Genomic DNA, 144,179 nt, shown 5'->3' on the forward strand with positions numbered 1-144,179 from the left:
TTATAAAGGGAGGAAGGGTCAGCCGTTAAATAAATTCCGAGGTATTTTAATTTTTCTGCAGGCCAGTTAAAGGGGGTGTCCTTTTTTAATATTGAGATATCTGACGTATTAGCCGAGATATTTAATGCTTCTGACTTATTCATATTTATTTTGAAATTAGAAAGCTCTCCAAATTCTGCAAATAGTGACATAAGTCTGGGAAAAGATGATCTTGGATTAGTGGTTAAGAGTAGGAGATCATCAGCGAAGGCAGCCACCTTGACCTCTGTCCCGCCCACTTTAAGGCCTTTAATGTTTGTGTCTTGTCTTATCCTCTCCATCAAAGTCTCCATTACCATGACAAAGAGAGCGGGGGAAAGAGGACAGCCCTGTCTGGTGCCATTTCATATTTTAAAGGGCTCCGAGAAGATCCCGTTCACCCCGACCCTAGCAGATGGGTCCACATAAAGGGACATAATGGCTTCAATGAAAGGGGGTGGGAAGGCAAATTTTTGTAATGTACTGACCATGTATTGCCAACTAATCCTGTCAAACGCTTTTTCAGCGTCTGTTGACAGGATGGCTAGTGGCGTTCTGGTAGTCCTCGCGTAGGAAATAGCGTGTAAGACTTTTATAGAATTATCTTTGCCTTCACGTCCTCTCACAAACCCCACCTGATCGGGGCGAATAATCTGATCTAATACATTATTGATTCTTGAGGCCAAAATCTTAGCCCACAGTTTAAGATCGGTGTTAAGTAACGAAATGGGACGGTAATTACTACAAAGGCTCTCATCTTTCCCCTCTTTGGGTATAATGGCAATGTAAGCTTCCAGCGCCTGACGGGGAGGGGTATTCCCTTCAAAGAAGGAGTTGAAGAGATTTACTAGATGGGGGAGAAGAACGTCAGAATTTTTTATAGTATCCCACTGGGAACCCATCAGGGCCAGGAGATTTACCATTGGGGGTGTTTTTTAAAATGTCTTCCACCTCTTTTAGAGTGACTTCGGCAAGAAGTGTATTACAATCCTTAGGGGAAATTGTCGGGAGGGAGAGAGGGGCCAAGAAGTTTTGAATTTTGGTTATGGCCGTTGAGCAGTCTTTCATGTCGTCAGAGGGAGGCAGATTATAAAGAGATTCATAATATTGGCGAAAGGTCTCTGCAATTTCTCTAGAGTCCACAACTCTCTTGTTTGTCTTAGTGAAAACATGTTTAATGAATTTCTTTTCTTTTTGCTGTTTAAGCAATTGGGTAGTAAGTTTGCTACTTCTGTTACCATGCATGTAGAAGCGATGTCTGCAATACATGAACAGTTTTGCTGATTTCACGTTTAACAAATCTTTGAGTTTGTTGCGGAGGGAAGTAAGTTTTGGAGAGACTCACTCGATCTAGTGGTTTTGTGTGTACGCTCTGAAATGTTAATTTGATGGAGAAGAGACTGAATTTCTTTATCTCTCTGCTTTTTAATATACAAACTTAGAGAAATAAGTTCCCCTCTGAGGACGGCCTTATGTGTTTCCCAGATGATGGGAGAAATTTGCCCAGTATTAATATTTTCGTCAAAGAATCTAGAGATCGTGGTTTTTAGACTGTTCACATGTTTAGGGTTGTCAAGCAATGATTCGTTTAATCGCCAAGTCATGGTAGCTCTGGGTAAGGTGGAGATTATTATCTCCAGGAAGATAGGTGCGTGGTCCGAAATTGTAATTTCCCCAATTCGGGATGATTTGATTAGATGTAGAGTGCGGGATTGCACAAGTAAATAATCTATACGGTGGTATGAGTTATGTGGAGGCGAAAAGAAGGTATAATCTTTTGTGGTGGGAAAAAAGTTACGCCAAGGGTCCACTAACTGTAGAGATCTTAGTTTGTTTAAAAATTTTTGTCTCGCTTTCTGTGATATGGGGGAGGAGCCGCTGGAAGCGTCTATACTGGGCTGTAGCGTTAAGTTTAGGTCTCCCCCCACGATCAATAACCCTTCCTGGAAAAGATGGAGAGTATCTAACGTTTTAATGAGCCATTGAGTTTGATTGGAATTGGGGGCGTATAAATTAGCTAGGGTAATTTTTGTGTTAGCTATTAGGCCTTTTACAAAGATATATCTGCCCTCCGAATCTGCCAAACTATCCCCGAATGTAAAGGGAAGACCCTTTCTAAGCACTATGCTTACTCCTTTAGAAGCAGAGGAGGAGCAACTATTGTACCAAGTGGGGAAAGAGGAGAATGACACATTCGGAGCTCTACCCATTTTAAAGTGTGTTTCTTGTAGGAACACTATTTGTGCAGATTGTTTTTTTAGCAATGAGAGGATTTGATTGCGTTTCGCGGGGGAATTAAGGCCCTTCACATTAAAGGATGCAACCGTGACCGAGCCCACATCAGTCCTACCTTCAGCCATCAGTCCTGTCCTCAAGATCCTCCGTCACACCATAGAGCCTGAAAAAACAGTATAACAAGGTAAACAACCAACTTTGTACAGTATAAAACTCGCCCACCGCGGGGTTTGGGGGGTGGAAAAACCCAAACATGAGCGAGAATTGCTCAAGTGGTGATCTTTAAAATAAAGATATCCAGAAAGATAGAACAGGAAATGGGGAAACTTTTCCATCAACCTGAAAAGCCAGAAAAAGGAACAAAAAACCATATCAGACGGTTGAAGGAGACCTCTTGACCAGATAAGTCGATCTCCGTTTCAGGCAAAAAAGCGACCTGAGGAAGAATTAACTTCAAAAAATAGACTTCACTTAATCAAGGCAGTTTATTAACCCCTTCCCGACATCGGACGTACTATACCGTCCGATGTCGGGTCCCCTGCTTTGATGTGTGCTCCGGCGGTGAGCCCACATCAAAGTCGCGACATGTCAGCTGTTTTTTTACAGCTGACGTGCGCGCAATAGCGGCGGGTGAAATCACGATCACCCGCCGCTATTAACTAGTTAAATGCCGCTGTCAAACGCAGACAGCGGCATTTAACTACCGCATCCGGCCGGGCGGCCGGAAATGAGCGCATCGCCGACCCCAGTCACATGATCGGGCGTCGGCGATGAGTCAGGAAGGTAACCATAGAGGTCCTTGAGACCTCTATGGTTACTGATCGCCGGTGGCTGTGAGCGCCCCCCTGTGGTCGGCGCTCAAAGCACACCTGCATTTTAGCTACATAACAGCGATCTGATGATCGCTGTTATGTAGCAGAGCCGATCGGGCTGTGCCTGCTTCTAGCCTCCCATGGAGGCTATAGAAGCATGGCAAAAGTAAAAAAAAAAAAGTTTAAAAAAAAATGTGAAAAAAATAAAAAAAATATAAAAGTTTAAATCACCCCCCTTTCGCCCCAATCAAAATAAATCAATAAAAAAAATATCAAATCTACACATATTTGGTATCGCCGCGTTCAGAATCGCCCGATCAATAAAAAAAAAGCATTAACCTGATCGCAAAACTGCGTAACGAGAAAAAAAATCGAAACGCCAGAATTACGTTTTTTTTGGTCGCCGCGACATTGCATTAAAATGTAATAACGGGCGATCAAAAGAACGTATCTGCACCGAAATGCTATTATTAAAAACGTCAGCTCGGCACGCAAAAAATAAGCCCTCACCCGACCCCAGATCACGAAAAATGGTGACGCTACAGGTATCGGAAAATGGCGCAATTTTATTTATTTATTTTTTTTCCAAAGTTTGGAATTTTTTTTCACCACTTAGGTAAAACATAACCTAGACATGTGAGGTGTCTATGAACTCGTACTGACCTGGAGAATCATAATGGCAGGTCAGTTTTATCATTTAGTGAACCTAGCAAAAAAAACAAACAAAAAACAAGTGTGGGATTGCACTTTTTTTGCAATTTCACCGCACTTGGAATTTTTTTCCCGTTTTCTAGTACACGCCATGGTAAAACCAATGGCGTCATTCAAAAGTACAACTCGTCCCACAAAAAATAAGCCCTCACATGGCCAAATTGACGGAAAAATAAAAAAGTTATGGCTCTGGGAAGGAGGGGAGTGAAAAACGAAAATGGAAAAACGAAAAATCCCACGGTCATGAAGGGGTTAAGTATGACCCGCCTCATTGCTTGAAAGAGTTCAAGTGGGATGGTTTTTTGAGACGGTCTTCTTTGATTTTGGGGAAGCATGCTTCTTCTTGACAATCCACTCCTGTGGTTTCGACAACTGAGGGAGGTTCAACCTGTGTCGACTGGCATCCAGGAAGGAATGTCCATTGGAGTAATATCGAGAGCTTTCCAGGTGTCCTCCAGGTCTGCAGGGGAACGTATTGTGATCTGGCGATTCCCTAATGTGATAGCAAGGTCAAACGGGAAGAGCCACTTGTATAGTAAGCCTTTTGCTCTCAGTTCTGTCAGAAGCGGTTTGAGAATTCGTCTCTTTGCGAGGGTGGATGGGGCCAGATCTTGGAAAATTTGAAGCTGGGAGCTGTCATATGAGAGGTTGTCTTTCTCCTTAGCGTTGGTTAAAATGGCCACAGTGTCTACAAAACTCAGAAGGCCACATATGACATCTCTTGGAGGGTCGTTCTGTTTGGGTCTGGGCTTGAGAGCACGATGGACTCTTTCGATGACAATTATGTCGGCCCTCTCTTTGCCAAGAATGTTAGAAAAAATTTCTCTAGAGACCTTGTCCAGGGATTCACGAGCAAAAGATTCGGGAATACCTCTTAATCTGATATTCTTCCTCCTACTGCAGTTTTCCTGGTCCTCCGCTGCCAACAGGGCTGTGTTTAGTTGGTGTTGTTGTTGAAGGATTTGGTCTTGTAAACAAATTATTGCTTCGGTCGCTTCCATATTGGCCGCTTCCAAGGTCTCCACTCTCTGGCCCATTTGTTGTACGTCCGCTCGCAAGCCAGCTATTTCCTCCAAGAGTGGTTGCATGCTTTGAGCCATCAGCTTCTTCATGAAGGCTCTGGATATTGGCACAGAGTCGTCCACATTAGATTCGCAGTCTGAATCGTCCCCGCTAGAGTCTGTGTCACCCAAGTTGTCAGGGGAGAGAGTTCTCTTAGGCTACTTTCACACTAGCGTTAAGTGCAATACGTCGCAAATGCGTCGTTTTGCCGAAAATACGCATCCAGCAAAAGTTCTTGCTGGATACGTTTTTTCGTCATAGACTAACATTAGCGACGCATTTGCGACGCATTGCCAAACGTTGCGTCCGTTTTGCGACGCTTGGGCGTGTGGTAGCGGACCGTCGGGAGAAAAAAACGTTACATGTAACGTTTTTTGCTCCCGACGGTCCGCTTTTTCCGACCGCGCATGCGCGGCCGGAACTCCGCCCCCACCTCCCCGCACCTCACAATGGGGCAGCGGATGCGTGGGAAAAAATGCATCCGCTGCCCCCGTTGTGCGGCGGAGACCACGCTAGCGTCGGGAACGTCGGCCCGACGCACAGCGACGGGTTGTTCCCGACGCTAGTGTGAAAGTAGCCTAAGGTGGTTTTTTTGAAGGAGTCTGGATAGCATCAGTTTTCTTTTTGAGATATTTATCAAGGTCGCCATGTGTGTTGCGGCTCTGGCTTCCCGTTCGTGCTTTAATCGAACTTTTTTCACGCTCTTTATTTGATTTGCCCATGATAAAGCTTCTGAAAGCGTGATGTGCAATGATCACCACTTGAGCATTCAGATAAAAATCAGTTATCCATTTGTTTGTGTAGGGCTAATTCTTTGAGCTTTTTAGGGGGTATTACCCCAGTGTAAGCTGTGGCAAAAATTTTGACTGTTTTTGGTTGTGGCTACAGTCTATAAAAACTAAATATAATTGTGAAAAAGAAAAAAGAAAAACCAATAAAAATTAACTGAAGAGGATTGGGGTCTAGAAGGGAGAATAAGTAGCACTTCTGTTATGCTGCCTTTAGCTGGCAGTGTAGTACCATGAAATGATTTTCCTTACAGCAGGTTGGAGCTATGGAAATATTGTCTTAAAGATGTTAGCTACAGTTCTAGGCAGTCAAAATTCAGCAAAAAATGTAGGTTATACCTGGAGGTATAGCCTAGACACCACAGGCAGACCCATAACACACAAAAGGAAGATGGAGTACCTATTTCTGTTAGGTATGGGGCAGCAGGAGGCACCAGCCAGGTCCAGAAACAAATGCTTAGTTACTGAGGGTAATAAAGATTGAGTAATCCCAGCAAGGAGTCCCACAGCCCCCAAAGAAAAAATAGATAGTGTGCTTATTATTGTTATTGGGTATGGGGCAGCAGGAGGTACACACTCGATCAGGAAACCAAAAGGAGTCAGTGGAGGATAAATGAGTTCTCCTCTTTTGTAGATCACAGTACCTGCGGTCCCAGCTGCGGGAATCCAAAATGGCGGCGGCGGTGAGTGTCGGGGAAGGAGGAGGGACTTCCAAGTCTCCAGAAAGGCACCGACGACCGGGACTCAGCGTGGGTCCCCAGAGGTGACGTGCATGGCCGCAAGCAAGCAGCTGGGTCTGCTCCCCAGCCATCCGAGAGCTACCAGGACCGCCGGACTCACCAGCGCAGGAAGGCAGAGGTGGGCGATGGCGGCAGCCGTATCCGTGCGTGTCCGTGGGGTTCGGGTCTCGGTTTCTGTGCAGTGGGCCCAGGCGCCAACGCAACTGAAGCTGGGATGAAGGGAGCAGGGACAGCGCCCTAAATCAGTACCTCCGTGCGGCAGCTCCTCCTGCAGCCCGACGGGTCCCAAGATGGCGCCTCCTCTCTCCTCCCTCACCGGCCAGGGCCCAGGGAAGAAATAGCTCCTCTGAGCGCTGCAGTTCGCTCCGGATAGACCCCGGGGTCCTGATGACGTATGGAGTATTCGCCTCTGCAGGTTGTTTAGATGCAGTCTCCCAGCTAGGACCGGCACCCGGCCGGCGGGAAAAGCGCTCCTTTAACAGGCACCAGGTCTGCCTGCAGGCCTCAAGGTCTTGCTGTACTTTTAAGCACAAATTGTGTTTTCAGAGATTATAAAATGCCTTCTGGGTGAAGGGCTTGTAGTTTGATAGATTACAAACTTGCGGATGGGTTATCAAAACCGTTGATTTAAATAGATATTTGCAGCCAGCAGAGGAGCTCAAAGGAAGCACGTCTAGCTCCCTCAGCTGCTGGCCACGCCCCCCCAGCTGCACGCATTTTTGCCATGTAAGAATACTTACTGTAGATGGGTTCACTCATTCTGCAGGGGGCACAAGCCAAATGATCCACATTTTTAATAAAAGCATAATACAAAAAAGTTGTTCGAGCACATTCAAACCTTTTATGGCCTATACGAGTAAAATTATCTATATCTATATATATTTTTGTCTAAGGGGTACTTCAGTCTTTCTGTCCTCAACTTCCTTCACGGAAATCCCGCGTCGCTGATTGGTCTCGGCAGCTGCCTGTCATGGCTGCCGCGACCAATCAGCGATGGGCACAGTCCGATTAGTCCCTCCCCTACTCCTCTGCAGTCAGTGCCCGGCACCCGCTCCATAATCCCCTCCAGTCACTGCTCACACAGGGTTAATGGCAGCGGTAACGGGCCGCGGTGTAACGCACTCCGTTACCGCTGCTATTAACCCTGTGTGTCCCCAACTACCGTATATACTCGAGTATAAGCTGAGATTTTCAGCCCAAATTTTTGGGCTGAAAGTGCCCCTCTCGGCTTATACTCGAGTCATGGTAGGCGGGTGAGGGGGAGAGAGGACTGTCGCATACTCACCTGCTCCTGGCGCTCCTAAAGCTGTCCCATGGTCTCCCGCGCTGCAGCTCTTCCTCTATTCAGCGGTCACGTGGTACCGCTCATTAAAGTAATGAATATGGACTCCACTCCCATAGGGGTGGAGCCGCATATTCATTACTGTAATGAGCGGTACCATGTGACCACTCATTACAGGAAGAAGCTGCGGTACCATGGGACAGGCAGGGACAGCGTCAGGAGCAGGTATTTCATATTCACCTGTCCGCGTTCCATCCGCCGGGCGCCGCTCCGTCTTCCCATCCTCTTGCAGTGACTGTGCAGGTCAGAGGGCGCAATGACGTATTAGTGTGCGCGCCGCCCTCTGCCTGAACAGTCAGTGCAGAGAGACGGGACGCTGAGGAGCAGCGATGAGAGGTGAGTAAGTGATATTTTTTCTTATTGCAGCAGCATTACATGTGGCACAATGCTGTATGGAGCATCTATGGGGCCATATCTGCATGGAGCATTATATGGGACATCTATGGGGCCATAACTGCATGGAGCATTATATGGGGCATCTATGGGGCCATAAATGCATGGAGCATTATATGGGGCATCTATGGGGCCATAAATGCATGGAGCATTATACTACGTGGCTGGGCAATATACTACGTGGACATGCATATACTAGAATACCCGATGCGTTAGAATTGGGCCACCATCTAGTAATAAAATAAAACACTATGCGCAGAATTGGGAGAGCTTGCAGGATAATCTGAATTCTTAGTTTCCAAGTGACAAGTCCAGTAGAAAATCTGTAGTGAAGCAGTTGGCATCTCTATAAACACCACAATTCAGATGAAGTGATAAATCCAGGTGACAAAATACATAAACCGATAAAACAGAATATGTGGGGATTACTGCAATAAGTTTCTTTGCCTTTTCTAGCCTATGCAGCAAGCCTCATAATAAAGCAGGGGAAACTCCATAAGTAAAAAAGCTATTGCTCCTTCCCCTTGAGAGAGACACAAGTGGTTTTAACACTTTTAGTGATAACACAGGTCTGCGACTAAAAAGCCGTTTGATCATATTTTCATCTGATTTCCATGTATTTTGGTGTGCTGAAAATGAAAAAAAATTAAAAAAAAAAATGCAAAATTCTCTTCAAATTTAGTATATTTTGCCCAATTTTTGGTAATTTTTTTTTATCTTAGGGTTTTGAAAGTCAAAAATTAATATTAATTAATTCACATCAATGCATTGAAGATATACAAGACCCTGACTACAAAAAAAAAAATTGTCGGACGAATGCTGAAAGCATTTCATTTTTAGGTTGCCTGATGAGTTTGAAAGTGCATTTCCTCCATTCCCACCTTGACAACTTTCCTGAAAATTTGGGAGCGGTGAGTGAAGAGCAAGGTGAACGATTCCACCAGGACATTAAAGAGATGGAAAGAAGATACCAGGGAAGATGGAGCATTACAATGATGGCAGACTACTGTTGGACGCTTCAGAAAGACATTGCAGATGCTCCTCACAAGCGAAAATGTACCAAGAGAAGCCTCACAGGGAAGTGTTCGTGAGCTCACTGCAGTTAAAAATGATTTTCATGAAACATTTGTAATAAAAAATTAATTTTAAGAGTCTATTTTCATTTATTTTGAGGTATTGTCTTATTTAACAGTTACTTAAATTGTCAGAAAACGTGATGTCCTATGACAAAACGGAGGTCATTTTCGGATTCAGCGCACTTAAAAACATAAAGATTACGTGGAATAACCAAAACAGCTCTTGAAAAAAATTTTTTTTGCAGACCTGTGTAATATTCGCAGAGGGAAATTAGTATTATTGGGCAGGTAAGAAAAACAACTGCTCCAACCATAGCTTGCCCCCAATAGGAAACGTCAGGGATAGCTTCCTCCAGAGACGTTGAAATAGTCAGTGGCTTCCATCAAAAATTGTCACTTCCTGTTCATCTAAGCCTTGTGTAATAGCTCAATATTATTTCTGCAGAAACAATATTAAAAAGGAATGTATGACAAACTGTTAAATATTTTTTTTAAACAAATTTAATACAGAAAATGTTATATTTTTCCTTAGGTTTTTTTGTCAGGTACTGGGGGCTTGCCTTTTTTACTTGCTGCTGTGCAAGTGTCAGATCATGACAATTACATACTGCAAGTATGGCAGAGCCAGGTTGTTGGCTATTCAACTGTGAATTGAACACCCCCCCACCATGGGTAATTGATAGCTGTGGTGGGAAGCCTAGCGCTGGATTGATGTAGCCACTGTGCTGGGATGCTATACTCCTATATCACCACTACTTACAGCAGTGACAGGAGGCATGGACACCAGTCTGACATTGTACTACCAATACCAGGCTACCAACCCGTTAGAAAAAAAAAAAAAAAATGTAATAATGAATAACGTTTAGTATCAACACAATCCTACTTACCGGGGGTGGGAGTTGGGATTGCACTGCGGGGGAAGTTGCTCCATTTCAATTTTGTTTTAATCACTTCGCAGAAAACCCAGAATCTGCGCTGCCGTCCGTCCTCAGTGGCGCTGTCTACATCTCAGTATCGCATGCAGCCACCATATCTCCGCATGGTGATCCCAAACTTCATCCCCCCCTCCTTTTATAAACGCCCAGATGGGGAAGGAGTGACTCCATACATGCGAGCAGATCCCACCATTTGCTGCAGTCAGAATGTGAGTTATCAGTAGCTGCTCCCTCCATTTACAAACTTGATTATTTAACTTTTAAAAATAGAATGTTTCATATTTTCTACAGTAAAAAGGTATTATTTTTTTAAACATTAAATAATTTTAAATCATTCAATAGTTGAATTTTTTTATGACATTCCCTTTAAAAAACAAAAACAAACAAAAAAAATAGCAGAGCAAAATGGTTATTATTTCCCTCCTTACTGTAACAGCGCACTGACAAAGGGTTAAGCAGATTGTTGGTTCGGTTCTTACACAGAAAAATCAGCAAAACACAGAAAAGTATAATATAAACTTTATTTTCTTTATAAACTGGTTGTAATTCCAGATTTCCAGATCAATAAAACAAAACCCCTCAAAAAAAGGAAAAAGAAAGGTGTGTTGGCAGTTGAACAATTTCTGCAGCATCTCCTGGTTCAGGAGTGCATGGGGAATACTCCAGAAGGACACTCACTCAAGGCATGAAAGCAAACCATACAGCAAGGCAGAGATGCAAATTGGAAAAATATACTGTTCATTAATGATGCATAAAACTAAGCTATTCAAAATATGTCATGTATAGTTAACTTTAGACACTTACCATAGCGGACTGATGCAAAAAATCAAGCCAATGGAAGAAACAATGTAAATTTAAGATATGCATCGTAGGGGTCTTAATAGTTCATGGTGCAGCTTCGTGTCACAGTAGTATGGCCCCAGAGCAGGCCGCAGTTTTTATAACCCAAAATAAAATGGACTGAATCACTACTGACCAAGTGGATGACAAATGGAGCTCACTATCGGCAAGTGACCCATCATGACCAAGCTTCAATCAGTGCTGAAGCCAAATATGAAACTAAATAAACCAAAATCCAAAGTAAGGATTAGCTTATGTGTAGCTACACTAAAGCCAATTGTGTAAATGGCAGAATAAGGCTGCAATGCATTTTGAATCTGCATACAAATCATTAAAAAAAATGCAATAAAAAAACAAACAAAAAAAGCTACATCCACAACCCTAAAGAAAAGGGAAATGGAAACAAACAATCATTAAAAATTCTGAAGCCTGGAGACCGTACCGTTTTGTTACTTGACAGTTCTAAGATGCATTGGGGAGGAAAGAAATCACAGGCTCCAATACCCTGCAGAAAACACCGGTCAGAAAAGAAGGTTTTACGTCTCCAACGTTATCTGAGCACACACAGTACCATCATAAAATTCAAGTTAAAAAAAACAAACAAAAAATAAAACAAACCATAGAACTTCACAAAGCATGAAATTATTATTGTACCTGAAATCAAAGGTTGCACCAAGCAATCATTCAAACATATTTCCTGTATTTCAGAATCCGGTGATCTAGAAATGTCCTATACACAAATTTAAAGCAGAATGGCACAGCTGGTGTCCAGCATGTGGCCTACCACTGCCAGGTACCGCTAATACGTCATCCTTCATACAAAGAATTCTTTCATGTTCTGGAGGCCACATGACAACAGGTAGCATACAATAATGTTAAATAGGATGGAAAAACTGAATTGACACCAAGTAAGTCTTCATTTCTGGTGCTAACAGTCAGAAGTTGGGGAACATTGTGAGAGCACACCAATTCGACTCAAGTAAGACATAAAAGACAGAAGGGAGAAGAGAATCCTGGCTGTCATCAGCACCAGAGAAGAACTACACTGAAGTCAAGGTTCTTTGATGAGCTGCTATCACGCATCGATTGCCTTTATGACTTACTGGCTGATATGCCATCTTCTCAAAACTGAAAATGCAAACACAAAGTACCATCTCAAATCACAGAATCTTAAACATATTAGCACATTTGGGTGCCATATCTGATTTTCCTATGAACAAAAAGGCAAAAAGAAAAACAAAAGGCACCAAAAAAGCAAGAGGGAAAAATTAAAAACAAACACCCATAACCATGTAAACTAAAGTGTGACACTTTTCCACTTGAAGCCGTTTCAAAGGTGGCCTTACACCTTATAACTATCCAACAACTACTCTTGTCGACTCCCCAACTTAGCCAAGTATGCATTATCAATGGGAAGAGAGCCGTAAGCCGATACCAATCTACTTTGACAGCAACGTCTTTTCAGTGAATAAAGGATTGATTGCATTTTGATATCAAAACGACAGATTATTTTTTACCCCTTGACATGAAGGGAAAGTAAGGACACCCCTGTACACATTAGTCAGCCATTCTTGCAGCAATCAGAGTTCGCCAGATGCTTATTACCATTAGAGCCATCTGGTGAAGAAGAGCTTCTGCAGTATCTGGCTTTATTCATACAGAAGCACCAGTATTTTATGCTAAAAACCACAAATCGAATCTCGGCAGTAAAACCATTACCCTGCTTTCTGCTGACCGGTCTCAATTCTGTTCCAGGCATGAAATATTCAACGGTGTGAATGAAGCTTTATTCCTTTAATTAAAGGGGAGAGCCACTAGTGGCACTGCTGTCAGCTAGCCAGTAGAAAAAGAGGATGACGATGGCCATAATTAACTGCTTTTGGAGAAAATATCTAAATATTTTGCACACCAAGGAGTTACAACCTCCTAAAATTGGCAGGTCTTTGGGGCTAAAGGCAATTATTAGTGAGTCACTTCATGGTATAAACAATCACGAGAAAATAAAACATACACTAAAACAATATGCTTGCAAATCAAATATTCCCCATTGTGTGCACAGCAGACAGACATAACTCATAGTCACCGCCACAGAGTACTCGGATGAAGCCAAAGTGAACGTTAGATCTCCTGCTACCACACACAGCACACGCACATAGATTTGGCAGGAGTTGCAGAATTTTGAGAGCTGGAACCCATTTTCTTGTCTGACATAAAAACATTTAGAGTATGCAGAAATGGTACCCTGGAAAACTCCATGCAAAACTCTAGGCTGTGTCCATGGTTCCATAGCTCATCCAGGTGAGAAATCGTCATTTAGCAGCACTTTCATTCTACTCCAGTTCTCCTTAATGCATGTAATAGAGGTCTAAAACCATTTAGGAGCAAAAGCGTTATAGTTCTGATATTTTATTGGCTGCGGCTCCGTATCCATTTACCATGTAAACATGAAAACGTCAGGCAATGATCTGCTGCTTGTACAGGGCCACTTATCTCCATCATAGGAGACTTTCTGCTTTATTGTCAAAAGATTCTGAAAAATTACCAGAAAAAAAAAAGAAAAGGAAAACCAAAACAAAACAGGAAAAAGTAAAACAAAAAAACGATGGGCATGCGGCCTTCTATAGCCGGCATAAGCAGAAGAGTGTGGGGATAAACACTCCAAAGGCCACCAGTATTGGAAACATGAGGCTGCTGTTGTCTGAGGCATAAGGGTTAGGAGTGCGAGGACCAGACTGCACACTTTTCTTGGTGTTCTTCCTTGTACTAGGACTTTCCTCCTCTTCATCTTCCTCATCCTCTTCTTTTTTCTCTAGACCAGGATGAGGCTCCAGCTTTGGAACGTCTAAGAACATTAATGGAAAAAATAAAAAGATACATTAATTTATATGATCAAAGATAAGGTCAATGTTCACTTTTGTCATTTTTTTCCCCTTTATTCAAAAACAAAGTGAAAAAATCCAATCCTGAGAGAAGATTTTGCCCTCTTGTTTCTGTTGGCCGCCTAAGACCGGTTTTATCCGATATATTAAACTACCCAAAATTTAACCCCAATAAAGAAACAGTTTCAGATGTGTAACCTGGTTACATTGGAATACTCAGGGGAGCAGCAGGAGTAAAATAAGACCAAAGATTGACATGCCATTTTTTTTGACTTGGTGACAGGTGCTCTTTAAATATAGAAGACCTAATAAATCTCGGGAATATACAGTTTCCTAATTAATCAACCAACCACAAGCTCGAGTACCTAAATAGAAACATGTGGCAATGTATACATAAGTGAAAATAGTTACACCAAGGATATATTACATTAGCAAATCTCAAATCCTACAATAGGACTGGATCTGGAGTCTGCATATTAGCCATCACAAATGCAAACTCCTAAACAGAGGATTGTATCATACTGATGAGCGCTGTGCTTTGGCTGATGAATGCAGACCTGTCGCCATACTATGCTGCCATTAAACAGAGCAGCATGTCTGACTATAAGTACTCTCCGTAAAACGCAACTCATTTCTACGATACAGAGTGGGACAGACATGGAGCTTATTAAGCCTCTTTGCCATTTCTTGTCTCCATGAACAGTGACGTCTGTCTTAAAGAGAACCTGTCATCAGGGTTAAGCATATTAAACTAATGGTGTGTGACCGTAATGGCGCTGGTGTACAGATTCAAACAGGTGGTCCACTACGGATAGAGTGTGCGGTGAATTCTCTTCATTTGGACTCAGGGTCTCAAGGGCCCATTCCACCAGCACCTCGCATTTGGACAGAGTTCAGGCCAATTTATTGTATCTAGCCTTGGATGGAAATTGTAAAAGTGCGTGCCAATCCCTTTTCTGAGTAATCTACAGCGTCTGACAAACCCAGGGTATTTTGTTGTAAGTCCATGTATCCAGATAAACAGAAAAGCAATGATTCATCAGGACCAGCGTGAACCAGAGTGTTCTTTTTGAGGGGCTGTGTTGGAATAAGAAGCTCCTGATTCATTAGGAGGTGAACACCTCTTACAAGGACTGTCAGCACAGAATGACTGTTCAAACCAAGTACAGGCTCAATGCTTCATTCTGTGCTGGCAAAGTCCCTTTCATGAATCCAGTGCATCTAAAAAGTGACGTGCGCCTCCGTGCTCTTCACCACTATCTTACGCCAATCAGTGACTGGAGAAAGATTGCTGGTGTTAGGAAAGTAACAGCTCATCATGATTGATACTAGCTGTGGCATCGTACCCACGTCCTGCCCATTTTGACTAAACTGGAGTGAAAAAGCCAAAAGTTGGAACATTTTTGTGCAACACCGCATGGTGCAAAATGTTTGCAGATTTTTGAAAGCGATTCACTACAGAACTCTGGAATGATCGCTTTGATGATCCGGCCTTCGAGCTGAAAGCAGAGTTGGCACAGTGCCAGGCCGTGCCATTTTTCTTATCACTCTGCTATATTTCTTGTAAAAGGATTATGTTGAAACCCCAATTACTGTCCTGCAATGTGAGAACAGCGACAGCCAAGACTACAGCAACCCGACAACTGATAACATAGAACAAAGTCATGTGCAACTCTGTGAAATAACAAAAGATGTTCCATCATGTAAATGATAGAAAGGCATACAAGTCATGACTCACCGTCTACTGTTCCTTTCATAAGGTATAGAGCACACACTTTGGGATTGTCGTAATATCCCTAAGAAAAAAGAAGAAAAAAAAAAGGTTAAGAGTTCTGTAATCATAAAGACGACTATTTTCCTGATAGGTACCCAAATAAAACGAGACTTATTTGAAAAAATATATTTATTCAAGATAACATCTTGAAAACATTAAACCCCTTCCAAATCCTGTCCATTCGATAATATGCACTTGTCCCAATGGTTGTTCCTCTGCGTTCTATATTCTTCTGAGTACTGTTAAGCGCATCCAGCTATTTTTTATTAACCTCTTCTACGTCCTGAAAACACTTTCCCTTTAGGTTTTTCATCATTCTGGGCAATAAGAACAAACTTCAGGGGGATATGTCGGGTGAGTAAGGAGGGAGAACCATGTCTTTTTGTGCCAAAAACTCTGATTAACAATGCTGTGTGGGCAGGTGCGTTGTCATGAAGCAGCCAGTCCCCTGATCATCACAATTCAGGTCATTTTTTGGGTACCCCTCGTATATAGTATTTATAGCCATGAACCACCCTGCATATCATCTAATGGACAGTATTTTGAAGGGGATTAAGGTTTTCAAGATCTTATTTAAAAAAAAAAATTAAGTAATTCCCGTTGTTATTGGGTCCCCCCTTGTATATAGTATTTACAGCCATGAAACCACCATGTAATAAAATACCTGAGCAGAGTGGCCAGTCAAACGACTACAACACCATCTAATCATGCAATAAGCTGCATAACTGAGGCATAGCCATCGCTAGAAGACTGTTCATACATTGTAGCTGGAATGGTTCATGCTGCCAAAATAAAATATAAAAGAGTGCAGCCGGATCCCTAGAATTAGGTACGTTACCTTTACAAACTCCACATTGAGCTTCCCTGTAAATGTGGACACTTCCCCTTGGACAGTAAGTTTTCCCTTCTTGATAACGACGGGAATGATCTCATCGTGTGCGGTGCTGTGTCCTACACGGTCAAATATGTCTAGATCTTTCACTACATTATGTCCATTGACACGTACATCAAACACCTGAGGAAAGCACAGAGCAGAAACATGAGACGTCGGTGTCACTCGCCTGCACAGGTGACATGCCATCTGCTGACTCTCATGGGACATGAGCCGTCCCCGCTCACATGGGAGGAGACTGCGGGGAACACGACACCCTTACCTTCTGCTGTGACTGTGCAAAGTACACCTCCGCAAACTTCAGCACTAGGACGTAGTCTCCCTCTTCTCTGATAGGAATCTCATAGCCAAAGCTATCTTCATTGTATCTCTCTGTCTGGTACAGGATCTGATCCTCGGGGACGGAGCGGAGAATCGGCAGCTTCAATCCATAGTCCGACGCTGATTTTGGAAAGAGGGAATAAAAAAAAAAGGCATGTGGGAATTCAGTGATGGCCAGAAGAGTTGTCATAGGCAGGCAGGATTATTAAAGTCATGTAGCGGTTACTGAACACTGCCATAGAGATCACATAGTCCTGTCCGCTCAGCAGATGACATGCAGATACACAGAGGGGAATCCGGACCGCCACAGGCGCTTACAGTGTATGGCTGCGACTCCGAGCGCCAAGGCATAGGAACCACAAAGCGTTCATACATGGGCAGGTGGCATCACTGGCAGGAGCGCCAGGTTAGAGGCCTACTAGAGGGGCACATGATGTGTGCGGACCAAGTCTCTGCAGCCAGGGTGGGCACAGCATCTGAAGATCACACACGGGCAGGTGGCATCACTGGCAGGAGCGCCAGGTTACAGGGCCCACTAGAGGGGCACATGATGGGTGTGGGCACAGGGCCTGAAGATCACACAGGCAGGTGGCATCGCTGGCAGGAGCGCCAGGTTACAGAGCCCACTAGAGGGGCACAATGTGCGGACCACGTCTCTGCAGCCAGGGTGGGCACAGCGCCTGAAGATCACACACAGCAGGTGGCATTGCTGGCAGGAGTGCCAGGTTACAGGGCCCACTAGAGGGGCACATGATGGGTGTGGGCACAGGGCCTGAAGATCACACACAGCAGGTGGCATTGCTGAGTGCCAGGTTACAGGGCCCACTAGAGGGGCACATGATGGGTGTGCACCACGTCTCTGCAGCCAGGGTGGGCACAGTGCCTGAAGATCACATGGCAGGTGGCATCGCTGGCAGGAGCACCAGGTTACAGAGCCCACTAGAGGGGCACAATGCGCGGACCACGTCTCTGCAGCCAGGGAGGGCACAGCGCCTGAATATCACACACGGCAGGTGGCATCGCTAGCAGGAGCCAGGTTACAGGGCCCACTAGAGGGGCACATGATGTGTGCGGACCACGTCTCTGCAGCCAGGGGGGGCACAGCGCCTGAAGATCACACACGGCAGGTGGCATCGCTGGCAGGAGCACCAGGTTACAGGGCCCACTAGAGGGGCACATGATGTGTGCGGACCACGTCTCTGCAGCCAGGGTGGGCACAGCGCCTGAAGATCACACACGGCAGGTGGCATCGCTGGCAGGAGCACCAGGTTACAGAGCCCACTAGAGGGGCACAATGTGCGGACCACGTCTCTGCAGCCAGGGAGGGCACAGCACCTGAAGATCACACACGGCAGGTGGCATCACTGGCAGGAGCACCAGGTTACAGGGCCCACTAGAGGGGCACATGATGGGTGTGCACCACGTCTCTGCAGCCAGGGTGGGCACAGCTGGTGCCTCCATGTCTCCAGTGCTCTGTCACTGTCACCTGCCGGCTATGAGCCCCTCTCCGGCCGTAGCCCGTGCACTCACCTCTGCCCACTCTGCCCTCCAGCGGGTCCTTCCGGTAGTGGATGCCGTGCACGTCCACATGGGCCTCGCCCCCAGCATTGACAGCCCAAATCACCTTGTCACCCAGGCCGGCCTCCGCTCCCGCCAGCAGGGCGAGTGCAGCGAGCAGCAGAGCGGCCACTGGGCCCCGGACTGTTACACCAGGCATGTCCGTGTCGGCAGAGGCCAGCGGCCGGCAGTGGAGCGCACAGGGACCCGAGATCCGGCCGGGCTCTGTCCTGATGGCAGCGCTTCCCCTTACCGAGCCCCCACGGCCGCCCCGCACTTCGCCGCTGCTGGCAGCCCGCACATTTCATTCACTCTCACCAAAGGGTCACCCCAACATGCTCAGCTCTTTCCTGAGCCAATCCCGGGGGCTTCCTCCTGGCACCGGCCGGGAAAAGCATGTGATTGGCGGAGAAAAGGAGTAGCGGTACGTGCTGGAAGTGATAAATAGAGAGCCGAGCCAATCTCCAGTGAACACTGGGCACTGGGGCGGGGCCTCGGGGACGGGGTTTGTCTGACGCGTAGAAACCGGTTGGTCCGGTTCTATGAGGCGGAAGTGAGTCAGGCTTCCGGGTACAGGCGCCGTGACAAGAGGCGCAGGTGCCGGCTAGGGGACCGATTTAAAGGGGTGTTACATCTTGGGATTTTACTGAGCGGGAGACAGCGAAATGTGACTGTAATACCAAGTCTTAGTATCGCAATCCCGCCAGCCAATCAGTGAGCTCCAGCGCTACCACCCGCCAGGCATGCTGGGACGAGCTCGCCGGACGGGATGCTAGCTGTCAGCGAGCTGGTCTCTATGGTAACGGCTCTCAGCGTGTAAACACACGTGTCACTCCCCTGGCGGCGCCCCGTGTGGTGGTCAGAGTGTAGTGGCCAGTAACACGCCGCCTGCACCACAGCCCGCCGGCCGTCAGCTCAGGGCCGCCCAGCTAGGTGATGTGGGCCTGAGAGGAGCCGAGGCTCTGCGCGGAGGAGGCAGACAAGTTCGCATCGCGTTTGGTTGGTTTCTCTCCTCCAGCTGGTATGTGTTGGAGCCTGGAGAACCTACAGAGCATCATCATTGCCATCAAAGGGAACCCGTCAGCAGGATTGTGCTGGAGAACCTGCAGTGTCAGGTCGGCGCCATTATACTGATTACAGTGATACCTGGTGATGAAATCCGTCTTGTGGTTCTTGTTTAATCTGTATTTTCAGTTTGTAGTTACTGAGATTATCGTGCTCCAGGACAGCCTGTGGGGGTCTTCATGTGGTGCTCTGATTAGGTATTCATCTATATGGCTGACCGGTCACTGGCCTGCCCCCTTGTTTATAGAATGAATATTATATGTACATACTGGAGAAAAAAAAACCTGCTGGCAGCCGTGGCTCCTGTGCTGCAGCGTAATCGTGTGTACTGTGTTAATAAAAAATGTGGTTGAGGTTATCTTGATATAAAAAAATCATCCATTTGAAAAGGCGCCTGCCGCACCTGCACAGTAGCGGGTATCGGTGTATATAGAGGTGATCCGATAGCTGCTATTGCCCAGGTGGTGCCATCCTGCTAGAGAAGGAAAAACATTTCCTCCAGGACTCTTTATGTAAACTAGGGGGCAGGCCAGTGACCTGTCAGCAGTCTGTTTAATGAATATGTAATCAGACCACCACATAAAGACCCCCCCCCCCAACACAGGCTTCCCTGGAACACGAGAATATCATTAATTCAAAACTGAAAATAAAGATTACACAACAACCTCAAAACGGATTTCATCAACCAAGGTATCGTATTAATCAGTATAACGGCGCCGACCCGACACTGTGTGTAGGTCACTGTTGTGAATTCTGCTCTTGGGCTCCCTCCGGTGGTTGTTGGTGATAGTGCAGTTGTCTTGGGGTTGTAATCCAGGGCAGGTGTTTCTGCTGATTGCAGCTCTACTTATTGGAGGGAATGCATCTCTCTCTGGTTCCTCATGCCCTGCTGCCAATTCAGCTAAGATAAGTGTCTGTTTTTTTGTCTCTGTGCACACATGCAGTGTGCTTTGCAATTCAGTGCAATTCATTGTGTTTTTGTCCAGCTTAGATTTTGGATTTTTCCGTCATGCTGGATTCTCAGGAGATGCAGATATACTTTCTATGTCTTTAGTTAGATGTAGAATATTTGTATTATCTGCTGTGGATATTTTTAGGATTTTAATACTGACCGCTTAGAATTCTGTCCTATCCTTTACTATTTAGCTAGAAGTGCCTCTTTTGCTAAATCCTGATTTCTGCCTGCGTGTGTCTTTCCTCTTATACTCAGTCAATATTTGTGGGGGGCTGCCTATCCTTTGGGGTTCTGCTCTGAGGCAAGATAGAATTCCCATTTCCATCTATAGGGGTATTTAGTCCTCCGGCTGTGTCGAGGTGTCTAGGACGTGTTAGGTACATCCCACGGCTACTTCTAGTTGCGGTGTTAGTTTAGGGTTTGCGGTCAGTACAGGTACCACCTACTCCTGAGAAAGTCTCTTATGCGGCTCCAAGGTCACCGGGATCATAACAGTACAACTGGCCAACAATGAGTTAAATGCATCTCAGAAGAAGGGAAGAAAGAGCCATTATTTTTTTTTTCTATAGCCTGTTTTGTTTTTTCTTCCCTCTTTTCCTCTGGGTGACTGAGGAGTCTTGTGCTAGCATGGATGTTCAGGGATTAGTTTCTCATGTAGACCAGCTTGCTGCTAGGGTACAGGGTATTTCTGATTATATTGTTCAGACTCCGCTTTTAGAGCCTAGAATTCCTACTCCTGATTTGTTTTTTGGGGACAGGTCCAAATTTTTGAGTTTTAAAAACAACTGTAAACTGTTTTTTGCTCTGAGGCCTCGTTCCTCTGGTGATCCCATTCAGCAGGTTAAAATTGTCATCTCCCTGCTGCGTGGCGACCCACAGGATTGGGCATTTTCCCTGGAATCTGGGAATCCGGCCTTGCTTAATGTAGATGACTTTTTTCAGGCTCTAGGATTATTATATGATGAACCAAATTCTTTTGATCAAGCGTAGAAGACCTTGTTGGCCCTGTCTCAGGGTCAAGAAGCGGCAGAATTGTATTGTCAGAAATTTAGAAAATGGTCTGTGCTGACTAATTGGAATGAGGATGCTTTGGCGGCAATTTTCAGAAAGGGTCTTTCGGAATCTGTTAAAGATGTTATGGTGGGGTTTCCCACGCCTGTTGGTCTGAGTGATTCTATGTCTCTGGCCATTCAGATTGATCGGCGCTTGCGGGAGCGCAGAACTGTGCGCGCTGTGGCGTTGTCCTCAGAGCAGATGCCTGAGCCTATGCAGTGTGATAGGATTCTGTCTAGAACAGAACAACAAGGATTCAGACGTCAGAATAGGTTGTGTTTTTATTGTGGCGATGCTTCTCATGTCATTTCAGTCTGCCCAAAGCGTACAAAGAGAATCACTAGTTCAGTTACCATCGGAACTGTACAACCTAAATTTCTGTTATCTGTGACCTTGATCTGCTCATTGTCGTCATTTTCTGTCATGGCGTTTGTGGATTCAGGCGCCGCTTTGAACTTAATGGACTTTGAATTTGCCAGGCGTTGTGGTCTCCCCTTGCAGTCATTGCAGAACCCTATTCCTTTAAGGGGCATTGATGCTACACCTTTGGCTAAAAATAAACCCCAGTTTTGGACACAGGTGACCATGTGCATGGCGCCAGCCCATCAGGAAGATTGTCGTTTTCTGGTGTTGCATAATTTGCATGATGCTATTGTGCTGGGTTGCAGATACATAATCCTGTGTTGGATTGGAAGTCTATGTCTGTGACTAGTTGGGGTTGTCAGGGGGTTCATAATGACGTTCCTGTGATGTCAATCTCCTCTTCCTCCTCTTCTGAAGTTCCAGAGTTTTTGTCTGATTTTCAGGATGTATTCGATGAGCCCAAGTCCAGTTCCCTTCCACCGCACAGGGACTGTGATTGTGCTATTGACTTGATTCCAGGCTGTAAGTTTCCTAAGGGCCGACTTTTCAACTTGTCTGTGCCTGAACATACCGCCATGTGGAGTTATGTTAAGGAGTCTTTGGAGAAAGGGCATATAATCTTGTTCGTATTAAGCAGGGTGACGAATGGAAAACTGTGTTTAATACGCCCGACGGCCATTTTGAATACCTTGTGATGCCATTCGGGCTCTCTAATGCTCCATCTGTTTTTCAGTCCTTCATGCATGATATCTTCTGGAATTATCTTGATAAATTCATGATTGTATATTTGGATGACATCTTAATTTTCTCCGATGATTGGGAGTCTCATGTGAAACAGGTCAGGATGGTATTTCAGATCCTTCGTGATAATGCTTTGTTTGTGAAGGGGTCTATGTGTCTCTTTGGAGTGCAGAAGGTTTCTTTTTTGGGCTTCATTTTTTCTCCCTCATCTATAGAGATGGATCCGGTTAAGGTTCAGGCCATTCATGATTGGATTCAGCCCACATCCGTGAAGAGCCTTCAGAAATTTTTGGGCTTTGCTAATTTTTATCGCCGTTTCATTGCTAACTTCTCCAGTGTGGTTAAACCCCTGACCGATTTGACGAAGAAAGGCGCTGATGTAACAAATTGGTCCTCTGTGGCTGTCTCTGCCTTTCAGGAGCTTAAACGCCGATTTACTTCTGCCCCGGTGTTGAGTCAGCCAGATGTTTCTCTTCCATTTCAGGTTGAGGTTGACGCTTCTGAGATTGGAGCAGGGGCCGTTTTGTCTCAGAGGAATTCTGATGGTTCCTTGATGAAACCGTGTGCCTTCTTTTCCTGTAAGTTTTCGCCTGCTGAACGCAATTATGATGTCGGCAATCGGGAGTTGTTGGCTATGAAGTGGGCGTTTGAGGAATGGCGACATTGGCTTGAGGGAGCCAAGCACCGTATTGTGGTCTTGACCGATCATAAAAATCTGATTTACCTCGAATCTGCCAAACGGCTGAATCCTAGACAGGCTCGATGGTCCCTGTTTTTCTCCCGTTTTGATTTCGTGGTCTCGTATCTTCCGGGTTCTAAGAATATTAAGGCTGATGCCCTCTCTAGGAGTTTTTTGCCTGATTCTCCTGAGGTACTTGAGCCGGTCGGCATTCTGAAGGAAGGGGTGGTCCTTTCTGCCATTTCCCCTGATTTACGACGGGTTCTGCAGGAATTTCAGGCTGACAAACCTGACCGCTGTCCAGTGGGGAAACTGTTTGTTCCTGATAGATGGACTAGTAGAGTGATTTCTGAGGTTCATTGTTCTGTGTTGGCTGGCCATCCTGGTATTTTTGGTACCAGAGATTTGGTTGGTAGGTCCTTTTGGTGGCCTTCTTTGTCGCGTGATGTGCGTTCTTTTGTGCAGTCCTGTGGGACTTGTGCGCGGGCCAAGCCTTGTTGTTCCCGTGCTAGTGGGTTGCTTTTGCCTTTGCCGGTCCCTGAGATGCCCTGGACGCATATTTCTATGGATTTTATTTCAGATCTTCCGGTTTCCCAGAGGATGTCGGTTATCTGGGTGGTTTGTGACCGGTTTTCTAAGATGGTTCATTTGGTGCCTTTGCCTAAATTGCCTTCCTCTTCTGATTTGGTTCTGTTGTTTTTTCAGCATGTGGTTCGTTTGCATGGTATTCCGGAGAATATTATGTCCGACAGAGGTTCCCAGTTTGTTTCTAGGTTTTGGCGGGCCTTTTGTGCTAGGCTGGGCATTGATTTGTCTTTTTCTTCCGCATTTCATCCTCAGACAAATGGCCAGACCGAGCGAACTAATCAGACTTTGGAAACTTATTTGAGATGCTTTATGTCTGCTGATCAGGATGATTGGGTGGCTTTCTTGCCATTGGCCGAGTTTGCCCTTAATAATCGGGCTAGTTCGGCTACCTTGGTTTCGCCCTTCTTTTGTAATTTTGGTTTTCATCCTCGTTTTTCTTCGGGGCAAGTTGAACCTTCTGATTGTCCTGGTGTGGATTCTGTGGTTGATAGGTTGCAGCAGATCTGGGCTCATGTGGTGGACAATTTGGTGTTGTCTCAGGAGGAGGCTCAGCGTTTTGGTAACTGTCGTCGGTGTGTTGGTTCCCGGCTTCGGGTTGGGGATTTGGTCTGGTTGTCTTCCCGTCATGTTCCTATGAAGGTTTCATCCCCTAAGTTTAAGCCTCGGTTTATTGGTCCTTATAGGATTTCTGAGATTATCAATCCGGTGTCTTTTCGTTTGGCCCTTCCGGCCTCTTTTGCCATCCATAATGTTTTCCATAGATCTTTATTGCGGAAATATGTGGTGCCCGTTGTTCCCTCTGTTGATCCTCCTGCTCCTGTGTTGGTTGATGGGGAGTTGGAGTATGTGGTTGAGAAGATTTTGGATTCTCGCTTTTCGAGGCGGAGGCTTCAGTACCTTGTCAAATGGAAGGGTTATGGCCAGGAGGATAATTCTTGGGTTTTTGCCTCTGATATCCATGCTGCTGATTTGGTCCGTGCCTTTCATCTGGCTCGTCCTGATCGGCCTGGGGGCTCTGGTGAGGGTTTGGTGACCCCTCTTCAAGGGGGGGGTACTGTTGTGAATTCTGCTCTTGGGCTCCCTCCGGTGGTTGTTGGTGATAGTGCAGTTGTCTTGGGGTTGTAATCCAGGGCAGGTGTTTCTGCTGATTGCAGCTCTACTAGGTATTTAGGTTTGCAGGATCCATGAGTCCTTGCCAGTTGTCCATTGTTATTGGAGGGATTGCATCTCTCTCTGGTTCCTCATGCCCTGCTGCCAATTCAGCTAAGATAAGTGTCTGTTTTTTTGTCTCTGTGCACACATGCAGCGTGCTTTGCAATTCAGTGCAATTCATTGTGTTTTTGTCCAGCTTAGACTTTGTTTGGATTTTTCCGTCATGCTGGATTCTCAGGAGATGCAGATATACTTTCTATGTCTTTAGTTAGATGTAGAATATTTGTATTATCTGCTGTGGATATTTTTAGGATTTTAATACTGACCGCTTAGAATTCTGTCCTATCCTTTTCTATTTAGCTAGAAGTGCCTCTTTTGCTAAATCCTGTTTTTCTGCCTGCGTGTGTCTTTCCTCTTATACTCAGTCAATATTTGTGGGGGGCTGCCTATCCTTTGGGGTTCTGCTCTGAGGCAAGATAGAATTCCCATTTCCATCTATAGGGCTATTTAGTCCTCCGGCTGTGTCGAGGTGTCTAGGACGTGTTAGGTACATCCTACGGCTACTTCTAGTTGCGGTGTTAGTTTACGGTTTGCGGTCAGTACAGGTACCACCTACTCCTGAGAAAGTCTCTTATGCGGCTCCAAGGTCACTGGATCATAACAGGTTACTGAGCACAATCCTGCTGACAGAGGTTCCCTTTAACCCCTTAACGACCGCCGATACGCCTTTTAACGGCGGCCGCTAAGGGTACTTAATCCACAGCGCCGTTAATTAACGGCGCTGTGGAAAAAGTGAATAGCGCCCCCCAGAGTCGGATTTTCTCTGGGGTCTTGGTTGCCGAGGGTAGCCGAGACCCCAGAGAACATGATTCGGGGGGTTTTTACCGACCCCCGAGTTGCGATCGCCGGTAATTAACCGTTTACCGGCGGTCGCAACAAAAAAAAAAAAAAACGCGATTTGCCGTTTAATTTCTCTGTCCTCCGATGTGATCGCACATCGGAGGACAGAGAAATGTGGTCCCCGATGGCCCCCAATAGCCCCCCAATACTTACCTACCTCCCCCGGTGCTCCTCGTGTCTCCCCATGGGCGCCGCCATCTTTTTTCCGGGAAAAAATGGCGGGCGCACGCGCAGTGCGCCCGCCGCCCGGCACCCGGATGTTCTTTGGGGTCTCGGCTGCCGGGGGTAGCCGAGACCCCAAAGAACATGATCGGGGTCGGTTTGCACCGACCCCTGCTTTGCGATCGCCGGTAATTAACAGTTTACCGGCGACCTCAAAAAAAAAAAAAAAAAAAAAAAAAAGCGATCAGTTATTTCTCTGTCCTCTGATGTGATCGCACATCAGAGGACAGAGAAATAGGGGGATTCGGGGACCCTATCATACTCACCCGGGGTCCCTGGGTCCTCTTCTGTCTTCTCCTGCCAGCCGGCTTTTTCATCATGGCGGGCGCATGCGCAGTGCGCCCGCCATCTGCTGCCATCTGCCGGCCGGCAGGAGAAGACAAGTTGGGGCTAAAATTAGGGTTAGGGTTAGGGTTAGAGTTAGGGTTAGGGTTAGAGTTAGGGTTAGGGTTAGAGTTAGGGTTAGGGTTAGAGTTAGGGTTGGGGCTAAATTTAGGGTTAGGGTTAGGGCTAGGGTTAGGGTTAGGCTACTTTCACACTAGCGTTTTTTGGCTTCCGTCGCAATGCGTCGTTGGAGAAAAAACGCATCCTGCAAAAGTGCTTGCAGGATGCGTTTTTTCTCCATTGGCTTGCATTAGCGACGCATTGCGACGGATTGCCACATGTCGCATCCGTCGTGCGACGGATGCGTCGTGCTTCGGCGGACCGTCGACACAAAAAAAACTACATGTAACTTTTTTGTGCGACGTGTCCGCCATTTCCGACCGCGCATGCGTGGCCGGAACTCCACCCCCGCCTCCCCGCACCTCACAATGGGGCAGCGGATGCGTTGAAAAAACAGCATCCGCTGCACCCGTTGTGCGGCGCTTACAACGCTAGCGTCGGTACGTCGGCCCGACACACTGCGATGGGCCGAGTACGACGCTAGTGTGAAAGTAGCCTTAGGCTTCTTTCACACTTGCGTCGGTACGGGGCGGTCGCAATGCGTCGGCCCGATGTACCGACGCACGTTGTGAAAATTGTGCACAACGTGGGCAGCGGATGCAGTTTTTCAACGCATCCGCTGCCCAGTCTATGTCCTGGGGAGGAGGGGGCAGAGTTACAGCCACGCATCCGCGGAAATGGCGGACGCGACGTACAAAAAAAAGGTTACATTGAACTTTTTTTGTGACGACGGGGGCTAAAGTTATGGTTAGGGTTGGGGCTAAAGTTAGGGTTGGGGCTAAAGTTAGGGTTAGAGTTGGGATTAGGGTTAGGGTTTGGATTAGGGTTGGGATTAGTGTTACGTTTGGGATTAGGGTTGGGATTAGGGTTAGGGTTGGGATTAGGGTTAGGGGTGTGTTGGATTTAGGGTTTTGATTAGGGTTATGGTTAGGGTTGAGATTAGGGCTGTTTTGGGGTTAGGGTTGTGATTATCGTTAGGGTTGTGATTAGGATTATGGATCGGGTTGAGATTAGGGTTAGGGCTGTGTTGGGGTTAGGGTTGGAGTTAGAATTGGGGGGTTTCCACTGTTTAGGTACATCAGGGGGTCTCCAAACACGACAGCCAATTTTGCGCTAAAAAAGTCAAATGGTACTCCCTCCCTTCTGAGCTCTGCCGTGCGCCCAAACAGTGGTTTACCCCCACATATGGGGCATCAGCGTACTCGGGATAAATTGGACAACAACTTTTGGGGTCCAATTTCTCCTGTTACCCTTGTGAAAATAAAAACTTGGGGGCTAAAAATCTTTTTTGTTGGAAAAAAATATATTTTTTTATTTTCACTACTCTGCATTATAAATTTCTGTGAAGCACTTGAGCTTTCAAAGTTCTCACCACATATCTAGATAAGTTCCTTGGGGGGTCTATTTTCCAAAATGGGGTCACTTGTTGGGGGTTTCTACTGTTTAGGTACATTAGGGGTCTGCAAAGGCAACATAACGCCCGCAGACAATTCTATCAAAGTCTGCATTCCAAAATGGCACTCCTTCCCTTCCGAGCTCTGCCGTGCGCCCAAACAGTGGTTTACCCCCACATATGGGGTACCAGCATACTCAGGACAAATTGGACAACAACTTTTGGGGTCCAATTTCTCTTGTTACCCTTGTGAAAATAAAAACTTGGGGGCTAAAAAATCTTTATTGTTAAAAAATATATTTTTTTTATTTTCACGACTCTGCATTATAAACTTCTGTGATGCACTTGGGCATTCAAAGTTCTCACTACACATCTAGATAAGTTCCATGGGGGGTCTAGTTTCCAAAATGGGGTCACTTTTGGGGGGTTTCTGCTGTTTAGGCACATCAGGGGCTCTCCAAACGCGACATGGCGTCCGATCTCAATTCCAGTCAATTTTGCATTGAAAAGTCAAATGGCGCTCCTTTGCTTCCGAGCTCAGCCATGCGCCCAAACAGTGGTTTACCCCCACATATGGGGTGTCGGCGTACTCAAGACAAATTGTACAACAGCTTCTGGGGTCCATTTTCTCCTGTTACCCTTGGTAAAATAAAAATTTGGAGGCAAAAAGATCATTTTTGTAGAAAAAATGCGATTTTTTTATTTTCACGGCTCTACGTTATAAACTTCTGTGAAGCACCTGGGGGTTTAAAGTGCTCACCACACATCTAGATAAGTTCCTTAAGGGGTCTAGTTTCCAAAATGGTGTCATATGTGGGGGGTCTCTACTGTTTAGGCACATCAGCGGCTCTCCAAACGTGACATGGCGTCCGATCTCAATTCCAGCCAATTCTACATTGAAAAAGTAAAACGACACTCCTTCTCTTCCAAGCTCTGCGGTGCGCCCAAACAGTGGTTTACCCCCATATATGGGGTATCGACGTACTCAGGAGAAATTGCACAACAACTTTTGTGGTCTAATTTCTCCTGTTACCCTTGTGAAAATAAAAATTTGGGGGCAAAAAGATCATTTTTGTAGAAAAAATGAGATTTTTTTATTTTCACGGCTCTACGTTATAAACTTCTGTGAAGCACTTGGGGGTTCAAAGTGCTCACCACACATCTAGATAAGTTCCTTAAGGGGTCTAGTTTCCAAAATGGTATCACTTGTGGGGGGTTTCCACTGTTTAGGCACATCAGGGACTCTCCAAACGCAACATGGCATCCGATCTCAATTCCAGCCAATTCTGCATTGAAAAAGTCAAACGGTGCTCCTTCACTTCCAAGCTCTGCGGTGCGCCCAAACAGTGGTTTACCTCCACATATGGGGTATCGACGTACTCAGGAGAAATTGCACAACAACTTTTGTGGTCTAATTTCTCCTGTTACCCTTGTGAAAATAAGAATTTGTGGGCGAAAAAATCATTTTTGTGAAAACAAATGCGATTTTTTATTTTCACGGCTCTACGTTATAAACTTCTGTGAAGCACTTGGGGGTTCAAAGTGCTCACCACACATCTAGATAAGTTCCTTGGGGGGTCTAGTTTCCAAAATGGTGTCACTTGTGGGGGGTTTCCACTGTTTAGGCACATTAGGGGCTCTCCAAACGCGACATGGCGTCCGATCTCAATTCCAGCCAATTCTGCATTGAAACAGTCAAACGGTGCTCCTTCACTTCCAAGCTCTGCGGTGCGCCCAAACAGTGGTTTACCTCCACATATGGGGTATCTGCGTACTCAGGAAAAATTGCACAACAAAATTTGTGGTTAAATTTCTGTTTTTACACTTGTGAAAATTAAAAAAAATGGTTCTGAAGTAAAATGTTTGCAAAAAAAAGTAAAATGTTCATTTTTTTCTTCCACATTGTTTTAGTTCCTGTGAAGTACGTAAAGGGTTAATAAACTTCTTGAATGTGGTTTTGAGCAGCTTGAGGGGTGCAGTTTTTAGAATGGTGTCACACTTGGTTATTTTCTATCATATAGACCCCTCAAAATCACTTCAAAGGTGATGTGGTCCCTAAAAAAAACATGGTGTTGTAAAAATGAGAAATTGCTGGTCAACTTTTAACCCTTATAACTCCCTAACAAAAAAAAAAATTGTTTCCAAAATTGTGCTGATGTAAAGTAGACATGTGAGAAATGTTATTTATTAACTATTTTTTGTGACATATCTCTCTGATTTAAGGGCATAAAAATACAAAGTTTGAAAATTGCAAAATTTTAAAAATTTTCGCCATATTTCCATTTTTTTCATAAGTAATCGCAAGTAATATCGAAGAAATGTTACCACTAACTTGAAGTACAACATGTCACGAAAAAACAATCTCAGAATCAGCGGGATCCGATAAAGCGTTCCAGAGTTATAACCTCATAAAGTGACACTGGTCAGAATTGTAAAAATTGGCTCGGTCATTAAGTACCAAATTGGCTCTGTCACTAAGGGGTTAAACACCACACACCAAGTAGAATCTGCCTGAGATAAAGTTTCAGCTGATCCACTGGCCTCCTGTTGGGATGTAATCAGAAGCAAGTGATCAGTCAGATTTCAATGATGTTTTGAGAACGGATACAAACGGTAACGCTGCTATGGTTATATGATAAGGTCAGAGCTTCCCCAAAATAGCGTGTCCCGTAGGGTGTATCAAGTATGTAGAGATGGGCGAACCCGAACAGTACAGTTTGGGTCTGAACACCCACTGCTCAGGCATGGACACCGAACATGGGACTTCACCAGGAAATCCATGTTACTGTTCGGTTCGGCTGCCTGAACACCAGGTATTTGTCACGCTGTCATGTGCACGACAGCGCAGCAAACACCGCTTCTGATCGGCGGTGAAATCATCCCCGCTGGTCAGAAAGCTGCCGTTCCCACGCAATGAAAACACAGCTTGAGCGCTCAGCTGTGATCGGAGGTATAAAGTTTACCTCCAGTCACTGGTGTCAGCTGATGGGACTACTGCTCCTATCATCTGACGCCTGTTGCCGCTAATAGCAGCGAGAGCAGCAGGGCCGGTTTTAGGCAAAGTGGGGCCCTAGGCAAAGTTTAAAATGGGGCCCCAAATGCTAACATTGCACATCACACAGAAGCATTTCGGTTGTATTTACATGCGCTGATCTCAGGCCGCTAAACGAGTGTGATTGACAATACTGAAGTCGTTGGACGCTTGTTTCCCGGCCTCTTTCCACCGTCTGAGAAAGAATGAAGGGGACAGAACAATCACTAATAGATCACTAACAGATCACCATACAGTGTCATGTTATCAGCAGCACATCTACAGTTTACACCGGCGACGTCCTGCTGAGAACAAGGATTTTTATTCCGGCATAAACCAATCACCCAATGAATATGCAGCATTTTGCTTGTTTAGTATAATACACCCCATAGTCCTCCATATATTATAATGTGCACCACAGTCCTCCATATTGTAAAATGTACACCCCACAGTCCTCCATATAATATAATGTGCCCCATAGTCCTCCATATAGTATAATACACTCCTCATAGTCCTACATATATTAAAATATACTCCTCAGTCCTCCAGATAGCATAATACACTCCTCACAGTGCTCCATATAGTATAATGCACCACCATAGTCATCCATGTAGTGCAATTCACTTCCCATAGTATAATGCACCCCATAGTTCTTCATATAGTATAATGTATTCCCTATAGTCCTCTATACAGTATAATTCAGCCCACATATAGTATAATGCAGCCACCACCCCACAGAGTATAATGCAGCCACCCCACAGAGTATAATGCAGCCACCCCAGAGTATAATGTAACCCCCCCACAGAGTATAATGTAACCTCCCCATAGAATATAATGCAGCCCCCCATATAGTATAATGTAGCCCCCTCATAGAGTATGATGCAATCACCCCTCATAGAATATAAATATAATACAGCCCCCCCCATAGAATATAATGTAGCCCCGAACAAGATGTAATACAGCCCACCTCCCCATAGACTATAATGTAGCCCAATCAAAGGGTATGATGCAATCATCCCTCATAAAATCTTATAAAGCCCCCCACAGAATATAATGCAGCCCCCATAGTATATAACACAGCCTCTTCCATAGAATATAATGTACCCCCCAAATATATAACAGAGCCACATAGTATATAACACAGCCTCCCCCACAGAATATAATATACCTCCATAGTATACAGCACTGCCCACACAGTAGTATACAGCACTGCCCACACAGTAGTATACAGCACTGCCCACACAGTAGTATACAGCACAGCCCACACAGTAGTATACAGCACTGCCCACACAGTAGTATAAAGCACAGCCGACAGAGTAGTATATAGCACTGCCCACACAGTAGCATACAGCACTGCCCACACAGTAGTATACAGCACAGCCGACAGAGTAGTATATAGCACTGCCCACAGAGTAGTATATAGCACTGCCCGCATAGTAGTATACAGCACAGCCCGCATAGTAGTATACAGCACAGCCCACACAGTAGTGTATAGCGCAGCCCACACAGTAGTGTATAGCGCAGCCCACACAGTAGTGTATAGCGCAGCCCACACAGTAGTGTATAGCGCAGCCCACACAGTAGTGTATAGCACAGCCCACACAGTAGTGTATAGCACAGCCCACACAGTAGTGTATAGCACAGCCCACACAGTAGTGTATAGCACAGCCCACACAGTAGTGTATAGCACAGCCCACACAGTAGTGTATAGCACAGCCCACACAGTAGTGTATAGCACAGCCCACACAGTAGTGTATAGCACAGCCCACACAGTAGTGTATAGCACAGCCCACACAGTAGTGTATAGCACTGCCCACAGTAGTGTATACAGCACAGCCCACAGTAGTATACAGAACTGCCCACAGTAGTATACAGCACTGCCCACAGTAGTGTATACAGCACAGCCCACAGTAGCATACAGCACAGCCCACAGTAGTATACAGCACTACCCTCAGTAGTATACAGCACTGCCCACAGTAGTATACAGCACTGTTCACAGTAGTATACAGCATTGCTCACAGTAGTATACAGCATTGCTCACAGTAGTATACAGCACTGCCCACAGTAGTATACAGCACTGCCCACAGTAGTATACAGCACTGCCCACAGTAGTATACAGCACTGCCCACAGTAGTGTATACAGCACTGCCCACAGTAGTATACAGCACTGCCCACACAGTAGTATACAGCACTGCCCACACAGTAGTATACAGCACTGCCCACACAGTAGTATACAGCACTGCCCACACAGTAGTATACAGCACTGCCCACACAGTAGTATACAGCACTGCCCACAGTAGTGTATACAGCACAGCCCACAGTAGTGTATACAGCACAGCCCACAGTAGTGTATACAGCACAGCCCACAGTAGTGTATACAGCACAGCCCACAGTAGTGTATACAGCACAGCCCACAGTAGTGTATACAGCACTGCCCACACAGCAGTATACAGCACAGCCCACAGTAGTATACAGCACTGCCCACAGTAGTATACAGCATTGCCCACACAGTAGTATACAGCACAGCCCACATTCCCCCTTCCCTCCCCGCCTCTCTCCTCCCGAGAATGGCCGCACAGTCCAGTAAAAAAAAAACACACGCTCCTTAACTCTCCCAGAGCCCGCGCTGCTCCCTGCTCTTGTGTCGGCGTCTGCCGCCGCACTGCCTGGCACGCAGTGAGTATGCGATGACGCGCACCCGCTGTGTCAGAGGCAGAGCGGGGAATGATGGGAGAGGGAGTGTCAGGTGACGCTCTCTCCTCCATCATTGCTTTGAACTATACCGGCAGACGCTGGTATAGTTAAATGCGGCGGGGGAGTCAGCGCTGGCGGCAGGCGGGCCCCCCTGCCTCACAGGGGCCCCATAGCGGCTGCGTGACTTGACGCTAGCTGGGGGCACCTGGAGGAGCGGGGGCCCCAGGCAGCTGCCTGGTCTGCCTGCCCCTAACGCCAGCCCTGGAGAGCAGGAGAGGCTGATGGGAGTATTTTTTAGCTGGCTCCTGTGCTATCAAAAAATATTTTTTTTAAAAAACAGCATGGGTTCTCCTGTGTTTTTGATAACCAGCCAGACAAAACGTACAGCTCGCGGCTGCAACTCTCAGCTATCAGCTTTATCTAGACTTGTTATCAAGAATAGAGGGGCCCCCATGCTGTTTTTTAATTATTTAAATAATTTAGAAAACTGCATGGGGTACTCCGATATTTTTGACAACCAGCCTTGCTAAAGCAGACAGCTGGGGGCTGGTACTCTCAGGCTGGTAAGGGGCCATGGATATTACCCCCCAGCCTAAAAATAGCAGCCTACAGTCACCCAGAAAAGGCGCATGTATTAGGCTGGGGTCATACTAGCGTATTGCATCTGATGCGAGAGCATCGGATGCAATATGCTAATGACACTCGGCTCCTGCTCTGTTGCGAGCAGGAGCCGAGTGTCGTGCGTCTGTGCTTCGAGCCTCTGGCACAGAGCGGATCAGAGCACAGCTGCGGAGAAATGAATTTCTCCATCTCCTCCATTGCCGGGGTCAGCGTTTAACACACATCACTCGGATAATATCCGAGTGATGTGCGCTGTCTCACTCGGCTTATATGGGTGCTGCATAGGCAGCCTCAATAGTAAAAACTTGGTCACACAGGGTTAATAGCGGCGGTAACGGAGTGAGTTACCCGCGGCATAATGCGGTCCGTTACCGCTGGCATTAACCCTGTGTGAGCCGTGACTGCGAGGAGTATGGAGCGGGTGCAGGGCACTGACTGCAGGGGAGTAGGGACGGACTAATCGGACTGTGCCCGTCGCTGATTGGTCGCGGCAGCCATGACAGGCAGCTGGCGAGACCAATCAGCGAATGAATATCCGTGACGGAAGTTGCCGACAGAAAGACGGAAGTACCCCTTAGACAATGTGTCTCACTGATATATATATATATATACTGTATATATGTTTTTAAGAATATTTGAGCCGATGGATCCATGATATATCCATTTTGCAAGCCTGCGAGAAAAAAATCGCCGTACGGAAGCCATACGGATGACACACGGATAAATTTGTGCGTAAAAATCGCATCCTCGCATTGAATACGGAACAGTGTTTTGGGACAATTACTGCGTATTACGGCCGTAAAAAACGGACCGTATTTTCATACTCCTAGTGTGACGCCGGCCTTATACTCACCGATATTGATGGGTTCGGCCAACGGCCAAATGTGTCAGTCAGCGGATTTCTTACGAAATTGCCAGGAGCGTTTGGCCGAGAAGGCGCTACTATGTATGGGAGAGACCGCTGAAATGGCGGTCAGCAGAACGAGTTGACAAAGCATCATTTGACAGACAGCCATCTAATGTGTATGACCAAGTTATGGATGAGCCACACCACTCACGGGCCAGTTCATTTTGCTTGCTCCCCAACAGGACAACAGGCCTGTGTATTACAGCTGGAAACTAGCTGAAATTAACCCCTTCGCGACCTTGGGTTTTCCGTTTTTGCGTTTCTGTTTTTTGCGCCCCTTCTTCCCAGAGCAATAACTTTTATTTCCAGGTCACCACCTGACAGCACACTGGAGGACGTCCATCTTATCCATCATGGGACAGGAAACACGAGAGGTTAAAAGGTCCCTCCCCCTACCACCCTTCAGTGTTTTTCCTGTCCCATTATGGATAGGAACGGACAAGAGGTCTGACCGTTTTGTGCGGGAGGTGTGGATCAGGGGGGGCTTTGCCTCACCCTTCCCTCCATGAGGCACCCGCTGGCCGACACCTGCCCGAGGGTCCCTCTGCCTACCAGTGTAGCGCTGCTCCTGGTATGAGGATCGCTTCTCCCTGCCAGGGGCTCTTGATCCTTCCGTCTAGGAAAAGGCTGAGGGATGATTACTCATCAGGAGACTCATCATCTTCTGTGTCAGATCTAGAGGAGGAAGAAGAAAGAGAACCGGAGGAGAAAGGGAGAAGATATTTATTCTCTGCTGCAGACACGGGAGAACTGTTACTGGCTGTACGGCATACTATGCAGATTGAGGAGCCTCAGCCATCCTGTTCTGTTCAGGATGAGATGTTTGGTGGCTTACGCTCTCAGACCTATAAGGCTTTTCCGGTAAATTCCCATATCCGATCCATGATTCTGGAGGAATGGGAGGAAGCGGAGAAAAGACTAACTATTCCTAAAGACTTCAGACTCCGCTTGCCGTTTGAGCCAGACGAGGTTAAAGAATGGGTCGACATTCCTAAAATAGACATACCATTGGCTAAAGTGTCCAAAAGGACTGCAATTCCTTTTGAGGACTCTTCCAACTTAAAAGAGCCCATGGATAGAAAGGCAGACGGCCTTTTGAAAAGGGCCTGAGAGAGTTCATCAGCAGTTATTGGAGCAAATATAGCAGCGACATCGGTGGCTCGCTCCATGCACCTGTGGTTAGATGATCTTCAGGATCAATTAACATCCAAGACTCCTAGAAAAACTATTCTGAAATCCCTGCCTCTGTTAAAATTGGCAACCACCTTTTTGGCAGATGTGTCCGCGGAGTCTGTTAGGTTCGCGGCTAGGGGTCAATCCCTATCTAATGCAGCCCGAAGAGCTATCTGGCTCAAAAGCTGGTCGGGAGATATGCATTCTAAGAATAAGTTGTGTTCGATACCCTTTTCCGGGGGCAGGGTCTTCGGACCGGTCCTCGATGATATCTTAGAGAAAGCCTCAGACATAAAGAAAGGGTTCCCTGAAGAAAAGCTTTAACAAATTCCAGCCCTTTCGTAGACCCCGCTATAATCAAAAACCAGATTATAGGGGTAAAGGGAAACAAGGTAGATGGAGTTACCAGAAAGGAGGGGATAGCAGACTTAAAACCAAAGACTCAAGCTACTCGGGTTCGGATTCTAGCTACCGGAGAAAATGACGCCATCAGGGTAGGGGGTCATCTAGCCGGATTCCTAGAGGGATGGTGGGTAATAACGACAAGTCCTTGGGCTTTACAGGTTGTGTCCCAGGGATACAAAATAGAGTTTACATCTCTCCCTCCCGAAAGATTCCTGGTTTCCAGCTCCCATCTAAAATCGTCATCCCCATGTGGTCAGATATACAGGACCTCCTAAAAATGGCGGCAATTGTTCTGGTACCCCCTCAGGAAGAGTACAGAGGTCATTACTCAAATCTCTTCTCAATAATAAAACCATCGGGAGAATCGAGAACAATAATAAATCTAAAACACCTAAACAATTGGGTCTTATACAAGAGATTAAAAATGGAGTCAATTCGTTCAACCATCCCTCTGTTAGGGAATGGTATGGTGATGTGCTCTCTAGATCTAAAGAGTGCATATTACCATGTACCCATTCATCTAAATCACCAGAAGTTTCTGCGGTTTGCCGTAAATATGGAAGGAAAAATCTACCATTTTCAATTTCGCTGTCTCCCCTTCGGCCTGGCATCTGCTCCGAGTTTTTACAAAACTTATGGTAGAAGTGGTCGCCTATCTGAGAAATCAGGATATAATGGTAATTCCTTATTTAGATGACTTTTTTTAATAGCAGCAGACTCGTAGGCCAGCTCAGGATCAACTGTCAATCCCTCATTTCCACACTAGAGACTCTAGGGTGGATCATAAATTGGGAAAAATCAGACCTAATACCAAAATCACGGAGACAAGAATGTCCTATCTACCAGAAGACAGGCTAAAGGGCATAATAGGAAAAGTCCATCACTTTTCCCAAGGCCGGAATTCTATCGGAGACGGGATGAAAATCTTGGGATTAATGACGGCCTGCATCCCTTTCGTGCGCTGGAGCCAATTTCATTCTCGGCAGCTTCAGCAGGGAGTTCTGATGAGCTGGAGCAGAAAACAGAACTCACTAAATCGGAGGCTGAAACTCTCTTTACAGATCCAAAGATCCCTGAAATGGTGGACTCTCTCCAGGAACCTTCGGCTGGGGGTACCATGGCTTCAAACCCCGAGTGTCAGTCACGACAGATGCAAGTCAGCAAGGTTGAGGAGGTCATGTTCAAGGAAGATATTTTCAAGGCCGTTGGAAAAGGAAGGACAGCAAGAAGTCATCGAACTACAGGGAACTACATGCAGTTTGGAAGATCCTAACGGCTGCGCAGCACCTACTGAGAGACAAACATGTAAAGGTCTTTTCAGACAATACGACAACTGTAGCCTTCCTTCGGCATCAAGGGGGTCCAAGACATGGCATTGCAAGGTCTGGCGGAACAGATCTTCAAATGGGCAGAAAAGTCGGTACTGTCAATCTCGGCGGTGCATTTGGAAGGGTCCAGGAACCAGCTGGCAGATTTCCTCAGCAGGAAAAGAGTATCTCCTACAGAGTGGGAACTGAACAACGAGGTCTTCAAAAGTCTTTGTCACCGTTGGGGGAAGCCGGCTGTGGATCTGTTTGCTGCCAAGCAAAATGCAAAGGTCAAAACCTTTTATTCCCTAAATCCCTGGGAAAACCCAGCTGCGATCGATGCCTTCTCACAACCCTGGAACAACGGTCTTCTGTATGCTTTTCCTCCCCTGGCAATGATTCCAAGAACACTCAGGAAAATCTGCGAGGACAAGGCCAGTGTCATTCTCATAGCTCCTCACTGGCCAAGAAGGAGTTGGTTCCCGTTGTTAAGAAGGCTATCAGTAGAGAAACCCCTACTGTTACCAGAAAGAGAGGATCTTCTTCTACAGGGTCCAGTTCTACACCAGAATCCAGGAGCTCTTCAATTGGTGGCATGGATCCTGAACGAAAGGTCTTGAAGGCAAAAGGTCTTTCAGATGACGTCATCTCTACCCTTCAAGCCAGCAGAAAACCTGTGACATTAGCTATCTACACAAAAATATGGAAACGATTTTGCGGGGCAATGACAGTTGATACTGACCATCCAAATATCCCAAAGATCCTTGACTTTCTGCAGTCAGGATTCCAAAAAGGCCTTAGGCCTAGTACATTGAGGGTCCAAATAGCGGCGCTGAGTGTGTTTTTCGATTTTCCTCTATCTAACCACCCCTAGATTAGTCGGTTTTCTAGAGCAGTCCAGAGGCTAAAACCGTTAATTAGGAGATCGGTCCCGCCATGGGATCTTAATTTGGTCCTGAATTTTCTATGTGAACGGCCGTGGGACATAACAGGGGGCATAGATATTAACAAACTCTCCCTTAAAACTGCGTTTTTAGTAGCGATCACGTCGGCAAAAAGGTTGGGGGAACTACAGGCTCTATCAGTGCAGAACCCGTATCTACAAATCTTTGAGGATAAACTAGTGCTAAGACTCGATCCGGCTTTTCTCCCTAAAGTCTCAGATACTAATATGAATCAGGAGATTGTCTTACCGTCATTTTGCCAGTTCCCTAAAAACCAGAAAGAAAGATTTTATCATAATCTGGACGTGAGAGAGACGGTACTCATGTACCTTGATTCATCTAGGCCCTGGAGACAAGATAACAACTTGTTCATTCAGTTCAGGGGTCCAAATAAGGGGGGAAAAAGCGTCTAAAGCGACTTTTGCACAGTGGATAAAATCCACAATCAGTTTAGCTTATAAAGCTAAAGGGCAAAGTTCCCCGGTTAACATTAAAGCCCATTCATCTAGGGCCATGGCCACGTCATGGGCAGAGAAAGGGGGGCTACGGCAGATCAGATTTGCAGGGCTGCATCATGGTCTAATCTTAGTACCTTTTCTAAACATTATAAGTTAGATGTGGTATCGCCTCAGTTGGCTTTTGGTAGAAAGGTACTTCAAGCAGTAGTCCCACCCTAAATACCATTCTCCTTTGGTATTTCTCCAGTGTGCTGTCAAGTGGTGACTTGGAAAACAGTAATTAGACCTACTGGTAATTGTATTTCCAGGAATCCATCCTGACAGCACTATTAGTTCCCTCCCTAATGTATGATCTTTATACTCATGTGATGCAACATTTGTATGATTGATTATTTTGTTGGAATAAACCTTGTTTTTTGCATCCATCCAGATGTGTTACTTTGAAAAGCACTGAAGGGTGGTAGGGGGAGGGTCCTTTTAACCTCTCGCGTTTCCTGTCCCATGATGGATAAGAAGGACGTCCTCCAGTGTGCTGTCAGGATGGATTCCTGGAAATACAATTACCAGTAGGTCTAATTACTGTTTTCTATTTGCCGCGACAGCACCCACTGAGAGAGGGGATCCGCCCCTAGGAACAGGAAACCTACAGAGAGATAAAAGGGGCGGCCCCCCCTCGCTCCTCAGTTGGTTTCCTGTTCCTAGAAGGAAGCCCACAGAGAAGATCTCTGTAGACACTGTACAGCGGTGTCTGAGAAGAGGAAAACTCGCCTGGATGCCGCCTGTACGTCTCTGCTGAGCGGCAGGGGCTCCAGAGCGAGTAAAAGCAGAGTCGGGGATTCCTGATGGTTCCCTCCTCGTCTGCACCGGCCGAATAGTGGGGCCTGAAATGTTCCAACGATCTCCCTGCTGGGACATCGTTGTTGAAGGATGACCATGGCAGTGGGAAGTTACCTGGTCGGTCCCGGTCTGGAACGGTGTGGCGCTGAACAGCTGTGGCTCCCCCCGGTTCCTCAGGTACGATGCGTGGGGTTGCAGTGCCGGGAAAATGCGGCAGACGCCGGCGCATGCGCAGTGCGTCCGGAATCCCGGATGTAGTATGGCTGACCCCTGAGGTCGGCATTGCATTTCCGGGGGAACCGCCATCTTGGATTCCTCCTGGCGGTGTTCGCAAGCCTCCTGATGCAGGTAATTACAAAAAAAAAAAGGGGCGATTGCAGCTGCGGGGGCTAGGATTGATAGTCCGCACTATAAAAATCCGTTAGGAAGGGAAAAAAGTGCGCATTATGTCGTCCCACGAGGAAGTCAGTGAGCACCCTGTAGAAGAGCCACTAATGCAAAGTGGTAATGCTGCAAAAAGGAATAGTGGACACTCCAGAAAGAGTGATTCCACTGATAAGTCGGGAAGGAAATCATCCCGTTCCACACCCCAGGCCGGACGATCCACCCAACAACCGGTATATAGTATACTTTAGAATGATTGGGTATACAGCTCCTTGAGAGCTTATATTGATCTCCTCTGCTTATGTCCCTTTAGGCAAAAAGCAAGGGGAAGACCAAGCACAAGCAATGTGCTATATGTACTGAGCCTCTGCCTGACTCTTATTCTAAAAGGTTGTGTCAGGCATGCATAGATAACACCCTGCGGCAGGAGGAGTCCGTTAAAATGGACGAAATACGGCTTATGATTCAGGAGGAACTCCAGTCGTTGAGTGGTGGTCCCTCAGGCAGTGTTGAAAAGAGGAGTAGGAGAAAATCCTCACCTAATGCTGACACGTCGGCGGAAAGTGGGGAGATTGATTCAGACGTCTCCCACTTGTCTGGTTCCTCAGATGAGGAGGAACATGTCTGTTTCCCGACTGGAGTAAATAGTCTAGTCAAATCAGTGAGGAAAACGATGGGAGTGTCGGAGGTTAAAGAACCCCAAACGGCCCAGGAGGTTATGTTCGCAGGTCTATCTCAGCGAAAGGGCCACGTATTCCCAGTAAACCAGGCTATAAAAGACCTCGTTAAAAAAGAATGGAGCAAGGGACAGAAGGGGTTTATACCAGTATCCTGTAAGAGACGTTACCCCTTTGAGGACGAAGATTTAAATACCTGGGCTAAAGTTCCAAAGGTTGATGCGGCTGTCGCATCCACTTCCCGCCGTTCTTCTCTACCAGTGGAAGATGCAGGCTCCTTATCTGATCCCATGGATAGGAAATCAGATGCACTTTTGAAAAAATCGTGGGAGGCCTGTGTCACTGCGTTTAGGCCGGCAATCTCGACCACATGTACCAGTAGATCTATGCTGGTTTGGTTAGACCAGCTGGACCAGAATATCAAGAGTGGTATATCTAGGGAGAAATTGCGGGCATCCATCCCCTTGATTAGGAGCGCTGCGGCATTTATATCCGATGCCTCCGTGGATTCTCTCCGCCTGGCGGCCAGGACAGCTAGCCTCGCAAATACTGCCCGCCGAGCCTTATGGTTAAAAAACTGGAAGGGGGATGCCCAGTCCAGATCCAAGTTGTGTGCCTTACCCTGTCAGGGTGAGTACCTCTTTGGAACTATTCTGGATGAGATACTCACTAAGGCGGGTGAACGTAAAAAAGGTTTTCCTAATCCCTTTGTTCCTGCTTACAGAAGGGCATTCAGGAGGCCAACATTTGGCAGAAAGGGAAGCTTTAAAGAGCAATGGAGGAAAGACTTCAGGCAGAAAGGCAATTTGTTTAACAAACGTCCTTTCAAACCAGCCGAAAAATCCCGGGAACCCTATTCCACCAGTGGGCGGTAGACTACTGGGATTTATCAATCAGTGGAAGGAAATAACTATCCCTTCTTACCAAACGGGTCTTAATAGAGGTTCCGTCATCTCAAACGGGGCAGGGGTTCTACTCCCCCTTGTTTCTGATTACCAAACCTGACGGATCCTATCTAATATATAATTGCCTAGAATACTACTTCCTGCAATTTGTGCCAACTTCCGTGGCTTTGTCCGGAGCTAATGTCCGGAGCTAATGTCCGGAGCTAATGTCCGGAGCTAATGTCCGGAGCTAATGTCCGGAGCTAAGTGACGTCACCAGTGTCCTACACCCAGGCAGAGCACAGGGGCCCCAGGCAGCATATGGGGCCCCAGGCAGAGCACGGTGGCCCCAGGCAGAGCACAGGGGCCCCAGGCAGCCTATGGGGCCCCAGGCAGAGCACAGTGGCCCCAGGCAGAGCACAGGGGCCCCAGGCAGCCTATGGGGCCCCAGGCAGAGCACAGGGGCCCCAGGCAGCATATGGGGCCCCAGGCAGAGCACAGGGGCCCCAGGCAGCATATGGGGCCCCAGGCAGAGCACAGTGGCCCCAGGCAGAGCACAGTGGCCCCAGGCAGAGCACAGGGGCCCCAGGCAGAGCACAGGGGCCCCAGGCAGAGCACAGGGGCCCCAGGCAGCATATGGGGCCCCAGGCAGAGCACAGGGGCCCCAGGCAGCATATGGGGCCCCAGGCAGAGCACAGGGGCCCCAGGCAGCATATGGGGCCCCAGGCAGAGCACAGGGGCCCCAGGCAGCATATGGGGCCCCAGGCAGAGCACAGTGGCCCCAGGCAGAGCACACAACAAATCGGAGGCCGAGGGGCCCCGCCAACCAAATCGGAGGCCGAGGGGCCCCGCCAACCAAATCGGAGGCCGAGGAGCCCCGCCCGCCAAATCAAAGGCCGAGCGGCCCCGCCCACCAAAGCGGAGGCCGAGGGGCCTGGCCCCGCCCACCAAATTGGAGGCCAAGGGGCCCCGCCCACCAAATTGGAGGCCGAGGGGCCCCGCCCACCAAATTGGAGGCCGAGGGGCCCCGCCCACCAAATTGGAGGCCGAGGGGCCCCGCCCACCAAATTGGAGGCCGAGGGGCCCCACCCACCAAATTGGAGGCCGAGGGGCCCCGCCCACCAAATCGGAGGCCGACGGGCCCCCGCCCACCAAAGCGGAGGCCGAGGGTCCCCGCCCACCAAATCGGAGGATAAGGGGCCCCGCCAACCAAATCGGAGGCCGAGGGGCCCCGACCACCACATCGGAGGCCGAGGGGCCCCGCCCACCAAATCGGAGGCCGAGAGTCCCCGCCCACCAAATCGGAGGATAAGGGGCCCCGCCAACCAAATCGGAGGCCGAGGGGCCCCGACCACCACATCGGAGGCCGAGGGTCCCCGCCCACCAAATCGGAGGCTGAGGGTCCCCGCCCACCAAATCGGAGGCTGAGGGTCCCCGCCCACCAAATCGGAGGCTGAGGGTCCCCGCCCACCAAATCGGAGGCCGAGAGTCCCCGCCCACCAAATCAGAGGCCGAGGGTCCCCGCCCACCAAATCGGAGGCCGAGGGTCCCCGCCCACCAAATCGGAGGCCGAGGGTCCCCGCCCACCAAATCGGAGGCTGAGGGGCCCCGCCCACCAAATCGGAGGCTGAGGGTCCCCGCCCACCAAATCGGAGGCCGAGAGTCCCCGCCCACCAAATCGGAGGATAAGGGGCCCCACCAACCAAATCGGAGGCCGAGGGGCCCCGACCACCACATCGGAGGCCGAGGGGCCCCGCCCACCAAATCGGAGGCCGAGGGTCCCCGCCCACCAAATCGGAGGCCGAGGGTCCCCGCCCACCAAATCGGAGGCCGAGGGTCCCCGCCCACCAAATCGGAGGCCGAGGGTCCCCGCCCACCAAATCGGAGGCCGAGGGTCCCCGCCCACCAAATCGGAGGCCGAGGGTCCCCGCCCACCAAATCGGAGGCCGAGGGTCCCCGCCCACCAAATCGGAGGCCGAGGGTCCCCGCCCACCAAATCGGAAGCCGAGGGTCCCCGCCCACCAAATCGGAGGCCGAGGGTCCCCGCCCACAAAATCGGAGGCCGAGGGTCCCCGCCCACCAAATCGGAGGCCGGGGGTCCCCGCCCACCACATCGGAGGCCGAGGGGCCCCGCCCACCAAATCGAAGGCCGAGCGGCCCCGCCCACCAAAGCGGAGGCAGAGGGACCCCGCCCACCAAATCGGAGGCCGTGGGGCCCCGCCAACCAAATCGGAGGCCGAGGGTCCCCGCCCACCAAATTATTCTTACATTTGAATAAATAAAGTATATATGGATTCTAGACTCCCGATTCTTTAGAATCGGGCTGCCATCTAGTAGAACTATATTTAATTTGAAAAAACTAAACATGTTCATAAAACCCACAACATTTAAAATGGAATCCATTCGATCAGCCATTAAAAATTTGTTCCCTAACTGTTACATGGTAGTACTGGATCTCAAAGATGCTTATTACCATCTTCCTATACACCAGTCACACCAGCAGTTTCTTCGGGTAACAGTTTTTATAGACGGTCAAGTTCGTCATCTTCAATATAGAGCAATGCCCTTTGGTCTATCTATGGCTCCTAGGGTCTTTACTAAGTTACTTTTGGAAGTAATGTCCTTTCTACGATTAAAAGACACGTTGGTCATCCCATATCTTGATGACCTACTAATTGTGGGAAAAAATTCCTTTCAGTGTGAGCAAAGGTTAGAGGAGGTAGTATTCTCTTTACAAAAGCTTGGATGGATTGTTAACTGGGAAAAATCCAGACTCCAACCCGTCACTTGTCAGAGGTTTTTAGGACTCCTTCTGGATTCAGTAGACCAAAAGTGTTGGTTGCCTGATGATAAAAAGTTTTCGATTATTAGCAAAGTGGGTTTAGCTATCAAAAAGCGTAATATGTCACTGAGAAATGCCATGTCATTGTTGGGTTCACTATCATCATGTATCCCTGCGGTTAAATGGGCCCAATTCCATACCAGGCAGCTCCAAAAATTGGTATTACAGGAGGACACTAAAAATAGGGTACATTTAGATCGAACAATTTTCCTAACGGCAGAGGTAGTACACTCCCTTACATGGTGGTTAGATTGGGGAAATCTATCACAGGGGGTACCATGGGTCATCACCCCTTCTACCGTAGTAACCGCGGATGCTAGTCCGGAGGGCTGGGGAGCAAATTTTGGTGATCAGGTGGTTCAGGGCCTTTGGTCCAGGTCAGAATTGGCTAATTCCTCTAATGTAAAAGAATTAAGAGCCATATATTATTCCCTACTCCACTTTCTTCCCCAGCTACAAGGCTCTCACACAAGGGTCCTCTCAGACAACACCTCGGCAGTAGCCTATTTGAATTATCAAGGAGGTACACAGTCAGAAAATCTTATGAAAATCTCATCGGACATCATGACATTAGCCGAAAGTCATCTGTTGTCCTTATCAGCGGTGCACATCAGAGGCATAGACAACATTCGTGCCGATTTCCTCAGTCGCCATACCCTTCATCAAGGGGAGTGGATGCTCAGCAGAAATATTTTCCGGCTGATAACAGACCGATGGGGCGTGCCACAAATAGACCTATTCGCAACAAGGTCCAACCGTCAGGTCAAAACATTTGCTTCCCTTTGCAGACGGGACAACCCCGACATATTCGATGCCCTTCTGGTGCCATGGACATTCGACCTGGCCTATGCGTTCCCTCCATGGAATCTATTACCTATAGTAATAAGAAAAATAAGGGAGGAGGGGGCAAGAGTTCTGTTGGTGGCCCCATTCTGGCCCAAAAGACCATGGTTTTCCTGGCTCAGGGCGATGTCAACTACAGACCCTTGGATCCTGCCTCAGACCAAGGACCTGTTGTCTCAGGGACCGTTTTTCCATCCTCGGGTAAAAGGCATGAATCTGACGGTATGGAATTTGAGAGGCACTTACTAACTCTAAGGGGTTTTTCCAGTGGGCTTATAGATACTCTTATGAAGAGTAGAAAGCCTTCCACTACCCAAATCTATGTCAGGGTTTGGAAAAAATTCCTTCAATTTCATACTGCACAACTTTCTGCTGAAGTACCTATATTTTCAATATTGGAGTTCTTACAAAAAGGACTTGAATTGGGACTGTCTGTAAATACTCTAAGAGTTACCTGTGACGCCACGTATGCGTCATGAAAGTCGGTGCCAATCCGACCTGTGATGCCTATGTGGCGTCATGGCGGGATCGCGTTCCTGCAGGTCGGGTGAACGGGTTAACTGAAATGTCACCTGACCTGCAGGTACAGTGGGCTTTGCCCCCCCTCCCCCCGTGGCTATGATCGCTTCTGGTGACCTCTTTGTCACCCCCCCCCCAGATCTGATTGGGGCTAGCGTCCATGTGATGCTATCTCTCCATTCATCCAGTCCCTGGAAGCTGAAAAGCGACGTGCCTGCATGCTGCCCTGCCACCGACTGACGGCGATCACCGCTGCTGCTGCTGCTGCCGCCGTCAGGTGCTCCCCTCTGTTTGACCTCCACTCCCCCCGCCGTCTGATTCCACCCCCAACCTCCGCTCCCTCTCCCCTGATCACCCCCCCCCCCCCCCGCTACTGCTGCCAGCTCCATCTCCATCTGCTGCATCTCCTCAGCCCCCTCCTGCCCCCGGTGATCACCCCCCGCCCCAGTGATCACCCCCTGCCCCGCTGATGTCCCCCCTACCCGGCGATTGCCCCCTGCCCCAGTGATGGCTCCGCCGATGGCCCCCCTGCACCGGCATTCGCCCCCCTGATCAGCCCCGGCGATGGCCCCCTGTCCCGCTGATGGCCCCCCCGATCACCCCACCCCAAACCGTTACCTTTACTTAAATTAGCATGTTCGGTTTGGAGACAAGCTAAGAATAGAGTTGGTTTTACACACGTCATTACTGAAATACCACTGTACGGGAACCCATATTTCCGGACATTAATGGAACACCCATCTGCTTCTTTTTGGAATGTTGGTAATGTCCGTTTGTTGAAAGACATTTACGAAGAAAATATATTAACCTTTTTACCTATACATCAAAGGTCGCCTTGCCATGTTTGCTGTGGGCTACAGCGATGAGCCCTCAACTTTTCCGGCACATGTCAGCTGATTTCGGTGTCAATCTCTGACAGCAGCATTTAACATGATCATGTCGGAAGCATGTCACATGACTGCGGGTTGCCGATGGGTTGGCATGACAACCCAGGGTCTGCAGGTGACACCTGTGGTTGTCATCGTCGAACTGCTATAAGCACCGCCCAGTGGCCAGCGCTCATAGCAGATGAGCATTTTAGCTACAGCTATGTGTAGCAGAAGCAATCAGAAGATCACAGCTTCAAGTCTCCCATGGAGACTATTGAAGCCTGTAAAAAGTAAAAAAAAATGTTTTAAAAAATATAAAAAACATAATAAAAATATAAAAGTTTAAATCACTCCCCATTCGCCCCATTCATAATAAAGCAAAAAAAGTATAAAAAATACACATCGCCACTTTCAGAAACGCCTGATCTATCAATATGTAAAAAGAATTAATCCAATCGGTAAATGGCGTAACAAGAGAAAAAAATCAAAACACCAGAATTACGGATTTTTTTGGTTGCAGCAACATTGCATTAAAATGCATTAATAGGCGATCAACAGATCATATCTACACCAAAATGGTATCAATAAAAATGTCAGCTTGGCGTGCAAAAAATAAGCCCTCACCCAGCCCCAGATCCCCAAAAATGTAGACGATACAGGTATTGGAAAATGGCAACTTTTTTTACAGACTTTGGATTTTTTTTTCATCGTTTAAATAAAAAAGAACCTAGACATGTTTGGCGTCTATGAATAATGACCTGGAGAATTATAATGGCAGGTCAGTTCTAGCATTTAGTGAACATGGTAAAAGAAAATACAAAAAAACATTTTTGGAATTGGCCTTTCTTTTGCATTTTTACCGCACTTTGAATGTATTTCCTGTTTTCCAGTACTCAATATGGTAAAACCAATCATGTCATTCAAAAGTACAACTTGTACCACAAAAAACAAGCCCCCACATGGCCATATTGATGGAAAAGTAAAAAAGTTATGGCTCTGGGAAGAAGGGGAGCGAAAAACAAAAAACTCAAGAAGGGAAAAACCCAAGGTGGTGAAGGAGTTAATGTCATTTGAGCAGATGCAACTTAAATTTCAGATTTCCAGTTCTCCAGATACCTTCAGTTCAGGGCTGCACTTCAATCCCATCTATCAGATCTGAATGTTAACAGATCCATGTCATCATTTTATCCATGTCATCAGTTTATTAACCCTTCAGATGCACAGGAACTGAAGCAATGTGGAAGGGAAAAAATGAACATTTCAACTTTTTTCACAAAAAATTTACTTTAAACCCCAGATTTTTTATTTTCACAATGGTAAGAGGAGAAAATGGACCCCAAAATTTGTTGTGCAATATGTGGGGGAAATCCACTGTTTTGGCGCATGGCTGTGCTCAGAATGGAAGGTGCACCGTTTGTCTTTTTGAACGCAAAATTGGCTGGAATTGAGACACTGTGTCGCATTTGGAGAGCCCCTGATGTGCCTAAACAGTGGAAAACCCCCCACAATTTATCCCATTTTGGAAACCACACCCCTCAAGGATTTTATCCAGGGATATAGTGAGCATTTCAATCCCACAGGTAGGACACAGAATTTGGTAACATTAGGTTGTCCCTTGTTGAGTGCAAGTGCTCGCTACTCTATAGTAGCGAGCACTTGTGCTCAGCACTAGCCAGCATATCGTTGTTTTTTTTTACTTTTGAAAAAACTCCAATTCTAACCCCAACCCTAAAACAACCCTAACCCCACCTCTGACTGCAGAGAATGGAAAAAATTTTGAAATATGTATTTTATATTTTTTTCCAACTAAAGGGGGTGACAATGGGGATTTTTTATTTTGATCACTGTGATAGGGTCTTTCACAGTGATCAATAGAAACCAATAGGAAAAATTCCCTATTGTTTCCAGGTACAGGGCAGAACTTGGCGGGCACATGTGCCCCCATTTTTTTTTCCAGGAGGATGACACGGCAGGCCGGGAGACAGCAGAAGGGCCCTGGGGAGGGTCGCACCCACAAGAGGGGCATATAAGCACTTGAAGGGTGTAAAGTAAACAGGCGCGCTGCCATCCGTGATGCTCCTCCCTTTGTGGTGAAGCGGACGGCACCACGCAAGATGGGAGGGAGGACTTGTGTCTTCCCGCAATTCCATGGCAACTAGCTGCCACACGCCCACAGAAGGACGAGCAGCGCACGAAGTGAGTGCGTTTGTACTGTCTGTATAATGAAGAAATACCGCAAGCAAGAATGAACAGAGTTATAGCCATCTAAGATATTGATAAATAGAGATAACCAGAAAAATATGAGTGCCTTTTATTACAAAATAAGTGTGAAATAATAATAACCATGATAATCATAATGAAAAATGGGGGAAATGGAGTACCGTATTTTCTGGCGTATAAGACGACTTTTTAACCCCTGAAAATCATCTCAAAAGTCGGGGGTCGTCTTATACGCCGGGTACGGTGTGTGCAGGGAGCGGTCCTGTATGGTTCCCAGGGTCTGGAGGAGCGGAGTCTCCTTCTGGCCCTGGGATCCATACTCATGTAATAAAAATAAAAAATATGGGATATACTTACCCTCCGACGGCCCCTGGCTCTCAGCGGTGCAAAGGACCTTCGATGACGTCCGGGTCACAAGACGTCATCGATGGTCCTTTGCTCAATACATCCTTAGGAACGGAGGCCGCCGCTTGCACCGCTGAGAGCCGGGGGTCATCGGAGGGTAAGTATATCCAATATTTTTTATTTTTATTCTTTTTTTTACATGAATATTGATCCCAGGGCCTGAAGAAGAGTCTCCTCTCCTCCAGACCCTGGGAACCATCCGCACCGCACACGCCGTATAAGATGACTGGTCGTATAAGATGACCCCCGTCTTATACGGCGAGTATATCCCAAACTCCATATTTTATGTGGAAAAGTTGGGGGTCATCTTATACGCCCAGTCGTCTTATACACCAGAAAATACGGTAAATAAAAGAAATATTACAAATTAAAAAATACTAAAAAAATTAAAATAAAAAGTTCCAAATACACAAAAAATTGCTAAATAATAAAAAAAGTGGAAAAAAACAAGTGACATATAGTATACCTTATATAATATGAAAACCAATTGTGAATAATAAAAAAGAATATGATTCAATACAAAAATATTGTGCAGTAGTTAAACAAGTTGGCCATCCACCACCATTTGACTTTTTGAATGCAAAATGTGCTGGAATCATGTAACCATGTCACATTTGAAGAGGCATTGATGTGCCTAAACAGTGGAAACCCCACAAAAGTGACACCATTTTGCAAACTAGACCCATCATGGAACTTATCTAGATACTGAGCACAGAATTTTTATACCATTGGGCAGTGAAGGAAAAAATAATTAGATTTTTACCACCAAAATTTAGTTTTAACCCCATATTTTACAGTTTCACAGTGGGAAATGGGTAAAAAATGGCACCAAAATTTGTCCCACAATTTCTGCTGAATGTATAAATACCCAATATAGCTGTAATAGCTGTATAGTAGTTCTTAGTCACACGACGTCACATGACGTGACTGTAGAGGGACAGACAGAGCACTATTTGCCTCCTGCAGCACAGATATTCCTAGAATAGGTTGCATTCTCCATATACAGTGCCCCTAAGTGTTAGAAGAGCAGAATCCCCTCTCAAGTGACCTCATTTGGAAAATTACACCCCTTTTATAATTTATCTACAGGTGTAGTGACGATTTTGACTTCATGTGTGTTTTCCAGAAACATTTATTGAATTATAGAATTTATTGAATTTCTTCTGGGGGGGCGAGGAGCCATTTCACTTTTCCAGAGTCTTTATGCTACCAGTAACGTGGAAGCCCCCTATATTTCCATTGGCAAATGATGGACCTGAGTTGGGACTTTTTTTGTGACTTGAGTTGTAGCTTTTATTGGGAACATTTCACATAACGTTTGTGATCACATTTATCCTGTGCTCTACGCTGAGCACTTACTTTGGAGTTTCCTTCTAAATCTCCGAGTTATGTGATTCAGATGAAACCCCCAAAGGATCCATTCACTACAATGAGGCAGAAGAGTTACCTCTGTGCAGTGACGTCCTTTTTTAAGAAGTGCACAAAACTGTGGCAGGCCACGTTTTTATGCACACCTAAAATTACGGACACCGCTGAACCATAGGCCATACGGTGTCCGCAGTGTCTCCATCTGCCTCATTATAGGGAATCTTCCACCGGGGGTTCCGTCTGAATCACGTATTTCAGAGATTTACATGGAAACCCTGATGTAAGTGCTCAGTGTAGAGCGCAGGATAAATGTGCGCCGAGCCTTACTGCGATCTTTGGGAGGCAGAATGAACAGATGAACAGCAGATGAAGAATTGGTTTTATTTTTTTTTTACACCATTCCTTGTGCAGTCTAAGTGATTAGAGGACTTTATTTGGGTCGGTGCGATTACAGTGATACCAGATTTATATCAGGTTTTTCTTTTTGGCTGCTGTCTCACACACTAAAGTCACTTTTTTTTCCAAGATATGATTTTTGCATCGGAATAATTTGAGAGCTATAATTTTTCCACATTTCGGCTGACACAGTTATGAGATGGCTTGTTTCTTTGCAGGACGAGTTGACATTTTTATTGGTACCATTTTCAGACACATGACATTTTTTGATCGCTTTCTATTCCAATTTTTAGGAGGCAAAAAGAACAAAAAACAGCAATTCAGGAATTGTTTTTGTTTTTGTATTTTTTGTGTCGTTCCGCATTTGGTAAAATTGAAAGTTTTATTCTTTGGGTCAGTACGATTACAGCGATTCCATATTATATAAATGCATATAGTTTTTTTATGTGTTGGCGCTTTTACACAATAAAAATTATTTTATATAAAAAAATAATTAATTTTCCATCACTTTTTTCTGAGAACTATAACTTTTTTTTTATTTTTCCGCTGATGGAGCTGTATGGTGTTTGTTTATATATTTTATTATTTTGTGATTATTTTTTTAATTAAATATTTTTTTTTTTAAATTCCCTTTTATTTCAATTTTTTTTTTTTACTTTCTTACTTTGTTCCACTATAGAACTTTAACTTTTTGCATTTTGATCGCTTGTAAAACTGTCATGCTGCTGAATTGCAGTATAGCGCAACCTCCACCAGGGGGAGCTTGTGAGGGAAGTGAGGCTGCACACATAAACTAGAACCACAGAGCAGCAGCAGCAGAGGCGCCAGAAGTACCAGAAGCAGAAACAGAAGTACCAGAAGTTGCAGCAGTACACGTGGTCCGGAACAAGCCAGGGGGTTCAGCAACGGTCGGAAGTGGATAAGACAGAAGGCAGAAGCGAGTCCGAATTCAAGCCAAAGTCAAAACCAGGGAATTAAACAAACTTACAGGGAAACACTTGGAAAGGGCAGACAGAGTAAGTCAACAGACACATGGCAAGTCAGGGATCACAGCAGGACAAATCAAAATCTACCAGAGTCAGGTACACACGCCGAAGGCAGAACTATAGCTGCCACCGCCAGCAGGAAGAATCAGAGCTAAATAGCAAACCTGAACCCAGAATGAGGCAGAGCAAAGTTAATCCTTGACATGATCCGCCCGGAAAAAGGGCAGACAAGACAAAACCCCGGAACGGATCATGACAAGAACATAGTGAAGCAGGAGCTTTCCTATGCTTTACAAACTGTCTGTGCTTCAATGACAGACAAACTTGCTACACCATTCTCTGAGCAAGTTTGCTAGCTCTGGTGACCAGGATGACATTATGGGGGCGCTGATCGAAGAGCAGAGGGGGTTTCCTCCCTCTGATTGCCTGCTAAATAATGCGATTGATATCGATCACACTATTTAGGGGTTAAAGTGCCATGAGCAGTGTGACCAAAAGCAGAGCAACGACTCATGCAAGAAATCACAAAAGACCCCACAACAACATCCAAAGAACTGCAGACCTCATTTGCCTCAGTTAAGGTCATTGCTTTTAACTCCACCATAAGAAAGACACTCTGCAAAAATAGCCTGCAGTTCCAAGATGAGAACCACTGCTGAGCAATAAGAACATAAAGATTTGTCTAGAAAACATCTTGATGATCCCTAAGACTTTTGGGAGATTGCTCTGTGGACTGACGAGACAAAAGTTGAACTTTTTGGAAGTTGTATATCCCATTACATCTGGCGTAGAAGTAACAGCATTACAGAAAAGGAACATCATACCAACAGTAAGGTGGTGGTAATTTGATGGTCTAAGGCTGTTTTGCTGCTTCAGGACCTGGAAGACTTGCTGTGGTAAATTAAACCATGAATTTTGCCATCTACAAAAAAATCCTGATGGAGAATGTTCGGCCATCTGTTCATGACCTCAAGCTGAAGCAAACTTGGGTTATGCAGCAGGACAATGATCCAATACACCAGCAAGTCCACCTCTGAATGGCTTAAGAAAAAACAAAATTAAGACTTTGGAGTGGCCTAGTCAAAGTCCTGATTTTAATCTGACTGAGGCATGACCTTAAAAAGGCAGTTCATGCACGGAAACCCTCCAATGTGGCAGAATTACAGCAATTCTGCAAAGATGATTGGGCCAAAATTCCTCCAGTGCATTATAAATGATTCATTGCCAGATACAGCAAACTCTTGATTGCAGTTGGTGCCTGTAAGGGTGGCCCAACAAGTTATTAGGTTTATGGGGCAATCACCAGTGGCGTAACTACAAAGTTATGGGCCCCGGTGCGAACATCCAAATGGGCCCCCCCCCCTGCAGCCCTGCCATACAACTCAATGTAACCCCCATAGAATACAACGCAGCCCCCCTCATAGTATAATGTAGCCCCTCCATACAGGGGCAGTGAGAAAGACACGAGCAAATGGTGACGAGGGGGCAGGGGAGAGGGCACAAGGGGGCTAGGGGAGACAGGCACAAGGGTAACAGGGGGGCTAGGGAGCAAGGAAGACAGGCACAAGGGGACACATGGGGGTTAGGAGGCAGGGGAGAAGGTTACAAGGGGACTAGTGGGCAAGGGAGACTGACACAAGGGGACTAGTGGGCAAGGGAGCCTGACACAAGGGGCACACGGGGACTAGTGGACAAGGGATACAAGCACAAGGGGACACGGACAAGTGGGAAAGGGAGACTGACACACAGGGACTAGTGGGCAAGGGAGACTGACACAAGCACAAGGGGACAAAGGAGACAGGCACATGGGGACACACAGGGACTAATGGGCAAGGGAGACTGGCACACGGGGACAAGGGACACAAGCATAAGGGGACAAGGGAGACAGGCTCAAGGGGACACACGGGCCCCTGACCTGCCAGAGCTGCTTGCAGTGGCGACCGCTGCGACTGTGGTAATTACGCCCCTGCCTCACACACACACACTACAGATATCACACACACACTACAGATATCACACACACAACAGATATCACACACACACACTACAGATACACACACACACACACTACAGATATCACACACACACACACTACAGATATCACACACTACAGATATCACACACTACAGATATCACACACACACACTACAGATATCACACACACACTACAGATATCACACACACACACACTACAGATATCACACACTACAGATATCACACACACACACTACAGATATCACACACACTACAGATATCACACACCAGATACCAGCTCATATACACAACTCACAATCCCCTCTCTGGTACAGGGGTGGCTGATGTAAATCGGCTGCAGTTTCTCCTGACTAAAGCGGCTCTGTCCCGCACCTCCCCCCTGCTCTCACCTTCTGTCCCGTCCCGCTGCAGAGCAGAAGCTGACAGTCTCACCATGATGACTGGAGCTGCTTCCTGTCTCTCACGTGCCCCGGCTGCCCCCTCCCCCTAGATACGCCTCGGACTGTTGCCGTGCAGGAGGAATCGCCTGCACTGCAACATGGTGTTGGGTGCCTCTGACCTGCCGGGCCCGGCAGAGGTGTATCTAGGGTTTCTGGCACCCGGGGCAAGAATTCAGTTTGCCCCCCCCCCCCAGAACATATGCGATTTGCACACTTAGTCATGTACCAATGAGCTCCTCTCCCTTAAGCTCCCAATGTTCAGTGAAAAACAGAAAAGCAGAAGAGAAGCTCATTGTTACAGGACCATGGAGTATGAAAGTCGCATATGAGTGAAGTGTCCATGTGACGACTACTGGAACCTGCAGAGCTGAATCCTGACATCGCAGCTTCTGAATTCTCACAATGCATGCACTGCACACTTTTAGGATTCTCCCTTGCCGGTGGACATTCATGTCAGCACAAGCATGTGATTTATATACTTCTGACCACATTCCGACTAGACGTGCCTGGCCTCACTCAGTTCATTATCATTGAGTGAGGCCACACATGTCTAGTCAGCACGTGACCGCATGTATGTAAATCGCCAGCACGAGAGAATCCTGACAGCGTGCAGTGCGCACTGTGAGAACTCAGAAGTCTGCAGTCACAATGAATGACTGCAGACTCATCACAAACCTGGACATCCCCTTTAATGCTCCTAACATAAATAAAAACATGAGAGTTAGTCAGTATCACAAATAACATTTACATCCAGGTACCTTATAGATGACGTCGTCTCTGGAGTTGTTCTCCTTCATTTCTTCATCTTGTCCAGACCCCATGATGAGTTTTCTCATCCACAGCCGTCTCTGCAGACTTCCATCTTCTTCGCTTTTTTGCAGAAAATCTCCACATGACGCCCTTAAAGATACAAGTGTCATTATAATGCTCCTGAATAAAAAAATTGCCCCTCACTATATTGTCTGCATAAAATATGACCCCCACACTGTCCCTCTTATGGTACACGCTCTTTACACGGACCTCCCCTTTCCATACTGGCCCCCTCTTCATACTGTCCTCTCACACTGTGTCCCTATAGGGCCCAGTATTTATACTGTACCCTCTCATCACACTCCCCCTCCTTTGTATACTATCCCCTCCTGTCTGTGCCCTTACACTGTCCCCCATGCTACGCATGCACACATCCCAACACCCTCACTCCCCGTACTCTGTCCACATACGTTTTTCACATCGCTACTCATACTGTGTCCGCATACATTCCCCCGTTTGACCCCAAACTGTCTGCACCCATCCCCCATACTGTTTCCTCATATATGCCCCCCCATCTCCCCCTTTGCTCTTCATTTTGTGTCCTTAGATCTCCTCCACACATTAAATCCCCCCATCCCCATGACAAATCTCCCCCCACACACATTCAATCCCCCTTCTCCACTCACATTAAATCCCTTCCCCACAATAAATCCCCCCATCCCCACTCATATTAAATCTCCCCCCCACAATAAATCCCCCCTCCCTACTCACATTAAATCTCTCCCCCACAATAAATCCCCCCATCTCCACTCATATTAAATATCCCCCATCCAATAATATATCCCACCATCCCCACTCACATTAAATCTCCCCACAATATATCCCCCATCCCCACTCACATTAAATCCCCCACAATATATGCCCCCCATCCCCACTCACAGTAAATCCCCCCCACAATATATGCCCCCATCCCCACTCACAGTAAATCCCCCCACAATATATGCCCCCATCCCCACTCACAGTAAATCCCCCCCACAATATATGCCCCCATCCCCACTCACAGTAAATCCCCCCCACAATATATGCCCCCCATCCCCACTCACAGAGTGTCTCCTGGTCGATCTGCAGCTCCTGCTCTGCCGCGCAGGTGAGTGACGTCAGCAGCATGATCACATGACCTGATCACGCTGCTGGCGTCGCTCTGACCCGGCAGTCAGAGCTTCAATTGTACTCGCATCACAGATACGAGTACAATTGAACACTGGGAGCCGGTGCGCCGCAGCTTCTCTGTGCCGGCTGTCAGCTTGACAGTCGGCACAGAGAACAGCTGACTCCCAGTGCGGGGGGCGGCAGAATGCAGCCGCCGGGGGAGACACTGCGGACCGCCGCTTTAGGCGGCCCGACTGCGCCCCCCTGCCGGCTGCGCACCGGGGCAATTGCCCCGGCTGCGCCCCGGGGCAAATGCCCCGGTTCCCCCCTAGATACGCCACTGGGGCCCGGGCCCCTGACCTGCCGGGCCCGGTCGCACTGGCGACCCCTGCGACCGCGGTAGTTACGCCCCTGGCAATCACTTTTTTCACACAGGGTCCTGCAGGTTTGGATTTTCTTTTCCCTTAATAATAAAGACCTTCATTTGTAAACTACATTTTGTGTTTACTTGTGTTATCTTTGTCTAATATTTAAAAATGTTTGCTGATCTGAAATCAGTAAGGGGGCAAACACTTTTTCACACAACTATGCATATACTAGCTGTTTCCAGCCAGCTAACGCTCGGCACGCTCATTGCTATCTAATTAACGCTGCTGGTGATTAAACTAAAGTAAATAATGACAACATTCAATAGCGCTTACGCAGCTGGTAAATTAACTTAAAATGAGGTTAATAACAATAATTGTGGTAATGTGGTGGGGGGGCGGGATTATCTGTGGTGATGTGGTGGGGGGCGGGATTTTGTGTGGTAATGTGGGGGGCGGGATTATCTGGGGTAGTGTGGTGGGGGACGGGATTATGTGTGGTAATGTGGTGGGGGTGTGGGATTATGTGTGGTAATGTGGTGAGGGTGTGGGATTATGTGTGGTAATGTGAGGGTGTGGGATTATGTGTGGTAATGGGGGTGGGATTATGTGTGGTAATAGGGTGAAGGGGCGGGATTATGTGTGGTAATGTGATGGGGGCGGGATTATGTGTGGTGATGTGGTGGGGGGGCGGGATTATGTGTGGTGATGTGGTGGGGGGCGGGATTATGTGTGGTGATGTGGGGGGCAGGATTATGTGTGGTGATGTGGTTGGGGGGCGGGATTGTGTGTGGAAATGTGGTGGGGGTGGGATTGTGTGTGGTAATGTGGGGGGGCGGGATTGTGTGGTAGTGTGGTGGGGGGTGGGATTATGTGTGGTGGGGGGGCGGGATTGTGTGTGGTAATGTGGTGGGGGGGCGGGATTGTGTGTGGTAATGTGGTGGGGGGCGGGATTATGTGCTAATGTGGTGGGGGGATGGGATTGTGTGTGGTGATGTAGTGGGGGGCGGGATTGTGTGTGGTAATGTGGGGGGCGGGATTATGTGTGGTAATGTGGTGGGGTGGGATTATGTGTGGTGATGTGGTGGGGGGGCGGGGGAGCGGGATTACGCAGGTGGTAAATTAACTTAAAATGAGGTTAATAATAATTGTGGTAATGTGGTGGGGGCGGGATTATCTGTGGTGATGTGGTGGGGGGGTGGGATTATGTGTGGTGATTATTGTGTGGTAATGTAGTGGGGGGGCGGGATTATGTGGGGTAGTGTGGTGGGGGACGGGATTATGTGTGGTAATGTGGTGGGGGTGTGGGATTATGTGTGATAATGTGGTGGGGGTGTGGGATTATGTGTGGTAATGTGGTGAGGGTGTGGGATTATGTGTGGTAATGTGGTGGAGGTGGGATTATGTGTGGTAATGTGGCGGGGGGCGGGATTATGTGTGGTGATGTGGGGGGCAGGATTATGTGTGGTGGGGGCGGGTTTGTGTGTGGTAATGTGGTGGGGGGCGGGATTGTGTGTGGAAATGGGGTGGGGGCGGGATTGTGTGTGGTAATGTGGGGGGTGGGATTGTGTGTGGAAATGGGGTGGGGGCAGGATTATGTGTGGTAATGTGGGGGGGCAGGATTATGTGAGGTAATGTGGTGGGGGGGTGGGATTGTGTGTGGTAATGTGGTGGGGGCGGGATTGTGTGTGGTAATGTGGTGGGGGCGGGATTGTGTGGTAATGTGGTGGGGGGGCGGGATTATGTGTGGTAATGGGGTGGGGGCGGGATTTTGTGTGGTAATGTGGGGGGCGGGATTGTGTGTTTTAATGTGGGGGGCGGGATTGTGTGTGGTAATGGGGTGGGGGGCGGGATTGTGTGTGGTAATGGGGTGGGGGCGGGATTGTGTGTGGTAATGTGGGGGGCGGGATTGTGTGGTAATGGGGTGGGGGGCGGGATTGTGTGTGGTAATGGGGTGGGGGGGGCGGGATTGTGTGTGGTAATGGGGTGGGGGGGCGGGATTGTGTGTGGTAATGGGGTGGGGGGGCGGGATTGTGTGTGGTAATGGGGTGGGGGGGCGGGATTGTGTGTGGTAATGTGGGGGCGGGATTATGTGTGGTAATGTGGTGGGGGTGTGGGATTATGTGTATTGAGGATGCTGGAGTGCATTGCAGTCACAGGCATAGCTGTGTTTGCACTGCACAATAAAAGTAAGTGTGGACCTGGGCCAAGGCAATGTTTATGAAAACCAGTTAAGGGCTTTTATTTTTTTGGAGTGAACTACAGGATGGTAGTGGGGCAGTTCACTCCTTCCAGCCTTGTCTTACAAGTGGCAAATGGCCACAGATTTCATTTAAAAACCCTGCATCAAAGGTTTGGGTGTCAGTGTTAGTTTGCAAGCTGCAGAGCAGGTGGCTCTGCAACATCCAGCTTGTGTGAAGTCAACACAGCCAAGGGAAGGGAACACCTGGCACTCCCTTAGTGTGACACGGTGCAGTCGCTCACGGCAACCAATCTCAGATACAGACTGTTTTGACGCCCCGGCTGCGATCCGGAGGATACTGTTTGCTTTTCATTTGTAAGTTTTTGGACATTAAAGACATCTTGCTTTGAACTTTACTGGGTCACCGCCACACTGCAATATATATACAGTTGTGCTCAAATCTTTAGCTGGGCAGAATTTTTGCTTTCTTGGCCTTTTTCAGAGAATATGAATGATAACCCCCAAACATTTTCTTCACTCATGGATAATGGTTGGGTGAAGCCATTTATTGTCAAACTACTGTGTTTTCTCTTTTTAAAAAACATCCAAATGACCCTGATCAAAAGTTGATACCATGTATTGCCCCCTCTAACATCAATGACAGCGTGAAGTCTTTTGTGGTAGTTGTGGATGAGGTTCTTTATTTTCTCAGATGGTAAAGCTGCCATCTCTTGGCAAAGAGCCTCCAGTTCCCGTACATTCCTGGGCTGTCTAGCATGAACTGCGTTCTTGAGATCTCCCCAGAGTGGCTCAATGATATTGAGGTCAGGAGACAGATGGCCACTCCAGAACCTTCACTTTGTTCTGCTGTAGCCAATGACAGGTTAACTTGGCCTTGTGTTTTGGATCGTGGTCATGTTGGAACAAGTATGTCCCATGCGCAACTTCGGGCTGATGAGTGCAAATTTGGATCCAGTATTTTCTCATAACGTGCTGCATTCATCTTTCCTTCAACTTTGACCAAGTTTCCTGTGCCTTTGTAGTTCACACATCAGCAATCCACCTCCGTACTTTACAGTAGGAATGGTGTTCTTTTCATCATAGGCCTTGTTGACCTCTCTCCAAATGTAACTTTTATGGTTGTGGCCAAAAAGTTCAATTTTGGTCTCATCACTCCAAATTACCCTGTTTCAGAAGTTTTGAGTCTTGTTTCTGTGCTGTTTTGCGTATTGTATGTGAGATACTTTGTGGCATTTGCACAGTAATGGCTTTCTTCTGGCGACTCGACCATGCAGCCCATTTTTCTTCAAGTGCCTACTTATTGTGCATCATGAAACAGCAACATCGCTAGTTTTCAGAGTCCTGTAGCTCAGCTGATGAGCTGATGATATTTGTGGGTTTTTCTTTGCATTCCGAACAATTTTCCTGGCAGTTGTGGATGACATTTTTGTTGGTCTACCTGACCGTGGTTTTGTTTTTACAGAGCCCCTGATTTTCCATTTGTCAATCACAGTTTGAACGCTGCTGACTTGCATTATGAATTCCTTGGATATCTTTTTTTTCCCTTAGATCCATTGACAATTCTTTTGCTTTCCCCATGACTCACAATCCAGAAATGTCAGTGGCTGGATGAAAGATGCAAGAGTCTGTCTGGATCCCAGAAACTCACTCAGCTTTTATGCACACATGCTGATTACAAGTAAACAGGTCACAGGTGAGGATGTTACCTGTGGTAGGCAGCCATTCAAACCCATTTGTGTCAACTTTTGTGCATGTTATCAGGCCAAAATCACTAGGGTATGTGAACTTTTGATCAGGCTCATTTGGATGTTTTGGGTTGTCATTATAATTTAGAAAGAGAAAACACAGTAGTTTGACAATAAATGGCTTCACCCAGCCACTAATGGAAAAAAAATGGTGTTATAATTCATATTCTCTGTAAAAAGGCCAACAAAGCCAAAATTCTGCCGGGGTATGTAAACTTTTGAGCACAACTGTATATTGCTCCATACAGTATAGTGGCCTCAACTATTGCTCCATAGAGAATAATGGCCCCATCTTTTGCTCTATACAGTTTAATGGGCCCCATATATTGCTCCATACAGTATAATGGGCCTCATATAATGCTCCATACAGTATAATTAGCACATATAATGCTCGATACAGTATAATGGCCTCATATATTGCTCCACACAGTATGTAATGGCCCCATATATTGGTCCATACTGTAAGATGGGCCCCATATATTGCTCAATACAGTGTAATGACCCCATATAATGCTCCATACATATAATATGAGCAACAAATATTCACCTCTCCCTTTCACAGGTTCAGTCTCCTCAGCCACTTCTTACTCTCTGCAGTGTTCTGCTTAGAGGGCGCTCTGTAGTGATATCATTGTGCCTTCTGCCCTGAGATGTCATAAAGTCAGAAGGCTCTGAAGGCTCGTTTTCCACAATCTGCACAGGATCCGTCATTTCAATGTCTTGACGGATCCTGTGCAGATTTGGAAGACGGAAGTGTGCAAGAAGCCTTAGGCTAGTTTCACACTAGCGTTAACTGCAATACATCGCAAATGCGTCGTTTTGCCGAAAATACGCATCCAGCAAAAGTTCTTGCTGGATACGTTTTTTCGTCATAGACTAACATTAGCGACGCATTTGCGACGTATTTGCGACGCATTGCAAAACGTCGCGTCCGTTTTGCGACGCTTGGGCGTGTGGTAGCGGACCGTCGGGAGAAAAAAACGTTTTTTGCTCCCGACGGTCCACTTTTTCCGACCGCGCATGCGCGGCCGGAACTCCGCCCCCACCTCCCCGCACTTCCCCGCACCTCACAATGGGGCAGCGGATGCGTGGGAAAAATGCATCCGCTGCCCCCGTTGTGCGGCGGAGACCACCCTAGCGTCGGGAACGTCGGCCCGACGCACAGCGACGGGTTGTTCCCGACGCTAGTGTGAAACTAGCCTTAGACCTTTGTGTGTCCTGATTATTTAAGTCCGGGTCATGTGTTCTCCTGTGCCTGAGTATTTTGTGCTGTTGGCTCCTGAGTATCTGCCTGTTTGCTGGGGAACTCCCTGCTTCTGCTGCTCATTACTCGGTGGTCTGTCTCGCCACATTCAGCTACCTCTCGCCTCTGGAACTGTTGTGATGGGCAGCACACCAGCGGAAGGATCACCCTTGTTTGCAAAACTTTTCCCAGTGTTGTGCCTCCTTGCACAACCACACCAGGTGAGCAAGATTCAAGTTGTGCTTTTCTTACCAAGAAAGATTAACTCATCTACTACGCTTAGATAGCACTCTCCCTCTTTTTCCTCTCATCCTCTGTTTCCCAGGACTTCATTCACACAACGCACCATCTGCGTATTATTGAACTTCCACAAACAAGTGCTGTGCGCATGTGTGACCAAGTTTTGCTGGATTCCCACGTTTAAGTACTGTGTGCATTCACACCAATAACCTACTGGACGTCCTCGTTTAAGTGTCTTGTTCACTCCCATGTCATAACCTTGCTGGACTGGTTCGTACTAGCGGTCGCGCCCCACTATTCAGTTTGCTGTGATTCACTATATTGTGCTGAGCATCTCGTTACAATTGCAGGAATATCTGTGTTCTGTTTGCATTTCTGTTTTGTTTAAATACATCTTGTGCTGCAGCTTTGCTCTTGGACTGGTTTTATCCCACGCTATCAGATTCCTTAGTACCTACATTATTCTTACACCAGTGTAATGACTGGCACAAGGTAGAGGCATCGGTGTAACGGTTGGTGAGGAATATGATCCTGGCAGCAGCATTCAGGACAGATTGGAGCGGGGAGAGTTTGGTAAGAGGGAGACCGGTTAGTAGAGAGTTACAATAGTCTGACGAGAATGAATAAGAGAAACAGTGAGAGTTTTTGCAGAGTGGAAAGTAAGAAAAGGTTGAATTCTAGAAATGTTTTTGAGATGCAGATAAGTAGAGCGAGCCAGTGATCGGATGTGGGGGGTGAATGAAAGCTCGGAATCAAGTATGATCCCAAGACAGCGGGCATGTTGCTTTGGAGTAATGGTGGAACCCCACACGGAAATGGCAATATCGGGCATAGGTAGGTTAATAGAGGGAGGAAACACAAGGAGTTATAACAAAGATTAAAAATGGATACCAAACTGAATTTTTTTCTTAACCATCCTTCTAAAGACATTGATCTTTCTTTTAACCCCTTTACTCCAAGGGTGGTGTGCATGATAATGACCGGGCCAATTTTTACAATTGTGACCACTGTCCTTTTATGAAGTTATAACTTTGGAACACTTCAACGGATCTCAGTGATTCTGACATTATTTTCTCGTGACATATTGTACTTCATGATACAGGTAAAATTTATTTGATACGACTTGCGTTTATTTGTGAAAAAAAATGGAAATTTGGCAAACATTTTGAAAGTGTCACAATTTTCCAACTTTGCATTTTCACGCCCTTAAATCACAGTGATATGTCACTTATACTTAATAAGTAACATCTCCCACATGTCTACTTTACATCAGCACAATATTAAAACCAAAATTTGTTTTGTTAGGGAGTTATAAGGGTTAAAAGTTGACCAGCAATTTCACATTTTTACAACACCATTTTTTTTTTTTTTTATTTTTTTTTAAGGACCACATCACATTTGAAGTCACATTGAGGGGTCTATATCAGAGGTCCCCAACCGCCGGTCCGCGGACCAGGACCGGGCCGTTGGGGTTTTTCAGCCGGTCCGCGGCGCCCCTGTTCAGCGGTCACGTGGGACCGCTCATTAGAGAAATGAATAGGCGGCTCCACCTCCCATAGGGGCGGAGCCGCATAATTCATTTCTCTAATCAGCGGTGCCGGTGACCGCTGACAGAGGAAGAGGCTGCGGCACCGAAGACCAGCTGTCCGGGGGAAGGAGCGGGACGCCGGGAGCAGGTAAGTATCGCATATTTACCTGTCCTCGTTCCACACGCCGGGCGCTGTCTCCATCTTCCCGGCGTCTCTCCGCACTGACTGCAGGCAGAGGGCGCGATGACGCATATAGTGTGCGCGCCGCCCTCTGCCTGATCAGTCAGTGCAGAGAGACGCCGGGAAGATGGCGCCGAGGAGCTGCAAGCAAGAGAGGTGAGTATGTGTTTTATTATTTTTATTGCAGCAGCAGCACAGCTATGGGGCAATAATGGACGGTGCAGAGCACTATATGGCACAGCTATGGGGCAATAATGGATGGTGCAGAGCACTATATGGCACAGCTATGGGGCAATAATGGACGGTGCAGAGCACTATATGGCACAGCTATGGGGCAATAATGGTGCAGAGCACTATATGGCACAGCTATGTGGCAATAATGGACGGTGCAGAGCACTATATGGCACAGCTATGGGGCAATAATGGTGCAGAGCACTATATGGCACAGCTATGGGGCAATAATGGTGCAGAGCACTATATGGCACAGCTATGGGGCAATAATGGTGCAGAGCACTGTATGGCACAGCTATGGGGCAATAATGGTGCAGAGCACTATATGGCACAGCTATGGGGCAATAATGGTGCAGAGCACTGTATGGCACAGCTATGGGGCAATAATGGTGCAGAGCACTATATGGCACAGCTATGGGGCAATAATGGTGCAGAGCACTGTATGGCACAGCTATGGGGCAATAATGGTGCAGAGCACTATATGGCACAGCTATGGGGCAATAATGGTGCAGAGCACTGTATGGCACAGCTATGGGGCAATGGTGCAGAGCACTATATGGCACAGCTATGGGGCAATTATGAACGGTGCAGAGCACTATATGGCACAGCTATGGGGCAATTATGAACGGTGCAGAGCACTGTATGGCACAGCTATGGGGCAATAATAAACGGTGCAGAGCACTGTATGGCACAGCTATGGGGCAATAATGGTGCAGAGCACTATATGGCACAGCTATGGGGCAATAATGGTGCAGAGCACTATATGGCACAGCTATGGGGCAATAATGGTGCAAAGCACCAGGGAAACAAGCATGGTGCTCCCACTCATTCTGAACCTATGGTAAGTTGAATCACATTCTCATTATAAATGTCATAATTATATGATAAGTATGCACTAAGCTCCATCCCTCCATAACCCCACCCCCATATGACCAAAGCCCCGCCCCTGCCCCACCCCCACCGGGCCATGGAAAACTGGTCTTGCTTAAAGCCGGTCCCTGGTGCAAAAAAGGTTGGGGACCTCTGGTCTATATGATTGGGGTATTTTCTAAGTGACATCATTCTAAAAACTGCACCCCTCAAGGTGCTCAAAACCACATTCAAGAAGTTTACTAACCCTTCAGGTGCTTCACAGGAATTTTTGGAATGTTTAAAAAAAAATGAACATTTAACTTTTTTTCACAAAAAATTTACTTCAGATCCAATTTATTTTATTTTCCCAAGGGTAACAGGAGAAATTGGACCACGATAGTTGTTGTGCAATTTGTCCTGAGTACACTGATAGCCCATATGTGGGGTAAACCACTGTTTGGGCGCATGGCAGAGCTTGGAAGGGAAGGAGCACCGTTTGACTTTTCAATGCAAAATTGGCTGGAATTGAGATAATAATAATAATAATAATATTTATTTTTATATAGCGCTAACATATTCCGCAGCGCTTTACAGTTTGCACACATTATCATCGCTGTCCCTGATGGGGCTCACAATCTAATTTCCCTATCAGTATGTCTTTGGAATGTGGGAGGAAACCGGAGTGCCCGGAGGAAACCCACGCAAACACGGAGTGAACATACAAACTCTTTGCAGATGTTGTCCAAGGTGGGATTAGAACCCAGGACTCCAGCGCTGCAAGGCTGCTGTGCTAACCACTGCGCCACCATGCTGCCCTTGACACCATGTCACGTTTAGAGAGCCCCTGATGTGCCTAAACAGTGGAAACCCCCACAAGTGACACCATTTTGTAAACTAAACCACCCAATAAACTTATCTAGATGTGTGGTGAGCACTTTGAACCCCCAATTGTTTCACTAAAGTTATAATGTAGAGCCGTGAAAATAAAAAAAAAATTCATTTTTTCCCCCACAAAAATGATCTTTTAGCCCACAATTATTTATTTTCCCAAGGGTATCTGGAGAAATTGGACCCCAAAAGTTGTTGTGCAATTTGTCCTGAGTATGCTGATACCCCATGTGTGAGGGAGAACTACCGTTTGGGTGCATGGCAGAGCTCAGAAGGGAAGTAGTGACGTTTTGGAATGTAGACTTTGATGGAATGTTCTGCGGGCGTCAAGCTGCGTTTGCAGAGCCCCTGATGTGCCTAAAGAGTAGAAACCCCCCACAAGTGACCCGATATTGAAAACTAGACCCCCTAAGGAACTTATCTAGATGTGTTGTGAGAACTTTGAATCCCCAATTGTTTCACTAAAGTTTATAACGCAGAGCCGTGAAAATAAAAAATCATTTTTTTTCCACAAAAATTATGTTTAAGCCCCCAATTTTGTATTTTCCCAAGGGTAACAGGAGGAAATTGGACCACAAATGTTGTTGTGCAATTTTTCCTGAGTACGCCGATACCCCATATGTGGGAGAAAACTACTGTTTGTGCACACGTTGGGGCTCGGAAGGGAAGTAGTGACGTTTTGGAATGCAGACTTTGATAGAATGGTCTGCGGGCGTCATTGCGTTTGCAGAGCCACTCATGTTCCTAAACAGTAGAAATCCCCCACAAGTGACCCCATTTTGGAAACTAGACCCCCCAAGGAACTTACACTACTGTTCAAAAGTTTAGGGTCACTTACAAATGTCCTTATTTTTTAAAGAAAAGCACAGTTTTTTCCAATGAAGCTAACATTAAATTATTCAGAAATACACGCTATACATTCTTAATGTGGTAAATGACTATTTTAGCTGCAAATGTCTAGTTTGTAATGCAATATCTTCATAGGTTTATAGAGGCCCGTTTCCAACAACCATCACTCCAGTGTTCTTATGGTACTTTGTGTTTGCTAACTGTGTAAGATGGCCAGTAGCGTAGCTACCGGGGGGGCAGAGGATGCTGTCGCCCCGGGCCCGGAGCTCAGAGGGGGCCCACCCGGAGCTACGCTACTGTAACTGTATCGGCGTGCACAGCGTGTCGGTACAGTTACATTCTGCAGCAGAGCAGGCAGAACAAATCTCCCTGCTCTGTCGCCGGCCATAATAGGGCCCCAGACCAGGCGGGGGGGGGGGGCCCAGTGCCAGCAGTGGGCCCCCCGCCCGTCACCGCAAGGCAGGCTCGGACTGGCCCACCGGAGAACCGGAGGATCCTCCGGTGGGCCCAGGCCCTGACACCTGCTGGCAGGGCCCCCACTGCTCCAGGGGCCCCCACTGCTCCGGGAGCCCCCCTGGCCGCCCCCCACCCACCCTCCTTGAAGACGATACTCACCCTGCTCCAGCGATGGTCTCAGCGTCTGCTCTGCACTGCATCTTCTTCCTGCTTGTGCGGTCACGTGGTACCGCTTCATTAAGGCCATGAATATGCGCATATTCATGACTTTAATCAGTATTACTATCACAGGACCGCACAAGCACAAGCAGGAAGAAGATGCAGTGCAGAGCAGACGCCGAGACCATCGCTGGAGCAGGCAGCAGGGTGAGTATCGTCTTCAAGGAGGGTGGGAGGGTGGCGGCTGGGGGGCCCCCGGAGCGGCGGGTGCCCCTGGAGCAGTGGGGGACACTGTGGGGGGGGGCAGAATGCTGGACACCCACTGGGGGCAGATTGCTGGAGACACACTGGGGCAGAATGCTGGAGACACACTGGGGCAGAATGCTGGACACACACTGGGGCAGATTGCTGGAGACACACTGGAGCAGAATGCTGGAGACACACTGGAGCAGAATGCTGGAGACACACTGGGGCAGAATGCTGGAGACACACTGGGGCAGAATGCTGGAGACACACTGGGGCAGAATGCTGGAGACACACTGGGGCAGAATGCTGTAGACACACTGGGGCAGAATGCTGTAGACACACTGGGGCAGAATGCTGTAGACACACTGGGGCAGAATGCTGGAGACACACTGGGGCAGAATGCTGGAGACACACTGGGGCAGAACGCTGGACAGACTGGGGGCAGAACGCTGGACAGACTGGGGCAGAATGCTGGACAGACTGGGGGCAGAACGCTGGACAGACTGGGGGCAGATTGTTGGACACACGGGGGTAATATGCTGGACACACTGGGGCAGATTGCTGGACACACTGGGGCAGATTGCTGGACACACTGGGGCAGATTGCTGGACACACTGGGGCAGATTCCTGGACACACTGTCTGGGGGCAATGCTGGACATACTGGGACAGATTGCTGGACACTGGGGCAGATTGCCAGACATACTGGGGCAGATTGCTGGATACACTGTCTGGAGGCAATGCTGGAAACACTGGGGCAGATTGCTGGACACTGGGGCAATATGCTGGACATACTGGGGCAGGTTGCTGGACACACTGGGGGTAATATGCTGGACACACTGGGGTAGATTGCTGGACACTGGGGGCAGGACTGGAGGCATGGGCAGAATGTAGATACAGGGCATGATTGGAGACACGGGGCAGAATGAAAGACATGGGGCAGGATTGGATCATGGGGCAGGATGGATACGATGGAGACAGATGGGGCAGGATGGGGAGATCATATGGGGTAGAATGGATACTCATGAGGGCAGGATGCGAGAACATATGGCTGGAGCCAGGAATGAGATAAACGGGGCCAGGGTGGGGAATATTATTACCATAGGGGCTAATTAAGGGATATTATTACTGCAGTGATGTATTTATTTTATTTTTTGAGTATACTGTTTTAATTGGGGGGGCGGTCCTGTTACTGTGTAGAGTGACACTATGTCGCCTTTTTTTCTTCATGTGGTGTAATGTAGAAGTTGTGAAAAATTAAGTAATGTGTTCTGCAAGTGGAGCTCGAGATAACTGTGTTATTTCCTGCAGAAATTAGTCCTGGCTGGAAGAAATGATGGCGGTCTGTGCTGGATGAAAGATGAAGGACTTCACCTAGAGACGTCACTGGTGAGTCAGTGTTACCTATACACTGACACTATACACTGTATACTATATACAGAGCTCCTGTGTATAATGTCACCAGTGATCACTGTATTACCTATACATTATATACAGAGCTCCTGTGTATAATACCACCAGTGATCTCTGTATTACCTCTACACAGACACTGCATACTAAGTACAGATCTCCTGTGTATAATGTCACTTAGGCTGCCGTCACACATTCAGTATTTGGTCAGTATTTTACATCAGTATTTGTAATCACACGTAATTGCTCTATGTTTTTACAAAGACAAATCCCTTCAAAACGAAGGGTATATGTACCACCCAGCAAAACTTCCACATATAGTGAGATCTATGCAATAAAGCGATCTCCACTATGGTACTAATATAAAATAAATTTTATTGAACATAATGTTAAAAACACAAATAGGATAAAATTACTACATGTAAGAAAGGTACACAATCCAATAAAAGGGACTATACTGCCATGGGAGATTGCAAGATGGCTCAGGCTGAATGCAGTATATATACAATGAGAAATACCTATGCTATGATATGAGAGTCCATGGATGGAAAGCTGCCTCTATCAACGATACCTAGCTTAATAATATGGTGTCCTAAATCAGACCCCTCAAAAATACATGGCATATGCTAGAGGGACGCCGGGGTCATTGCAGCAGGCGAACAGTAAGGTAATATCCTTTTACTACCTCTAGCATATGCCATGTATTTTTGTGGGGTCTGATTTAGGACACCATATTATTAAGCTAGGTATCGTTGATAGAGGCAGCTTTCCATCCATGGACTCTCATATCATAGCATAGGTATTTCTCATTGTATATATACTGCATTCAGCCTGAGCCATCTTGCAATCTCCCATGGCAGTATAGTCCCTTTTATTGGATTGTGTACCTTTCTTACATGTAGTAATTTTATCCTATTTGTGTTTTTAACATTATGTTCAATAAAATTTATTTTATATTAGTACCATAGTGGAGATCGCTTTATTGCATAGATCCCACTATATGTGGAAATCAGTATTTGTAAGCCAAAACCAGGAGTGGGTGATAAATGCAGAAGTGGTGCACATGTTTCTATTATACTTTTCCTCAAATTGTTCCACTCCTGGTTTTGGCTTACAAATACTGATGTAAAATACTGACCAAATACTGCTAGTGTGACAGCAGCCTTATGGTGACAGTATTGTGTTTTTTTTTGTTTTTTTTTATTTCTGATCAGTATTGTAGTATTCAGTCACTATGTGGTGGTAATATGTGGTCTGGAAATGGTGTTGTGGTATTTGTCCCTTGTATGTGCTATTTGGTCACCAAGTGGTGGTAATATGTGGTGTTGACACGGTGCTGTGGTATTTGTCCCTTGTATGTAGTATTATTCGGTCACTATGTGGTCTGGTCATGGTGTGGTGGTATTTCTTCCTGTATGTGGTATTATTGGTCTTGGTATAGTGGATTGTGTTGTGTATGGCAGTAATTTGTTCTCTCTGATATTAATTAGGAGAAGATTCTTTATTTCCATTAGAGTTTTAATGCTTTGTACACAGCGGCGGAGATGCTCACCTCTCCACAGGATAAGTGATAACATATTGATTGGTGGGGGTCTGACTGCTTGGACCCACTCAGCATAATGTGGAACTTTTTATCCCCATTAGACTCGAGTGTCATGTCCGACTAGATCACTGATCCATTCATTCCCTCAGTGGCTGCACTTGTTTTTTTATGGAAGCCCCAAAGAGAATGAATGGAGCTGCGGTCAGAAATCCCACCTGCCGCTGCATTTTAAAATAGTGATAAAAGTGTCCTGTCAGGGATAAAACTTCCCCAGTTTCTAATGGTCGGATCTAAGCGATCACCTATCCTGTGGAGCCCATGGATCAGTGATAACTTGTTTTACCAAGAACCACATTAATGTAAACTACCGTAATTATACATCCCAGTTATTGGGGCACACGGTAGATGTGCAGCAGCCGCCGGTGTTTTACAGCCGATGCTCCACTATAATGACAGATATTTGCATATAGCTGTAGGGTGGGCCCCTAGAGTCCATTCCTCTGGTGGGCCCCAGACACCCCAGTCCGACGCTGCCGCAAGGTCAGCTGTATCGGCATTTAGCCGATACAGCTGACCGCATTGATGAGGGAAGGAGTGCACAGCGCTCCTTCTCCCATCACCCCCTGTTAGCGTCTGACGTCACCAAAGGGACGTAACGACGTCACTGCCCAGCGCCCGCGGTCCGGAGGTGAGCAGGAGCAGGGAGCAGCACAGGAACCAGGAAGAAGAGAGGTGAGTATTGTTTTTCTTTATGGGGGTGCTGCCTTATACTACAGAGTCTGCCTGGGGAAGGGGTGTGCTGCCTTATACTACAAAGTCTGCCTGTGGGGGGTGCTGCCTTACAGAGTCTGCCTGTGGGGAGGGGGGCTGCCTTATACTACAGAGTCTGCCTGTGGGGAGGGGGGCTGCCTTATGCTATAGAGTCTGCCTGTGGGGAGGAGGGGCTGTCTTATACTACAGACTCTGCCTGTGGGGAGGGGGGGCTGCCTTATACTACAGAATCTGCCTGGAGAAGAGGGGTGCTGCCTTATACTACAGAGTCTGCCTGGGGGGTGGTGGTGCTGCCTTATACTACAGAGTCTGCCTGTGGAGGGGTGCTGTCTTATACTACAAAGTCTGCCTGTGGGGGGCGCTGCCTTATACTACAGAGTCTGCCTATGGGGTGCTGCCTTATACTAGAGGAGCAAAACAAGAAAAAATTCCAGCTTCCAAAAATATTCCAATTTATTGAGAGTAAAATGCAAAGTCCAAAAAACGTGGTGAACCACGTTTTTTGGACTTTGCATTTTACTCTCAATAAATTGGATTATTTTTGGAAGCTGGATTTTTTTCTTGTTTTGCTCTACTATTTACGTGATGACTGCACGGTATCCAAGCTTCCCCACAGCACATGCCTAGCAGGTGAGCTGGTTTCATTTTTTTTTTCTTTCTTATACTAGAGGGTCTGCCTATGGGGCTGCCTTATACTGCAGAGTCTGCCTATGGGGTGCTGCCTTATACTAGAGGGTCTGCCTATGGGGTGATGCAGTAGCGTAACTACCGGGGGGCAGAGGGGCCAACGCCCCGGGCCCCGCGCTCTGAGGGGGCCCACCCGGAGCTACGCCACTGTAACTGGCGCATGCTCCTCCCCTCATCCCTCACATCGTCTGACAGCTGGTGCGATGACGTCACTGCCCGGTGCCCACTGTCAGGAGATGAGCAGGGAGCGCCACTGGAACAAGGAGGAAGAGAGGTGAGTATTTATTGTGTTTTTTTATGGGGGTGCTGTCTTATGTACTGGATCTGCCTATGGGGGTGTGCGGCCTTACAAACAGGATCTGCCTATGGGAAGCTGCCTTATATTTAGGATCTGCCTTTGGGGGGTGCTGCCTTACATACAGGATCTGCCTATGGGGGCAGTGCTGCCTTACATACAGCATCTGCCTATGGGGGGCTGCCTTATATACAGCATCTGCCTATGGGGGTGATGCCTTATATATAGGATCTGCCTATGGGGGGTGCTGCCTTATATACAGGATCTGCCTTTGGGGGGTGCTGCCTTATATACAGGATCTGCCTATGGGGGGTGCTGCCTTATATATAGGATCTGCCTTTGGGGGGGTGCTGCCTTACATACAGGATCTGCCTATGGGGGGTTGCCTTATATACAGGATCTGCCTATGGGGGGTGTGCTGCCTTACATACAGGATCTGCCTATGGGGTGGGGTGCTGCCTTATACTACAGGATCTGCCTATCCTATGGGGGGTGCTGTCTTATACTACAGGGTCTGCTTATGGGGATGCGGCATTATATTATATTGAGAACTATCTGGCACATTATACTATATGGAGGTTATCTATGGGGGCCATCATACAGTGCAGATTACAGTGAAGGGCCATTATACAGTGTTGGAGCCATCAAACAGTTTGGGGGCTACTAAGGGGTCAGCATACTGTGTGGGTGCATTATACTGTGCTTGCACAGGGGGAAGACTCTGGACATTATTAAATGTAAAGTGGGCACTTATTGTTATAGGGGAACTCCAGGTTACTGTGACTATCAAAGGGGCACACAGGGCAATATTACTTTCTAGGGGGAAAAATGTGGGCGCTGTTTTCTAGGGCACTTACACCCGGCATTACTATATTAGAGAAGGGTGCTTTAGAATTTAGAGGGCACAGAGAACCACACAGCAGGTGCCGTAATAGGGTCACATAGGGCCGGAGCTGCTCAGTATTGGGGTATCAGGGGAAGTAATAGGGACACATACGGTAGCAGTGGCTCAGTATTGGGATATCAGGTGCCGTACTACGGACACATACACAGCAGCGGCTCAGTATTGGGGTATCAGGTGCAGTAATAGGGACACATACGGCAGCAGCGGCTCAGTATTGGGGTATCAGGTGCAGTAATAGGGACATATACGGCAGCAGCGGCTCAGTATTGGGGTATCAGGTGCTGTAGGACACATGCGGCAGCAGCAGCTCAGTATTGGGGTATCAGGTGCAATAATAGGGACACATACGGCAGCAGTGGCTCAGTATTGTGGTATCAGGTGCAGTCATAGGGACACATACGGCAGCAGCGGCTCAGTATTGGGATATCAGGTGCAGTAATAGAGACACATACAGCAGCAGTGGCTCAGTATTGTGGTATCAGGTGCAGTCATAGGGACACATACGGCAGCAGCGGCTCAGTATTGGGGTATCAGGTGCAGTAATAGGGACACATATGGCAGCAGTAGCTCAGTATTGGGGTATCAGGTGGAGTAATAGGGTCATACGGCAGCAGTGGCTCAGTATTGGGGTATCAGGTGCAGTAATGGGGACACATATGGCAGCAGTGGCTCAGTATTGGGGTATCAGCTGGATGAGGAGTTTATGCAGGTTGGGAATAGATGGTGATGGGGCTGGAATATGAGAAATGAAATGTGTCTTTGTTGTATTCTCTGCAGGTGAGTCCTGGCTGGAAGAAGTTGTCATGTTGGTCTGGGCCAGATGGAAAAGATGGGAAAAGTGAACGATTCCATCAGAAAGGATGTCAGCGGTAAGACACTATCTGTAACTGTGCAGTGATCTGTTATATGTTCTGTAGGACTGGTATCTACCACTGACCATATGGCGGTAATATCCATGTTGGTCGTTATATAGAGATTATCTTCAGTAACAGCGCGGTCATCTGCTGAAGTTCTCCACTATTAGGTTGCGTCACCCAGTTGTTATCAAAGCTTCGCCCCCCTGAACCAAAACCCTAGCTATGCCTCTGGGGTGATGTCTTATACTACAGAGTCTGCCTATGGGGGTGCTGCCTTATACTACAGGGTCTGCCTATGGGGGTGCTGTCTTATACTAGAGGGTCTGCCTATGGGATGCTGCCTTATACTACAGGGTCTGCGTTTGGGGTGCTGCCTTATACTACAGGGTCTGCCTATGGGGGGCTGCCTTATACTGCAGAGTCTGCCTATGGAGGTGCTGCATTATACTACAGAGTTTGCCTATGGGGTGCTGCCTTACACTACAGAGTCTGCCTATGGGGTGCTGTCTTATACTGCAGAGTTTGCCTGTGGGGTGCTGCCTTATACTACAGAGTCTGCCTATGGGGTGCTGTCTTATACTGCAGAGTCTGCCTATGGGGTGCTGCCTTATACTACAGAGTCTGCCTATGGGGACTGTCTTATGCTATAGAGTCTGCCTATGGGAGCTACCTTATGCTATAGAGTCTGTCTATGGGGTGCATTATACAATATAGAGTAGGCCTATGGGGAGTGCATTATGCTATATGGAGTCCTATGGGGAGTGCATTATACTATATTGAGGACTATCTGGTGCATTATACTATATGGAGGCTATCTAGCGGGCCATCATATATTGTGGGGATTACATTGAGGGGGTCATCTTACAGTGTAGGGGCCATCAAACAGTTGGGGGGCTACTAACGGGCCAGTATACTGTGTGGGTGGTTATATATAGTGAGGGGGCATTTTACTGTGTATAAAAGAACATCATACTGTGTATAGGGGAGCTGTACAGGGGGGAGACTCGGGACATTATTAAATGTGAAGTGGACACTTATTGTTATAGGGGAACTCAGGTTACTGAGGGGCACACAGGGTAATATTACTTTTTAGGGGGCAAAATATGTGCACTGTTTTCTAGGGCACTTGTGCCCGGCATTACTATATTATAGAGGGATGCTTTAGAATTTAGAAGGCACAGAGAACCACACAGCAGGTACAGTAATAGGGACACATACAGCAGCAGCGGCTCAGTATTGGGATATCAGGTGCAGTAATAGGGACACATACGGCAGCAGTGGCTCAGTATTGAGATATCAGGTGCAGTAATAGGGACACATACGGCAGCAGCGGCTCAGTATTGGGGTATCAGGTGCAGTAATACGGACACATACGGCAGCAGTGGCTCAGTATTAAGATATCAGCAGGATGAGGAATTTGTGCAGGTTGGGAATAGATGATGATGGCTGGAATATGAGAAGTGAAATGTGTCTTTGTTGTATTCTCAAATTAAGGAGAGAGAGCACGTATAGGGCGATAAAAGTGATAATTTGGATGACAATACACAGTAGGTGCACTCACCTTTAGAGGTTGTGAAAAGTCACAACCCCTTGCAGAATATAAGAAGAAACAGTGGTCGCTGCAGACTCCCGTGGATACCAATGTGACAAAGAAGAAAGGAGAAGACTGGGTTTCTCGATGTATCCGCGCTGACTACACACGATGGAAGTTTTCTTGAAAGCTTTATTGTGCCGACACGTTTCGTGGCAATCTGCCACTTCCTCAGGGCCATGTTGTATTCTCTGCAGACGAGTCGTGGCTAGAGAAGTCGTCATTTCGGTCTGGGCCAGATGGAAAAGACGGGTAAGGCTACTTTCACACTAGCGTCGGGAACAACCCGTCGCTGTGCGTCGGGCCGACGTTCCCGACGCTAGCGTGGTCTCCGCCGCACAACGGGGGCAGCGGATGCATTTTTCCAACGCATCCGCTGCCCCATTGTGAGGTGCGGGGAGGTGGGGGCGGAGTTCCGGCGGAGTTCCGGCCGCGCATGCGCGGTCGGAAAAAGCGGACCGTCGTGAGCAAAAAACGTTACATGTAGCGTTTTTTGCTCCCGACGGTCCGCCACTGCACGACGCATTCGTCGCACGACGGGTGCGACGTGTGGCAATCCGTCACAATGCGTCGCTTCATGTTAATCAATGGCGAAAAAACGCATCCTGCAAACACTTTTGCAGGATGCGTTTTTTCGGCAAAAAGACGCATTGTGACGGAATGCAGTTAACGCTAGTGTGAAAGTAGCCTAAAGTGAATGACTCCATCAGAAAGGACGTCAGTGGTAAGTCATTATCTGTAACTGTGCTGTGATCTCTTATATGTTTTGCAGGGCTGGTATCTACCACTGACCATATGGCGGTAATATCCATGTTGGTCTTTATATAGAGATTCTCTTCAGTAATAGCGCTGTCATCTGCTCAGGTTCTCCACTATTAGGGTTTCGTCACCCAGCTGTAATCAAGGTTACCTGGTTAGGGGCCCACTCAGAAGCTTCGCCCCCCCTGAACCAAAACCCTAGCTACGCCTTCTTTGAAGGCTAACGGATGGTTAGAATAGCCTTTAAAATCCCTGTGCACAGCATAGCTGAAAACAGTTTGGCTGATTAGAGAACCTATAAACCTGACCTGCCTTTGAGCTAGTTAAGAATCTTGAGCATTACATTTGTTGGTTCCATTAAACTCTCAAAATGGCCAGAAAAAAAGAACTTTCATGTGAAACTCGACAGTCTATTCTTGTTCTTAGAAATAAAGGCTATTCCATGCGAGAGATTGCTAAGAAACTGAAGATTTCCTACAACGGTGTGTATTACTCCCTTCAGAGGAGAGCACAAACAGGCTCTAACCAGTGTAGAAAGAGAAGTGGGAGGCCCCGCTGCACAACTGAGTAACAAGACAAGTACATTAAAGTCTGTAGTTTGAGAAATCGGCGCCTCACAGGTCCTCAACTGGCAGCTTCATTAAATAGTACACGCAAAACGCCAGGGTCAACATCTACAGTGAAGAGGCGACTCCAGGGTGCTGGCCTTCAGGGCAAAGTGGCAAAGAAAAAGCCATATCTGAGACTGGCTAATAAAAAGAAAAGATTAATATGGGCAAAAGAACACAGACATTGGACAGAGGAAGATTGGAAAAAAGTGCTATGGACAGACAAATCCAAGTTTAAGGTGTTTGGATCACACAGAAGAACCCTTGTGAGACGCAGAACAACTAAAAAGATGCTGGAAGAGTGCCTGATGCCTTCTGTCAAGCATGGTGGAGGTAATGTGATGGTCTGGGGTTGCTTTGGTGCTGGTAAAGTGGGAGATTTGTACAAGGTAAAATGGATTTTGAATAAGGAAGGCTATCACTCAATTTCGCAACGCCATGCCATACCCTGTGGACGCTTGGTATGGAGCCAATTTTATCCTACAACAGGACAGTGACCCAAAGCACACCTCCACATTATGCAAGAACTACTTAGGAAAGAAGCAGGCAGCTGGTATTCTATCTGTAATGGAGCGGCCAGCGCAGTCACCAGATCTCAACCTCATTGAGCTGTTGTGGGAGCAGCTTGACAATATGGTACGCAAAAAGTGCCCATCAAGCTAAACCAACTTGTGGGAGGGGCTTCTGGATGCATGGGGTGAAATTTCTCCAGATTACCTCAGCAAATTAACTGCTAGAATGCCAAAGGTCTGCAATGCTGTAATTGCTGCAAAGGGAGCATTCTTTGATGAAAGCAAAGTTTGAAGGAGAAAATTATTATTTCAAATAAAAATCGTTTTTCAAACCTTGTCAATATCTGGACTAGATTTTCAATTCATTTGGCAACTCATTTGATTTATAAAAGTATGAGTTTTCTTGGAAAACATAAAATTGTCTGGTTGACTCTAAACTTTTGAACGGTAGTGTATCTAGATGTGTTGTGAGAACTTTGAAACCCCAAGTGTTTCACTAAAGTTTATAAGGCAGAGCAGTGAAAATAAAAAATATTTTTTTCCCCACAAAAATGATTCTTTAGCCCCCAAATTTTTATTTTCACAATGGTAACAGGAGAAATTGGACCGCAAAAGTTGTCCAATTTGTCCTGAGTACTCTGGTACCCCATATGTGGGGTAAATCACTGTTTAGGTGCACGGCAGAGCTCGGAAGGGAAGGAGCACCGTTTTACTTTTTCAATGCAGAATTGCCTGGAATTGAGATTGGACACCATGTCGCTTTTTGAGAGCCCCTGATGTGCCTAAACAGTGGAAACCCCCAATTCTAACTCCAACCCTAACCCCAACACACCCCTAATCCCAACCCTAACCATAACCCTAACCACACCCCTAACCTGAACACACCCCTAACCCTAATCCCAACCCTAATCACACCCCTAACCCCAACACACCTCTAACCCCAACACACCCCTAACCCTAATCCCAATCCTAAGCACACCCCTAACCAACACACCCCTAACCCCAACACACCCCTAACCCCAACCCTAACCACACCCCTTAACCTGACACACTCCTAACCCTAATCCCAACCCTTATCCCAACTGTAAACGTAGTCCAAGCCCTAACTTTAGCCCCAACCCTAACTTTAGCCCTAACCCTAACTTTAACCCTAATGGGAAAATGGAAATAAATTATTTTTTTATTTTATTATTTTTCCCTAACTAAGGGGCTGGTAAAGGGGGGTTTGATTTACTATTTACAGCAGGTTTTTATAGCGGGTTTTTATGTTTGGCAGTTGTCACACACAAAAAGACGCTTTTTATTGCAAAAAATAGTTTTTGCATCACCACATTTTGAGAGCTATAATTCTTCCATATTTTGGCCCACAGAGTCGTGTGAGGTCTTGTTTTTTGTGGGACGAGTTGATACCATCAACCATCTTCAGGCACATGACAATTTTTGGTCGCTTTTTATTCCGATTTTTGTGAGGCAGAATGAACAAAAAACAGCAATTCATGAATTTCTATTGGGGGGGGCGTTTATACCATTTCGCATGTGGTAAAATTGATAAAGTAGTTTTATTCTTCGGGTCAGTACGATGACAGCAATACCTCATTTATGTTTTTTTATGTTTTGGTGCTTTTATACAATAAAAACTTTTCAATAAAAAATAATTATTTTGCATCGCTTTATTCTGAGAGCTATAATTTTTTTATTTTTCTGGTGATGGAGCTGTATGGTGGCTTGTTTTTTGCAAGACGATTTCAGTTGTGCAACGTTTATTTATATCCGTCTTTTTGATTGCGTGTTATTCCACTTTTTGTTTGTCAGTATGATGATAAAGCATTGTTTTTTTGCCTTGTTTTTTTTTCTAATGGTGTTCACTAAAGGGGTTAATTAGTGGGACAGGTTTACAGGTCAGGTCGTTATGGACGCGGCAATACTAAATATGTGTACTTTTATTGTTTCGATTTTTTTTTTTTATATATACAAATATTTATTTATTGATGGAATAAATATTTATTTTTTATGATTTTTTTTTTAAAGATTTTTACAATTATTTAAAAATAAATTTTTTAATTTAGTCTTACTTTTACACTGTATCCCACTATGGAACACTCATTTTGTGTAGGCTGATCGCTTCTATAGCATGCAGATCTGCATGCTAAGAAAATAGGAGAAACCGGAGCATATTTATGTAGAAAAAATACTTTATTATAACAGGAAAAAAAATTTAAAAACAGCAGTAACACTTAGAGGTATGTAGTAAGTACCATGGTTCGCAAATATAAGAGGGCACCCACCCCTCTAAAGCCCCCATATTAATAATAGTCCAGGAGGGAAATCCCTTCCATATAATGCAACCCGGTTTAGCGACCAGTAAGTAATCAGATGCCAATCAGTAAAGTAATATATGATCAGTAAATTAGACCGAATCAGCTTACCAGGGTGCAGAGGGGGGAATAGAAGAGCGGGGTCCCGCCAGAATAACAACCCCCGACACGTGTTTCGCGGCTGGAAAGCGCCGCTTTTTCAAGGAAGTGCAAATATCACGAAAAGGACCTGTATTTGAACCAGCTGACCTCCGTCACATGTCCATAGTAATCCAATAACAGCGGCACCAGCGGCGCATGCGCACGGCGACGGACGGGTCCGCCATGGGGGCAGGGCATCAGGCCGAGTGCGCGCGCGCCGGGAATGAACCCGGAGCGCCCGCACAAAGCACAGAGACGCCCGCCCACATGGAGGAGCCGCCCACCAACCGGGCGATGCGCACGGCCACTGAATGGAGGTGACTACTTAAAGTCCCGGCCGAGGAACATATCATGGTGGTAGCTATATATTAGAGCAGAGTAAAACATATGTAGGCCACAAAGATAGAAATTCTATACAAGGATATAAGAATATGTATACAACAATGTACAAAAATATGCATAAATATACAAAACAGCGCATAATGGGATATACAATGGGTACAGAAAATGCATCGCCATAGTAACATAATAAGGTAATAACTACATCGATTTTGCAAAAATAATGAACATAAGACATAATTAATATATATTCTCAAGATGACCGAATTACATCTATATCCTACAAGTAGGGCAAACAATTAGATGTATACAATAAGTAATATAGCCGATGCATCAGTTATGCAAAAATGATAATAAATATAATTATATATATAACCATTAGGTGGCAAAACTACATCTGCACCCAGCAAGCAGGACAGTAAAATCAATATGTCCAATAAAAAATACAGATGGTATAATGGTTAATTTTGTACTCCCACAGATGTCCACATCCCGAGGCAACAGAAACTCCAGAACAACGGATCCAAACGGACGGGGCAGGAGAGAAGCAACAGCCAAAGGAAGGCCCACAGGTAAGAGTAATTACTAGTACTGCAAAAACGGAAACAACAAAGGTTAAAAATACAGAAAATAAAATAAAAACAAAGAAATCTGGCGAGATAATGATAATAATTATTTTGCATCGCTTTATTCTGAGAGCTATAATTTTTTTATTTTTCTGGTGATGGAGCTGTATGGTGGCTTGTTTTTTGCAAGACGATTTCAGTTGTGCAACGTTTATTTATATCCGTCTTTTTGATTGCGTGTTATTCCACTTTTTGTTTGTCAGTATGATGATAAAGCATTGTTTTTTTGCCTTGTTTTTTTTTCTAATGGTGTTCACTAAAGGGGTTAATTAGTGGGACAGGTTTACAGGTCAGGTCGTTATGGACGCGGCAATACTAAATTTGTGTACTTTTATTGTTTCGATTTTTTTTTTTTTTATACAAATATTTATTTATTGATGGAATATTTATTTTTTATGATTTTTTTTTTTAAAGATTTTTACAATTATTTAAAAATAAATTTTTTAATTTAGTCTTACTTTTACACTGTATCCCACTATGGAACACTCATTTTGTGTAGGCTGATCGCTTCTATAGCATGCAGATCTGCATGCTATAGAACCTGTCAGCGCTGCAATCCCTGCACACTGACCTTAGAGACTTCCTGACATGCACTGCGCATGATAGGAAGTCTCTCAGCTCTGGTAACCCGGATGTCGTCATGACGACGTCGGGTTACCATGGGAGCGATCGGAACCCCGCGGCATGCCGCGGGGTCTCCGATCCAAAGGCAGAGGGGCTGTCTGCCGGCTCCGGAACACTGCGATCATGTTTGATCGCTGTGTTCCGGGGGTTAAAGTGCCCGAAGCGGTCCGTGACCGCTCCTGGCACTTAGTACCGGGTGTTAGCTGTGAGAATCAGCTGACACCCAGCCGCCATCGGCCGCGCTCCCCCGGGAGCACGGCTGATCGCATTGGACGTACTATTCCGTCCATGGGTATTAAGTCCCAGGTCACATGGACGGAATAGAACGTCCAATACCAGAAAGGGGTTAAGGAGGGGTTTTGGATGCAGAGCCACCAAATATATGCCACAGAATCTGCTCAACTTGAAGTCCTCAAACTTGTCCATGATGCAAAACTTGTAGGAAACCATGAAGTCATGAAAACACAAGAACTACTGCTTCATTTTTTTTAGTGGCCTAATTGTAGGAAGGATGTGAGAAAATATGTTTCCTCCTGTTTAACATGTGCACGGAGCAAGACTCCACTATCTTCACCTCTAGGATTCCTTCAACCTCTTCAAGTTCCATCCAGGCCTTGGGGATCAATCTCAATGGATTTTATCGTGGATCTACCTCCTTCTAAAGAGATGACTGTTATTCTTGTTGTGGTGGATCATCTCACAAAGATAACTCATTTAACTCAAACTAAAGGGATTTCAACCGCTGAACAAACTGCAGAATTAATGGTCAAAGAGATATATAGGCTGCATGGAATTCCTGACAATGTGATTTCTAGAGGTGTTCAATTTACATCAAGATTTTCTAAAAGCTTTTGCACAGATTTAGGAAACTGACAATTTGTCTACTGCCTTCCACCCACAATCCAATAGTCAGACTGAAAGAACTAACCAAACTCTCGAATAATACCTACGTTGTTTTATTTTTTACCTGCAGGATGATTGGGTAGACTATTTACCAACAGCAGAATTTGCCTATAATAACTCCATACACAGTTCTACATCCCAAAGTCTATTTTTTGCAAACTATGGCTTGCATCTGGTTTTTATTCCTAATCTTACATTGAATGCTTTGGTTCCTGCTGTTACTAACGAACTTACAAAGTTGCAGAAAGCTCAGGAAGAACTAAACAAGATGTTGCAAAAGACCCAAAAAGATTACAAAGAAACAGTGGATAAACATCGCAAAGCCCCTCCTACCCTTCAGGTTGGTGACAAGGTTTGGCTATCTACAAAAATTCAGAAAATGAACGTACTGTCTTCTAAATTGCGTCAAAAATTCAAAAGTCCTTTTCAAATTTCTGCATATATTATCCCAGTTGCTTTACATTTAAAACTTCCTAACAGCCTGAAAATACACCTTGTGTTCCATGTATCCTTGTTCAAACCATTCAATGAGAAGCCATTTCCAGGAAGAAATCAGCCACTTCTTTCACCAGAAAAAGTCCATGGTGAAGAAGAGTACATTGTGGATAAAATTCTGGACTCTTAAAGATTTAGAGGAAGTTTACAATATTTGGTGCAATGGAGGGGGTTACAGACCAGAAGATAATTCATGGGATCCGGAGGGGAACGTTCATGCACCCAGGCTTACAAGAGCCTTTTATCAGAGATATCCAGAGAAACCAGCTCCTGAGATAGAGAGAGGCCATCCTGGAAGGAGGGGAGTACTGTCAGGACCCAGCAGCTCTTGTGCACCAGGCTGCACCTCTTCCCTCTGAGCTATTCAGCTCCCTGGACAGTTTCTTGCTAACCCAGGTACTATTACCTGTGTTGTTCCTGATTGTCTCCACCCTGAGTTCCTGATTAGGTTACCCCTATGACCTCCTGATTGAACACTCTACTTAAACCTGGCATTGCACTTTCTTCCTTGCGAGATGATTGAGCTTCCAGCCTTTAGTCAAGCTTCTTTCCACCTGTTGTTTATCCTCAAGATTATACTGCTGCTACTTTGTACCGACTTCTGGCCTTTCCTGACTACGCAACCTGCTTATCCTCCTAACTATACTGCTGCTCCTGTGTACCAACATCTTGGTATTACAGACTATGCTACCTGCCGGTACTGTCCCTAGTAGTTGCAACACCACTACTCCAACTCACGTCAGTCCATAACAGGGGCTATGCTTCAGAGGATGAAGACATCCAGCATGACAAAGCTGTCTTTTTTAGAATTTTTTGGTAACGTCTAATCTGGCCTTTCTAATTTTAAGATTGAGTCATGGTTTGCACCTTGAGGTGAACCCTCTGGATATGCTGTCATGAAGTCTTCTCTTTATGATGGTAGACTTAGATACAGAAACACCTACTTTCAGGAGAGTGTCCTTCACTTGGGTGGATGTTGTGAAATGTATTTTTATAACCATGGAATGGGTTCTGCAAAAAGGGTTCAGAAAAAGCAGCTACTGTATTTTCCATGAAACTTCAGGCTAAGTTCACACGTTGCAGAATTGCCGCGGAAATTTCCGCGGCAATTCTGCGCCTCCTGCCGCGGGTGTATCGCTTGCAGAATTAGCATGCATATACCCGCAGAAAACTAGCGTTTTGCAAGCATAATTAGCTTGCAGAATGCTAGAGTTTTCCAAGCGATCTGTAGCATCGCTTGGAAAACTGACTGACAGGTTGGTCACACTTGTCAAACATAGTGTTTGACAAGTGTGACCAACTTTTTACTATAGATGCAGCCTATGCAGCATCTATAGTAAAAGATAGAATGTTTAAAAATAATTAAAAAAATGGTTATACTCACCTGCAGGCGTCCGTTCCTATAGCTGTTGTGCGGTGAAGGGCCTGAGATGACGTCATTGGTCGCGTGAGCGGTCACATGCGGTCTCACGACCAATCACAAGACACTGACGTCATCGCAGGTCCTTCACCGCCCAGCAGCTATAGGAACCGAAGCGGCAGCGTGCAGCGGAGAGGCCGGAAGACTGCGGGGGACATCGAGGGTGAGTATATCGCTATTTTTTATTTTAATTCTTTTATTTTTTACCAATTATATGGTGCCCAGTCCGTGGAGGAGAGTCTCCTCTCCTCCACCCTGGGTGCCAACCGCACATAATCTGCTTACTTCCCGCATGGTGTGCACAGCCCCGTGCGGGAAGTAAGCAGATCAATGCACTCCTATGGGTGCAGAATCGCCGCGATTCCGCAATTTTAATGAACATGCTGCGTTTTTTTCTGGAATGCGATTCCGCTCAGGAAAAAAATGCAGCATGTGCACAAAAAATGCGGAATGCATTCTATTACATAGGATGCTTAATGTTAGCGTTTTTTTCGCGGTTTTATAGCGTTTTTATAGCGAAAAAACGCGAACAAAACGCGAAAAATATGCTACGTGTGCACACAGCCTCATAGAAAAGCGCTACATTTCTCAGCTTCAAGGATGTACTGCTGTGAATATCACAAAAGTCCATACGTTTCTGTTATGACTAACAGAAATACCCTTGTTGCAAGACTGAATTAAATGTTATGAAGACAAGATAAATACAAATAGAACCTGTCTAACAGATGCCATTTGTATAGAACCCAAATGCTTTACCATAGTATGAATACATATCTTTCTTGTGATGAGCATCTGCAGCGCCCCAGAGTCCTGGTCGTTGCAGTACTGTGGCTCCGCCACTAAGGGGAGCTATGGTACGTTTGATGGCACTGAAGGAGTTCATCTGACCAGGTATCACATACACCAATACATTTCACAGTCGAGCCTCCAGGGGGAGCTAAGCGTACTATTCATTAGGCCACTCCTCACATACTGGTAAAACTGGGGGTCAGGCAGGAAGTTAGAGAGAACGCTGACTGGGTTGGAACCAGGCAACACCTTGTGGCAGAGGGTGTTGCAGGGGAAGATTTGGTAGGGTCCCTGTCAGGGGTGGGATCCTGACAGAGGCCTGGCAAACAGAGAGAAAGCTACGGGACCGCGCCTGCACTGGATAGCGGCGGTGCCCTAAGAAAGGACAAGAAGCGAGATTTATTGTGCTGAGTGAGAAACGAGATCAAAGCAAGAGGGAGAATACCAGTAGGAGTCGTGCTGTAAGATCGAGGCAACATCCTACTGAGGCGTAAACAACCGGCGGCCGGAACGCCGAGGAGGTACAGAGCTCTAAGCCATACTTCAAACCAATGGCAGGACAGTCAGTCACAGGCGGGCTGTCTCACTTAAATCACCTACGCAGACATAGGGGGCAACCTGTGGAGAGGGGCGACTCTAGGGTCCTGGAAGAGCTCCGAGCCTACCCGTCATATGGGTGCGTCCCAACCATAACACCTGGGAGGGACGGAAGATTAGCAGAAGATCATCTAATCGAGTTGTGAGGGAACACGAGAAACAGACACAACAGTTGTGGGGACTATCCCGTAAGCTCAGCAGGGGAGGACCACAACACATAGCGCTAGAAGGAAGGCACAGATTTCCACCTGCAAAGGGAACTCTGGAGGTGCCATCGGACCGGCCGGACTTGCGCAGCCTGGTTAACCGTATTCCGGATTGAGGACTTTGAGACCTTCAGTAAAGAGGTAAAGAGACTGCAACCTGGTGTCCTCGTTATTGACTGCGACCGGCACTACACTACCCCCATCATCCACATCTATTACTGTATGCCCCTCAGCAGGGTCACGGACCGGGTCTAGCCACCGTGACAACCCCAGAGCAGAGACTCAGAGGCCCGGTACCGGGTACCCCTCGGCCCTGCGGCAGTGGGGGCGCTACAAACTTGGCGTCACGAACAGGATCTACTTAAGCCTGAAGAGTCAGGTCATGTGTGCCTTGGAACTGTGATTTATTGTACTTGGACTGTGACTTATTGCAAAGACTGTGCTGTGCCACTTGCCGCCAAAATCCGCCGCCATTACAGCGCTGAGGAGAGCGCAGTAGAAGAAGAAGGGCGTGGAGTGGGCGTAAGCAAGCTGGAGCGCGCGAACGACGATGGCCGCCCAGTCTAAATATTTCTGTACCGTGAGGACGTGTCCGTCAGCAGCCGAGATCCGCCTCCTGATTCTCAATGGAGGGCGGAGACAACGAAAACGAAACCGCCCACGAAGGAGAGAGCGGGAAAAGGATCAGGAAGCGACTCACGTGGAGGACGCCATGGCCAGCAGCTCAGAACCCGAATGTGGGGTAGAAGCAGAAGTCTCCCCCAACTACCCGGACGAGTACCGCAGCCAATTCTCCACGGACAACGCTGATCTTTTGCAGGCTGAGATGGGAGACTTGATCCACCAGCTCCTTCAGCTGAACGCGAAGGCCCAGGCTCCACACCAGGTAGCGCCGGAAGGAAGTCCTTTGACATCGGACCCTGTACCACTACCGGAGTTGCTGCTGAGGCCCTCGCCGACACCGCCAGCGGAACCCGCCACGGAGGAGGAACCTGCATTGGCTGGTGAGTCCGTCGACCCTGTCCCGCCGGCGGAGGACTTGTTAATAGGCCCCGTTGCGGCACCCCCTCTCCCTGGGACCCGTAGACTCCAACGCCTGTTACCATGGGAGGAGGCAACGGGCATGGAACACCGCCTGAAGGCCCCGATCGCGCCAACCACCCTGTTGTGTGAGACCCGTGCAGAGCGCACGGTATGCCGCTGGGTGAACCCAGGATCCGACCTCATGGGGTTCCCCGGGGTGAAGACACGGGAAGGGGAGATGGTGCGGGCCCTGAGCTGGGAGGAATACCAGGCCCAGCTGGAACAGCAGTGGAAGGAGAAGGAAAAGGAGTACCAGGCCGGGCTGGAGGCCTACCATCAGAAAGACCTGGCGGTCAAGGACCGGGCCCGCAAGGACCCCACCGCTCACCAGGCCCCGCGCAGGCAGGGCATCATCACCACCTTCAAGCTCCGCGGAGGCTGGGGCTTCATCAAAGAGCCGGGTCTGTATGCGGAGGTGTTTGTAAACCGAAGGGATGTTGAGTCGCATCTCAGAGAGGGCCACCCAGACCAGGATCTCTACCCAGGGGATGAAGTCTCGTACACCAGGCACTTTGGCGAAAAGGGGTGGTTTGCCCTGAATGTTCGCAAGAGGCAGACCCCTGTGAAACCCCCGATTAAGGTGCCAGTGAAGCTAACCCCTGTAGCCAAGGTGCGCCCTTGTGGTCAGCCCATGGTCATTACCAGGACCACCGAGGTCACCAGCACGTGCACTATGGTCAAGACCACGACATGCAGCATTGTCACCTCCACCACCCTCGTGGCCAAGGAGGCACCTCTTCCGGTGGGTGGTGCCCGTGCTGCTCCAGAACTGAAGACAGTGGGTACGCAGACCCCCAGATGGGACAACACGTCCCCTTATGCAGTACCAGGTGGTGCGCAATACCCTAGGGGGTTGCCTCAGCCGCTGCTACCTCCTGAGTGGTTCAAGTAACTTATACACTGCAGAAATGCTTTAATGACTGTAAATAGTTCATTGTTTTTCCTTGCTGTTTTGCTGCTAAAACCCGTCTAGGCTTACTCTTAAAGGGATCCCTTTGTTGACCCGGGATCCCTATTGTTTCTTATTTTTGTTTGTTTTCTACATTTGCACAAGTTATCAAAGAACTGCTGAATCATGAACAATGCATGATACAAACTCCTTGTATATAGTTTGCACCTTCTTAAAGGTGCTCTCTACTGGTTTTATATAACAGACGGACTCTTTGCGAAGATACGGTTCTTGGAACTTGCACTGGAGTCCTTGCTGCATACGGACTTGCGGCTTGAGAAGTTGCACTACCTCGTAGAGACTTGGTCCCCTCTTAAAGGGGATGTTCACATCTTGCACTTATGTACAGTGTTGCCTTAAGATGGTTGAATGGCAATAATGTCCTGAAAAGAAAGTATTGATGATGTTGATATGTGAAAGTTAAGTGTAACCAATTAGTTGATTGTAAGAAATGTTCAATAATGTTAATAGAAGAATGAGGACAGGAAGTGAACCCGTAGGGGTTAGTGGTGAGTCCTCTAAGGAGCCATATAGAGATGGCTCAATGATCTCAAACTGAAAGAAAAACATGTTCTATACTGTGTATAGTAGTGGAAGGACAGTAGGCTCGGGCAGAATGGGGCGGTCCTGTAAAAGAAAGGAGAGGCAGCAGGCCTGGAGCAGTTAGGACAGGCGGTCCTGCAGACGTAAAGTAGGAGAATGTAGCACAGTTGCTTAAGCCTTATAATGTGTTATAAGAAGGTCTTTAGTGGATTCAGAGTGTACATCCTTAAAGGCAATGTTAAATTAATGTTTAAAAATTTTGCACTTAGTAGAATACCCGGTTGGGTAAGAAAAGTTATTTATAGTAAGTTATTTAAAAGTATTTTACCATGTTTGTAACGTTCAAGTGTCCTCACCTCCCATAAAGGGAAGCTCTGTTCAAATATGCTTATTGTTATTGCACTCACAAAAATTGTATGTCTTTTTGCTGACATGTATTGTTGTTTTCTTCCCAGTCCAGGAGTACTGGATTTAACCGGGGGGGAGTGCAGTGCCCCAGAGTCCTGGTCGTTGCAGTACTGTGGCTCCGCCACTAAGGGGGGCTATGGTACGTTTGATGGCACTGAAGGAGTTCATCTGACCAGGTATCACATACACCAATACATTTCACAGTCGGGCCTCCAGGGGGAGCTAAGGGTACTATTCATTAGGCCACTCCTCACATACTGGTAAAACTGGGGGTCAGGCAGGAAGTTAGAGAGAACGCTGACTGGGTTGGAACCAGGCAACACCTTGTGGCAGAGGGTGTTGCAGGGGAAGATTCGGTAGGGTCCCTGTCAGGGGTGGGATCCTGACAGAGGCCTGGCAAATAGAGAGAAAGCTGCGGGACTGCGCCTGCACTGGATAGCCGCGGTGCCCTAAGAAAGGACAAGAAGCGAGATTTATTGTGCTGAGTGAGAAACGAGATCAAAGCAAGAGAGAGAATACCAGTAGGAGTCGTGCTGTAAGATCGAGGCAACATCCTACTGAGGCGTAAACAACCGGCGGCCGGAACGCCGAGGAGGTACAGAGCTCTAAGCCATACTTCAAACCAACGGCAGGACAGTCAGTCACAGGAGGGCTGTCTCACTTAAATCACCTACGCAGACATAGGGGGCAACCTGTGGAGAGGGGCGACTCTAGGGTCCCGGAAGAGCTCCGAGCCTACCCGTCATACGGGTGCGTCCCAACCATAACACCTGGGAGGGACGGAAGATTAGCAGAAGATCATCCAATCGAGTTGTGAGGGAACACGAGAAACAGACACAACAGTTGTGGGGACTATCCCGTAAGCTCAGCAGGGGAGGACCACAACACATAGCGCTAGAAGGAAGGCACAGATTTCCACCTGCAAAGGGAACTCTGGAGGTGCCATCGGACCGGCCGGACTTGCGCAGCCTGGTTAACCGTATTCCGGATTGAGGACTTTGAGACCTTCAGTAAAGAGGTAAAGAGACTGCAACCTGGTGTCCTCGTTATTGACTGCGACCGACACTACACTACCCCCATCATCCACATCTATTACTGTATGCCCATCAGCAGGGTCATGGACCGGGTCTAGCCACCATGACAACCCCAGAGCAGAGACTCAGAGGCCCGGTACCGGGTACCCCTCGGCCCTGCGGCAGTGGGGGGCGCTACACATCAACAAAAGATAGAATTGTAACACAAATCTAGTTTTTATTAATGTGTTTTACTATTGAATTCTCCTGTAAACTATCCTCTGTATCACATGATTGTCCATCTTGCTACTTATTTTCTTCATTACGTTGCCCATGCCTGTGTAATAGAGGAGTTTGCTTTTTTTTAACCCTGCCCAGTGGCCTAACTTGGCCTCCTTGAAATAAAGAGCTATAGCTGAGATTATCCAGCATCACAGATAATCCTGCAGTGAAATGCACTAATGAGATGATCCTATTAATGTTGCCTGCTAATGAAATCAGCTAATAGTAACTCAAACCAATGACCATGATACCAGATTCACACTTATGAGCTGACATTGTTTATGCAGATATTCTGGTATATATTTATAAAATGTTTCTATTATGCTTTTTAAGATGTTCTTTTCTGTTTATCAAGTTCCTGTTTATTTACAGAAATGAAAATTGTTGTATCTAATATACAGCCAAATAGATCTAATTTTCCGAGTATTAATGTGTATGGTCCTGTGACTTCGGTTTGGTATACAGATTACAATGCGGCCTTTGCGCCCTCCTATGCCAACCTGTTCCTGGGGCTGTGGGAGAGGGACCTCCTCCTGTCGGGCGAACAGGGATCAATGGATCGTATCCCCTTATGGACACGGTACATTGATGATATCTTCTTCGTCTGGCAGGGCACGTCCGTCGACCTTGCGCGGTACATCACATCCTTGAACAGCAATGATCTAAACATCCATCTTACATTTATATGGAGTAGTGAGTCAATTGACTTCTTAGACGTGACGATCAGGAGAGACCCACGTGGTATAATACACACGGATATTTTCTGGAAATTGACGTCCACCAATACTTTGCTACATGCGTCCTCGGGTCATCCTCATCATATGATTCGATCAATACCGGTGGGACAGTTTCTTCGGTTACGTCGTATCTGCCCCACCGATAGTGACTTTGAGAAGAGAGCTGAGGAATTGAGGATGCGGTTTATAGCACGAGGATACAGTGGCAGATCTATTAAGAAGGCATATCAGAGGGCGAAACATACCTCACACCAAAATCTGCTTTATGGTAGCCAACATGGACAAATAAACAAGGTTGATAACAAGACTAGGTTTATTACCACTTTTAATTCTAAAGCGAATCAGATACGGAGAGTTCTCAACAAAGCCTGGCCGATCCTGCAGGTGGACCCTGTAATTAAAAAATGTATCCCTAATAAACCTTCCCTGACATTTAGGCGAGCTACCAACCTTAGAGATCAGTTGGTTCGAAGCCACTATGAGGGACGGTCCCCCGTAACCTTCTTGGATAATTATACACCTAGAGTGGGTTGTTTTCCGTGTGGTCGGTGTGTCGCCTGTCCCAATATTGATAAATGTGATTCTTTCTCTGATTCGAGAGGCACTAAAATGTTCTTGATTAGACAACGAATCACTTGCACTACAAGGTATGTAATATACTATGCCACGTGCCCCTGTGGACTTATATACGTTGGCCTTACAACCCGCCAATTGAAAGTCCGAGTCAGGGAGCACGTGCTAGGGATACAGGCGGCCGCCGGCCACAAGGATGAGACCATGCTAAAGACCTTACCGAGACACTTTAAGGCATATCATGGTTGTGATGCGACACTCTTGAGGGTAAGGGGGATTGATACCCTGAAAATTAATATTAGGGGTGGCCAGTTATCAAAGAGACTTGGAAGGTTAGAGACACGTTGGATCTGGCGTTTACGCACTGTTCAGCCTGATGGACTAAATGAGAATTTGTTGTTTGCCCCGTTCTTGTAGTCCCCCGCTTGCTGTGCACCTTTCCCCCTGTACGGCTCCGCATATATTGGTTTGATTTGATTTTAACCTTTTTATTTCTTTATTTTATTGTAGTTTGCTCTTGGACTGTGGCATATTTGTGTTCTGACAACTCCGTGATATATCGTATGAAGAAGATGGACTCTCTATATATAGAATAAAGAACAAAGAATAAAGAATACATATTAAGAAGACAGTATTCGTGGACCATCCTGAGTTAATATTTATATTTCTTAGATTTATACATTGGACATTGTTAACTATGAGGGAATATTTACTGATTAGTTAGATATTGTAGATTCATAATTGTGCTGCGATTTGATATACGGTAATCTCAGATTGCTGTTTTTTTCTATATGTATGGCTATTGTTGTATTTTCTATATGCCAGTATCTATGCCCTTTTTAAAGATGGCCGCGAGTGTTTCTTCGCGCATGCGCTGTTGCGCCACTACTGGTCTTGGCTGTTGTGCCACCACTGGTCTTGGCTGTTGCAGTGCCTTGTGGGGCGGATCACATGGGGCCCGTGTGTTTCCGGTCCCACAGGCCGTGCAGGCCGGATACAGGATGATGCGACATGCAAGTAAGAGCGATCACCGCCATTTCCGGGTGTAAACATATTTAATCTGTACCCCCTACTATCGGGCACACCCCCTGAGGAAGGAAGTCGCCGAAACGCACGTCGGGGTGGACTGGAGTGGTGTGCACGTGTAGCGCCCCCACTGCCGCAGGGCCGAGGGGTACCCGGTACCGGGCCTCTGAGTCTCTGTTCTGGGGTTGTCACGGTGGCTAGACCCGGTCCGTGACCCTGCTGAGGGGCGTACAATGATAGGTGGAGGGAATGGTGATGATGTTGTAGTGGTGCGGTGCAGGTCACAGTAAATAACAGGGACACCAGGTTGCAGTCTCTTTACCTTTTTACTGAAGGTTTGGAGGTACCCAATCCAGAGCACTGTTAACAGGGCTGGCTGAGACCGGCCGGTCCAACGGCACATCCGGAGTTCCCTTTTCAGGTGGGAATCAGTGTCTACCTTCTAGCGCCTGTGTGTTGTAGTCCTTCCTTGCTGAGCACCCCGAGATAGTCCTCACAACTTATTCTGTCTGTCTCTGATGTTCATTCTCTCCGTCCCCAGATAATATGGCTGGGACGCACCCGTATGACGGGGTAGGCCTGGAGTTCTTCCGGGACTCTAGAGTCGCCCCTCTCCCACAGCTGCCTCTGTTGTCTGCTTAGGTGTTTAAGTGAGACAGCCAACCTATAATTGGCTATCCTGCCGTGGTTTGAAGTATTGCTTAAAGTCTCTTACTTTCTTGGCGTTCCGGCCACCGACTGTTTGCTCCTCAGAAGGATGTTGCCTCGATCTTTCAGCACGACTCCTTCTGGTCCTATTGTCTCCTTACTGTATTCCCTTTGCTCACTTGTTGCGTTGTTCTCTTAGGAGTCTGCCAGGATCCCATCCCTGACAGGTCCTCTCTCTCGCACTTCCCAGTTACTTCTCTCTGTCTTGTTGTCCAACCCCCAGTTTTACCAGAGTGTGAGGAGTGGCCTACTAAATAGAACCACTCCCCCTGGTGGCCGGAGTGTGAAGTGTAGTGTGAGTGTTACCTGATCAGGTGAACTCCTTTAGTGCAATCAGACGCAACATCACTCCCCTTAGCGGCGGAGCGACATTACTGCAACGACCAGGACTCTGGGGCGCTGCACTCCCCCCCGGTTAAATCCAGTACTCCCGGACTGGGAAAATAAGAACAACAACACATGTTAACAGAAAACACACAAAATTTTGAAACATCATAAACAATTAAACATAACAGTGCTTCCCTTTATGGGAGGTGAGGACTCTTGAACGTTGCAAAGGTTAGGGCATGCACAGTTTATGACTCTCAGTTCAGTGGTTGAAACAGCGGGGACCCCGGGTAAACAAAGGGGTCCCCTTTTAGAAGTTTTTAGAGTAATTCACTGTCCATTACTCCGTTGTCCATTTTAAAACCTGTAACAAAAGATATGCACACAAACAATTGTTAACTAAATAGCAGCCCTCACTAATACCTCCAAGTTTTGTAGCGGAGGGGAGTTTGATTCTGAGTGCTGCGCGTAGACCTTCGCAGCGCAGGGGTTGCTACTGGCCTAACAGGGCCCACTATGCTTGCTACTGCTGGTGTAGTGCCCTGCCTTCTAGCTACACTTCTAGTGAGTCTGGGTAGCACTGGCAGGCTAGAGCTCTCAGGGCTGCTGCTACCAACAGTGGGTACGGCAGGCTCGCCGATAGCAGAGGGAGGATTTGCCATTTCAACGGTCGGCACAGCATCTGCAGGTAGGGCTTGCTGAGGTTGCGGGACCGGATGATCTGGTACCACCATTGTTTCTGGTGGGTCCGGCTGGTGGAACGTTAGAACAGGTACCACGATGGCCTGATTTATCTGAGTCCAGGACTGGGGAAAGTCACCAAGGACAGTGTGGATCATCTTCTCCTTTTCTACAGGTGGGGAGGTTCCTGGATCCATTTCCTTCGCTCTCAGCTTATCAGGGCAGGCTTTAAGGTGGTCCCTGGATATCACCGTCGAGGTCTCCCCTCTGTCCTTGCTGATGAGACAGACCTTCGTGTTGTCGAAATCGGATGGCAGGATGGTATATGGTTCCGCTTCCCATTGGTCATCGAGCTTGTGTAGTCTCCTCTTTCGTTTGAGTACTTGCTCACCAGGTGACAGGGGAATCGCAGGAGCGTGCTGGTTGTAGTCCCTTTCTTGTTTCTGCCTAGCCTGGGCGAGACTTCTTTCCACGCACTCCTGTACTTTGCGGTACCTTCGCTGCCTTTCTGCATCCCAATCTGCATCCGGCGGGGTATCTTCGGGGACTAGGACCCCCATGTCCAGATCAACGGGTAACTGGCTAGACCTTCCTCGCATCAGGTACGCTGGAGTGCAGTTGGTAGAATTTACTGGGATGTGATTGTATATATCCACCAAGTCAGGCAACTTTGTCGGCCACAGGTTCCGTTCCTCTACGGGCAAGGTCTTCAATAAGTCGATCACCACTTGGTTCATCTTTTCGCACATCCCATTGGTTTGAGGATGGTACGGTGTGGTTCTGATCTTCTTACACCCGTACAGTTGGCAGAACTCTTGGAACACTTCTGCTTCGAATGCTGGTCCCTGATCGGTCAGTACCTTCTCCGGGTAGCCATGGGGCCTACAAAAGTACTTCTGGAAGGCCTTGGCGGCAGTCCTGGCCGTTAGATCCTTGACAGGCACAACCACCAAAAATCTGGAGTAGTGATCTACGATGGTAAGAGCGTAAATATAGCCTGACCGGCTAGGTGTCAGGTTCACATGATCCAGCGCGACCAGTTCGAGCGGCTGTCTGGTGATGATAGGCTGCAAGGGAGCCCGCTGGCTGCCACGGTTCCTCCTGCGTAGGCTACATGGACCGCACTCCCGACACCACTTCTCAATGGCTCTCTTCATGCCAATCCAATAGAACCTCCCTCGGAGTAGCCTCTCCAGCTTCCTCCACCCGAAGTGTCCGGCTCCATCGTGGTAGGCTCCTAGAACCATGGGCGCATCTCGCCTTGGCACCACTATCTGCCATACCAATTCGTGAGTACGTGGGTCGATGCTTCTCCGGCACAGCTTGCAATCATGGATAAACAGTTTGCTTCTCCCCTTCCACAGCTGTTGGGTCTCCTGTAGATCATCTTCGACGGGATGCAGCCCTGCCTGCGTCAAGAGCTCTTTCACCCGACGGACCGCGGGGTCACCATCCTGAGTTTCCGCCCATCCGTGATGGGGCAGGGGATTCAGCGTGGCATCCGGTTGGTTCTTGGGCTTGTTCCTCACATGATGGGAGTTCTGAGTGGCCTTGGGGCGATGGAATGCAGGCAGCTCCACCTCTTCAAGTGCCTCCAGGTCTTCCCCCGTTTCTGGCAAATTTGGCATTCGAGACAAGGCATCGGCATTTCTTGCGTCCTGCCCGGTACTTGATGGTGAAGTCGTAGTTGGACAGCCGGGCCATCCACCGCTGTTCCAAGGCCCCAAGTTTGGCGGTATCCAGATGCGTTAGCGGATTGTTATCCGTGAAGATGGTGAATTTCGCTGAGGCCAGGTAGTGTTTGAACCTCTCTGTCACTGCCCAGACGATGGCAAGGAATTCCAGCTTAAAGGAGCTGTAGTTGTCAGGGTTCCTTTCTGTGGGGCGAAGTTTCCTGCTGGCTTAAGCGATTACCCTTTCCTTGCCTTTCTGGACCTGGGACAGCACGGCTCCCAATCCTACATTGCTGGCGTCCGTGTACAGCACAAACGGTTGGTCATATTCAGGGTAGGCCAGTACCTCTTCTCCCGTCAGTGCCGACTTCAAGCAAGTGAAGGATCCTTCCAGCCCCTCGTTCCAATCAAATGGGGTGTTCTTCCCCTTGGTCTTCTTTGATTGGCCCACCAACAGGTCTTGCAAGGGCGCTGCCTTCTTGGTGAAGTCCTTAATGAACCTCCGGTAATAGCCTACCAGCCCGAGGAACTGCCGGACTTCGTGGAGGTTGCTGGGCTTCGGCCAGTCCTGGATCACCGTGACCTTGTCGGGGTGTGGGGCCACTCCTTCAGCACTCACCACATGGCCCAGGTACTGCACTTTGGGTTTCAGCAGATGACATTTGGACGGTTTCACCTTTAAGCCAAAGTTGGACAGGGCTTCAAACACCTCAGCCAGGTGTTTCAGATGGTCTTCGTAGGTCTTAGAGAAGACAATGACATCATCCAAATACAGCAGTACGGTCTCAAAGTTCTTGTGCCCCAGACAGCACTCCATCATTCTCTGGAACGTCCCCGGGGCATTGCACAATCCGAAGGGCATGTAGTTGAACTCGCAGAGACCCATCGGTGTCGTGAAGGCCGTCTTCTCTTTGTCCGCCTCCGCCACGGGAACCTGCCAATACCCACTGGTGAGATCTAAGGTAGAGAAATAGTTAGCAGACTTTAGGGCAGCCAGAGACTCCTCTATCCTGGGCAGTGGGTATGCGTCCTTATGTGTAATGCGATTCAACTGCCTGTAATCAACGCACATCCTCATTGTGCCATCTTTCTTTTTAACAAGGACTAACGGAGCTGCCCAGGGGCTACAACTGTCTCTCACCACCCCAGCCTCCTTCATTTCTCGCAACATGTCCTTAGCGCACTGGTAATGAGCTGGGGGTACAGGGCGGTATCTCTCTTTTATGGGCCGGTGATCTCCCGTGGGGATATGGTGTTGGATCCCTTTCACCTGTCCAAAATCTAAGGGGTGTTTGCTAAATACCCACTCGTACTCGTGAACCACCCTGTAGGCCCCCTGTTTCTGATGGGATGGGGTGGAGTCAGTGCCCACATGCAATTCCCGACACCAATCTTTCGAGGGCCCTGCAGAACCGTTGTCCCCCGCCAGATTAGATGGGGCCAAGGGTCCAGGTGTCTGTATCACACTATTATTGACGATGAACAGTTTGGCGAGCGTGGCATACTTGGTGAGATGGACCTCTTCCTCCCCGCAATTAAGGACACGTACTGGCACCCTCCCCTGGCGGACGTCGACCACCCCCCTGGCTGTTAGGAGCGTAGGTCTATTGTCTGAATAGACGGGTTCTACCAGGGCCTGGTAGTCCTTTCCCCTGAGGCCTATGGCTGCCCGACACCATATTAACATCTCACTCCTGGGGGGTATCGCGATGGGGTTTGAATCACTCACAGTGACACGACCAATCTCACCACCAGTCAGCTCTACCTGCTGTCTTTGCATCAGAGCTCTGATTTCTTTTTGCAGGGCGCGTTGTTCACTGTGGCCAGCGGTTTCTGCTACCTGTTGCAACAGAACAATAACTTCTGCAAGACAATTTTCTATAACATTAGTACCGATAGTCATCATGGGATTACATTCTCGACGGTCAATATCAACAATTACAATCCCCTGGGCTTTCAATTCCACCCGCCCCACTTTGATGGTGGCCTCTTTATACCCCACATGTGGCAATGGCTGACCATTACTGGCTATTATGGTGAAATCGTCATCGGGGCCACGAGTAATATCGGTGTCCTCCCAATACCGTTTATAAAGCACGTAAGGCATAGTCGTCACCTGAGAACCAGTGTCCAGCAAAGCGTTCATGGGGATACCGTCAACCACTACAGGAAGGACTGGTCGCCCTCCAACGTATTTGGCTCTCCAATGTTGCGGGCCTGATCGTCCTACTCCTCGGGGTTGGCCCTTTGCCCCAGGGGTTGCTCGTTTAAAGGACAGTACCTTGCAAGGTGGCCCACCTGATGACAGCGGCGGCAGATGGGTCGTCCGTCCTGATGGAAGCGATCGTTGTCCCGGCCTCTGGTCGGCGGAGTCCTCCTCCGTCGTATCCAAGGGACATCCTCTGGTCTGGAGGCCAGCTGGATCTTCTCCTTGGGGGCCTCCTGTAGGGACTGCACCGTCCGGGCCAGGGCAGCAACGCTCTTGGTCAGCTCCTGCATCTGAAGGCGGAGTCCTGCAGGGGAGTCGTCCTCTAGGCTCTGGGCATCGGCCTCGGCGGCGACTGGGGCATCTGATGCCACCTCCTGGTGGTATGTGAGAGCGGGACGCCTGGGGGGTATTGCGCGGCTGGGTTGTCGCTCCTGCAGCGCCTGGATAGCTTTATCCTTGAATTGCGCAAAAGTCAAGTCTGGATTCTGCATGGCCAGGAAGTGTAATTGGCCCCTTTGGTGGCTGCACAGGAGCCCCTCAATGAACCGCTCTTTCAGGAGTTTATCCTCATCTTGCATGCTGCCGGGGTCACTCTGCTTAATGGCCCGCAGCGCCTCCTGGAGATTCAGGGCATAGTCCCGTAAGCTATCCTGCGGCCTCTGTTTGCATCCATAGAAAGTCAATTTAATTTCTGTAGCAGTACGGGTATCGAAGGTGGCTTTAAGCTTTGCAAAAACCTGCTGTGCCGTTCCCTTATCCGCGGCGGGCCAGGACTTCACTTCTCTCAGAGCCGCCCCAAAGAGTTGGCCGATTATCATATGAACCTTCTGAGGCTCTGTCAGGGGATAGAACTCGAGCAGGCTGCTGATCCCTTCTTTAAAGTCAGTGAATGTATGCGACTCCCCGGAGTATCGTGGGAGCCAGGCCGCTCCGGGCAGGTACGGCATAGAGAAGGGCATTATGGCCTTTGTGGTAGCGGCAGCGTCCGACTGGCTGAGGGGGGCAGCGGGTTCTGCGGCCACCAGTGGTGGTATTAGGGCCGCGGCTTCGTCCGCTGCGGGGGCCGGAGCTGCCCCTGCGTCCACGGCTGCGACCGCCGCCTCCGCTCCTCCCGACTCGGACATGGCTGTCCCTACCTCCCACTAACCTGCTGGGGGTCGGAGTTCCTCTTCCGGGGCTGGCACTTTACCGCGCTTTCTCGTTCCGCGCTTCTTTTTGACTGGTTCCGCCCATTTCCACGCCCCTCTTCTTCTCCTGCGCTCTCCTCAGCACTGTAATGGCGGCTGGTTTTGGCGGCAAGTGGCAATACACAGTCTTTGCAATAAGTCACAGTCCAAGTATAATAAATCACAGTTCCAAGGCACACATGACCTGATTCTTCAGGCTTAAGTAGATCCTGTTCGTGACGCCAAGTTGTAGCGCCCCCACTGCCGCAGGGCCGAGGGGTACCTGGTACCGGGCCTCTGAGTCTCTGTTCTGGGGTTGTCACGGTGGCTAGACCCGGTCCGTGACCCTACTGAGGGGCGTACAATGATAGGTGGAGGGAATGGTGATGATGTTGTAGTGGTGCGGTGCAGGTCACAGTAAATAACAGGGACACCAGGTTGCAGTCTCTTTACCTTTTTACTGAAGGTTTGGAGGTACCCAATCCAGAGCACTGTTAACAGGGCTGGCTGAGACCGGCCGGTCCAACGGCACATCCGGAGTTCCCTTTTCAGGTGGGAATCAGTGTCTACCTTCTAGCGCCTGTGTGTTGTAGTCCTTCCTTGCTGAGCACCCCGGGATAGTCCTCACAACTTATTCTGTCTGTCTCTGATGTTCATTCTCTCCGTCCCCAGATAATATGGCTGGGACGCACCCGTATGACGGGGTAGGCCTGGAGTTCTTCCGGGACTCTAGAGTCGCCCCTCTCCCACAGCTGCCTCCGTTGTCTGCTTAGGTGTTTAAGTGAGACAGCCAACCTATAATTGGCTATCCTGCCGTGGTTTGAAGTATTGCTTAAAGTCTCTTACTTTCTCGGCGTTCCGGCCACCGACTGTTTGCGCCTCAGAAGGATGTTGCCTCGATCTTTCAGCACGACTCCTTCTGGTCCTATTGTCTCCTTACTGTATTCCCTTTGCTCACTTGTTGCGTTGTTCTCTTAGGAGTCTGCCAGGATCCCATCCCTGACAGGTCCTCTCTCTCGCACTTCCCAGTTACTTCTCTCTGTCTTGTTGTCCAACCCCCAGTTTTACCAGAGTGTGAGGAGTGGCCTACTAAATAGAACCACTCCCCCTGGTGGCCGGAGTGTGAAGTGTAGTGTGAGTGTTACCTGATCAGGTGAACTCCTTTAGTGCAATCAGACGCAACATCACTCCCCTTAGCGGCGGAGCGACGTTACTGCAACGACCAGGACTCTGGGGCGCTGCACACGTGTGCTGTGACTCTTGTATTGCGGTATGTACTGATCTTATATACATGACTGTGGTCACATATACCTATGATGGCTGCCCTGCATATTGCTAAACAGGCATTATGTATATTATGAGTAGTCACGTGTACCATATCCGGTCCGTTTTGATATGTAGGGTTTGACGGAGGGGATTCTTTTTCCTGCCATGCCGGATGCCTGTTTTATATTTGTATCTTTAAATAAAGTTTTTGTACTGTTGTAGAAATTGGGACTTCTTGACTGCTCTTTTTTTTTTTTTTTGGCCTTTTGTATTTGACGTATAATTGCAGTTGTCCAAATATGGTCCGAGTCTGTCTTAGTTAAACACTATGGGTATACTAATGTGATTGAGTATTAAGACGGATAATGTATTCCACTTATGATTTAAGATTACAATGCTAGTAATAACGGTAAATTAAATTCCAAGGTCAGACTGGAAGCTGTACCATACTGCTCAGCGTTTCTTGCCAAAATTTAATTATGACCAAGGAAGACTAATTTAGTTGTGTTCTGTTGTTGTTTTTTTTAAACCCAAATCATATTGCATTGACCCATGATGATCTATTGCATCTATTTACTAAAAGGATTTATTCCGCATGAGAATCAGGTTCTTCTGTGTGAATGAAGTAGTAGCTCAAATGAATAACCACAGCATTATTCAGTGTCCCAGGGAGCGCTGGTTGGTCATGCATGTGCTTTATTGCTTCCGTAGTCCCGTAGAAGTGAATGCAGCAGTTGGTTTACATTCCCTCTACCATTCAATTCATACAGAATTGTAGAACCCACAATCATAGGAACAGTGGGTGTCCCAGCAGTCAAAACACACAGATTATTATTATTATTATTACTTATTTATATAGCACCATTAATTAAATGGTTCTGTACATGAGAAAGGTGTTACGTACAGAGTTATAGATATCGTTTACAGTAAACAAATTTACAATGACGGACTGGTACAGAGGGGAGAGGACCCTGTCCTTGCGGACTTACATTCTATGGGATAATGGGGAAGAGACTGAAGGTTGGGGGTGCGGCAGCTCTGGTGGTTGGTGAGGCGGTAGAATGGTTATTGTAGGCTTTCCTAAAGAGATGGGTTTTCAGGTTCCGTCTGAAGGATCCGAGGGTGGTGGATAATCGGACGTGTTGAGGCATGGAATTCCAGAGGATGGGGGATATTCGGGAGAAATCTTTGAGGCGGTTGTGTGAGGAACGAATAAGTGTGGAGGAGAGTAGGAGGTCTTGGGAGGATCGGAGATTACGTAAGGGAAGGTATTGGGAGATTAGTTCAGAGATATAGGGAGGGGACAGGTTGTGGATGGCTTTGAAGATCAGTGTTAGTAGTTTGAACTGGATTCGTTGGGGAACTGAGAGCCAGTGGAGGGATTTGCAGAGGGGAAAAACAAGGGAGTAGCGAGGAAAGAGGTGGATTAGCTGGACAGTAGAGTTGAGGACAGACTGGAGTGGTGCAAGAGAGTTAGCGGGGAGGCCACAGAGGAGGGTGTTACAGTAATCAAGGCGGGAGATGATGGCATGCACAAGAGTTTTAGTAGATTGTGGGCTGAGGAAGGGACGGATTCTGGCAGTATTTTTGAGTTGGAGGTGACAGGAGGTGGCAAGAGCTTGGACGTGCGGTTTGAAGGACAGGGCAGAGTCGAGAGTTACCCTTAGGCAGTGGATTTCAGGTGCGGGAGAGAGCGTGATACTTTATAGATACTTTATTCCTCACCAATATTTTGGATAGGTAATACATTTTCATAGGATAACCTCATTAATACACCATATGGTCAAACGTAGGTGCACATCTCCTTCAATTTGTGAGTTTGAACATAAAAATAATCACTCATTCATGTAAGCATAGACAAAAAGCAGTAGAATGGGTTTCTACTAAAGAGCCCATTTGTCATTAAGCCTTTCCAGGAAAGCAGTTAAGCAAATTCCCTCCTTGCAAAAGCTGTCTTGTAAGTTATTTTGAGCTAGAAAGGATTAGGGTCTATAGGCGCATCATGGTTTTGAGCAGTTTATCTATGGAAAATTGGCTGAAAAAAACATACAGTGTGAATATACCTTAAGGAACTATAAGTGTTTGATGTTGCTCATATTGTTCTGCAATAGCCTGTTGTCGATTGCAGCCCTCTTTGCACAGATTCAAGTAGCTTATGGAACCTTTGGAATAGAAAGTTCCATAGAAGCTTCATAAATTACATTTTGCTGAACAGTTGCACATAAGTGTGAAATTGATTATGCCATGAATTTGTGTGCAAAAAGGTGCTCCACTGGCACAATTTATTTTCTAAAAGGGGTTGTCCACTACAGCAAACCATGTGAATGGTGCCATTCTTTCTGGCTTCAGTCTCCTCTCCTATGGACATAATTCATATCTGGAGGAAGAAAGAGCTGGGGCTGCCCTCCCACTTCCTCCAGACATTTTGCTTTGTCCGAATGAAGGGAGAGTGAAACCAGCCCTGACTGGCTACAGGGATCACATGACATAATAATGTCAGGCCCCAGGGGAGCAAGTGCTGACACCGCTGGAATGGTTCCCGCACCAGAGGTGAGTATAGGTGTTGTTATTTTACTGAGGGGAAGCATAGGGATTCAGAAGGGGTTGTCCAAGTAGTCGACAACCTCTTTAAGCCCCCATAAACAATAGATAGTTGTAGGACAAATGTAATTTAGGCCATTTGTTCGGACAACAGTTATCTCTCCTGATTTCTCTATACACAGGAGTGATTGTTTTCTTTTTCTTTCTTTTTTTAAATAAGAAACTAGCTGAAAAGCCCGGCGTTGCCCGAGCATAGTAACTAACTGTGGTTAGTTAGGTTAGTTATAGCAAATTATAATGATTATCCTCCATCCCATAGTCCCGTGCCCATATACCCATCATACGTATCCTCCATCCCATAGTCCCGTGCCCATATACCCATCATACATAACCCCCATCCCATAGTCCCGTGTCCATATACCCATCATACACATTCTCCATCCCATAGTCCCGTGCCATATATCCATCATACAATCATACACATCCTCCACCCCATAGTCCCGTTCCCATATACCCATCATACACATCCTCCATCCCATAGTCCTGTGCCCATATACCATCATACACATCCTCCATCCCATAGTCCCGTGCCCATATACCCATCATACATATCCTCCATCCCATAGTCCCGTTCCCATATACCCATCATACACATCCTCCATCCCATAGTCCTGTGCCCATATACCATCATACACATCCTCCATCCCATAGTCCCTTGCCCATATACCCATCATACATATCCTTCATCCCATAATCCCGTGCCCATATACCCATCACACATCCTCCATCCCATAGTCCCATGCCTATATAACCATCATACATATCCTCCATCCCATAGTCCCTAGCCCATATACCCATCACACACCCTCCATCCCATAGTACCGTGCCCATATACCCGTTATGACATCTTCGCCATGGCAACCATTCTGACATCATCATCACCATGGCAACCATTATGACATAACCTTCACCATTGCAACCTATTATGACATCATTGTCGCCATGGCAACCATTATGACATAACCGTCACCATTGCAACTTATTATGACATCATTGTCGCCATGGCAACCATTATGACATCTTCGCCATGGCAACCATTATGACATCTTCGCCATGGCAACCCTTATGACATTATCGTCATGGCAGCCATTATGACATCATCGTTGATACACACACGCACACATACACTGTGTGCAGAATTATTAGGCAAGTAGTATTTTAGAGGATTATTTTTATTATTGATCATCAACTATGTTCTCAATCAACCCAAAAGACTCATAAATATCAAAGCTTAATATTTTTGGAAGTTGGAGTGGTTTTTTTTTTAGATTTGGCTATCTTAGTTACCTGCACAAACAGATATCCTCCTATTACTGTGCATAATTATTAGGCAACTTAATAAAAACCAAATATATTCCCATCTCACTTGTTTATTTTCACCAGATAAACCAATATAACTGCACAAAATTTAGAAATATAGAAATAAACATTTCTGACATGCAAAAACAAACCACCCAAAAATTAGTGACCAATATAGCCACCTTTCTGTATGATGACACTCAGCAGCCTTCCATCCATAGATTCTGTCAGTGGCTTGATCTGTTTACGATCAACATTGCGTGCAGCAGCCACCACAGCCTCCCAGACACTGTTCCGAGAGGTGTACTGTTTTCCCTCCCTGTAGATCTCACATTTTATGAGGGACCACAGGTTCTCTATGGGGTTCAGATCAGGTGAACAAGGGGGCCATGTCATTATTTATTCTTCTTTGAGACCTTTACTGGCCAGAGCAGGTGCCAGCAAGCCTCCTGCAGTGCCTATCAGATCGTTGATCTGACACAGTGCACCGCAAAGTGTCAGATCGCTGATCTGACACTATATAGTCATGTCCCCCCCCAGGACAAAGTAAACACGTAAAAAAAAATATATCTACATGTGTAAAAAAAAAAAAAAATATCCTAAATAAAGAAAAAAAACTATTGTTCCAGTAAATTCATTTCTTTATCGAAATTAAAAAGATAAAAGTACACATATTTACTATCGCCGCATCCATAACGTCCCGACCTATAAAACTGTCCCACTAGTTAACCCCTTCAGTGAACCGTAAAAAAAAAAGAGGCAAAAACAACGCTTTATTATCATACCGCCGAACAAAATGTGGAATAACACACGGTCAAAAAGAGGGATATAAAAAATCATGGAACCGCTGAAAACGTCATCTTGTCCCGCAAAAAACGAGCCACCATAGTGTCATCAGCGAAAAAATAAAAAAGTTATAGTCCTCAGAATAAAGTGATGCAAAAATAATTATTTTTTTATATAAAATAGTTTTTATAGTATAAAAGCGCCAAAACATAAAAAAAATATAAATGCGGTATCGATGTAATTGTACTGACCCGAAAAATAAAACTGCTTTATCAATTTCACCAAACGTTGAACGGTATAAACGCCCCCCCAAAAGAAATTCATGAATAGCTGGTTTTTGGTCATTCTGCCTCACAAAAATCAGAATAAAAAGCGATCAAAAAATGTCACATGCCCGCAAATGGTACCATTAAAAACGTCAACTCGTCCCGCAAAAAACAAGACCTCACATGACTCTGTGGACCAAAATAAGGAAAAATTATAGCTCTCAAAATGTGGAGACGCAAAAAATATTTTTTGCAATAAAAAGCGTCGTTTAGTCTGTGACAGCTGCCAATCATAAAAATCCGCTAAAAAACCTGCTATAAATAGTAAATCAAACCCCCCTTCATCACCCCCTTAGTTAGGGAAAAAATAATAAAATAAAAAAATGCATTTATTTCCATTTTCCCATTAAGGTTAGGGTTAGGGTTGGGGCTAAAGTTAGGGTTAGGGCTAAAGTTAGGGTTAGGGTTGGAGCTAAAGTTAGGGATAGGGTTTGGATTACATTTATGGTTGGGATTAGGGTTAGGGGTGTGTCAGGGTTAGGGGTGTGGTTAGGGTTTTCGTTGGGATTAGGGTTAGTGGTGTGTTGGAGTTAGGGGTGTGGTTAGGGTTGCGATTAGGGTTAGGGACTTGTTCGGGTTAGGGGTGTGCTTAGGGTTATGGTTAGGGTTGGGATTTGGGTTAGGGGTGTGTTTGGGTTAAGTTTTAAGTTAGAATTTGGGGGTTTCCACTGTTTATAGGCACATCAGGGGCTCTCCAAACGCGACATGGCGTCCTATTTCAATTCCAGTCAATTTTGCATTGAAAAGTCAAACGGTGCTCCTTCCCTTCCGAGCTCTGCCATGCGCCCAAACTGTGGTTTACCCCCACATATGGGGTATCAGCGTACTCAGGGCAAATTGCACAACAACTTTTGGGGTCCAATTTCTCCTGTTACCCTTGGGAAAATAAAACAAATTGGAGCTGAAGTAATTTTTTTGTGAAGAAAAGTTAAATGTTAATTTTTTGTTAAACATTCCAAAAATTCCTGTGAAACACCTGAAGGGTTAATAAACTTCTTGAATGTGGTTTTGATCACCTTGAGGGGTGCAGTTTTTAGAATAGTGTCAAACATGGGTATTTTCTATCATATAGACCCCTCAAAGTGACTTCAAATGTGATGTGGTCCGTAAAAAAAAAAATGGTGTTGTAAAAATGAGAAATTGCTGGTCAACTTTTAACCCTTATAACTCCCTAACAAAAAAAATTTTGGTTCCAAAATTGTGCTGATGTAAAGTAACATGTGGGAAATTTTACTTATTAAGTATTTTGTGTGATATACACTCACTGGCCACTTTATTAGGTACACCTGTCCAACTTCTTGTTAACACTTAATTTCTAATCAGCCAATCACATGGCGGCAACTCAGTGCATTTAGGCATGTAGACATGGTCAAGACAATCTCCTGCAGTTCAAACCGAGCATCAGTATGGGGAAGAAAGGTGATTTGAGTGCCTTTGAACGTGGCATGGTTGTTGGTGCCAGAAGGGCTGGTCTGAGTATTTCAGAAACTGCTGATCTACTGGGATTTTCACGCACAACCATCTCTAGGGTTTACAGAGAATGGTCCGAAAAAGAAAAAAAATCCAGTGAGCGGCAGTTCTGTGGGCGGAAATGCCTTGTTGATGCCAGAGGTCAGAGGAGAATGGGCAGACTGGTTCGAGCTGATAGAAAGGCAACAGTGACTCAAATCGCCACCCGTTACAACCAAGGTAGGCCTAAGAGCATCTCTGAACGCACAGTGCGTCGAACTTTGAGGCAGATGGGCTACAGCAGCAGAAGACCACACCGGGTACCACTCCTTTCAGCTAAGAACAGGAAACTGAGGCTACAATTTGTACAAGCTCATCGAAATTGGACAGTAGAAGATTGGAAAAACGTTGCTTGGTCTGATGAGTCTCGATTTCTGCTGCGACATTCGGATGGTAGGGTCAGAATTTGGCGTAAACAACATGAAAGCATGGATCCATCCTGCCTTGTATGGAGCATCTTTGGGATGTGCAGCCGACAAATTTGCGGCAACTGTGTGATGCCATCATGTCAATATGGACCAAAATCTCTGAGGAATGCTTCCAGCACCTTGTTGAATCTATGCCACGAAGAATTGAGGCAGTTCTGAAGGCAAAAGGGGTCCAACCCGTTACTAGCATGGTGTACCTAATAAAGTGGCCGGTGAGTGTATCTTTGTGAATTAAGGGCATTAAAATTCAAAGTTGGAAAATTGCGAAATTTTCCCCAAATTTCTGTTTTTTTCACAAATAAACGCAGGTCATATCAAAGAAATGTTACCACTATCATGAAGTACAATATGTCACGAGAAAATAATGTCAGAATCATCCGGATCGGTTGAAGCGTTCCAGAGTTATATCCTCATAAAGGGACAGTGGTCAGAATTGTAAAAATTGGCCCGGTCATTAACATGCAAACCACCCTTGGGGGTAAAGGGGTTAAGCGATGAATGATGTGATCATAAGTCATGACAGGCAAAAGATGTCAGACAAATGTTTATACATGAATGAGATGGACAATCGACCACCATGCACTGTCATCACAGAGACAGATAATCTGAAGTGTTATTATGTTCAAAGTTTAAATCCCATAAGTAACACTATTTACACTGAGTATATGAATTCAGAAAGTATTGTACAACACTTTGGTTAATACTGTACAAGCAAAATGTAATCTAATTAGTGAGAAAATGTTCAAAATTCATGGTTTTACATAAATACTAGCCTTCGCAATAATAATAATGATCACTAAGACATGGATATGTTCTTGTTCCAATACTCAAATTGCTCCTGAACAATTGCCTTGGCCACAAAATCAACCAATCACTGACAGCCATACCTGCTCAGCATTTAAATTTCCACTTCTCTGTTTGCTTGTCTAATCATTAAACCAGTGAATGATCTCAATTTACACTGCACAATTTTCGAAAATTGAATGAGAATTTTTTTGCTTGCTTAAACTATTTCATACTCTATGATCGAACAATAAAGATGAGCTGGAAAAAACAACAGCATAAGGGAATTGCTCACCTGTCCAGGTTGTGACACCATAAACAATACGTTTTATTTGGCAGCTGTAGACCCTCACGACTATACACAGGACAAACATTTTTTTTTTGTGGGGGGGTTGCCATGTTTATTAATGAGAAATCCAGAGATCTTTGGTGGAAAGAGCAGGACACCAGAACGGACAAATGCGATTTATTGTCAATGCTTTTCAAAGTATAACTAAGTCTTCCTCAGGACAAACCACAAATGCCATTTGTGGTTTGTTTTGAGTAGTAAGGTTGTTATACTTCGAAACACATTGACAATAAACCACATTTATCCGTTCTGGTCTCCTGCTCTTTCCACCAAAGATCTCTGGATTTCTCATTATTCTTGGCAGCGCAGAAAAAAACATTCTCATGTTTCTTGCATCGTGGATACGATGATCGAGCTTTTTTGGACACATGGGTCAGTCTCTCCACCCAGTCAGATGGCATAATTATCATGAATGATGGGTCGTTAGTATTAATGTTAGAATCTGATAGATTATCGACTAGTGAAAATGTATCTTAAGTGTTCAGCACTCAACATAACCTTGACCTTCACTCATAATTTTCGCAAATTTATGTAAGAAAATTGACCACATACTATCAGGATTATACTGTTACTTTATCATATCTACCATTTCAGTCTATATAGAGGTTGACCTTAAAGGGTGTAGTGCAGCGGTGTCCTAACTGTGCAGTGATGAGGCAGTGACCCAGGAAAGTTTGATGTAAACATAGTTTTAATGTCCAAAAACTCATGAACAATACAAATGGTACCCTTCAGATCGCGGCCCGGAAACAAGACAGTCTGTAAAGGCCCCGTCTCACATAGCGAGATCGCTAGCGAGATCGCTGCTGAGTCACAAGTTTTGTGATGCAACAGCGACCTCAGTAGCGATCTCGCTATGTTTGACACGTACCAGCGACCAGGCCCCCGCTGTGAGATCGCTGGTCGTGTCGGAATGGCCTGGATCTTTTTTTGGTCGTTGAGATCCCGCTGACATCGCTGAATCGGTGTGTGTGACACGGATTCAGCGATGTCTTCACTGGTAACCAGGGTAAACATCGGGTTACTAAGCACAGGGCCACGCTTAGTAACCCGATGTTTACCCTGGGTACCATCGTAAATGTAAAAAAAAAAAAAACGTACATACTCACATTCCGGTGTCCGTCAGGTCCCTTGCCGTCTGCTTCCCGCACTGACTGACTGCCGGCCGGAAAGTGAAAGTACAGCACAGCGATGACGTCACCGCTCTGCTGTTAGGGCCGGCACTCAGTCAGTGCAGGAAGCGGACGCCGGGGGACGCGAAGGTGAGTATGTACTGTTTGTTATTTTACATTTTACACTGGTAACCAGGGTAAACATCGGGTTACTAAGCGCGGCCCTGCGCTTAGCAACCCGATGTTTACCCTGGTTACCCGGGGACCTCGGCATCGTTGGTCGCTGGAGAGCAGTCTGTGTGACAGCTCCCCAGCGACCACACAGCGACAAAACAGCGACGCTGCAGCGATCGGCATCGTTGTCTGTATCGCTGCAGCGTCGCTATGTGTGACGGGGCCTTAACTAAATCCGGTTGCCGAAGGCAACAGCACTCCCCCGTAGCACTCTGTGGGGTGCCAGAAGTTCCCTCCAATTGGCTCTGTGTTCCCTCAAACAGGCTGAGCTTTTGTGAAGCCGACTGCTCTGCAACTTGCAAACTCCACACTGACACACCCAACCCCCTGCTGCAAGGGTTTTTACAATAACCTGTGGCTGTAGGCCACATGGAAAACTCGTCCCGGGGAGGAAAGAGACCGCCCCACTACCTTCCTGTAGTCCGTTTCAAAAATAAAAACCCATGACAGGTTTTCCTAAATCTGCCTTGGACAAATAGCTAGCCCAAAGCCAACACTCACTTTTATTCTGCTTTGCAATCACAGTTATGCCTGTGACTGCAATGCACTCCCATGACCTTAATATGTTTGTGTGTGTGAATCCTGGGGGACACATAGCGACCTTCGCATATGACCCCGGTCACTGCCTCACAAGTGGTTATCTGGTACATTTGCATTTTTTTCTTATAGGACTAAAGACTTACACACAGGTAGCTGCCAATTACCTGCCTGTTCTGCCCGATGCTGATATCTTCCATCTTGAAGTGATCATATACCGCTTCTACCTGAGATTCTACTTTTTAATTTGGGGCTTGATGTCAACTGAGTAACTCTTCCTCTTCTGGTCTGCTCTGGCGCCTTTACTGATGTCATGCTGATTGACAGCTGGGTTCTCACAGGCAATGGGGGGTCAGCTATCAATCAGCATGACAGTGGCAGACAGTGCTCTGTGATCTCCCAGAGCCAGCTGAGTTCAGCGCTGTGGCAGAACAGGCAGGTAGTTAGTAACTACTTGCCTTTAAATTCTTGGCCCATAAGAAAAAAATACAAAGGTCCAGGTAACCCCTTTAAACTTTTTGTAATAGATGCAACTCATGATGTATTCTTAGATGCAAAACATTATTTATTGCAGTGCTTATGTTAGACTTTTGAGTTATTATGAGTAGATGAACCCTGTCTGTTTGCTGCATAATTTTACTTATAAATGTATGAGAAAATGGTAATGTTTATATTTCATCTACAGTACATAATAATTTAAAAAAATAATTTTGCTTAGTGTTAACTAATATATTCTTTTAACGCTGCATTAGTATGTGAACCTTAACATTTTTTTATTAATAAGTGTTACTTCAACCAGTAGAGGGCGCTGAGATGAATATGTTTGGCCTTACTCCTATTATGCAGTGTGGTCTCTACCCTTGTCCGGCCTTATAATGATGTCTGACTAGTTTCAAAGTTATGAAGTGATGTTGCTTTTTATTTTAGCCTGTTATTAGGAAATGTATAATGTGATGTTACGCCTGCGTTCTATAGATTAGTAAATGAATGCGCTTGTTATTCTAAATTGACATACTTAGTCTTTGTTTTAGACTATTGCAGAATGTAGTTTTTATGTCGAGTTCTATTAGTTGATAACAAAGATCTTTGCTTGAAGAGCTACAAAACAAATTTCAGAATCTCCTAACAAAATCCCATCTGCCTCAGTGCAGGCTTCATTTGCATATTCTGATTACTAATCCCCATTAATCTAGCACACTTCAAAAGGGCTTAGATCAACATGTATAGTCTGGCCTCATTCCAATGATGGCAATTGCTGGGAGAGAAAGATAAAAAAAAAAATAAAAAAAATAGACTGCGAGGTATAAATAGAGAAAAGATTAGGGACGGTCTGTTCCCTATAACTATTATATAATGAGAAATATTCAGGAGTTTACTGCAAGAATCATCCAAATTTGTTTTCTGAAGAATAGAAGTGACATTTAAGATAAAGTGATTCATTATCTGAAATGATTTGTATGTGCAGGTGACCTAAATAGGTAGCAAGCAGTAAGATAATGCTTTCCTGGTATTTCTTGCTTTAATTAGATAATTTATAATAGAGGTATCAGACTATAAAGGCACAGCTTCTAATGCTCGGCCACAGATGTTATCAGTATTCCCATATCATTATCCCTTTAAGCTTATTGTACTGTATCTTTCTGATATGAGTTCATTAAAACAAGTTAAAGAAGCCCTCCTCCCATCAAAGTCTTTACCCTCTTAATATATTGCAGACATCATATTATATAGCATTGTGTACTTACAATTGCTCATTTTGTTCTTTCACCCAGTGAATTTTTCTCTTTTCCATTAGGTCTATGACATCACGCGATTATAAGCTGACGAGCTGAATCCTTCTGAGCTCTACGTAGAAACAAAAAGTATTTTTTGCCTGCATGAGTAATTATTAGAACTACAATTCTACATCACTGCAAAGTACTGTACCTGGCAGTGGGAGCAGCAGAGCAATTTTGTACGTCTGTCGGTAACAGCAGGAACTAAAGTATTACATGGAATATTAGGAATAAATACTGGATGCAAGCCATAATTAGCCAAAAATGGACTTTGGAATGTAGAACTGCGTTTGGAGTTATTATAGGCAAATTCTGCTGTTGGTAAATAGTCCACCCAATCATCCTGCAGATAAGAAATAAAACAAGCAGTGGCATAACTACAAAGTTATGGGCCCCGGTGCAAACTTTCAAATGGCCCCCCCACCATGCCAAAATATTTTCCACCCAAATTCACATGTTCACTATTCATTTCACACACTATAGCTTTATTGCAATGTTGTATAGTCTGACCTCAGTGGCGTAATTATCCGGTGCCCCATCCTGGTATATATGTGTCCCCCGTACTGCCATTGTTCTGTAATGTATGAAAGAAAATAAACCATTATACTCATCAGGGGCTTACATAGATATCATGGGGATCCATATAAGATGTATAATGCACCCATAGATGCCCCATATAATGCTCCGTGCAGTTCTTTATGGCCCCATAGATGCCCCATATAATGCTCCATGCAGTTCTTTATGGCCCCATAGATGCCCCATATAATGCTCCATGCAGTTCTTTATGGCCCCATAGATGCCCCATATAATGCTCCATGCAGTTCTTTATGGCCCCATAGATGCCCCATATAATGCTCCATGCAGTTCTTTATGGCCCCATAGATGCCCCATATAATGCTCCATGCAGTTATGGCCCCTTAGATGCCCCATATAATGCTCCATGCAGTTATGGCCCCATAGATGCCCCATATAACGCTCCATGCCGTTATGGCCCCATATAACGCTCCATGCCGTTATGGCCCCATAGATGCTCCATATAATGCTCCATGCAGTTATGGCCCCATAGATGCCCCATACAATGCTCCATGCAGTTATGACCCCATAGATGCCCCATATAATGCTCCATGCAGTTCTTTATGGCCCCATAGATGCCCCATATAATGCTCCATGCAGTTATGGCCCCTTAGATGCCCCATATAATGCTCCATGCAGTTTATGGCCCCATAGATGCCCCATATAATGCTCTATGCAATTATGGCCCCATAGATGCCCCATATAATGCTCCATGCAGTTATGGCCCCATATAATGCTCCATGCAGTTATGGCCCCATAGATGCCCCATATAATGCTCCATGCAGTTATAGCCCCATAGATGCCCCATATAATGCTCCATGCAGTTATGGCCCCATAGAAGCCCCATATGGGGCTCCATGCAGTTATGGCCCCATAGATGCCCCATATAATGCTCCATGCAGTTATGGCCCCATAGATGCCCCATATAATGCTCCATGCAGTTCTTTATGGCCCCATAGATGATCCATATAACATTGTGCCACATGTAATGCTGCTGCTGCACTTAAAAAAAAAAAAAAAAATGACATACTTACCTCTCCTCGCTGCTCCTCAGCGTCCCGTCTCTCCGCAGTAACTGTTCAGGCAGAGCACACTAATACGTCATCGCGCCCTCTTACCTGAACAGTCACTGCAAAGGACGCGGAAGACGGCGCGTCGGTGGAACGAGGGAAGGTAAATATGAAATACTCACCTGCTCCCGGCGCTCCTGACGCGGGACCTGCATGTCCCACGGTCTCCGGGCGCGGCAGCTTCTTCCTGTAGTGAGCGGTCACATGGTACTGCTCATTACAGTAATGAATATGCGGCTCCACCCCTATGGGAGTGGAGTCCATATTCATAACTTTAATGAGCGGTACCAGTGACCGCTGAACAGGGGAAGAAGCTGCCGCGCCCGGAGACCGTGGGACATGCAGGAACCGCGTCATGAGCGCCGGGAGCAGGTGAGTATTTGACAGTCATCGCTCCCCCTCACCCGCCGACCGTGACTCGAGTATAAGCCGAGAGGGGCACTTTCAGCCCATTTTTTTGAGCTGAAAATCTCGGCTTATACTCGAGTATATATGGTATATTAGTTTACAGATAGCAATAATGCCTTGGTAATGCCACTCATAACATTATTCATAAGTCAAAAAACTATTTTCATTCACAAATATAAAATGCCAAAGTGCAAGTGTGAATGACAATGAATATATCATAGGCAATATACGAAAGGTATAGCCTCAAAAAAAAAAAAAAAAGTCCAAAGCAAAGTGCTTGAGTGCATGTAAACATTACCAGCTTAATAGATATAAGGTGCTTATCTAAACAACATTACCTCTTGCTTTTTGGGGTAGAAAGCAGGTTTCTTGGGGTTCCCCATTGAGGTAATGATGTTTAGATAAGCACCTTATATCTATTAAGTTGGTAATGTTTACATGCACTCAAGCACTTTGCTTTGGACTTTTTTTGAGGATATACCTTTCGTACATTGCCTATGATATATTCATTGTCATTCACACTTGCACTTTGGCATTTTATATTTGTGAATTAAAATAGTTTTTTTTATGAATAATTTTATGAATAGCATTAGCAAGGCATTATTGCTAGCTGTAAACTAATATATGTCACTCATATTTTGGGGACCATTTTTGATCTGTATTTGACAGGAGGCATCATCATTATTTAATTTTTTTGTGAAATACTGTTGGATTTTTGTGATATAAATAAAGTATATATTTTAACAATTCATTTTTTTTGCCTGTCCATTATGGTGGTAGGTTTGTTTTTTTCTTAGTCATCCATGTAGTATAATCAAATGCACTTCCATAGTCATCAAGTATAATGCACATCCCATAGTCCTCGATAAAGTATAATGCACCCCATAGTACTTCATAGTAGTAAAATGCACCTCATAGTCCTCCTATAAAGTATTATGCACCCCATAGCCATATATAGTATAATGCAGCAGCCCCATAGCAATATAATACATCCCCTTCCCCCACCCCCCATAGTAGTATAATACACCCACATACCGGTATAATGTGCCCTATACCGCAGCTTTACAAAAATAATTTTAAAAAAAGGTTTTCCTTATCTGGCTGAGCTCCAGCAATGTCCTCACCCACGATTCGTCTGAGGTGTGCAGCGTCGTTCCAGCGTATGACAGTGACATCATATGTCGGCGACGTGTGCGCTGAAATCAGCTGCCGGCCTGTGATTGGTCGGCGGCTGATAACCAGAGGTGTATCTAGGTTTTCTGGCACCCGGGCCAAGAATCTTGGAAAAGGGCAGTAATGCCCAAAAAGGTAATAAAAAATGTTCAGAGTCCTGACAGTTGGGTTTGAAGAGCCCCTGATGTGCCTAAACATTGGAAAACCCCCACAAGTGACACTATTTTGGAAACTAGACCCTTCAACGAACTTATGTAGCTGTGTGGTGAGCACGTTGAACTCCCAGGTGCTTCACAGAAGTTTATAACGTAGAGCTGTGAAAAAAAATCACATTTTTTTCACAAAAATTATCTTTAAGCAACAATTTTTTTATTTTCACAAGTGTAAAAGGAGAAAATGGTCCACTAACATTGTTGAGCAATTTCTCCTGAATACGCCAATACCCCATATGTGGGGGAAAACTACTGTTTGGGCGCACAGCAGGGCTCGGAAGGGAAGGAGCGCCTTTTGACTTTTTTAACGCAAAATTGGCTGGAATTGAGAGTGGACGCCATGTTGTGTTTGAAGAGCCCCTGATGTGCCTAAACATTGGAAAACCCCCACAAGGGACCCCATTTTGGAAACTAGACCCTTTAACAAACTTATGTAGCTGTGTGGTGGGCACTTTGAACCCCCATGTGCTTCACAGAAGTTTATAACGTAGAGCCGTAAAAAAAAAAATCACATTTTTTTCCATAAAAATGACCTTTTAGCCCCAATTTTTTTATTTTCTTAAAGGTAATGGGAAAAAAATAAACCACTATACTTGTTGCACATTTTCTCCTGAATACGCCGATACTCCATATGTGGGGGAAAACCACTGTTTGTGCGCACGGCAGGGCTCAGAATGGAAGGAGTGACGTTTTGGATTGCAGACTTTGATGGAATGGTCTGCGGACATCATGTTGCGTTTGCAGAGCCCCTGATGTGTCTTAACAGTGGAAATCCTCCACAATTGACCCCGTTTTGGAAACTACACCTCTGAAGGAATTTATCTAGAGGCATTGTTTTTATAGTAATAACTATAATGCTTTTGGTTTTAGTGTATGAATTTATAATGTGGCGGTATGTGTAAGATGTGCTCGGTACATCAGATTATAGATGTGTTGTGTCAAAAGGGTATAAACTACAGTTATTTTATTAATTTGTTGACGTGTGGTACGCTTTGAAACAATCCTTAATGCAAAGGACAGGTTTCTCAGGACAGGTTTCACAATGGTAAGTTGTGTCCTTTCGGATTTCCCTCTTGGAGCATACTCTGCACCGCTTTTGTGATTGGCCTGTCCTCGCTGCTTGGGGAACCTGTCCTGGGAAATGTTGACCTGGGACAATACGGGCACTATCAGATTCAGAAGTACTGGGGCCCTCACCTCCCCGAGTGCCAAACATTAGGGCCTTGATAACTACCTCCTGAAACTGAAGGAAGGTCCCCGTATTGCCTGCAGATCGGGACAGCACAAAAGCATTGTACAGTGCCATCTGTACAATGTGCACGGCCAATTCTTTGTACCATACTTTGGCTTTTCGCATGGCACTGTATGGTTGGAGGACCTGATCTGAAAGATCCACATCTCCCATGTACCGATTGTAATCCAAGATACAATCTGGCTTTCGGACTTGTGCTGTGGTCCCACGAACAGTGACAAGGGTGCTGTTGTCACGGTGTATGGTGGTCAGGATAAGGACATCCCTTTAGTCCTCATACTTGACCACCAGCATGTTGTCGCTGCATTGGGCTCTGCTTTCCCCTTTTTTCAGCATTTGCCCAATTAGCGGTGTTGAGTCCTTATCAGTCCCCCGGCTTCCCAAATGTAGGAATCCAAGTAAAATAACACGCAATACAAAAGGTTCGTGTGTTATTGACAGGGATAGCCCTCTGGAGCGCTTCTGACTCACAGGGACTCACCCCCTCCTTTTTATATAGGAAAAGAGATAAGGATTACAGACATGCGTACAAGGGCTCATATTCTCTAACAAAAGAATATCTATTCTGCTGGTCACGTCCAACTTCTGGAATGTAGGTCAAAGGTCACAATAACAAGAAGGAATGCTTCCATAAAAGGAAATGTCTATTTGGCTCAAGTCTTCCTCATATTAAGCCAGACGTCTCTGTAAAGGTAGGGAAGACAAAATGGATTCTTCAGTCTGATCTCTACAATTCCCCCCTTTGACATATTCCTTTTATGATCTATCACGAATCCCCCTTTAACATATCCATATTTTAGATTACCACAGGGCCAAAGACAAAGCCTTTATTTTTGGTATTACACATGTACACGCTTGTATTCAATAAGAGAATCAAATCTACTATCAATTCTTCCGTTTAACTCTCACAACCTTTTCTTTGTTTTGCAATAAGTATACTAAAATATAAAAACAAAAATTAGTACAGTAATATTAATTAGAATCACTAGAGGATAACATAAGAATGAAGAAGAAAATGTATACTCTTGCATCTATTACACAAAATTTATCTGCGCATACTGAGATACTCTTGAGCACAATCTGGAATAGTACGTATATGACTACAATAATCATAACTATATGTATTATGCTCTGCATGATCCCAGCAACCCACCCACCAATCCCTCTGAACCAGTTGGCTGGGTTGAGAAAAGAGGAAGTATCAGACCACCAGCTATCCTTATTCTGGTCATTGTCTTTATCATACTGATCTCTGAGTCGTTGTACATCCTTTAATTTAAATGTCATGTACTAATTTTCTATGATGTTGTACGAATCTATTGTTCAAAGGGGTTAAAGAATTCAGTTTATCCCATGCCTCCGTTGAGGTTAATACTATTAACATCAATGTTATGAGTTTTATACTGCTCTTTTGCAATGGCTTGCATGTATCCATGATGCCTTTCCTTCAAGCTTGACTGATGTAGGTGTTGTCAACAGGACTTGGAAGGGTCCGTCAAACCTTGGTTCAAGAGCCTTTCTGGTGTGTCTTTTTACATAGACTTGATCACCTGGTTCCAACTTGTGACTCCCTTCAGTGTTGTCAGGATCTGGAAGGGAAGCAAAAACTTGTGCATGCACCTTAGTTAATTGTTTCTGAAGATTTTGCACATAAGAAGTCAATGACTCAATATTTAACACAAGTTGCTGTGGAAAATAACATCCTAAATTGGCAGTCCTGCCAAACAAAATTTCATATGGAGACAGTTTAGTCTTACCCCTTGGGGTATTGCGTATTGAGTAAAGGGCCAGTGGAAGGCATTCTGTCCAAGGCTTTCCTGTTTCAGCCATGGCTTTCTGTATTTTTAATTTTAAAGTTCCATTCATGCGTTCCACCTTACCAGAACTTTGAGGATGATACGGAGTGTGTAACTGACTTTCAACACCCAACATTTTCAATACATTTTGAAATATTTCTCCAGTGAAATGAGTACCCCTATCTGACTCGATCACTTCAGGGAGACCGTAACGGGGTATCAGTTCGGCAACTAGCTTTACAGCAGTGTTTTTAGCTGAAGCCTTCCGAACTGGATAGGCCTCTGGCCACCCTGAGAACATGTCCACACACACCAACACATACTCATACCCATTACTTTTTGGCAGCTGGATAAAGTCTATTTGTAATCGCTGAAACGGATAGAGAGGTCGGACGTGGTGCTTCATAGGGGTCTTTGTTGTCTGTCCGGGATTATGTGTTAGGCATATAACGCATGCAGCACAATAGTCTCTTGCATAGTTGCCAAAACCTGGAGCCAACCAGACTTGCTTTGCCAGTAGTGTCATTGCATTTGCAGACACATGAGTAGGGTGGTGCAGTCCACCAACTACAATCGGGTACCAGGCTCTAGGTAGACATATTAGTCCATCTTTCTTCCAAATTCCTGCTTGTTCTTCTGCCCCTTCCTTTTTCCACCTGTCCCTCTCCTCTTCTCCTGCATCTTCCTGTGCTTGTCTCAGTCTATCTTCAGTATTTTCTGTGGGGTTTACAGTATGAACCTGCTGTAAGGGTTTGACTGCCGCTGCTTTGGCTGCTTTATCAGCCCTATCATTTCCCCTAGATTCCCTAGTGTCGAGTCTCACATGTGCAGCTACCTTAATTACTGCTACTTCTTTTGTTTCTTGTGCAGCCTCTAAGATCTGTTTGATCAAAGAAGCATGTTTTACAGGTTGTCCTGACGCTGTCATGTAACCTCTAGCTCTCCAGATTACTCCAAAATCAAACACAATACCATGTGCATACCTAGAATCAGTGTATATATTAGCTGTCTGATTCTCAGCTATTTTTAGCGCTTCAATCAATGCTGTTAGTTCTGCTTCTTGTGCAGACTGTTTCGGTGCAAGTGGCTCAGCTTTGAGAGTTTCAGATTCTGACACAACTGCATACCCTGTATGGAAGTTACCTGTGTCATCTGCAAACCTACTACCATCTATAAACAGCTCTAAATCTGGATTTTGAAGTGGTGTTTCGGATACATTGGGTAAGCCTACCGTTTCTTGTAAAATGAGCTCTGTACAATCATGTGTGTCTGTAGGGAAAAAATTTGCGTGTGGATCAGTGTCCTTATTCCCCCCTTCAGACTCGAGAGGTAGCAGTGTAGCTAAATTGAGAGTCTGAAGCCTTGCAAATGTGATAGTAGAGGGGAGCAGCAAAGAACACTGTAGCCGCAAATGTCTGGCCATGGAAATGTGTTTTGGCTGGACCTGGTTTAATATCCCATAAACATCATGCGTAGTTTGAACTGTGAGTGGATGCTCTAGGACAATTTCTGATGCTTTGTCCAACAATAGTGAGACAGCAACAACCACACGTACACAGGTTGGCGCTGCCCTGGCTACTGGATCTAACCTTGCTGAAAGATATGCAATTGGTCTTTGTTTCCCTGCATGCTTCTGGGTAAGAACTCCTGTAGCATGGGAATCAACTTCTGCAGCCATAAGCTGAAATGGTTTGGTGTAGTCTGGTAGCCCTAACGCTGGAGCTGAAACAAGAGCATCTTTTAATTGTTGAAACGAAATCTGACCTTCTTTTGTCAACAAATAAGGTTCACTTTTTACACAGTCATACAGTGATTGCATTAGTTGACTGGCATGTATAATCCATTGTCTACAATGAGACACTATTCCTAAAAATGCTCGTAGCTGTTTATGATTTCTAGGCTCATTCATCTGTCTTATTGCTTCAGTTCTTTGAGGTGTAAGATGCTTTTTACCTTGAGAAATGCAATGACCTAGAAAGACCACTTTGATCTGACAAACTTGTAGCTTTTGTCTATTCACTTTACACCCTTCTTTTTCTAGAAAACATAGTAAACTCACAGTGGACCTTTCTGCAGTTTCTAGATCTGGGCAGCAAAGTAGTAGGTCATCCACATACTGCAAAATTACTACCTGTGGTTCAGGTTCAAACCTCTGAAGGACTGTTTGTAGGGCATTTGAATAAAGAGTAGGGGAGTGTATCATTCCCTGTGGAAGGCGTGTCCACGCCAACTGTTTGCCCTTAAATGTAAATGCAAACAAATGCCAACTGTCTTGGTGTAAAGGAACCGAGAAAAATGCATTTGAAAGATCTATTACAGTAAACACTTGAGAACTGGCTGGTATCTGTGATAGTAACGTATGAGGATTGGGTACAACTTGGGTGATTGGATCTAGAACTTTGTTTATTTCTCTTAGATCATGTACCATACGATATTTGGGCATAGAACCCTTATCAAGAGTTCTCTTCTTGACTGGATACAGAGGAGTGTTAGCAGGTGATTGTATCTCTACCAGAACTCCTTTCTCTCTATATCCCTCTATCTGTTTTGTAATCACTAATTCCTGCTGGGCACTCACAGGGTATTGTCTGAGCTGTGGGAGAACAGCTCCTGGTTGCACAGATAATTTTACAGGAGAGATATGTAATAATCCCACATCAGTGTCACCCTGTGCCCACAGTGTTTCTGGGACCGTTGAGAGGTCTAGATCTGTAGTGTACTCTTTTTCTTCAGCATAATCCTCAAAAGCCTGAATTCTGACATATTGTTCTAATGTTTCTGCATCATCAGGGATAGTCAACATAACTGTGCCATCGTCCCTAAAATTGATGTTAGCTTCTAATTTCTTTAGGACATCAGTTCCTAACAGACATGTTGGGGCACCTCTGGCATACAAAAATCTGGATGCAAAACATTTAGGTCCTAACGAGACCTCTAGGGGCACAGTATATGGCAGTGTTCGAATTACCCCATCATAACCCTCAGCAAAAGTTGTTTGTTCTGAAATATCTTCCGGATTCGGAAGAAAATCTTGATTCAAAATTGAGGAAGTTGCACCTGTATCTATCAAAAATGGAATCTCTCTCCCCCCCACATTCACCTGTATCATAGGTCTCCTAGCTGGTAGGGAAGTTTGTAACACATTGAGTCAATCTGAATCTGGTATGGGACCATCTATGATGGTAGATTTCTGCTGATTGGCCGTTTGGAGAGGGTTATTTCTGGGAACAAATTTGCCTGACTTTATATCTGCCAACTTCTTCCTGCACTCTCTTTGGAAATGACCTGGCTTTTTACAGTAGTGGCAAGGAAAATTGTGTCTCACTCTTCCTCCTGTATTAGCTTGTGCTATTCTAACAGGCTTACGATTCTCTCTCATATCCATGGCTATTCCTAAACATCGTTGTTTCACAATATTTGGTTGTTCAATTGTTCTCCAATCTGGAGTAGAGGATTTAAATTTTTCTCTGATTTTCGGATCTAGCCCCTCTATTAATTGTTTTGTAAAAAGTCTCCTTACTGAAGCATCAGTCAAATCCAATCCTTCATCCCTAAAGTTATTTTCTAGTTCTTGACTATATTCTTCAATACTTTGCCCAAATTTCTGCATAATCACACCTGTAGACCCCCTTTCCCTCTGTTTTCCCCTCATGAAAATTATTAATGCCTCTGTGAACTGGGTACCTGATGCTTCTGTCTGTAAGGCACCCCCTTCTGCCACTGGTCTATTGGGCTGTAAGTGTGTCAATAATTCCTGAAAAAGTCCGGGGGACATTTTCATTCTACATAATTCTTCCCCGTCCGCCCAGACCCCAGCATGAGTCTGCATGATTTGTTGTATATACTGCGCAAATCTAACTGGAAACTGGATAGGATCTGGTGCATTATGTAAGAGTGACATACCCTCAGCAGGGGACCAAGGAAAGTATTGTCTGGTCTGATGATATCTGGTGTTCATTACTCCTCCTTCACCAGCTTCTCTAAAAGGTCTAGGTACTACCCTAACAGGGGCAAGTACAGCGCCATATCTAGGTGTACCACAGGCTAGACAATCATTTCTCCAATCTGGATTTTGTTGTCCACAGTGTGAACATACCCATCCTCCTACCCCACCAAGATTGGGATACAAGGCTGGAAATTGTTTTCCTCCTTCTGCTCTTCCAGATGGTACAAATGATTGTGCTTTTGGATCTAGGTAAGGTGGTGGGATTATGTCACAACTTTTTCCCTTCCCCATGATCCATTTGGAAGTGTCTGGATCATACTTCCAATTCTCCTCTTTAGCTGTTTTTGAGACCTCTATCATACAGTGTATGATTTCTTCCCACCCATTGTCTTTGATAATTCCACCTCGTTCTTTACTCAGTCTTTCCCATTCTGTACTGAACATAAGTGCTTCTGAAATTCCCAATCTTTCTCTCACTCTTCTAATCTGACTTCTGACTATCTTTCCACATCTTTCCTGTATGATATCTGCTGCTTCCACTTGTCCTAAGAAAGTTTTGGTCTGTTTATTTCTCATTTTAGCTATTTCTACCCCAGGTGACGTTTGGACAATCACTGTGGTGATGTCTCGTTGCCTTCTCTCCTAGGGAGCTAAAATATCCTTTCAATATTTGCTATTTCTACCCCAGGTGACGTTTGGACAACCACTTCCTCTGTTGGTGGCGTCTCGTTGCCTTCTCTCCTAGGGAGCTAAAATATTGAAGGGCTCGTCTGCTCCGTTTCTTCTAATATGCAGGACGTACTTAAGTGCTATTATGCACGCAAACCCAGCAACACCATACAGATCACAAAACTTTCTGTGTCAGTTAGCATACTTGTCCCAGGCTCATGAAAACCGCGTCCTGGGCTCATTCTATCACACCTTATCCAGGGAATGTAGAAACAAGTTCTATAGGAGAGTCAAGCATGGGCGGAGGTCTCCCAGAAGGACGCTACCTCATAACCCAGTTAGGCTGACTTCACCAATAACCTTGTTCTAACAATCGTGGCTTATTGTTCTACGTACTTCTATTCTTCTTTCACAACATGTCACAACCTTCACACTGTTCACACACTGTTCACACACTGCTCACACACTGCTCACACACTGTTCACACACTGCCAGGGACTAGACTCATAAATCTATACAATATGGTAACCCGAGTTCTATAGGTATCTACTCCCTACTAGACTAACCCAGCATGACACGGCTCATAGAGATCTTTCGGATAATACAGGGCAGATAAAAGAGAACTAATAATGTCTCTTACCTGGCCAGGTATTTTTTCATTTGCCGTCCATTATCCCAGATCTCCGTTGTCCGTATCCGCAGGTGAATCTTGAGTAAATACTCTCGTCTCGGGTCCCTGTTCGGGCGCCAGGTAATGTTGAGTCCTTATCAGTCCCCCGGCTTCCCAAATGTAGGAATCCAAGTAAAATAACACGCAATACAAAAGGTTCGTGTGTTATTGACAGGGATAGCCCTCTGGAGCGCTTCTGACTCACAGGGACTCACCCCCTCCTTTTTATATAGGAAAAGAGATAAGGATTACAGACATGCGTACAAGGGCTCATATTCTCTAACAAAAGAATATCTATTCTGCTGGTCACGTCCAACTTCTGGAATGTAGGTCAAAGGTCACAATAACAAGAAGGAATGCTTCCATAAAAGGAAATGTCTATTTGGCTCAAGTCTTCCTCATATTAAGCCAGACGTCTCTGTAAAGGTAGGGAAGACAAAATGGATTCTTCAGTCTGATCTCTACAGCGGCTTAGGGAGGCCTCGCTGATTTTTTCGTACGGTGCCACATGCAGCTATACCTCTGGCAGAGAGGGCCTTGAACAGTGGGATGCTGGTGTAAAAGTTATCAATGTAGAGGTGATAACCTTTATCCAGCAGTGGGTGCAGCAATTCCCACACAATTTTCCCACTGACCCCGAGGACGGGGGGTCATTCAGGGGGGTTAATTTGGGTGTCCTTCCCCCATAGACCCTAAATCTGTGGGTGTACCCTCAGGTACGCTCGCACAGTTTGTACAGCTTTATTCCGTACCTGGACCTCTTACTGGGCAGGTATTGTCGGAATTTTAGCCTCCCTTTGAAATGAACGAGAGATTCATCAATAGCGATGTCCCTCTGGGGTATGTTCGCCTCAGTAAATTTTCTGCTGAAGTGTTCAACCACTGGCCAAATTTTATATATACGATCAAAGTTAGAATCGTCTCGGTGAGGACACTGCGCATTATCACTATAATGCAATGCGGAATACCGGTGTACTGTAGAGAATATCAGTACTCCAGTACTGACGAATCTCTGTTTTTTTTATTATGCCCATGTGCAGCAAAATTCCCCAAAATGTCATCATCTCTGCTGCATTTCCGGGGGTACATCTGGCATATGATGACATGGGATTTTGGGTGAAAAATTGTTGGACATACAGGTTCCTCTGGGCCACCATAAGATTTATTATTTCCTCACTGAAAAAGAATTTGAAGAAGTCAATTTCAGTGAGGCCAGTGGTGTCAAACTGGATTCCTGAGCTGCTGCTGATATCCGGAATGACGGGCTGAAAATTTTCGAGGGGTGCAATCCATACGGGATCGATTGCCTGGGTCCTAGGGCGCCTTGTTGGGGGTCCTTTCTCACCAGATGAGGAGGAGGAATAGAGGAATGTGGGATCTCCCTCACTGGCTGTATCCGTGTACTGCACTGCGGACACAGGAGGAGCACGAATGCTCTGCGCGGGACGACGCGCACAGGAAAAAAAGCGCAAAAAAGTGCGCTAAAAATTCAATTGGACGGGGGGGAAATCACCAAACACTGACGCCGGCTACACTACTTTGCTACGTCTCAAACTACACTATACTAACTACGATTATTTTTTTCTAAAAATACTTGGACGTCGCTTAGACTGCGAAGTCCGCTACACTAACTAGCTAAAAAAGAAAAATTCCCATGGCGCAGTCTCTGATCAGCAGCGATACTGATCAAAGCGCTGCGGACACAGGAAGAGCACGAATGCTCTGCGCGGGACACTGCGCACAGGAAAAAAAGCGTAAAAAAAGTGTGCTAAAAAATCAATTGGAGGGAGGAGAGGGGGGGTACTGGAACAAGGAGGGGGGATGGGAAAGGGGACGTCAAACACTGACGCTGGCTACGGTACTTTGCTGAGCCTGAAACTACACTGTACTAACTACGATTATTATTTTTTCTAAAAAAAAAAAAATCGGACTTCACTCACACTGCGAAGTCCGCTACACTGACTAGCTAAAAAAAGAAAAAGTCCTGTGGCGCAGTCTCTGATCAGCAGCGATACTGATCAAAGCGCCTCGGACACAGGGAGAGCACGAATGTTCTGCGCGGGATGCTGAACACAGGAAAAAAAAGTGCAAAAAAGTGTGCAAAAAAATCAATTGGAGGGAGGAGAGGGAGGGGGAGGGGGGTACTGGAACAGGGATGGGAAAGGGGTGGGGGAGGTGCTGCTGCTGCTGTGATCACAGGCCTCACACAGCAGGCAGATGGCAGTAGAGAGCACAGAGCACGAAGCTGGAGTAGGACGCTACAGAAGGAAGCAGGAGATCGCCGGGTTGATCACACTGGCCACCAATGGAATCTTTGACTCAGGTACACAGAGGGGCTTGGACAACCGCTCTGCATGCCAAATCTGAGAGACAGATGGCGTGCAGGGCGGTGATCGGTATATTAAATTAACCCCTTTGGCGCAAATTGGCTAGAAGCTATTGTTCAGCCAATCAGCGCCATAGGGGTTAATCAGGTGAGGTGACGTGGCGATCACCCCACCTACTGTGACGGCTGTGATTGGTGCGATGTCACACAGCACCAATCACAGCCTGTCACATGCTTTTTTTTTTTTTACAACTTTATTGTCAGCTTTGCTGTGATTGGCTGGTGAGAGTTCACCAGCCAATCACAGCGATCGCCGACGCGGGGGGGCGGATCAACCCCTCGTGGTGATGTGCCAGGATGGTCTGCTGTTAGAAACAGCAGCCATCCTCACCCGGTCACCGCGCGATGCAGTGCGGTGACCGGAAATAGCTGCGCCGTACTAGTACTGCGGTTTGCGGGAACGCATGTATGGCGCATGTCAGGAAGGGGTTAATATCCCTAACATAAATAAAAATATGAGAATTAGTCAGTATAGCAAAAAACATTTACATCCAGGTACCTTATAGATGACGTCGTCTCTGGAGTCGTTCTCCTTTTTTTCTTCGTCATCTTGTCCAGACTCCATGAGTTTTTTTATCCACAGCCGTCTCTGCAGACTTCCATCTTCTCCGGTCTTGTGCAGCACCTCCCCACATGACGCCCTTAAAGATAACAGTGTCATTATAATGCTCCTGAATAAAAATATCTGCCTTACCTCCCCGAGCCCCTGAATAAATAATTGCCCCTCACTATATTCCCTGCACAAAATATGACCTTACACTGTCCCTCTTATGGTACATGGTCTCCACACTGCCCCCCTCCTTTCCATACTTCACGCTGTTCTCTCACACTTAGTCACCCCTATAGGGCCCAGTCTCTATACTGTGCCCACTTATCACACTCCCCCCTCCTTGGTATACTGTTGCCTCCAGGCTATGCCCTTACACTGTTCCCCCATGCTACACCCCCACACTACTCAGTCTCTATTCTGTGCTTACACTTTTTCCCACCATACTGTCTCCTTGCACATTTCCTCCTCCCTTCTCATACATTTACCTTCTCACTTTCGATACTGCCTCCTCATACAACCCTCTGACTTCCCATACTGTTTCCACACCCATCCAATCACCCTCACTTCCCATGCTGTGTCATCATACATCATTCCCTTGCTCCTCATACTGTATTCACACCCATACCACCACTCACCATACTGTGTCTGCACCCATCCCCCCATACATGCCCCATCTCATACCTTCCTCCACATAGTGTGTCTTCAAATTTCTCCCGCTCCCCATATTGTGTCTGCACCTGTCCCTTCCTTTGCTCCCCAAATTTGTGTCCTCAAATCATACCCCGTTACACAAAATCTCACTCAACCCCGCTATGCTAAATACCCCCATCACAGTAAATCTCCTTCTGCCCGTTACAGTAAATACCCCCTCACACACAGTAAATATCCACACACAGTAAATACCCCCCACACAGTAAATACCCACCCCACACAGTAAATACCGCCACACACAGTAAATACCCCCCCACACACAGTAAATACCGCCACAAACAGTAAATACCCCCTACCCCACAGTAAATACCCCACACAGTAAAAACTCACACACAGTAAATACCCCTTCATACACACACAGTAAATACCCCCCCACACACAGTAAATACACCCCCCATACACCAAATACAACACACACACACAGTAAAGGCACCCCCCAGTAAACACCACATCCAATAAATACAACACACACAAACTAAATAGCCACACACACACAGTAAATACACATAAACAGTAAACACCCCCCCAGGGAATGAGGGAATTAAATACCCCTGCGAGCAGTAAATACCCCCTCCTATCCAGTGTATTCAGCTCTACTAAGTGGAGCACTTATCACCAATCTGCCGCGCCGGCGAGTGACATCAGCAACGTGATCACATGACATGATCAAACTGCTGGCGTCGTTCTGACCCGACAGGCAGTGCTGCGATTGTACACGCGTCTGTAAGATGCGAGTACAATTGAACACTGGGAGCCGGCGCACTGCAGCTTCTCTGTGTGGCAGAGAACAGCTGACTCCCACTGCATTAGGCGGTCTGACTGCGCCCCTCCTTCCGGCTGCGCCTGGGGCACATGCCCCGGGTGCCTCCCTCCCCCTAGATACGCCTCTGACTGTAGCCGTGCAGGAGGGATTTCCTGCCCTGCAACATGGTGTCAGGTGCCTCTGACTTGCCCGGCCCCTGACCCGCCAGCGGCGATTGCTCAAGAGTTTAGTTAGTTCTTTCAGTCTGGCTGTCGCGACTCCTGTTCCCAGGATTACTTCTGATGGTGAAGACGCCAGGTCCACGTACCTTGCCTTAGCTCCTGAATCTGCCCTTATTCTGTACCTTTCCCCCACTCATGGAAGAGGCGATTAGTAGTAGTATACTACCGTAGTATACCAACCAGACTAACAAGGTAATATGAACAGGGGAAACGAAAAATATCAAACATACAAATATACTCACACATATAACGGAGGAATGCACCAGGCAGTGGAGGATGGGGTTAAACCAAAGTAGTAGAAGAAAGGGAATTATCACACGCTCAAAACCTAGCATCAATCACAGATAAATCCACCAAACGCCTTCTCCTATAATAACTAACAACAACATGCAGCATAAACTTGTCCTGACAATAAGTGCTAGCAAGCGCCCAGATTATATAGGAGATGGGAGTGGCTAACAGTGCACAGCTGAGAGCTTTAATGCTCCAGGAGCTCTCTACAGAGTAGATTAACCCCTGCACTGCCAAAATAAATTTACACCATTTAATATATTTAATAAGAAGGTGAAGTGCTTCTAATCAGTTCTGAAGTAGGACAAATCAAATTCTGCAGTCTTCTGGCTCCTCTCTGTTGCGGTAAACCCGTGATACTGGCCATTAGATTGAGGCAGTAGACAAAATGACAGTAAGGTTGGGGTCACACTAGAGAGGAGCGAGAGGTGCAAAAACAACACATTGCACACGGACCAATGTTTCTCTATGGGGCAGCTCCCATCAGCCGTATATTTCTCGGCCATATTTTACGGGCTGAGAAAATCGCAGCATGCTGCGTTTGTCAGCGTATTGCGCAAAAAATCCACCAATGAAAGTCTATGGGGCGAGAAAAATATGGATTACACATGGTCCATGCGTGTGACTTGCGAGAAATACACACCGGTGTTCTATAGAAAAGCCAGCAATTCAGTGTGGTGTACAGTAAAATCACACTGACAGGTTAGAATAGAATAGATAAAATAAATGCCTACAAATAGAATAGGTATATATATTGTAAAGTCCACAAATAAGAAAGAAAAACACCTCCGCACCGCTGGTATACGCTGATCCACCACAAGTTCCCAAACCACACTCTGTTTTCGTTGCTGTGGCTGCAATTATCCTTTATACTACCACTGGGGTGCTGCATCCAGTGAGTAAATGCATGATCCAGAGAAACAAAAAAGAGAAAAATTGGAGCGCACTTAACCAGGTAGATAGATCGCCACTTTATTAGGACATTGTACAAAAAACGAACAGCAGGGAGGGATGTGAACAGTTACGGACAACGGCCGTTTCGTGTGTCAAAGCACTTCAACGGGTCCTGGAGCTGAATGAATGCTGGGAGGACTATGTAGACCCAAATGGGTCACAAACTCCTCCCCCCATGCAGCATATGGGTGGGGGCAACCACCACTCATCAGAATATAAACAATACTACGCAAAAAAACAACAAGTGCAATTTAAAAACAAGCTCTGTGAACATAATATAAAGCGGAAACCAATATTCACAATCAAACATAAATTATAGAAAGACCGACATGTCGATCTTTTCATTAAGACCGAACGGCCCTGCCACATCTGTGCGCAGGATCCATCTAGCCTCCCTGCGCAGAAGGAAGCGGTGCAGATCACCGCCCCCCTCTGGCAGGGAAACCCGTTCCAAACCAGCGAATCGCAGCACCTGGGCATTACCTGCATGGTGAGTTCTAACATGATCTATTAACCTCGAAGCACCTTTACCTGTCTTTACGGAATTAAAGTGCTCCCTGACACGGACAAAAAGAGGCCAGATTGTCTTGCCAATGTAGAAGTTTCTGCACGGGCAGAAGAGAACGTAGACAACGTAGGTGGTTCTGCAGGATATGAAATCCCGTACCGTATGCTGTATATGGCCAACTCTGACTCTATTGCCAGTGTGGTGATACACACAAAAATTGCACCCCCCACATTTGAAATTACCTCTAGGGATGCTATCAGTCAGCCAATTACTGCGATCTGACACAAAGCGGTTACGGACCACACTATCTCTAATATTTTTGCTACGGCGACTAGCAAATAAAGGACCTCTATCAACTATTTCTTTCAAATCACTGTCTTGACGCAGAATCTGCCAGTTCTTACGGATAGCAGCTCTAATCTGATTATCGAGCGGACCGAATTTAAAACTAAATACAAATTTTTCTCCTGGTTTTTTGGGGTAGAAGCTAATAAATCTGTTGCAGCAGCCCTGTTGAAGGCACTATTGAGAACAGCATGGGGATACCCTCGTTTTCTGAATCTATCAAATAACTCTGCTGACTGCTGTGTAAACCCCGTTGGATCACTATTAATTCTCTTAACCCTGAGAAACTGACTATAGGGTAAAGAACGTTTAGTATATGAGGGATGGGCACTATCATAGTGTAGTAATGAATTTGATGCCGAAGGTTTTCGGTACACTTCTGTGCAGATAATTCTCTCTTTTATTTGAAATTTTACATCCAGAAAAACAAGACTGGCTCCCCCAAATTGCGAGGTAAACTCCATGGTTCATGGTGTTGGACGTCCCCAGGTACCTCACGAAATCCGTGAATGCATCCTGGTGTCCATCCCACACCATGAACATGTCATCAACATATCTAGCATAAAGCTTGATATGCTTGAGAAAGGGGTTATTTGAGGAATAAATGTATTCCCCTTCAAACCTGGCAAGGAAGAGGTTAGCCAGGGTACATGCGACGGGGGTACCCATAGCAGTACCCACCGTCTGTAAGTACCACTGATTGTCAAATTGAAAGGCATTGTGTTCTAGAATAAAAGAGAGACCCTCACGGATAAACTGGATAGTATCGATCCCAGTAGGTGGATAGTATCGATCCCAGTAGGTGTATTCTCTAAAATTCTACTGATTGTGTCAACCCCCAATTTCTGTGGGATTCTCGTATATAGACTCTCAATGTCTATAGAGGTCAGGGCATAGGTGTCGTGCCACTCAAAGTCTCTAATTATCCTCAAAAAATCCCCCGTGTCCTTTATATACGATGGAATGTCACGCAATAAGGGACGTAGCAGCCAGTCAATATAGGAGGATAACGGCTCTGTCAAGGACCCCTCCCCCGACACGATGGGACGACCAGGGGGGGCTACTGCAGACTTGTGTAACTTAGGTATATGATACCAGTGGGGCTTTCTAGGAAATTCTGGTAACAACTTTTCAGCTTGTTTAAAAGAAAACACCCTTTTTTCTACATATTGTCTCAATAGTGAGCGCAACAGATTCTTAAATTTTGTGGTGGGGTCCCCCTTCAATTTCATATACGTTTTCTCATCTGATAACTGCCTCAGTGCCTCTGTTTTATAGTATTCCCTTGACATTAACACCACATTTCCCCCTTTATCAGCGCCACGGATAACCGTATCAGACCAGCCCTGTATTTCTTTTAATGCCCATTTCTCTTTCGGCTGTAGATTTTCAATGGGCCGTTCATATATTAACGCTTCCACATCTTTTAGTACCTGTAATTCAAAAATGTCAACAGGATTACCCGGAGATACAGGGGGCATGTAAGTAGATTTAATTCCTGTGAAAGGTGGTGTCACAGACTCATTACCGCTGATGGGGATAGATGTTAAATTAGTGGAGTCAAGGAGTATACGTGTCTCTTCTTGCACATCGCCAAATGGGTCCTCTGTGACAAAAAAGCCAAGAGGGCCCACATGACAAGGTGTCTCCCCTGGAAACACTTCCCGAGGAGCTGAGGGGGCTGCATTATGTTTGGTAGTGCGCTCCAATTTTTCTCTTTTTTGTTCCTATATATATTGTAAAGCTGCAGTAGCTTCGTATGCAGTGAAGAAGCAGTGACCCACAAATTCAAACACAAAAGTCTCTTTTATTGTGTTACTTCACAGTCAATATAGTAAACGGCTTCTTCATACAGTCCATTAATAACACATGGCTATATGACGCAGTGAATACACAGGCCGAACTTCCCTCTGTCCAGTTTCCCTGGGTGACCGCATGCCGGTAACAAGTCTCTGTACACACTCAGCGCACTGCTCTCTTTATCCTCTGGAGTGCAGCCGGGTACACATTAATGCATATAACTTCAGTGATCAGTTTACACCAGTTCAATGCAATACATTTCACATGGCTTTAGATTTGCGGTCCCTAAACAGGCCAGACTTCCCTTGTCCAGTTTCCCTGGGCGACCGCACGCCATCTCAGTCTCTATACGTCTCCATACACACAGCCTCATATGTTGCAGACACTACTCACGCCAGCCCTCCTCTGACTAGTTCTCGTGGGTGTCCTGCATCACTGTATCACAGTCTCTTACAGACTCTTTACGCACACAGTCGTACACAGTTCAGGATATCCTCCAGATAGCAGCCGGGCACCATATCCACCTGTTTGCAATCGTTGCACATGCTAGTCCTCTTTCGGGCACAGGACATCCACCTCCGGGCACAGAACATCCACCTCCGGGCACAGGACTGTCCACATCCGACTCCTATGGGCACAGGACATCCACCTCCGGGCACAGGACTGTCCACCTCCGGGCACAGGACTGTCCACCTCCGAGACCAGTACCATGGACGACTTGCATCTCTGTGTACGCTGCGGGTGCCAGGCTATTCAGCTGCCCTGGGTGCTGGCTCTGCTGGCCTCCATGCACTGCAGACCAGCACACACCAGACTGACACTGACGTGCACCTGGCCTCACCTGGCCAGACACCTGACATGGCCTGCACGGCCTGACATGGCCTGCACGGCCTGACACACCCAAACCCCTTACTGCAGGGCTTTTAAACACACACAAACCTGTGGCCTTCAGCCACCTGGAAAACCCGGGCTGGAAATCCGAGACTCTCATGCACACCTATGGACCTCATCCGTCTGCAAGGACCTTCTGGGGAGAACAAACAGCGCCCCCTAGCTGTATCAGAGGCCAAAGCCTCACAATATATATATATATATATATATATATATATATATATATATATATATATATATACATATTCACTGTACATGGAGGCGATGTTCAGATCACCTCTGTGTTGCTGAATTGCTGTGAGTGCCGACCACAGGGTGGCGCTCATAGCAATCCGACATCAACAACCATAGAGGTCTCAAGGAGACCTCTGGTTGTCATGCCGACGCACCGATGATCCCGATCATGTGACGATGGTCACTGGTGCGCGCATTTCCAGCTGGATGGCCGGAAGCGCTTGTTAAATGCCGCTGTCAGAGTTTAACAGCGGCATTTAACTAGTTAAAAGGCGCTGGTAGATCGCAATTCCCCCGCACGTATTGCGGGCACGTCAGCTGTTCAAAACGTCCGACATGTCCCGGCTTTGATGCGGGCTCACTGCTGGAGCCCACATCAAAACGGGGGTACTTCCATCGGACGTACTATTTTGTCCGATGGCAGAAAGGGGTTAATGGTAATCTTATCTATTTCTCTGTAATCAATACATGTCCTTCTTTTCTACAAAAGACAAAGGTGCTCAAGCTTGCGAAGAAAAAGGTTGAATGAAGCCTTTCTTTAAATTTTCATCTAGATATTATTTTAGTACTTTCAATTCTGGCTGAGAAAGATTGTAAATTCGCCCAAACGGAATGGATACTCCAGGAAGCGATTCACTGGGACAGTCGTAAGAAGTTGAGGAGGAAGTTGATCGGCTTTCTTTTTACTGCAGACCTCACTGACCTGCTGGTACTGAGGTGGTAGATTATCATAATTCTGATGAGAAATCTCGGATACTTGACTTTGTTTGAAAATAGATACATTTGCATGGCAATTGTTCTTACAGTAAGCGGGAAAGGTAATAGTCGTCGATGCCCAGTTGATAGAAGGGTTATGGATTGAAAACAGGGAATTCCTAGAATAGGAAATAAGATGAAAACTAACCGCTTCATGATGATTTGGTTCAATACAGATTTCAAGTTTAATTGTCTCATGGGTAACAGGTCCAGAACATAAAGGTGATCCATCTACAGTTTCCATATCAATTGGCATGGATTTAGTCCTACTTGTAATGTTATTATCAAGTGTGAATTGTATTTGTTGTCAACTTCTGAGTTAATTAGAGACACACCTGTGGATGTATTTTAATGCACACCTGAAACACACGGCTTCTTTGTGTAGCATCATGGGAAAGTCTCAAAAAATCAGCCAAGATATCAGGAAGACAATTGTGGACGTGCACAAGTCTGGCTCATCCTTAGGTACAATTTCAAAATACCTGAAAGGGAACCTGTCACCACTTTTCTGCCCTGCCAGCTAAAAATATCACGCCCGCGCAGTCAAATGGTTTCTCGCACGTGCTCACTTCTGCTTTTCGGATTGAAAGTTTTTGAGTGGCATCACTAAGCCCTGATCTCAATCCTATTGAAAATGTATGGGCAAAACTGAAAAGGCATGTAAAAGCAAGGCGATGTGCAAATTTGGATTAGTTACACCAGTTTTGCCAGGAGGAATGGTCCCAAATTCCGACCAACTATTGTGAGAAGCTTGAGGAGGGATACCCAAACTTTTGACTTTGCAGTAAGTGATAAAAATGCCTTAAAACATTCTCTCTCTCATTATTCTGGCATTTGACAAATATTAATAATTATTGTAATTGTAAATGACCTATTACGAGAAAGGTTTATTCTGATTTCATGTCAGATATTAATAAAAATATGCATATGTGCTTTATATATAGTGTATGTAAGCTTCTAATTTCAGCTGTATATATATATATAGAGAGAGAGAGAGAGGGACGAGAGCGCGCGAGAGAGATTAGATAGATATACAGATAGGTAGAAAAAAGATATATTTATAAATATGTGAGGGAGATATATAATGAGTGCTTTGTATGTGAGGTTTACTTAACATTTTTTTTAATAAATAAATTCCTTTTGGAAAAAGTAGCGGGATCACCCATGTCTTTTGAAAAGCTGGCAATTCATCTTCCGCGTACAGGGAAATCACAGTGTGACCCGACAGAACAGAATAGACAAAATAGATATATACACATTGAAATTCTTATATCTATCTATTCTGTCACATAATTAGTACATTGTTTGTGTAGCTTACACTACATGTATTTTGTTAATTACTAAATAATTGCCTGAAAAAAATGGGATGGGATCCACGGACATTTTATTAACCAGCAGATAGAAAGCGGACAGCTGGGGACAGATGTTTATAGCCAGGGAAGGGGGTAATACCCATGGAGCTTCCCAGGCTATTAATATCAGCTCACAGCTGTATACATAGTCTTTACTGGTTATTAAAATGGGGGACCCCCAAAAAAGTGATGTGGATCCTTCTATAATTAGTTACCAGCAAAGGCTAGGCAGGCAGCTGCAGGCTGATGTTAATATCCTGGGAAGGGGCCATGGATATTGGCCTCATCCCAGACTAAAAACATCAGCTCTCAGCCGCCCCAGAAATGGCACATCCATAAGATGTGCCAAATTTGGCACTTATCCTTGCTCTTCCCACTTGCCCTGGTGCGGTGGCAATTGGGTGACAGTTTAGGGAGGTTGATGTCACCTTTGCATTGTCAGATGACATCAAGCCTAGAGGTTAGTAACGGAGAGGCATCCATTACTAACCCCTTAGTGATATTGTATAAAAAAACACACACCTAGGATAAAGTGCTTTAATTGAAAGAATGACACTGACTCCTTTAATGAATCTAAATTAAACCATTCTCACCTTACGCACAATCCACTGAAACCAATGTCCCCTGTAACAGAATTAAAATAATAAACAACAATATTCCTCACCTGTCCACTGAGAAGATAATCAATTTGTCCCACGACACGTCTAGCTCTGCTACATCTAGGTGTCAGGCTGTGTTGTTGCATGATACAGCCTGCCATCCAGCAGAAACACTGAGCTTGCTCAGCTTGGTGACTCACTGTGAACTCTGTCACCGTGAGCATGAGAAAGTTCTCACGCTCATGGTGCCGTCATAAGGATCCTGGGAATTCACAGGTAATTAATTCAGTTCAACTCACTTACGTCAGCGTGAGCGCTTTTCCCACGGTGCTCGCAATGTCGTCAGTGAGTTTTTCACTTTTGCAAGAGGTAACACCAAAAAGTGGACCCTACAGTTTATTACCCACTTTCTTACGAGTGCAGCAATACCCCACATGTAGTTAAAGATTCTGTTTGGACAAACGGCAATGATCGGAACTGAAGGAGCAATATTGGAATTTTGGAACACAAATTTGGCTGGAATTGATTGTGGAGCGCCCCCAGACGCAGGGCCGCGGGGTACTCGGTACCGGGCCTCTCAGTCTCAGTAATGGGGTTGTCACGGTGGCTAGACCCGGTCCGTGACCCTGCTAAGGGGCATCCAATGAAAGGTGTGATGGTGGTGCATGGTGCAAGTCGCGATGAATAACGAGGACACAGGGTTGCAGTCTCTTTACCTCTTTACTGAAGGCTTCAGGATCCGCAATCCAGAGTACTGCTATCAGGGCTAGCTGAGACCGGCCGGTCCGAAGGCACATCCAGAGTTCCCTTTGCAGGTGGAAATCAGTGCCTACCTTCTAGCGCCTGTGTGTTGTAGTACCTCCCTGCTGAGCACCACGGGATAGTCCTCACAACTGTTGTGTCTGTTTCTGATGTTCTTTCTCACAACCTGTATCTGTTCTGATGTTCTTCTCCGTCCCCCAGATGATATGGCTAGGACGCACCCGTATGACGGGTAGGCCTGGAGTTCTTCCGGGACCCTAGTGTCGCCCCTCTCCCACAATTGCCCCCTATGTCTGCTTAGGTCATTTAGGTGAGACAGCCAACCTATAATCAACTGCCCTGCCGCTGTTTGAAGTAATGCTTGGAGCCCAATACTTCCTCGGCGTTCCGGCCACCGGCTATGCGCTTCAGTAGGATGTTGCCATGATCTTAAGGCACGACTCCTACTGGCTTTATCTCCTTTTTGCTGCGAACTCGTTTCTCACTTCTCCACAGTAAACCTTGCTTAGTTTCCTTTCTTAGGATGCCACCGCAATGGGTGCAGGCGCGGCTCCGTAACGTTCTGTTCTGTTCGCTAGGCCACTGTCAGGATCCCACCCCTGACAGAGACCCCCCTGAGTCTTCCCCTGCAACACCCTCTGCCACAGGATGTTGCCTGGATCCAACCCAGTCAGCTTCTGACTAACTTCCTACCCGGCCCCCAGTTTTACCAGATTGTGAGGAGTGGCCTAATACATAGAACCCTTTGCTCCCCCTGGTGGCCAGGATGTGACGTGTAATGTGTGACTGTGATACCTGGTCAGGTGAACTCCTTAAGTGCCATCAGACGTACCATCACTCCCCTTAGTGGCAGAGCGTCAGTACTGCAACGACCAGGACTCTGGGGCGCTGCACTTGCGGACACTATGTTGCATTTACAGGGCCCCTAGGGAGCCTAAACAGCAGAAACCTCCCTAAAGTGACCCCATTTTGGAAACTACAACCCTCAGGGATTTTATCCAGGGACATAGTGAGCATTTTGAACCCACAGCTACTACACAGAATTTGATAATATTAGATCGTCATATTGAATATGTTGTCATATCGTTATGACACGGGAGAATGATCAAGGCGGTGCCTAGCGAGACACAGCCCAAGTGCTGTCCTATTTACTAATTATTGGCCTTTTGATCACTGTGATAATAAGGGCTATTACAGTGATCAAAAGTAAGGAACCAATAGGAAAAATTCCTACAGTTGCCAGGTGCTGGCTGGCAGATCTCGGCGGACGCACTGCACATCCACCTGCCATTTTGCTTTATGAAGAGGAGGAGAAGGGCCGGGGGATGACGGACCATTTATCTCTTATCTGTCATGTTAGATCATGTCAGAGGAGAGAGAAATTATTTTTACACTGCTGAATAACATTCTGACTCTCTGTGGCATTATTACCTTATTCCAGGTCGCCATTTTAAAAAGACGATGCGGAAATAAGGTCCCTTAGTGGCTGCTGTTTTTATACGTATCTATGGTCGGTAAGTGGTTAGTAGGGTATCACGCCGGTGCTGCAATTTAAAGAGATCAGGTTCTCTTTAAGTTGTCTAAGAAAACTGATTTCAATTTGCAAACTAAAACATTCTAAAAGCCCTCAGTTTATTTAAAGGAATTGTCCACTGTGGGCAATCTGGTTCCCCTTTAAAGGAATGTTTAATCAGAAAATGGTTTATTGTAATATCAGCAACTTTTTTTTCTCATATTAAGATTTGTCTTAAAAAAAAAATAATACTAAATTTGTATTCTAACAATTTTCACACTGGCTACTGGGGATATTTTATCCCTTTATTGTGCACCAATACGCCATTTTATTGATCTAATTATAAAGAAAATAGAACCCACTGACAGATGAAAATGCAGCGTGTCAGCGTTATATCGTAGTTTACACCCTGTTGCATTGGCCACGATTGTTGCTGGCACTGGTCATGGCTGTTTTCCCCCCAGATGCTGCTGTCAATAGTGACAACGTCATCTAGACGGTTAATAAAGGGATGGGCTTCCTCCTTAACCCATTCAGCACCCCGCAATTATGATTGTCTGGTTCTGATGGTTGCCAAGGCAAGATGCCAAGAAATAGCCTCAGGGACTGCCAGCTTTGGTGGTCTATTAGGATGATAGCAACATTTTAGTAGAAAAATATACATTTTCATTCCACCTTGAGTTAATTACTGTGAAGTACCTAGAAGGTTAGAAAACTACTTGACAGCGGTTTTAGGTGGTGCTGTTTCTAAAATGGTATCAATTTTGAGGGTTGTCAAATTTATGGGCCCCTTAAAGTCAATTAAAAACTGCCTGTGTAACAAAAAAAATAGTTTCATATAAATTTTATTGAAAAAAATTAAAACTTTTAAAACTTCTAACATCCTTTTCCACAGTTCCACTCCTGATTTTGGCTTACAAATACTGACGTAAAATACTGACCAAATACTGAATGTGTGAACGAGGCCTTAAGACAATAAACATCCAAAGAATATGAAATCTATGTTTGCTATGAACAAGCACTGATTTTCTGTCTTTAGGGATTACACTGGCAAAATTGCACACTAAATTCTTCCTTATAAGTCATGGAATTGAAGAGTTGTGTGGTGTATCTCACATGATCGTACATCACACTGCTCTAATCTAAACAGATCCATAATAGTGACAGATTCTCTCCAGGCAGTGTTTGCCTTATGCCAAACAATGTCCAAAGCGCTTTCATCTTCACGACGATTCACCTTGGTGTTTATTTTGGAAAATGTAAAAAGCATTGGAACTACTCATATGTCATAAACAAATTATGATGCATTAGCTATTCTTTTACAATCAGGAAATTTGCTGGGTTAAAGGGGAACCTGACATGCAGATATAAGGTTAGTTGTGTTTCAATGCTGTCCTTCCACCTTATTGAAAGATTGGCTACCAGGAGGAAATTAACTTTATTCCTCCTAGGAGCAGGGTTGCCAACCTACTAAAACAAATTCTGGACACCTGGACTTAAATTCACGGGCAGCCTAAAATTTTTACAGATATTTGACACGCCCCTTAACAACCATGCACCCTAAAGACCAGAATAGGTGTGCTCTTCGACATAGAAGGGAATCAAAGAGGACGTAAAACATACCTGACCTGTCTCTGATCCATAGATAACCAATGTAGGAAGGTGATGAAATGTTTAAAATGCTATAAAAGAGCCTATCAATAAAGACCAACATAAACAATTATATAACACAAAGGACAACATAAAAGACACACCGCATAGTCCTCCATTCAGTATTATCAGCAACACATAGTGCTCCATACAGTATAATGACCTCATATAATGCTCTATACAGGGGTCTCAAACTCGGCTGGGTATATGGGCCGCATATTGAAAAAAATCTGACTTTGGGGGCCGCATTCTTTGAAAGACAAAGTGACATTTTTAGTGATACAGCTTTTTTTCTATACACCTTTTGAACATTTTTGCCATTTTTTTAATTTTTTTTTCAGAGCTTGGATGTGGTGATAACAAATGTGCACTCATATTGCAGTTATGTCCCCATATTGTAGTTATGTCCCCATATCCAGGAACCATATTGTAGTTACAGTTGTGGCCAAAAGTATTGACACTCCTGCAATTCTGTCAAGTAATACTCAGTTTCTTCCTGAAAATGATTGTGGAGCGCCCCCACACCGCCGCAGGGCCGAGGGGTACCCGGAGCCGGGCCTCTGAGTCTCAGTTCTGGGGTTGTCACGGTGGCTAGACCCGGTCCGTGGCCCTGTCTGTCAGTGGGGGACGTCCAGTGCAATAAGTGGTGTTGTAACGGTGCAGTTGTGGGGTGCAGGTCGCGGTAAATAATGAGGACACCAGGTTGCAGTCTCTTTACCTCTTTACTGAAGATCTCTGGGTCCTCAATCCAGAATACGGCTCACCAGGCTGCGCAAGTCCGGCCGGTCCAATGACACTTCCAGAGTTCTCTTCACAGGAGGAAATCTGTGCCTTCCCCCTAGCGCTATGTGTTGTAGTCCTTCCCTGCTGTGCTTACGGAAAGTACCCCACAACTGTTGTGTCTGTTTCTGATGTTCCCTCACAACTCGACTAGATGATGTTCTGCTAATCCTCCGTCCCTCCCTGAGGTTCGGGTAGGAACGGCACCCGTTTGACGGGTAGGCCTGGAGTTCTTCCGGGACCCTAGAGACGCCCCTCTCCCACAATTGCCTCCCAAGACTTCATAGGTGATTTGAGTTAGACAGCCCGCCTGAGACTGACTGTCCTGCCGCTGTTTGGAGTATTGCTTGAAGCTGAATGTTATTCTACTCCCTCGGCGTTCCGGCCACCGGTTGTGCGCCTCAGTAGGATGTTGCTTCGGTCTTACAGCACGACTCCTACTGGTATTTCTCCTTTGCGTAATCCCGTTTCTCACTCAGCACAATCTATCTCTCTTCTAATCCTTTCTTGGGCACCGCCGCTACCCGGAGCAGGCACGGTCCCGTTACGTTCGTTCTCGTTGCCAAGCCTCTGTCAGGATCCCACCCCTGACAGAGACCCTACTGTATCTTCCCCTACAACACCCTCTGCCACAAGGTGTTGCCTGGTTCCAACCCAGTCAGCTTTCTGATCTAACTTCCTGCCTGACCCCCAGTTTACCCACTATGGTGGGGAGTGGCCTAATGAATAGCACCCTTAGCTCCCCCCGGAGGCCCGGCTGTGAAATGTATTGGTGTCTGTGATACCTGATCAGATGAACTCCTTCAGTGCCATCGGACGCACCATAGCTCCCCATAGTGGCGGAGCCACAGTACTGCAACGACCAGGACTCTGGGGCGCTGCAATTGCAAACACAAATTCTTTGTTATTATTATCTTCATTTAATTTGTCTTAAATGAAAAAACACAAAAAGTATTGTCCTAAAGCCAAATTGGATATAATTCCACACCAAACATAAAAAGGGGGTGGACAAAAGTATTGGCACTGTTCGAAAAATCATGTGATGCTTCTCTAATTTGTGTAATTAACAGCACCTGTAACTTACCTGTGGCACCTAACAGGTGTTGGCAATAACTAAATCACACTTGCAGCCAGTTGACATGGATTAAAGTTGACTCAACCTCTGTCCTGTGTCCTTGTGTGTACCACATTGAGCATGGAGAAAAGAAAGAAGACCAAAGAACTGTCTGAGGACTTGAGAAACCAAATTGTGAGGAAGCATGAGCAATCTCAAGGCTACAAGTCCATCTCCAAAGACCTGAATGTTCCTGTATCTGCCATGCGCAGTGTCATCAAGAAGTTTAAAGCCCATGGCACTGTGGCTAACCTCCCTAGATGTGGACGGAAAAGGAAAATTGACAAGAGATTTCAACGCAAGATTGTGCGGATGTTGGATAAAGAACCTCGACTAACATCCAAACAAGTTCAAGCTGCCCTGCAGTCCGAGGGTACAACAGTGTCAACCCGTACTATCCATCGGCGTCTGAATGAAAAGGGACTGTATGGTAGGAGACTCAGGAAGACCCCACTTCTTACCCCGAGACATAAAAACGCCAGGCTGGAGTTTGCCAAAACTAACCTGAAAAAGCCTAAAACGTTTTGGAAGAATGTTCCCTGGTCAGATGAGACAAAAGTAGAGCTTTTTGGGCAAAGGCATCAACATAGAGTTTACAGGATAAAAAGAGGCTTTCAAAGAAAAGAACACAGTCCCTACAGTCAAACATGGCGCAGGTTCCCTGATGTTTTGGGGTTGCTTTGCTGCCTCTGGCACTGGACTGCTTGACCGTGTGCATGGCATTATGAAGTCTGAAGACTACCAACAAATTTTGCAGCATAATGTAGGGCCCAGTATGAGAAAGCTGGGTCTCCCTCAGAGGTCATGGGTCTTCCAGCAGGACAATGACCCAAAACACACTTCAAAAAGCACTAGAAAATGGTTTGAAAGAAACCACTGGAGACTTTTAAGGTGGCCAGCAATTAATCCAGACCTGAATCCCATAGAACACCTGTAGAGAGATCTAAAATTGGCAGTTTGGAGAAGGCACCCTTCAAATATCAGGGACCTGGAGCAGTTTGCTAAAGAAGAATGGTCTAAAATTCCAGCAGAGCATTGTAAGAAACTCATTGATGGTTACCGGAAGCAGTTGGTTGCAGTTATTTTGGCTAAAGGTTGTGCAACCAAGTATTAGGCTGAGGGTGCCAATACTTTTGTCTGGCCCATTTTTGGAGTTTTGTGTGAAATGATCAATGTTTTGCTTTTTGCTTTATTCTCTTTTGTGTTTTTTCATTTAAGACAAATTAAATGAAGATAA

General features: G+C 46.2%; 1 protein-coding gene and 1 long non-coding RNA gene across 2 annotated transcripts; one reads left to right on the top strand and one right to left on the bottom strand.

Moving 5' to 3' along the window:
- Nucleotides 1-10,619: 10,619 nt before the first annotated feature.
- On the bottom strand, nt 10,620-19,009 carry MLEC (malectin). Its single transcript, XM_077294390.1, has 5 exons — nt 18,349-19,009; nt 16,760-16,938; nt 16,444-16,620; nt 15,570-15,627; nt 10,620-13,794 (listed from the first exon to the last, which is right to left on the bottom strand). The coding sequence occupies exons 1-5, from the start codon at nt 18,533-18,535 to the stop codon at nt 13,571-13,573; spliced, it is 825 nt and encodes a 274-aa protein (XP_077150505.1). The 5' UTR covers nt 18,536-19,009; the 3' UTR covers nt 10,620-13,570.
- A 65-nt stretch (nt 19,010-19,074) lies between these two features.
- Nucleotides 19,075-113,745, top strand: LOC143815308 (uncharacterized). The gene is made up of 3 exons (XR_013223719.1): nt 19,075-19,396; nt 81,432-81,522; nt 113,014-113,745. It is a non-coding gene; the product is annotated as an uncharacterized LOC143815308 (long non-coding RNA).
- Nucleotides 113,746-144,179: the final 30,434 nt, after the last annotated feature.

This window comes from Ranitomeya variabilis, chromosome 1 (assembly GCF_051348905.1).
Source record: "Ranitomeya variabilis isolate aRanVar5 chromosome 1, aRanVar5.hap1, whole genome shotgun sequence".
Classification (NCBI taxonomy): Eukaryota; Metazoa; Chordata; class Amphibia; order Anura; family Dendrobatidae; genus Ranitomeya; species Ranitomeya variabilis.

Excerpts from the sequence above, each read along its gene's own strand:
- MLEC (XM_077294390.1), bottom strand. The coding sequence starts at position 18,535 with ATGCCTGGTGTAACAGTCCGGGGCCCAGTGGCCGCTCTGCTGCTCGCT. Across the intron at positions 16,621-16,759 it reads TTGCACAGTCACAGCAGAAG|GTGTTTGATGTACGTGTCAA; the intron begins GTAAGGGTGTCG and ends TGCTTTCCTCAG. Across the intron at positions 15,628-16,443 it reads TCAATGTGGAGTTTGTAAAG|GGATATTACGACAATCCCAA; the intron begins GTAACGTACCTA and ends CTTTTTTCTTAG.